Genomic DNA, 144179 nt, shown 5'->3' with positions numbered 1-144179 from the left:
CTGGCGTCGGGGGCTGTGCTTCGCCGGCTTGCTTTCTTTTGCGGTGAGTCGGGCGAACAGGTGTGTGTCGGCGCGTTCATGGCAAGGGGCAGCGGGGGCTCAGATGCCTTTGTGAGGCTCCTGTCCTGCTCCTCGGGAGTTTTCCCAGCTCTTATACCGGATTTTGGTGGTCTTTTTGCGCCTATGGCTCGGCCGTTTATGTACGCGGGGCTTTCAGGCGGGTGTATGTACAGAGGTTTAAGAGTAATTTCGGACAGTCCGGGTGTCCCTTCGGGTATGGCAGTATTTCCCTACACTGTGTCCTGCACACGTGTCTCCTTTTATCTGTGGCAAGCCGTGTGCTACCTTTGTGCGGTACTATTGCAAGGCGCTAGGTTGCATCCGGGCGGAGGGCGCGCTTGTTTTAATCGCTTCCTTGACTTGTGCAGAATGTTACAGTGAGTGGGGGGGCGCTTTCCTTCGGCGGAAATTTGTCTTTTGTGGTTGTGACTGGGGGAGAAGTGGCGTCGGTGGGGGCGCTTCTCGGGTTATCTAGTTGTGTCCTCCTAGCACTTTGGCCGGCGGAGCACTCGGGGGTTTCTCTTCTTCTCTGGCTGGCATCCCAATCGCGGGAGACCGCGTTTTGAGCCTCCCCCGGTAACGGGGAGGGGGGGGGGAGCGTCTTGAGCAGGGCGGGAGCGTGCAAGTAAGTCTCCCACCTCTCCCCCTCCCACCACGCTTACATTGCCCGGTGCCTGCCAGGTTGTGTTCAGGCTCTTACCTCTATTTGAGTGAGGAGGCTCGGGCATTTGATTTGTAGGGCCGGCCCTATCTGCTCTTACTCCCCTTACCGTCACGATTTGTGGATTGCGCTGCACGCGGGGGAGGGGGGTAGGCTGCTGCCCTGGCAAGGCCTGGGGAAAATGGCACCCACGCCTGGCGGCCATCTTCTCCGCTGGTACGTTAGGGCAAGTTGGCACTCATTTTGTTTTGGCCGCCGGCCCCCTAGATGGTTCCATTGGTTTTGGTGACCTGGGGGTACTGGCGAACACGCGCAGCGGCCATCTTCCGTCCACCCCCCGGATCCGGTGCAGCTGGTTTTAGGCAGGTCATGACCGCCAGGCACTACGATACTTCGTCCGGTGCTTTCTTGGGCGCTGTTTGCTTAGGCGGCGTCTCGCCAAGGGGTCAGCTTTCATGACAGATTTCTGTCTGCGCGGCCTCTCGTCCTTTCGAGTCTACGCGCAAATGGGGGGAAATGACTCCCATGCAGTGGCCAGCTTTTGTATGGGGTCAGCCGTGCGGAAGGTCACAGGAATTTTGCTAGGTGGTCGGTGGTTCATCTATCGGTGGTCTTTCATGCCCAAAACAGGTGGCCCCTTGGGTAAGCTACGAACGCTGGGCCGGTAACCGGGTTCGAGGCTAGTGGTTTCGTGTTCTGCCTGCGATTCTGGGCACGGCACTTTAGTCCTATGTGCCGGAAGGTTTAAGGGATTTCGGTGTCATCCCTGGCGACTTTTCTCAGCGCAGTTGCGATGTTTTGGGGTGGCGGCGCCTCCCCCGGGATACTGCTCAGCGTGCTGGACCGGCATGCCTCACACAGCTCTCGTGCTTCCTTGCGCACTCGTTCGGGGGGGGGCAATGGCGCCCGGGGCAGCAGCCATCTCCCCCCCCCCCGGGCATGCTTGGTGCCTCCGGAACCGGGCTTCCTGCGTCTCTCACCGTGTTGGGCCTATCGACACCGACCTGTCGGAGGGGCCACAGGCGCGGCCAGTTTATCTTTTGAAGAGGTTGCTTAGTCTCGTTTCCTTGGGCTGGGCTTGGGGTAAGGCTTTTATCCCATGCCCTTTGTGCGTCCAAGTACATCCCATGTTGTCCTGCCAGAACTTCGTTAGTTATCTTAGTGGATCTTGCAGAAGGGACTTCTTTAGGTCAATTCTTTTCACAAACATTTTGTAAGGTTCCACTGGCAGAATTATGTGCAACGCGCAGGTAACATGTTGGAAGTATGCTGGCCTAACAGTTGTTTTATTTCAGGAGGTGGCCCGGCACTGCTACAACGAAGGACTGGCGAAAGCCTGGCAGGGGACTTACGCCACCCGCTCTGCTACCCTGTTTGATCGGGCCTTAGATATCCTTTATCTTTTCTTGGGCAGTGCCAGTCTGTGCATGGTAGGTTACCAGGCAACTATTGTTAGCAGGTTGTGACTCGGTGTTCCCTTGGTGGAATGGTAACTCCAGGCTCTACGGGGGAGTTTAAGTGGTACAAACAATCCCCAACTCCCGCCAAGCATTTCTAAGGTTGGAACACGCCGTCACTCTTGACGCGTCTCCGGGTGTGTGAGAAGTTGGCGGCCGCTCCATGTTCCGTGCAAGTCCTCTGTTTCCGGAGCTCTACGGAACAGTACCTGCTCCCAAGGGGAGGGAGCGTAGGGCAAGAGAGTTTAGGGGGCTATGGCACCTGCACGGTCCCCTCGTTGGCCTCATCGACTTATTTACTAGTATGTCCCATGTGGGGGATTTCGCGCGTATTGCGCACCGGGGGTGACACGGGACGGGAGCTTTCTGCCGCTGTGCCGGGATTTGGACCGGGCCGGTGTAAGAGGCCACAGAGAGTCTTGTGCGGACGCGCCGCATCTCGCTGCAATTGACAAGCATGTACACCATTTTTTCTATCCTCATATAGCGCGGAACTTCCTCAAAGGCGTCTGCGCGCTTCACATTAGGAACAGACCTTAAGTGTCCGACCCCATGGTCATCGGTACCAACCCCGGTGGGTCTACCCAGCTTCAACCGTCTGAGGTAGATAGTTGGGTACCTTTGAGTTGGTTAACAAGATTCAGCGCTCAGTCAGCGCATCGAGACTTTCGGGGGACACGTGCGCTATACAACAGTACATTTTTTGTTATGCAACAATTATGTTTTCATATTTCACTTGAGAGCACTACAAGTGGCCACATTTCATGCCGTAGATAAGTTACATGTACCAAGTGATAATTGTGTGCAAACAATAAGGAGTTGCAAACGGTGCTTTACAGGAGGAGAGGTGACATGTATGCATGTTACAATAGTAGGGGAGTTATACTGCAAGAAATGGTGGGCGCTCAAACACTAGGTCAAACATTACGTAGGCAAGGGCAAAGTTACGCATCTTTAACTATGCACGAGGTAACTAACAGTGTGGTACAAGAGTAAAGAGTAGTCTGCATGTTGTTTAGAGCACCTAACACAGGGAGAAGGTTTGACACCTTAATGGCAGACTCTTAAACAATAGGAACCACTCGGAGGACACTTCCATAGTCAAAGAGAATTGAATTCTCAAGTATGAAAGGTCTTACAGATAATAGGGCATGACAAGTTGGAAGCGGCTTGGCAGGAGCGGAAGGTTGAGGTCAGTTTTGATGGCCTGGGAGATGGAGGGGGTTATGGGAGGAAGAGTAAACTAGTACAGGTCTAGCTTGACTTAGCTCTCGAGCATTGATCTTAGCCTGTGCCTCCACTATCTCCCAGAACTCATGTAGATGTAGCAGACAGTGTGTTACAAGAGTTAAGTGTCGTGCGCATGTTACATAGGGTACCTCACACTGGCAGAAGGTATGCTGCAATATTTGGAACACATTTAAACACATGTACACACTAGGATGACCCTTCCCCGGTCAAGGAGATGAGAACCGGCCATAACTACAAGTATTCCTTCAGATAAGAGAGAGGGCATCATGGAATTTGGGTAGCGCCTTTTTAGGAGGAGTACGGTGAGGACAGTTTGTATGTTAGGATGAGGAGGTGTCCTGTGTAGAAGGGGAAGGGGACGAGGCATGAGATAATCCTAACACACTCTCCCATGTGCTATGGCCGTTCTCAGCTTAGCATTTGAACTGGACCTAGTAGCAAGACACTTCCCTATACTACTGCCTCAGTCGCTGTAGATTCGCAATGGTTTGCCCCGCCCATCTCCTACGACAATGTTCTTGGAATAATCAGTTCTCGTATCTGACTGACAGGCTTGGCCTGGTAGCAAGGGGGCAGTTGCCCCAGTCTCATTGTAAAGAATTCATAATGTTACTTGAAGGGGGGCGGGGCTTCTAATGGTTGTTTTATGTCTCATATACAGGAACCGCGCTGGGGAACCGCCCTCTCTTTTGGGGGCCGCCCGAACTATCAACAGGTAGAGGGTCTCAGCACACTGTGGCCAGTGAGCTAGGGTAAGGGACACCCAGGTTCTCACCAGGAGTCATTACAGCCCGATATATATTTTGCCCGTTTTGATACAGTCCAGCTCTTTCATGCCCTCTTTGGGAAGAGTTACTGACAGTGCCCGGGCATACTCTTTCTATCTCAGAATGTGTTTCCATACAGTATTCGGGGATGGTTACGTGTTTGCAACACGTTTACGCAGCAGTCACTAATAGTAATGGATATATTGGGTGACTCTTCCAACTTGCATTTGGAGGTTCAGTTTTGATCTAAAAGAAACCTTTTAAGGATGTTATAAGGGTAGAACTCTTTGCCCTGGCGGCGCAGCGGGCAGCTTGGCATACTAGGCTCGGTTATCTATACGCTGTGGGGCGGTAGTGCGACCATTGGTGTTGGTTCCGCTCTCACAGGTTGAGAAGAATATGAAGAGCCTTGGACTTGGTCGGCGTCATGCTGATTATAGACTGGGTTGGCGTGCTCAGAATGAGGCGAAGCCGGCGCACGCCGTTTTCCCCCTTCAGCGCAAGGTATGTCTTCACGCAAGGCATAGTTTGCATTTGCCCTTCTCCTGTATTACGGTGCCAGGCAGGTCAGACTGACTGTGTAAGTTTGTGTTACCCTACTCCTTCTGAGCTACGCAGTCTCATACCATACCTGGCACTTTGACTCCCTAAGTAGCGTATATATGTTATTGTTTCACACAGGCACACTTCTAGCTCGGGATTATCTGACAAAAGCAGCCTTATTCCTTGGCCTTCAAGAGTCTCTTGTTGGTAAATGGGGTGTATTTACTGATTTGGGTCCCACTCAGCTTCTCTGTTCGATTGCTGGCAAGAAAGTGTTATTCAGGTCTTTCATGTCACTCTTAGTGCACTGAAATGATGGACATGTCACACATAGCAGTTGACATCTTGGTATCTATGGTTGGGGGCGGCTATTTTTTGGTTGGCTATGCACGAAAACTATAATTGTGGCTTAGTTATCTTATGCACTAAGCAGCATTGACTAAACCAACAGATGGGCTTGTTGTATGGGAGCGCTCCTTTTGTAAGTAAAGATAGGGAGACATTGGCATAGCGGCCAATTACCAAGCATTTCTCAGCACTTTTGCCTGAGCAAGCTGTGTAGCCCTGCAGATTAATTTTGCCTGCATTGCCACACATATAACTCATACTTCTGGCCCACGCCGAGACACTCGCATAGTTGTACCCAGCTTCGCCAGTTTTCTATACCCCGGCAAATTGGCACTATGGTGATGCATTGTCAATTTGCACAGAATTTTGGGTCTGCTTTAGCACACATTCCCCCTCCTGCCTGATCCCACCTAGACCTCTCAGCTCTGGCTCCACTGTGGTTCAGGCTGATACGTTTCAGCCTCTACTTGTTTATATCGTGGGTCACATGTGGGCACTTATGCGGCCATGTAGACGATTGCTTTAGCTGTTTTTACGTGAAGGGACGCTGGGAGGGCCCGTGGCGATGTCCACGGGTAGGATGTTACGTGACAGTAATTCATTTAGTGGTTTTTTCAGGTACCGAAGTAGAGTTTCTTTTGCAGTTTCGCAGGCCAGGAAGTAATAGTGAGGAAGTAGTAGTTTCCCCAGCTGCACTACATGTATACACAGTTGGATAGGCTGCTTGTTTTAAGCTTCATAGGGTCCAACGTCGGACAGGCAAAGGGGGACGTTTTTGTACTATTGATAAACATGAGGAGATACCTTACACAGTGTTAAAGGGATGTTGCCTATGCAAACTCAATACGGCCTTCTACGCATGATGGAGAAGCTTGCGGCCACGAAGTGAGTTGTCCTACTAATGATATTGGGTACCAGGCACCATATGAGGCACTTCGTATTTTGATGTATTTTGTATTATGACGTACTTGTAGCGCCCAGAAGGGGCAGGTTATATCAGTATTCATACAAACTACAGGGAAAAAACAATGCCACCCTTTTGTGCACTGTACTAATGGAAATGTCACAAATAGCAATTTTACCCGTGTGCCCTGTTTAAGGGTGGCCAGTTCGTGGTCGGCTATGCATGAAAGCTTTAATGTGTGGCTTCTTTATCTTGTGCAACTAAGCAGCATTGACTATGTCAACAGATGGGCTGTTGGAAGGGCAGGCATGCACCACGAGATGGTTCATCTAGATCGTCCTAGACAGTCTACAAGTCCTGCCCTGTAGACAGCTTTTGGCTCACGCGACCAACTGTCTTGCCTAGTTGGGGTGCATCATGTTGAAGGGAGCATGGGGGGAGAGCTTATCTTGGCACATCTTGCTGGAAGTATGCTTGTGGGGCATCTCTCTGCTCGCTTACCTGGCATGTTTTCGGTCTTTGACCCCCCTGCGGATTACGGCAAGTTCCCTTCCCCAGGGCTAGGTAGTCAACTAAGGGGGGGGGGGCTGGCCTCCGACAGGCCTTGACAGGTCAGAGGTAGCCAATCTTTAGCTAGAGCCTGTGGTGGTGATGGTGGTTCAAACCCAGTCTGGGGGTTCTGGGCCAGTTTTCCCTCGCCATGCGCTGCGGGGGGCAGCGGGCTCTAGGTGCCATTCGAGGATCAGGCAAGGGTATTCTGTACTGAGGTGCGTGTCACTGTACTTACACATTCACAGACGGGTTCCAGTGGATGCTCCTTGTCCACCAGATAGGGAACCTTGTCGACACACTATCTTTCTAGTCTACACCTTCTTGGTGTATACATCAGGGTCTCAAGCGGTTAGCAGGGTCCAGGCATCTGTGACCAGTCCCTGGTTCAGCAAGCAGTGTAGGCTGCCACTTTGCAAAATTTTCGCAGTGTTTCATGTCGGACCCTATACCCTTAAATCCCCAATCCTGAACGTGACACCTGGTGTGTGCACCAAGGATCTTTTTACGAATTTTGCGCTGGCCACCACGGCATGCTTTGCACCTGATAAAATGACCACATTAACTCACGGTGGGGTTTCTGCCACCAGTGGGGGTCAGGTAAATTTCAGTGGTCAGACATGTCTCTATCTCTGTAGGCAAGGCGCTCGTCTAGGGAGGCGCTGGAGCCAATGCGCAGGAAGTCCTGCGCTGTGTGTATTCAAAGGGCAGAGGAGACAGGAGGTTATTAGACCTGGGAGACCTTACGCCAAGCGCAAGGGGCTTTGGGAGGATATTTTGGCACTCCTGCCCGATTTATACTTGGACTGGTTCAGGCTGGTTAGGGGAGAGGCCCTAGAAATAACGCGCTAGAAATAGTAGGAGGAATGCCGGCCTTGGTGGGGGGCCCTGGCTGCGACGGTCGCCACACCCAGGGCTGTGGCGGAGTTACAGGGCGATCCAGAGGCGGAAAGGTACCCAGGAGTACCCTCTTCAGGAGCACAAAGGATGCTGAGGCCTAATATCCCCAGGAAGTCTGTGCGGTGGACCCTGGGGGTGCGACCGCACCCCGCTATCCTACGGGCGGTAGGAAACCTGTACAACCTGGGGTCGCTTGAACGCTCCGCCCCTCGTAGGGGGGGGCGTGAGCAAGAGGGTGGACCAACGGTTCACCGGAAATGGGAGGGGCTATCTCCTCACCACAACCGCTAAGCAACGATTGGCTAAGGCCACGTTGCAAATTGGCCCATCAGGTAGTAGGCCGCGAGGGGTGGCTTGCCTTTGGATCGTCTGTAAGATAACCCACCTTGTTGGCATGTGTATATGCTAATAAACCTGCAGCTACTTTTCTCCAACAAAAAGTTGTCTTGTCTGCTTATTTCTGCGACATGCATGTTGCTGGGAGCGGGCTGGTGAGTGGGCCGATATTGGCACTATGCAGGCCGATCGACACGTCCCCACAGGGGACACAAGTAAGAGGGCGGCCCCCATAGTGCCACAAGATGGCACACGGGGGCAGCCCAGCGCTACGAGATCCCGGAGGGTCCCGTGCGTCACTTCCGGCCTGGTGTGGGCGGGGGAGAGTATATATTCCTCCTCCGCCCACCTAGCGGCCTCTTTGTCCGCCGTCCCCTCACCCTGTCGCCGTTTCCCTCCCTACCGCATACCCGGCGTTTTCAGGGTGGGGGGGGGGGAAATGTCTTCTAATGTTTTCTCATTTGTGTTGCAGGCGGAGTTACAGGGCGATCCAGAGGCGGAAAGGTAGCCGGGAGTACCCTCTTCAGGAGCACAGAGGATGCTGAGGCCTAATATCCCCAGGATGTCTGTGCGGTGGACCCTGGGGGTGCGACGGTGCCCCGCTATCCTATGGGCGGTTGGAAACCTGTACAACCGGGGTCGCTTGAACGCTCTGCCCCTCGTAGGGGGGGGGGCGTGAGCAAGAGGGTGGACCAATGGTTCACCGGAAATGGGAGGGGCTATCTCCTCACCACAACCGCTAAGCAACAATTGGCTAAGGCCACGTTGCAAATTGGCCCATTAGGTGGTAGGCCGCGAGGGGCGGCTTGCCTGTGGATCGTCTGTAAGATAACCCACCTTGTTGGCATGTGTATATGCTAATAAACCTGCAGCTACTTTTCTCCAACAAAAAGTTGTCTTGTCTGCTTATTTCTGCGACATGCATGTTGCTGGGAGCGGGCTGGTGAGTGGGCCGATATTGGCACTATGAGCAAGGCCTGGAGGCTTATGGGCCTAATGATGATAAAGATTACTATTATAACGAGGGACTTGTGGAGGCGATTGACCATTTGGTCCAACACTCTTTTGATAATGCCCTGACCTCGGCCCTTCAACCTATTTCAAAACACCTTGATGAGCTTTCTGGATGCCCCGCTGCCTCTCTCTTACCCTGCCAGTGGGCTCCTCCCAACCCCCTTCTATCCCCGAGACAGTCTACGTGGCCACATTCAGATGCCTATAATAAGCTGTCCCAAGGGGTTTTAGGTCAACATACCTATAGTGCCAAGAAGCGTTCAAGTTCTCCTGGTCCTCAGCCATTCCCCAACACTGATGCCGACAATTCTTCTTCCCCTCACCAGTCCCAAGCCGCTAAACTTCCCAAGAAAAAAAGAACGTTCTTCACTCTCCTTTCCCCTTCCCCCCAACTCCTTCACTTTTGAGCGCTCAGACATCATTCATCCCAGGTCCTCTGATTGGGTTGCAGCAACCGCTGTTGAAGACAATATGCAGCACCACCTCTGCAAGAGCTTTGAATTTGAGGTTTGGTACAGACTCAGAGCAGAGTGCCCCAGGCCTGCCCGTCCACAAAAAAACAGCACTAACTCCTAACATTGACTCCATTATGCTTACTTTCCTTAAGAAGTTCTACAACGATCCCAAAAAGGGTATATGTAGAGAGTCCTCAGGATAAATTGCCTGATATTTTAGGTCCCTTGGCAAAAATGCTAGAGTTGACAATCCTCGCACAGGACACGGTCACCCCCATATATCCAGAGGTACTTGTGGGGTGGACCCAGTGTGCGATCTGTCTGCTAGGCAACACCAACTGTGCCCTGGCATCTGAACAATGTAAATAGTTCAAATGAGGATTGATCCCTAGGTAGACGAATTGTCTACAGGTGAGCCCGGACAGATTTGTCAAAGACATTGGCAAATTTATGAACACTTTCACTTCACTAGACAAGGCCCCCTTTTTGGCCAGGCTGGTAGTGGGAGAGGACGTTTGGGGGCTGTTTCAACTCTAAAGGTCCTCAACGATGTTTTGTCTTTAGACACAGAAGCTATAGGCAAGACCCCTTTCAGGTGGGCTTCTACCCCTCAAGGTCCATGGGCTTCCAAGAATATTACAACAGAGGCATCAACAGGGGTAATCAAGCCTCCAACAATCAATTTGCAGTAATGATTCCTTCTCCTCTTTTGAATCTACCTCTAGGGGGCAGATTGCATCATTTTACTCACAATTGGTCCATGATTTCGACAGATTGTTGGATGTTGGACACAATTTAGGGCTACCATATAGAACTTTCTCAGGTGCCTTTCAATTCTTCCCCCCCCCTCCTTTTTTCCCCATCAGGACATGAATTTGATAGACGCTGAGATTCAGGAACCGTTGTCAAAAAAGGCTATTGCGCCAACCTTGCCACACCCAAAAGGTTCCTGCAGCAATGTGTTTCTAGTTCAGAACAAATGTGAAGGTAAGAGACTGGTTCTTAACCTCAGAAACTTCAACCCCTGGGTGGTTTACCACCATTTCAAGATGGAGGGTATTGCCCTCCTGCAGGATCTGCTTCAGGAAAAGGATTGGATGTGGGTCTAGATCTCAAAGACGTCTACCTCTCTGTTCCGATTTTCCCTCCTCACAGACATTACCTTCAATTCAAGTGCTGAAATCAGTGGTATGAGTACCTCTGCTTTGCCCTAGGACTCTCATCAGCCCATAGGGTGTTCATGAAACTCACATGATCATCTACCTAGACAACATGATTCTGATGGCACAAGACATGGATCTGCTCCTGGCACACCTGTCTTGGGCAGTGTCCCTGCTACAGGACTTGGGGTTCGTAAACAATTCCAAAAAATCCATGATGACTCCTTTGCAACAGATAGAATTCTTAAGATTTCAGGTGGACTCTGTCAAAGGCAATTACTTCTTCCACCTCCAAAAGTAAAGTCCATCAATCGGGAGTTGAAGTCAACTCTGTCCAAACAAATGATATCCTTGAGATCCCTGGCTCAGATTATGGGACTGTTAGCTTCTTCTATTCCAGCAGTATTCCCGGTCCATTACACTACAGAGCCCTTAAATGCTTGAAAGTCCAATTCCTCCAAAAAGGTTTGAGCTACAACTGCTAAGGTCCCTCATCTCCCAAAGCGCAAGAAGAACTCCAGTGATGGCTTCTTCACATGAAAGCTTGGAATGGCAAAGCCATTTTCAGGGCAGTTCTGAATGTCATAATCAAATCCAATGTAAAGAAGAAGGGCCCTCTGTGGTTGATGAGAGTTCCTCTAGGCAGGGATAAGTAGAAATCGTACAAAACGTAGGACAACTCACTAAGGTGATCAAATTTACACAGACATATGAGGGCAACAACGTAATTGTGAAGGCTAATACATAAATGTATTCAGTTCATTCATAAAATCTGGACAGTACACAATGTGTTACATACTAATTCATATCTGCATTCACACTCAGTTCAACCACATTGTAACGAACAAGTTACTTACCTTCGGTAACGTCTTCTGGTGGATACAGTATCTGCCTGTGGATACCTCACCTTGTGAATATCCCCTGCGTCAGCAACATTCAAAAATTCTTTTGTAGCTCTTCACGCCGACGTGGACGACGTCACAGAAGCACGGCATCGCGCGCAGCTCCGCTGACATCATTGACTCCATAATAGGACTCCGTCGGCGTGTTGACATCAGTTCCGCCCTGTTAGACCTGTCAGCCCTTTGGGTGGTCCCTCCTATTAATTTATTTATTTTTGTCCCCTTTTTGCCCCTCAATCTCTTTATTTTTGATGTCCACTGGAATTTTTAGATGTTGACCTAGGGGTTAGGTGCTCTTTGCCCTCATAGTCTTTTTCCTGAGGCCTAGGTGCCTTTCTCACTGAATTTACAAGACCCACAAAATGGTGGCCAGTAACTGCCATAACGGTTATTACAGGAAAGGGACCCATAGGTTAACATAGGGAATCTAGAACCTTCTGGCCTGTTCTAGACACTTGAGCCTAGGGATATAAAAGGCCAACTGTAGAGCGGCCATTTTGTCATTCAGAGAGGGTCAGCTAGAGTACAGGCTGTGGCGTTAGTTGGGGGTAGGACATTCAGAGGGTGGACTGCTTGTTAAGGGTGGCCCCCTCATGGTATCACCACCTCCTCTCCCTGCAGACCTGACCTAATTAGACTGCGTTTCTGTTGATCCTGGACAGGAGGTCTACCCGGGTTAAAAAGGGTTGATCCCTAATCTGGGGTGAACTGAGAGACTTATCAAGGAGTAGAGGGGTGTGGAAGTCGGCCCCCTCCCCTGTCCAGTACTAAAGACTAAAGCGAACTATAAAGAAACACTGGAAGGTTGGTGTTAGGACGGAGAGAACTAATTATTCCCTACCTCTCCTTGTGCTTCGTGTCAACCTGCCACCTGCGCTGGGCTCACCGAGTCCTCCCCTGCCTTCCTTCGGTGGAGCAACTGGAGGATTCGTCCTCCGCTGTTGGTGACCTTGGTAGGGAGAGCCGAGGGCTCCTGAGGTGTGCTCCGCTCGGTAGCCGGACCACTCTATTTGTGAGGGTGAGGGCTGCTGTGGTGGCGTGGCGCCGCGCCAGACCGGTGAGGAGATCGCTGTCTCCAAGTGGGGGCGGAGACTCAGGCAGGAAGAACCCGCGATCGCGCAGGCTCGAAGAAGGACCGCTGAGCACACTGGGGGAAGGAGGAGCTCCCCGCCTAGCGACACTACTCCCCGGCGCCTTCTCAGAGCCGCCGTTCACCAGCAAAACGATGAGGATGGCTCGTCCGTGAGATCGGCGAGGAAGGGAGTATCGGAGCCCTAAGCCAGCGTGACCTTCCTTCAAGACCGGCGGGTTTGCCGCGGTCTGGCTCGTGAGGGAGGCGCCACTTGAGGGAAGAGTCCGGTACTGTGTCTGGAGCGATCCCAGTCCCGGTCAGCGTCAAGAAAATAAGTAAGCGAGGGAAAGGGGCTTGGCTGGAGGGAGGAGGAGCATGAGACTGGGTCTTCAGCGGGACACCAGATCTGACTGCCAAATCGAAATGAGACTTCAGGATATTCCCCAGGCAATGCATTGAGACACTTCTAAGCCTCCCTAGGTCCATCTCCTTTGGTGCAGTGTTCCCCTGACTTGATAAGGTTGAACTGCCAGGAGCAGTTTCCCGGAGGCAAGACTGTATAATAAAGTGTGGGGCGGGGGCTGATTTGAAACAGGATATTGTGGGCCCAGGAGGAAGAGAGCGAGGGATCCCATGTGTCTTCTGAGAGACTAGAGCAAGCTGAGTAATTTAATTCAGTGGAATAAAGACGTGTCTGTCTCTATTTAGATCCCTAGCTGCGTACACTGTGTCACAAGGGTCCGGTGACTGGAATTGTATTAAGAGCTTGTACCAACCGGATTATACTGTTCTTGGGACCTAAAGGGGCAATGTACAACTGTGTCCACCTGTAGAGAGAGTTAACCAGATCTGAGACCTTTCCTAGGATTGTGGAATTTATGTAATGTTACCTAAAGCTGCGGACTAAGTCAACCAGTCCTGTCATTTAAAAGTGAGAGAAGGGGAAATCTGTACCAGCAAATGTAATGTAATGTGAAGTTCTCTTTCTATTGAAGCAACTAGACTGATGGTGGAGTTTCTGATGTGATTAGTGTCTCAACTATCAGATGAAAGAGGCGAGAGTATACAAAATTCTTTTATAAAAGTGACCCGTATTTTTCTAAACTGGTGTAGTGTCCTTATTTGTGAGTGGATGGACGTTATGTTACTGAAGGATGTGACGCAAACTTAACACATGTACCTTTGGGATAAGCCTACCTACTTTGTGCCAAGCTACCCTATGTAGGCTGGTAACCCCAGGTCCAACACGCCCTTTTTTCCGTGCCCTCGAGGCACACGGATGGACCGACAACAGTAGATATATACACAATGTACACAGTACAAAATAACCAAGGTAACACACACAGTGTGCAAACAATGCTGGAAAGCAATTATAACCATACACCTCCTTTGACAGTAAAATATATACATCAAAACATTGACACTATACAGGTATACAAGGGTGGACAACGGGGAGGCGGGTGGGCCAGTGAGAAATCCACAGGCAGATACTGTATCCACCAGAATAAGCGTTACCGAAGGTAAGTAACATGTTCTTTTGATGGATACATCTGCCAGTGGATTCCTCACCTTGTGAATAGATTCCCACAGCAGTCCCACTCCCGGAGGAGGATGTCCACCCTTCTATACCAAGAAGTCTTGAAGGACGGAACAAGCTAAATGTCTGTCCCTCCTCACCTCTGCATCTAAACAATAAGGCTTTGCGAAAGTGTGAAAGGAGGCCCAAGTTGCCGCCCTGCAAATATCCTCTACAGGAACACCCCTAGACAAAGCATATGTAGATGACTTTGCCCTCGTAGAATGAGCTCTCGAACCTTCTGGAGGTTCCTTACCGGCCAGAGAGTAGCATATCTTGATACACAAGACAATCCATCTTGACAGCGTGCGCTTGTGCACCGCTTTGCCTCTTCTGGCGCCAACGAAACTCACAAAGAGTTGGTCATCAATTCTGAACTCTCTGGTTCTGCCCAGGTAGAAGCTCACCGCCCTCTTAGGGTCCAGACGGTGAAGTCTCTCCTCCTCCTTGGAAGGGTGAGGGGGAGGATAGAAGGTAGGGAGGGTAATAGACTGCCCTAGATGGAAGGGAGTTACCACCTTAGGCAGAAAAGCAGCCCTGGTCCTGAGTACCATTCTTTCAGCATAAATGGTCAAGAATGGGGGTTTTGAGCTTAGAGCTTGAAGCTCACTTACCCTCCTTGCCGAGGTAATTACAATCAGAAAGACCATTTTAAAAGATAAAAGCCTCATGGGTCACCTATGCAAAGGCTCGAAGGTGAACCAATTAAGAAAGTAAGCACACGATTCAAGTCCCATTGAGGTACAATAAAAGGGGTAGGAGGAAATTTATTTGTAAGGCCCTTTAAAAACCTTAAAACAATAGGAGACTTAAATAAGGACCGCTCATCCGGCAGACAAAGGAATGCTGACAAGGCCGAAAGATAACCTTTCAAGGTCGCTACAACAAATCCTTGCTGAGCCAAATAGAGTGCAAACTGCAGAATGTTGGACAAGCGAGCCTTCAAGGGGTCAATGGATTTCTCTCCACACCATGAGACAAACTTGGACCACCTATAAGAATAGATAGACTTGGTGGAATGACGCCTGGCAGATAAAATGACATCCACCACGTCATGTAAGAGAGAAAAAGAATTCAGGTTGCCCCGTTCAATCTCCAGGCATGAAGGTGTAAGGTTTGGAGGTGGGGGTGTAGAACCTGCCCCTGCGACTGCGAGAGGAGGTCTGCCCTGAGAGGGAGACGGAACGGAGGGCACGAGGAGAGGTGGAGAAGATCCATGTACCACACCCTTCTTGGGCAATCCGGGGCGATCAATATGACTTGGGCCCGGTCTTGGCGAATCTTTCTCAGAACCCGAGGAATCAAGGGTTTTGGGAGGAAATGCGTAAAGGAGTTGTGCGCCCCAACTCAACTGAAACGCGCCCCCCAAAGCTCCCTGCATCGGATACTGGAGACTGCAGAGTGACGGGCAGTGAGTGTTCTCGTGAGTGGCAAACAGGTCCACCTGAGGAGTTCCCCACGTCCGAAAAACGTGACAAACTACCTCTGGATGAAGCCTCCACTCGTGGTCGGCTGAGTACTGCCGACTGAGACTGTCTGCACGCACGTTCAGAACTCCGGCCAGATGATTTGCCATCAGACAAATCCAATGGTCCTGAACCCAGGACCAGAGACGCAGAGCCTCTCTGCAAAGGCAATGCGATTTCAATCCTCCCTGCTTGTTGACATACTACATCGCGGTAGTGTTGTCCGTTGGGACTTGAACCGACTGACCGCGAAGGGAATGGAAGGGAGGAAGGCCTTGAGCGCCAAACGTATCGCCCGCAACTCGAGAAGGTTGATGTGAAGCAACCTTTCTTTTGGAAGACCCTTGATCTCCAGATCCCCCAGATGAGCACCCCACCCTAGGGTGGATGCATCCGTTATTACCGTGGCCACCGATGGAGGCAGATGGAAGGGATTTCCTTGAGACAGATTGCCTTCCACGCTCCACCAAGACAGATCGCCGCAGCTTATCTGGAGATCCTAACTGACTCCCTGAGATCTCCGTTGTGTTGATACCACTGCCTGCGGAGGCACCACTGGAGTGCCCTCATGTGCCAGCGTGCATGGTCGACCAACAGAATGCAGGAAGCCATCAGACCGATCAGACGAAGGACCTTCGGTACTGGAACGACTGCTCAATTGTAAAATAAAGCAATCATTTCCTGTATGTCGAGAATCCTTCGTGGAGGAGGGAATGCCCGGCACACAGTGGTATCCAGTACAGCACCTATGAACGGGTTGCGCTGGGGGGGCACCAGGTGAGATTTGGGTACATTTATCGAAAAGCCCAATCTGTACAACAACTGAGTTGTGAGTTGCAGATGATGAAGCACTTTCTCTGGTGACTCCGCTTTGATCAGCCAATCGTCCAGATAAGGGAATACTGGAATACCTGACCTTCTGAGATGTGCTGCCACCACCTTGGTGAAGACTCGAGGTGCAGTAGTAAGACCAAACGGAAGGACCGCAAACTGGTAATGTTGGGACCCTACCGTAAAACGGAGATCCAGGATCGGTATGTGAAAATACACGTCCTGCAAGTCGATCGACACCATCCAGTCCTCTTGATGCAGTGTCTGAAGAACCTGCGCATGGGTGAGCATCTTGAACTTCTCCTGTTTCAGAAACTGGTTCAAGATCCTGAGGTCCAGGATTGGACGAAGCCTGCCATCCTTCTTGGGAATCAGCAAATACCGGGAGTAGCATCCTTGACCCCTTTCCTGCTCTGGGACCACCTCTATCGCACCTTTTCTCAATAATGCCAGAACTTCCTCAGGCAGGAGAAGGTGGTCCTCCGTGCAAAATCCTTGACAAGGAGGGTAATTTGGGGGAAATTCCCGAAAGGGAAGAGCATACCCATTCTCTACGACATTGAGAACCCAAAGGTCTGAAGTGACCGATTCCCAATCTCGTAGAAAATGAGTAAGCAGACCCCTTACAGGACCAACATGATCCGGAATGGCGGATCTAGGGCTGCTTTGCTGTGGTAGGAGGGGAATGGGAAGAGGAAGAGAGGAGGAGGAGGAGGAGGAGAAGGAAGCTTGACGACCTCTAGGGCGGCCTCTGTTTCTACCCCTGTACGATTTGTACAATGAATTTTGCTGCTGCTGCTGCTACTGCGGTTGCTAGTAAGAGCGAAAGGAAGATCTTCCAAATCCTCTGAACCTCTTACTAGAAGATCCTCTAGACTGAAGACCTAAAGACCTAGCCGTCGCCTTACTGTCCTTGAACCTTTCCAAGGCAGCATCCGCCTTCTTTCCAAACAGGCCGGAACCATCAAATGGAAGGTCTATTAAAGTAGCCTGCACATCAGGAGAAAATTCAGATGTTTTCAACCAAGCAGCCCTCCTGGTGGCAACAGATGATCCCATGACCCTTGCCACAGAGTCAGCTGTGTCCAAACTGCTCTGGATCACCTGGTGAGCAGCAGTCTGTGTATCCGCAAGAACCTAACTGAAGTTCTGCATGTCTTCCTCTGTTATCTTTGGCTCCAACTGCTTCGCAGAGTCCATCAAAGCGTGTATATAGCGCCCTAAAAGGCACGTGGCATTTGTGGACTTGAGGGCCATGCTAGCCGAAGAAAAAACTTTTTCGCTGATTGGTCCAGCTTCTTAGACACCTTGTCACCAGGCACCTGAGGAAAAGCGCCAGTAGATTTTTTGGAGCAGGCCGCCAAACCACCAAACTCTCTGGAGACAGATGTGATGAAAGGAAATCCGGATCCCCAGGAGCCACCCTATATCTCCTTGCAACAGCCCTTGATATGGCAGGTGATGAAAAGGGCTTACGCCACACTTCTAAAACAGGCTCTGTAATTGCCTCATTAAAAGGCAGCATCGGCTTCACCACTGAAGAGGGAGAATGGAGTACCTCCGTCAAAATGTTTGATTTAAACTCCGCAGTGGGCAGATTCAAATCTAAGAGTTCAGCGGCCTTTCTAATGACCATGTGATATGGTGCTACATCCTTCGAAGGGGCATCAGGAGCCGAGGAAAGCTCCCACTCCGGAGATAACTCCAAACCACTTGCTTCCTTAAGGTCATCGAAAAAATCATCAGATTCTTGCAGCTCTCCCTCTTCCATCTCCTCTTCTCCATATCTCCGCTCCTCCAGAAGCCTTTGAGCCTCCCGCTTAGACCTCATTCTCGGGGTTAACATCGGTAGAGCCACAACCGACTCCGACGGCGCCGGCATCAAGCTCAGAGCTGGAGGATCAGTCTGGAGTGTACGAGGCCGAGTCAAAACCGGAGCCGGTAAAGATGGAATCGGCATCGATGACCTCGGCGCCGTGAAATGCCATGACGGAGTCGGTGCCAGCATAAAAGGCATAAACGGCGCTGGTGCATATGTCTGAGGGACGCCCAGATTAAAGGCCATCGGATCCATGGGACCAGCCGGTGCTCCAGAGGGGTACATGGCTCTCGAGAAGACCCCATACATTGCATTTAAATAATGCGTCAGGCCTTGTCCCTGGCCTGGAAATGGAGGGTATGGACCCACAGGCTGCTCCTGTCGAGGTACAGGAACCGGGTCATCCGGATCCTCGGGATGATGCTCCGGAGTTGCAGACACTTCAGGCAATGGAGCCTCTTCCTCCTCTCGAGGTGGAGAGTGTGTCGGCGCCGGGGAAGGATTTGATGTCGGAGCCGGAGTCTGCTCCGGTGACTCCACAGGCGAGGGCTCACCTTCCGGATCCAGTACAACAGGTGAAGGAGACACATAATCCTTCCGATGTCGAGGACCTGGAGACTTCGACTTCGGATCCGACTCTCTCTCGGAATGACGCCGAGACCCGTGCTTCCTCTTCTTATGCTTCTTCTTGGATCGAGAAGCATGCCCTGAAGACGACCTTGAAGCCGACCTCGAACGCGACCTCAACCGCCTCGAGCGGGACTTCGAACTCTTCCTGTCTTTCTTGCCTTTCATCTTCGCCACAAGAAGCTTCGCCTCTCTTTCTCGCAGCGCCTTGGGGTTCATCTTCTTACAACATGGACACCCTTGGATGTCATAGTCAGAAGACAGACACCATACACAGTCTTCGTGCGGATCCGTTATGGACATCATCTTCCCGCACTCTCCACAGGGCTTGAACCCGGTTTTCTACGAAGACATCTCGACAGGAATCAAGAAAACACTGGAAACAACTAACAGTAATAGAGTAACAAACGAGCTACTGAGGATCCCTAGAAAACCGTTAGCGTTGACGACGCAGAAAAAAGGGAACTGATGTCATCACGCCGATGGAGTCCTATTATGGAGTCAGTGACGTCAGTGGAGCTGGGCGCGATGCAGTGCTTCTGTGATGTCGTCCACGTCGGCCTGAAGAGCTACAAAAGAATTTCCTGATGCAGGGGATATTCACAAGGTGAGGAATACACAGGCAGATGTATCCATCAGAAAACAAGGTACACAACCAAAGTGCACAGACAAGAACATAAACAAATATATAAAGGGAAGCACTACAGGTTGTGCTTAGAGCCTGTGATGCAAAAATGCATTACCTACAATACCGTTCTTCACCGTTGGCTACCACTTATCAATTGTGGCATTATTATTTGCACCTCTCGACTCACGCCCTATTGGTATCCTCAGGGCGCGTGTGCTACCTTATCCACGCCCACCAATATCTGGCTGACACCTACACGTTCACGGTTTGGTTGGTCGGTTAACAGACTCTGTATCTTGTCTATCTTTGGACAAAGATCCATCTAGCTATCTAGTGACTAGGGGCTGAGCCTATCTTCATATTCCAAATGATCAGATTTAGGACTCTCCTCCAAAATTCTTTGGAGGTGACATTTTGGTACAGGTACCACACAAGTGTTCCCAGTAGTTTTCCTGAAGAAGGCACTCAGTGCCGAAATGTGCATAGACGATTAAAGAAATCCTACTGTCAAGCCACCACATGTTTCTTTGAATTAATAATTTGTTATATATCATTAGTCCTTATGGAACATTATTGCATCACATGCTCCAAGCACACCTGTAGTGCTTCCCTTTATATATTTGTTTAAGTTCTATACAGTTTGGTGGTGTACCTTGTTTTTACAATGTGGTTGAACTCAGTGTGAATGCAGATATGATTGGAGTGTGAATGTGAATTAGTATGCAACACATTTTGTACTGTCCAGATTCTATGAATGAACAGAATACATGTATGTATTAGCCTTCACAATTACGTTGCTCTCATATGTCTGTGTAAATTTGATCATGTTTTAGATTAGCCTTTGTGAGTCCTAGTTTTTGTATGCTTTCTTATAATCAAATCCAACACCAGCTGTTGTGGCTGGGTAGCAAACAGCGGGGACTTTTCTACCAGTGGACGATGGTCATCAGAAAAGCTAAGATATCATATACATTGCTTGGAGCTTTTGGTGGGTTTGTTCACCAAGAAGTACCTCTCCCCATGAAGAGCAACTGCTGCACTCTTCTGTGGAGGGACAATGTGTCAGTGGTTCGCTACCTGAGTCGATTGGGGGGGGCAGCAAGCATTTTGGAGATCATCTTCAGGGAATTTTGGCACTTCTGCCTCTCTCAGAAGATGACAGTGCTTGCGGAGTATTTTCCAGGCAAAGACAAGTTTGTTGCGTATTGGAACTCCAGGATTCTAGTGGACTTCAGCAACTGGAAGCTCCACCCCCAAATTTTCCAGAAAGTCTTGCGCTACCTGGGTCCGTGTACGGTGGATCTTTTTGCATCCCAAATAAACGCTCCAATTGAGGACTTTCACAGTTGGAAACTGGGCCTGATGGCCCTGGCCACAGATGCTTTTCATCCGAATTGGGCCAGGCAGGTGAACTGCATGTTCCCTCCTTTTGCAGGATTCTGAGAGTCGTAGATCAGGCATGGCGACAGCAGGCATCCTTAGTCCTGATTACGTTTGTTTGGAAGACACAGACTTCTGGAGATGCCAGTGTTACTGGTTATTCTCCTTACTGTATTCCCACATATTCTCTTAGATCTGAAGGGCTCTCCCCATCCCCTTCTCCTCCAAGGCCAGTTAGCTCTTATGGCTTGGAAAATATTGGGAGACATGGACAGGTTGAGGGCATTTTATCAGCAGCTGACCCTTTTATACAACAAGCTTGGTCTCCTTCTAGCTACAAGCGATATTCTTCTGCATGCAAGAGATGGGTGGGTTGGTGCCTTCAATGTGATGCAGATTCCGTAGGATCTGAGCTAAAGGATGTTCTCAATTTTCTCTCTGAGTGTTGTGAGTCTAGGTTATTTTACAGGTCAGTAAATAATTTGAGGTCAGCTTTATCCGCTGGACATGAGCTCATTGACGGCAAACCAGTAGGTATGCGTCCTCAGGTGTGTACATTTTTGAAAAGTATAAAGGTGGTGAACCCACCGAAGCCTAGATATTCGCAAATGTGGGTTGTGAATAATATTCTATCCCTGGTTGATTCATGGCCAGATAATTCTGAAGTCTCCATGAAATAGATTTCTACTACATTAACCATGCTTTCATGTTTGATTTCGTGTCAAAGGGTGTCGGATGTCATCGTTCTTGATTTAGCAGGTAGGTTGTTTTCTCACAATGGTATTTCTTGTCTTATTTCTAGGAGAATGAAGACTATGTCCTGGGCTATATATTACCCGGCTTTTCCTCATAATGCAAAACTATGGGTAGTGAAATGTTTGAAAGTTTATGAAGAACACACATTGACACGTTGGGCTGATCCCATTGGCCCTATGTTGTTGGCACTTCAGAAACCTTTTAGATCAGTTTCTTCTGCGACCGTGGCCCATTGGGCCGGTTAGGCCCTTTGGATCATGGCAGAGGCTGGCATTGATGTGTCTGTTTATGAGGCTCATTCTGTTCGGTGGCTATGCCCTCCAAAGTGTTTGTATTGGGATCTAGATTGGAAGATATCCTATGTGCTGCTGATTGGCCACCTGACTCTGTATTTAAGATCTTTTATTGCAAGCCTATTGTGCATTCTTCTGTTGTTGTTGATCAGCTTTAAGCCAGCATAATCGAAGCTTCCAGTCCTGCCATAGAATAGAAAACTTTCGAGCATATGCAACAAGAATTTCATATTCTACTAAGAACACGAAGGCGAGGATTATCTCATCCATTGGGACAGGTAAGTTTTGTTATATCACTGAATTCATGTCTATGTTATATAACATTATGGTTACTGTTCTCTCTTGCCCGCCCTTGTGATTATTTCAGGGTTGTGAATATGGGTTCATATCTTTTTTTAATTTTCAGGCTCTGATCAGAAATAAGGCTGAAGTGTTGTGGCGCTGCAGTTCCATTTGGGTATCAGTGTTTCTCTGGACTTTGGTGAATCTACTTGAATGGGTTCCTGGTCCTGTGGTTCGTTCCTGTGATGGACTTTTGTTTCAGCTATACGTTGGACTGCTATTAACGCAAATAAAGAGGTAGCCAAGATGGTGCCTTACTGCTTTGTAGGTTATGGCTATGCACTATTGGTGGACTATTGAGGCATTGTTCGAAGCCTATTGGGGAATGTAGTTTACCTGTGTGTTTTTAGTGTTTTTTGATTGGCTTCTATTTTGAGAAGTAAAGATGGAGAAAGCATAATCCTCACCTCCATGTCGTTAATAGAATCTAAAATTCTTGTTGCATATGCTAGACAATGTTCAATTGGTGAACAAGGCGTGGCCTTTTGTAGGCTCCGATGCCAGAATTTCCAGCAAGATTACCAAATCTCTCGCGACCTCAGAGAAAAGCTGGAATGTTCTTCACTGTTCTGGTGAAGGACAGTAATGAGTTAGTATGTGACTTCTATGTATGTGTATGCCCCCACCCCCATACTCCCACTGCCTAGGTCCTGAGAAGTCCTAAAATAGTGGTGGATGCAACATGGGGCTTGACATATGTGTCAGTTTTCCCGATTCTGAACCTCATGCTACCTTCCTTCACACATCATCTACCTTGTAACTGTCTCTTCTACTGCCATGTTTACAAAGGATGCTTGCATCCAAGAAACATTTTCCTTCTCGGTTTTATTAGTACGAGTTAGAAAACATGGCAAACAAACACGTTTATAACTGCAAATTAAAATGACAAACAGACTGATTCTAGTCGGGCAACAGCCTTAACAACATGGCCTTAAGCATGCATGCAGTTTCCCTGCAAGCTGAACGATTGCCTTAACCACACATGTGCTGTGGTTAAGGCAATCGGCGTTCTAGCTGTCTCGGCGGATGGGAGAGGAAAGTGTGGCAGGAAGGACGGACCGGGACGAGGCTGGGTAAGGTGGGCTACGGCTGGGGGGAGGTGTGGGTAGGCTTTAGGAGGTGGGGGCTGGTTTTCGGGGTCAGAGCGGGGTGCCGGGGTCAAAGTAGTTTTTAGGGGGCTGAATTTTAGGGCTCAGGGCAGGGGCAGAAAGGGGCACTTTTCAGGCCCAGGAGGTAGTTGGGCTGGGGCAGCGAGGAGGTGACAGTAGGTTTTAGAGACAGGGGCTGGTTTTAGGGCTCAGGGAGGGGTCAGGGGTCAGAGTCATTTTAAGGGGCCTGCGTTTTAAGGCTCAGAGCAGGGGGCAGCAAAGGGGCAGTTTTCAGGTCTAGGGTGCAGTTTTTAGGGATCAGGGTAGGCGGGAAAGGTGCAGTTTTCAGGGAGAGGGAGCTGTTTTAAGGGCTAAGGGCGAGGGTGCTGTGGTCAGAATTGTTTTTCTTGAACTAGGGGGTCGAGTTGTAAGGCTCAGGATAGTGGGTCAGGGTTTAGAATTAAGGTTTTATTAAATTAGCACAGTTAATTAAAACCATTGCAATAGAGTGTCATCATAGTGCAGTTACCACGTTAAAAGCAAAAACAAAGAAAACCATCAAGTTTAAGTTCACATACATATAACTAACAGGGCAGTCGTGTAGTTACTATTATAATCACGTAACAGGTTTCCAGAGCCAAGGATAAAATACATTAGTACAGGAATACTAGGACGGGGGCGAAAAAAGTCAGTGATAAGTTTTTTTGGGGGGAGGAACTGGAAGGGAGGGGCAAGAGAGGGTAAAAAGAGATTGTCCAGGAGTCTCACATATTTTCCAGACCTTGCAAGCACTTGAATGTCTAGGGAAGTAAAGCAAAGGGCTGATGCCTCCCAACATGTTCTGATGCCCCATTTTAAATATAAGGGTTTTAAAAGAAGTCTTTTGGGAGCGTCAAGGGCAGGACAACAGCACAGAAGATGCAACCATGATTCAGACCTGTAGTTGCACAGTCTGCAGGCCCCCTACTCATTTGATGGAGCCCATCGGTTGAAGGCAGTGGGGCACAGAACTAAGAGACGCATGAACATTATATTCTTCCGGGCCACTGCGTTCAGACTTTCCAGGAGGTAAGATAGAGGTACCCCAGGGAGGTATGAGTTATTCAAGGAAAGCAGGATAGTTGTTGTTTTTAGAACCTGGATATCCATCTGGTAGGAAATTTGTCTGACCTGCTTATTGATAACCGTTTTCCAGACTGTGTATGGAAAAGTGTCAGCGGTTAGTAATGAGTTGTCGATGTCTAGTGTTCTTATGACCTTTATAATTTGACGATTTCACGGATTTCCAGAGCTGGCAAGAGTTTCTTTTAACCAGGTTTTTAGGGTGATGTCTGCGACTTTTAGTGTCCTTATAAAGTATTTCAGGGTATCAGCCTCACAGAAAATAGATTGTCTTTGAAGGCCCAGCTCCAGTCGTGGTATTGCCCTGTGGATGAAATTCGAGAGATGGGAGATTTTTTTATAAATGAAAACTTGGGCGTGGTCAAGACTGGCTGAGCATGCGCCAGGAAAGGCTTGATGCCCATTGTTTAAAGCGAGGAGAAAAGAGTGGCTTTAATCACCTTCAGAATGGGTTCAGCAGAAGGACTACTCAGGGACTGGTTGAGTCGGGTCAGGGAGTATGTTGTTGCTGCAGCTCTCTTTTTCAAGGCGGCTAGGTGGACTGATGATCTGGAAGATTCGCTGAACCAGACCCCCAGGTAATTGTGTTTTGATGTTGTTTTGATCTTTGCTGGCCCAATGTTCCACATTAAACTTTTCTTGTTCTTGCAACAGCCGAATATCAAAACCTTGGTCTTATCCTGGTTGATTTTTAGAGCGTTAGCAGTATTATATTTGTGGAGCGTGCTCAAGGCTCTTTGGAGGCCAGATTTTGCCTGGTCCTTATAGCAATATTGTCAGCATATTGCAAAATGTACAGGTTCGTTTTCGCAAGTCCCAGTTTTGGTGGAAGGAGATTACTTTTCTCCAGGAATCTTCCCATATCGGCGGTGTAAAAGTTGAACAAGAGGGGGGGCGAGAACGCATCCTTGCTTTAGGCCGTCTGAGGTTGGAATTTTTGCAGAGACTGTCGTTGGGCTAGTTCTGACTCGTACCCATGTGTCCTTATGCAAGGAAATAAGGGCTCCTAGCAGACTCTGAGGGATTCCCCGCTTGTCTAATTTCCTTCATAAGGTGTTGCGAGATACTTTATCAAAGGCAGCGCTGTAGTCTATAAAGCAGCAATAGAGAGGGAGATGATTTTTTTGCGCTGCTCGTTGAATCAGAATGGCTAGAGTGGTGATGTTGTCTATTGTGGAAGCCGGGGAACGAAACCCAGTTTGAAAGTATGGTAGAATGTTGTTTTACGCTACCCATTTTTCTAGCAACCTGAGAAGACACCGGGCATATACCTTAGCCTCAAGATCTAATAGGGCAATGAGCCGGTAATTAGCTGGGAGAGAGGGATCTCCTTTCTTAAAAATTGGGCATAAGATCGAGCATTTCCATGAGTATGGTAGCCGATAGGTAGTAAATGCGTTGTTGTATAAGGGGACTAATCCCTTAGCCCAATCTTCCAGCGCACATTTGAATACCGCAGATGGAAGGCCGTTGGGCCCGGGAGCGCCATCGTTTTTCATGGCTTTCAAATACTTGGAGACCTCGGCCGGAGTAGTCAGCTTGTGGGTTTCTTTCTGCCTAGTAATCGGCACAATCTCTAATTTCGCCCTCCACAGGGTCCAGGGTATCATATCACAGCAGTGTTGTTGAATCACATACTGGAACCAGTCTTCTTCATGCTCTTATTGGAGGACAAAGTTTGTATATATGGTTCCAAAAATGAGTCAGGTTTTTTCCCTTTAACAGGGCAAATATTTTTAGCCAGTCATTCTGTTCTTTTTGTTTCTTGGCTTCCCATGTTGATTTTTTGTAGGCGTTGCACAGTAAGTGCATATTATTAGCAGAGTACTCTGTGTCTTTCGATTTGTGCAGGCGCACAGCCCTCCTTAGGGCTCTTCTTTGGATGGCTAACACCGGGTCAAAAATCTGCTTCGGGCGAGGCCTGGGGGGTCTCGGGTGAGCTTCAGGGCCTGTTAAGAGGTATCGTAATTTGACAATGGCATTGTCCCACCAGTGATGGAAGTCTGTGGGAGCATTGTGCGTGAAATTTGGAGTTGTTCCCATGAGCCAAGTGCCCACCTCATCAGCACCCAAAGTGTTCCATTTGAATCGTCTGACTAGAGTGTGGAATTCGACCTGCATTGAATGCCCCACTTCAGTTATTTTGGAAGTGGCAGGCACTTGCAGGTCCATTGTTACAGTCAAAGGGTGATGGTAGCTCTCGGTACGAGTGGGGATTTCCATCATGATTAATTTGCTTGCTAGAGATGGTGATAAAAAAATGTAGTCAATGGTCGAAAGATTCTTAAATGTTGGGGACAGATGGGCAACAGGATCCTGTTCCAATGCGATTTGCTTCGCAGAACGTAAATTGTAATTGGTTAAAAAAATGGTCATGACTTCTTGCTTTTTAGTTTTGGTGACTGAATGGGCGTTGGAAACCAGGTCTCTGATGTTGAAATCACCTAATAACAGTATTTCTGCAGAAGCGAATTTCAATAAAAGTTCTTCTAGATGTTTGACCAATAGGACTGTTGCCATTGATTTTGATGTTTTAGCTATATTGTGGTAACAGTTAATTAAAAGCAAGGGAAAGGCCCTGCTTGAAGTTGAAAGACCGGTAATTAGTACAGTTTGCCCTGCCGTTAAGTTCCGATAGATGGGAGTAGCTGCGATCTTGCACCTGTGTTTGATGAAAATGGAGAGGCCTCCAGAAGGTCTTCCATAGGAATTGGGCTGGGAGGCTGATTGAAAGAGTTCATAATACCCATGGAGAGCCGATGGAGATAGAGACCAAGTCTCTTGAAAATAAATGATGTCACTTTTATTCAGATATTCCACTGCTGATTTGAATAAGAGGGTTGACTTTAACACAGCCACATTCCAAAACGAAATGGTCAGTTTGGAGTACTGCAGGGGGCATACGGTCGGAGGCTCTCGATGGGAGCACCCATAGCAGCTGTAAGGATTGTGGGAGACAGGGAGACTGGATTTACAGCTCACCAGACGTTGATTGTTATTACATGAAATGTTTATGAGGTTATCCACTTTTGAAGCATCTGGCAGCCAAACATGGGTTGCACACAGAGTCCCCCTCAGTACGCTGATGTACTACCTCACTGGATCATCCTGAAGAAGAAGGTGGGGATATTTTTTTTTGAAGGGGGAACCAAAGTTCTATGCCCCAGTCTTCAAAGAGGCTGGCTTCCCCAAAAATTGAATCCCTTAGGGATTCTCGTGACCATGTTGTAGCAGTTGCTTCCGAACCTCCTTTGCCTGGTATTGAGGTGAACTTGACTGATGTAAGATCAGAAGAAGTAACCCCAGAAAGCTGCGGAACATGCTTGAATAGGCGGATGAGGTTGTTTCTATTAAGGATGTTGTGCAGGCCCTTGTGTACAAAGTGAGGAAAAAAACCAAGTTCTGCATCTTTTTCCGGACTTTGGTATTTCTGTCTCCCAGCTATTTTAGGCGGAGGCGCGGGGACCTTAAGATGTTGGGGTTGAACTTCAGATAAACGATTATTCCCCACCAGTTGACTTTGCCCTCCCGAGACATGTATCAATTGAGACTGAGAAGGCCTCTGCATTTGTATATGGTAGTCTTGAAGAGTTTTGGTTGGGTGACAGAGAAGGGCCCGTCAGTACACCTTCTGTTGTAATTTCTAAATCGACGTTGGTTTGTTTTGCATTTTCCGAGCATTTGTTTGGGCTGTTCCATATGTTTGGGACTTCCCTTAGGGGCTGTGCTATGCTGTCTTGCCTGCCCAGGCTTTGTCCTTGAGAGGCTGTCCCCTTGGTTTTTGTTGACAAAGATCCATGCTTCGTGATTGTAGAGTATAGTTCAATGACTCCGGAGGCCGGGGTTCCCCTTAGGCACTTCCTGTATTAATGACCGGAGATTATCGGTGGCGTCATTATTGTCCATGAAAGTCATTCTAGTCTCAGGGGTTTTCATTTTAAGTTTTGAGGCCTGGTTAAAAATGGGGAAGTGGGAGAACCCTCTCGCTTCAGAAGCTGGCGTACTAGATGTCCCTGTCCCGTCGAGCCCCGATCTCCTTTTTGCAAGACGTTGTTTTTTGGTTTGGTTTTTAAGTTTCTTTCTCTCCCTCCTAGACAATGGTGGTTTCGCTGGAAGATTAGATGGCAGGTAGGCAACGTTTGAAGGGGCTGGGTCAGTGAGATCAGACTTCGTAATTGCTGATGGGATGGTCATTAGACCGCTGATGTTAGTGGACTCCAAGCCAGCTTTGGGGTCACTTGGGCCGGTCGCAAATGACAAGCAAGGCGAGAAAGGTGAATTTTTGAGGTCTAATTCCAAGGAGGGGGAGATAGTTCTTCTCACTGATGAGAGGGAATCCAATGTTGCTATGCACAAGGACTCTTCAGAGGGAGGACCAGTTTGAGCCGCTTGAGTGGATTTCGGTTTCCCTTTGCTGTTGGTGTTGAGCTTCACGCTGTCCAAAAGCGAGCCCAGAATTTCTGGAAGAAATGAAAGTTTGTTAATTACTGGACAACAGGAACAAGAGTTCGAACTATTGGAAGGCCCTACGGACCTTTCGAGAGAGCTTAGCCTGGAGCCCAAGTCAGACAATGCTGAAGCCAAAGTTTGAATTAAGTCAATCTGTAGTTCCATTTTCTGGGATTACCATAACAGAGCTGTTGCAATTGAGTCTTGCTTTACGTGAAGGGACGTCAACGAGACCGAGAAAGGACTTATATGCCCCAAGGGGGTAGGCATAGATGGGTCCTTGTCTTCTTGCACAGTGCTGAAAGAATTGTAGTGAGGGCTGAAGCCCGGTGTATGGGCTAAGGAATCCTTGATTCGGGCCTCTAGGGAAGCAAATAATCGATCGGATAGGTTTTTAGATGTCAAGGGACTTTCATACTTTGGGCTCTTCCTTAAAGATGAGGAGCCACTAGGCTCAATTTGATGTGCACCAGGGCTGCAGCGCGGAGCAGACTTCGATAATGAATGAGCTGCTGCCGGGTCTCTGCTGCTTTCTTGACGATTTAAAGGGGCGGACAAGGTGCCGTCATGGACTTGGGCATGAACTTGTAATTTGGCTACAGTAGTTACAATAGTTTTTGTAAAGTCTGAGCCAGGGACTGGTGCAGAAAGGTTTCCAGCGCTGATGGGGTGAACTCTTAGTGAGTCAATAAAAGTGTCCTGGATCGTGATGACATCCTCCTGGAAAAGCCTGGTGATTCTCAGGTGGAACCTGAGCCTCAGCCGAGCATAAGCAAGGACTATCAGCACGTGATCTTTTAATATGATCGGGGCTGTGGGAGGAGAGCTGGTCATGGTCCTGGGCTTCCGCATCGTACTGCGATGTCGTGGTAGGGGCAGAGAAAGTTTGAGGAGCGGGCTTACTGAAAAACTCACTAATCCGTGCTTGTGACAGTTGGCCACCTTGGTATAAAACGTTGTCTTGCAGCGACGGCGACTGTTGTAGAGCCCTCCAGGGGAGACAGCTCGAAGGGTGGTACCATTTCTCCGGGGAAGTTTCTTAAGTGGCATAGTGACTTGCCCCTCCATAAAGCTCCCGTGAGGTACTGCTTGCAAATTAGCGACTTGGAGCTTGCGCTCTTCCTGTCAGCAACACCTCTGTGCACTGTCCAGTGATTGCTTACACCAGTGGAAGTGGCAGACTAGCTGTAGGTGTAAGCAGGCAGTCTGTATAGCATGGTAGTGGAAGGCACAGGCAGGCGGATCCCCAGGTCAGGGGGTCTCACTTAACGCCACCCGAGGAGCTAGTGGCGAATATGGCGTTTTGCAAGGCCTTCCTCTCTCCTCTTTGCTGATGGGTGAGCAGAGCTAGGTAAGCTGGGTCACTTCGTACTCCTTGCTGCCCAACAGTCTTCACATGGGTACGGGCTGGAGCTATGGCTTGCGCCAATTGTAGTACGTTTGCGGGCGTAACATTCCAGTGGTGGGGTATATAAACACGTATAGACCAGTCGTGGGGGAGGTTCAAAGGCAATGGAAGACACCCTTCCCCCTCGTTGCCACCCAACTGGGCATCTCTCGTGTGCTGAGGGCGGTGTGGTAGCGCCCTCTCCCCCGGCACCGCACAGCTCTGATCCGCACCACTCACTGCTTTATTACTTGTTTAAGTCAGCTTCGCATTTTGCCGTTGGCGGATTCCAGACGCCGCCTGGAGTGTCGGTCTAGGCTGGAATCTTTGCACGTAATCACTCGTCGTGAGTCCTCATAAATCCTGCTTGCCGTGGCGATACGGGATAACACCAATAAGTATAATGGTTTTGGCTAGCTTGCTGGTTATCCCCCCTCTGATTGTGTCCAGTCCAGTCCAGTCAGGGTCTGCCTCGGGTCGTCTGTGCGAGCGGGGATCTAATCCCCTGCTCTGCACTGCTCTACACCGCTTAACCGACATGCTGCGTGAGCGTGAGGAAGAGGAGATGGTGAGCGAGCCTAAGGAACTGAGAGAGGGGGAGCAGGAAGAACTGCCGCCGCCGCACTGACCTGCGCGGCTTGACCCAGCTCAACCCCAGCACCTCGATCCGCACCTCGATATGTTCCTCAAAGAAGCCGGGTCAAAACTCCAGTTCAGACCGCGGTTCTGGCTCTGCTCTGCTCGCTCTGATCTGCACAGGCGGCTGGCTATGACTGCGGCTGGACAAACTGTGAATAGTGGGTCAGGGTAGTTTATATGGACGGGCGGGAAGAATACATTGCACAAGGGCTGAACTTTAGGGCTCAGGGTAGAGGGGCAGGGATGTGATCTTTACCACACATGTCCCTTTACCTATCATGTCTTTGCCACAAAATTGCGTGGTAAAGGCATGTGTGGTAAAGACGCAGTAGTTGTTGAAACCACGTGGTTCAGGCATGCGTTGTTGAGGTATGTGCTGTTTCATCACACAGCCCTTCTACTCATTGCACCTCACACAAACAGCATCTAAATGAAAAGACAATGTTAAACTAGTATGCCCTGCATGCAACCAGATCTTCTTTCCACGGACAACCCTACACACGACCGGGGGGTTGTCTGCTACATTGTTGAGTAAGGTGACCGACTTATCAGGGTCTGTCCTTGCGATGTTCCACAGGAGCGGGTGCTCGAGTAACGGTTATCATATGTTCATTTGAGCAAGGATGTCACTACGGTTAACTTACATGAGTTCCCATTACATTAGCAGCCGAATTTTGGGACTGCGTTGTAGTTGACTGTTAGACCTGGCACCTTGGCGTGAGTCTCCCTTCCACTTTTTGCTGATGTGCCTCAGATGTTTTTGCTGGTATCCGCTGCTCAGGGCACTGCGCCACGGCCAATCCGTGACGCAGTGCAAGTGCTCCCAATGTAAAGTGTAACTGTGATTGACGTTCATGATTGGTTCATTGGATTTACTGTCAGTCCCCAGTAAGGTGCACCAGGAGTGCCAGGGCTTGTAAATGCCAATGCTGTTAGGGGGCCTGCAGCGCTGGTTGCGCCACCCACAGAAGCAGCCTTGTAAAATGTGTCTAGGGTCTGCCACTGCAGAACCTGCGTGCAGTCTGGTACTGTCATGTTAGCTGGGCAAGTGCACACACTTACCAGCCTCTAAACCTTCCCTTTGCTTCATATTAGTCACCCCTATGGTAGGCCCAAGGGCAGGGTGCATTGTAAGTATAAGGTAGGACATGCTCTGATGTGTGTGGCATGACCTAATAGTGAATTACAGCCAAATTCGTTTTTCACTATTGTAAGGCTACCTGTTCTCTTAGGCCAAGATGGGCTGCTGGAATTATTACACTCTATAATCCCAGCAGGCTCAGGGAACATGGTAGCAAGTCAAGTTTAGTATGCCTGAACTCAGAATAATAAAATACTTCTTTTAGTAAAGTTTATTTTAATATCCTGTGTTTGCAAATGCTACTTTTAGAAAGCTAGCATTTGCTTGCCTAACCATTTCAGCCCGCCTCTGCTAGGATGTGTATCTGACTGTCTGGGTTATGTGAGTTACAGGGCTGGGGGATGACAGGTGGTGAATGCCAGGATTACACCTTAGTGGGAGGTGGAGTGCCCCTGGACTCTGAATAGGGCTGTGCTCTGCCACCACAATGCTGGCTCCGCCCCCTGGGGAGCGACTGATGACTCAGCCGACACCTGGCCCAGGAAGGGCGAAGCACTGCCAACAAGGTACTCCTGGCTGCCCCTGTCCACACAATGCTGGCTCCACCTCCTGTGGAGCGTCTGATGTGCCTGCCCCTCACACTGAAAGCAGAAACCAGAGTACACCCAACAAACTGCTCAGAGACTGAAAGAAGTTATGCAGAGCCCCACCTGGCCTGCAAGAACAAAGAAAATGCTGTATAAAAGTAGGAGCCCTGCTCCTTGTAAATCAGATCCTGTTGACGCCAAGAAGAAACTCTGCCCGAAGAGAAGGACCTGGAAAAACTGCATGGAGAAGTACTGTCTCTAATCCTGAGAGACTGGCCTGTGGTGGGTGCCTTGCTGCAGAAGGAGAGAAGAAGAAAAAGACTGAGAGACTTTTAAATTCTACTTGTGCATCTGACAATCTCCAAGGGCTTGCTGTGGAACTTGCCCCCTGAACTGCGCCCCAGGAACAGTGGGCGCTACCACCCCTGGAAGAGGAACTGCTGCTGAGGATTGTGTCCCTGCATCGCTGCTCCGGAAAGCTGAGTGCGCTTTGCCCCCATCGTGCCCTCTGACAAGCCTGCGCTGCCCCTGTCCTGCCAAGCACCATGAGCTCCTGCCGCAGCTCGCACCGCAAAGGTCAGCGCCGCCTGACCCCAGCACCATGACTGCCTCCCTGAGCCGAAGCTCCCAACGCAAAGCAGAGGACCCGTCCGGTCCAATCACCACAATCTGCTGGCCCCCGCCCGTGGAAAGTACAGAAAAGATGGACCAGAAGCGTGGGCTTGCCTTCCGTGAGAAGCCCTGCTATAAGTGCCCCAAATCCGCTGCACACCTCTCCAGGACCCCAGGACTCTGCCCTTGTGAGCCTGCGTCCCCCGGAGCACCGCCCGCCTGGAGGAAAGCGACCCCGTGGCCCCGCGTCACCCCGCCCTCTAGGACGACACCGCACCGCCGGACGACAGCCTAGAGCCGTCCGCACCGAATCCGACATTGCAAGAAAAGGTATTGTGCGCTTAAAACTAAATCTCAACGTACGCCTGGGTAGCAGAGGCTGGTACGCCTCATTGTGCGCTTTAAAACTGACTTGCCGCTTACGCCTGTGTATTGGAGGCTGGTACGCCTCATAGTGCGCTTTCAACTGAGGGGCAACGTTAGCCTGTGCACCCGAGGCTGGTACGCCTCCCTGTGTCCTCCGAGCTAGCTCGCAACATTCTGCTGTGCATCCGGGGCTGGTACGCCTCCCTGTGTCCTCCGAGCTAGCTCGCAACATTCTGCTGTGGCCCCGAGGCTGGTACGCCTCCTTGTAGACTGTGAGCAGGTTCGCAACGTCCTGCTGCATCCTAGAGCCGAGTGCGCATCGTACGACGGAGCTCCCAGTGTCCGCGCCGGACGCCGACTCACGCTAGATGCGTGAGGTTTAGTAGGGCCCCGTCTGTGAAGGGGTACGGAGTGTACGAGAGTGCTACAAAGCGCACCAACCCCTGGGAACTGCTGAGTACGCACAACCGTACCTTGTTAGACTGTAAGAAGCTGAACAAGAACTGTGGCAACCTGAACAAGTAACTGGAACCATTTTGAACTGTACAAAGACTGTATTTACAAGCCTGCTTTAAATCTATATATAGGAGATATTTTTTTACAAGAATACAGTCTGGTGTCATTGTGTGGTGGATTGGTGGTTATTGTGTGTGATACTGCAAATGTTTAACCCTATATGCTCCAGAGATTAGCCTTGACTGCTTGCGCCACACTACCTAGAGGGTATGCAAGGGTTATTTTTAGAGGGTAATCCTTCGCCCTGACTTAAAGGAGAGTGTCCCTGCTTGTCGCAAGTACATACCTGCGCCAACCAGAGACCCCCAATTCTAACATTGGACGCAGCGGTGAGGATCACAAATTTACATTTGCAGTGTCCATACAGTGATTATTGACCATTGCATAGTGATTACAAATCCAGTAACTTAGCCACAGACTTTTTAATTTTTTTTTCTTTGCTGGAAGAAGATCCCTTTTGTTTGAAGCCATGCCTGGCACCAACAGCGTGGAGAGGGCAGTATCTGTAGCCTCTGAGGTGTTGGAGATAGAACGGGATGCGTCAAAGTTGGATGACTACACAAAAAAAGAACTGACATTCTTTTGCAAAAAATTCAAGGTTCCACGTACAGGGTGCAAGAACAAGGAGGATTACTACAAGGCCCTGAAAGCCTGGATGGAATCAAGGAATGCACCTGAAGATCTTGTGGTACATGAAAGAGCAGACAGCGTCCATAGCTTTGGCAGAGGCCTGTCGCCAGAGGAGCTGGCAGACAGACAGGCAACCAGGGATCATGAAATGAAGCTGGCAGAGTTAAAATTGAAGGGCCAACTGGAGCTTGAGCGCAAAAGAATGGCCCTGGAAGAGCGAAGAATCCAAGTGGATCATGAGATAAGACTGAGGGAGATGAGTCTGAAGGAGAAAAGCTTGGAGCATCCTCCCTCTGGTGGCAGCACAACGCCGGTGCAGGTAGAGTCCAGGGTGTACATACCCAAAGATGTAGTTAAGGAGTTCTTTAAGGGGGATGACATAGGACAGTGGTTTAGGGCATATGAGGTAGCCATGTCCTCCCACCGGGTCCCTGACAAGGATTGGGGAGCGGGGTTGTGGGAGAGGTTCCTTAGCGAAGGGCAGGACACCCTACTAGATTTGCCCACTGGAGAACAAAGTTCCTATCCCCACATGAAAGAGGCCTTAATGACCAGGTATGGGCTTACCCCTGAAATGTACAGACAGAAATTCAGGGAGAGTGATAAGCGTCCTGGGAGTACGTATGTGGAGTATGTGACTGGTTTTTGCAGAGCACTGGATGGTTGGGTGACGGGTAGCAAAGTAAATGATTTTCAGGGGCTTCTTGATTTAATGGCATGGGAGCACTTGTCACAACATTGTTTTTCTGAGCCACACCAGCACCTGATTGATAGCAAGCTGTCCAACCCGAGGAAGCTTGCTGAGGAGGCGGACCGCGGCTCAGCACCAGGGTCCACAAGGGTCCAACGGGAGACACCGCCAAGGGTGGGCAGGGTCCCCAGCAGAAGAGTGGGGGGGGGGGCAGGGGTAAACAAAGAGGGTTCCAGCGAGGCCCCCAAAGTAATCTCCAGGGGAACCAGCAGAAAGGTTCTCAGCCTCCCCCACCCCTGAAGCAGACCGGGGCCGGACAGGTAGGCCTGTTCCAAAGGGGCCCTTCAATTGTTACAGGTGTGGTGACCCGGGTCACATTGCCTCTGACCCTAAGTGTCGCCGGTTTGGTAAACCAGCACCCACTGGTGCTCCACCCCGGCAAGTAGCTAGTGTTAATTTGGGGGAAGAAGTAGTAGTCCCCGGGGGTGGGGATCCTGTCAAGATGACCCTGGTCTCTTTAGGAGACCGTGAGATGGTCCCTGAGAACTACCTGCCCTCTAACACTAAGAAATATGGGCAGGTGGTGACCATCAATGGTAAGAAAGCTGAGGCTCTTAGAGATACAGGAGTCAGTGTGACTGCAGTGAGGCAGCACCTGGTGTCTCAAGAGCAGGTTGTACCCCATGCCTACTGTAGGGTTATCAATGCTGACAACTCAGAGAGCCAGTGTCCGATGGCTCAAGTTACCTTCGAGTGGGGGGGTCTCTGGTACTCTGCAGGTCTGTGTGAGAAAAACCATGCCTGTAGACTGTTTGCTAGGGAATGACCTGGAAGACTCCCCTTGGGAAAAGGTGGAGATGATGACTCACCTGAGGATGGTGGGTCTGCCTGACTGGGCGTGTGTGACCACCCGGTCAATGTCTGCCAGTAGGGGTGCTCAAGAGATCCTGGGGCCTGAAGGAGAGGCCCAGGAACCGGCCTTAGGGAGAAGGCGCAGGGGGCGCGGGAAACCAGCCCCTGAAGTTCCAACGGTCCAGGAAGAAGCAGACCTTGAGGGGGATGCCCTGGAGCCTAAAGGGGAACAGATTGCTGAACTGGGGGACCTGCCTGAGCTGACACATTGGCAGCAAGAAGGAGGCCCCTCCAGGGAGGAATTCTGCAGGGAGCAGAAAGAATACCCTTCTCTCGTGGGTATGCGGCAGCAGGCTGCAGACCAGGCCAATGGTGTTCAGGCCAAGACACATTATGTGTACTGTGAGAATGACCTCCTGTATTCAGAGCCTAAGGCTGCTGAGCCTGGGTCAGCCCGTGTGCTGGTGGTACCCCAGAAGTTCAGAGCCTTCCTACTGGGACTGGCTCATGATGTGCCGTTAGCAGGACATTTGGGGATGGACAAGACCTATAACAGGCTTGTCACCCACTTTTACTGGCCCCAAATGCACAAGAGCTCAGATGCTCACTGTAGATCTTGTCAGACTTGCCAGGCAAGTGGTAAGAGCGGAGGGAGGCACAAGGCTCCTCTGCAACCCTTCCCCGTGGTCAGTACTCCATTCCAGCGAGTGGGTATTGACAGTGTTGGGCCTCTGGACCCCAAGACAGCCATGGGCAACAGGTTCATCCTGGTCTTGGTGGACCATGCCACCCGGTACCCTGAAGCCATCCCTCTGAGGACAGTGACGGCCCCCGTGGTGAGACGGGCACTGATGGGAATTTTCTCAAGAGTAGGATTCCCTCTAGAGGTGGTGAGTGACAGGGGTACCAATTTCATATCCAAGTATATGAAATCTTTTTGGCAAGAGTGTGGTGTAACTTACAAGTTCACCACCCCTTACCATCCCCAAGGAAATGGGTTGGTTGAGAGATTCAACCGAACCCTAAAAGGCATGATCATGGGCCTGGAAGGTCCAATGAGGCGTAAGTGGGACGTCCTCTTGCCATGCCTTCTCTTTGCATACCGTGAGGTGCCACAGAAGTCCCTAGGGTTCAGCCCCTTTGAACTGCTGTATGGTCACCCAGTGAGAGGACCTCTGAGTTTGGTAAAGGAAGGCTGGGAGCAATCTCCCAGGAACCCTCCCCAGAATGTATACAGTTACATGCTGGCCTTCAGAAACCAGACCAGGCGATTCAGGCAACTTGCTGAGGCAAATCTGGAAGCCAGCCAGGACGAGATGAAGCGGTGGTACGACCAGAATGCCACTATGGTAGAGCTTCAACCTGGACAAAAGGTGTGGGTCTTGGCCCCAGTGGAGCCTTGTGCACTTCAGGATAAGTGGACAGTTCCATTTGAGGTTGTGGAGCGCAAGAGTCCGGTAACCTACTTGGTGGACATGCAGTCTCCCAGGAACCCTTTGAGGGTCCTACATGTTAACCGCCTTAAGCCCCACTTGGAGAGTTCCGAAGTGGGCATGTTGTTGGCAACTGATGATGGAATGGAAGAGGAGTCTGAGCCTCTTCCTGACCTCTTGGTAGCCTCTGAGAAAGATGGGTCAGTGGATGGAGTTAACCTCTCACCCACCCTGACGCCTGAGCAACAGAAAGACTGCCGCCAATTGCTGGGGCAGTTTCCAGATCTGTTCTCCCTGGTGTCACAGATTGGTGCGTCCATGATGTGGACACAGGAGACAGCTTAAGTGTGAAGCATAAGGCCTACAGAGTAACTGACAGGGTCAGAGCATGCATCAAGGAGGAGGTCTCCAAAATGCTTGCTCTTAGGGTGGTTGAGTCCTCCAGCAGTCCTTGGTCCAGCCCCGTGGTCTTGGTCCCAAAGGCTGCTGCGCCGGGAGCCACACCTGAACTCCAGTTCTGTGTGGACTACAGAGGACTCAATTCAGTCACGAAGACTGACGCGCACCCTATCCCCAGAGCTGATGAGCTCATTGATCGGCTAGGGGCTACCCGGTTCCTCAGCACGTTTGATCTAACGTCTGGGTACTGGCAGATCGCCTTGACTGATGGGGCAAAAGAGAGGTCAGCATGCTCTACACCAGATGGGCATTACCAGTTCCGGGTTATGCCATTTGTAATGAAGAATCCCCCTGCCACCTTCCAGAGGTTGGTCAACCAGGTGTTGGTGGGGCTGTATGAGTTCATCGCCGCCTACCTGGATGACATCGCAGTGTTCAGTGGCACCTGGCCAGAACACCTGCGACACCTCTGGGAAGTGTTGATGGCGCTGCGCAAGGCAGGCCTCACAATCAAGGCAAGCAAGTGCCAGATTGGGCAGGGATCAGTGGTGTACTTGGGACACCAAGTGGGGAGTGGCAAGGTGGCACCCTTGCAACCCAAAATTGAGACCATCCTGGCTTGGGAATCCCCCAAGACCCAGACTGCAGTGAGAGCCTTCCTGGGGCTCACTGGGTACTACAGAAGGTTTGTCAAGGGCTATGGCACTATTGTGACCCCCTTGACAGAGCTAACTTCTAAGAAGCAGCCCAGGAATGTGATCTGGACTGACACCTGTCAGAAGGTTTTTGACACCCTGAAAACTGCCATGTGCACGGCCCCCGTGCTCTTGGCCCCTGATTTCACCAAGGAATTTCTAGTGCAAACAGACGCTTCAGAGCATGGTGTAGGTGCTGTTCTCTCACAGATGACTGAGGAGGGCTGGGACCAACCTGTAGCCTTCATCAGTAGGAGGTTACTTCCCCGGGAACGTAGGTGGAGTGCGATAGAGCAAGAAGCATTTGCTGTGGTCTGGGCGCTGAAGAAGCTAAGACCCTACTTGTTTGGGTCTCACTTCCGGGTTCAGACAGACCACAGGCCCCTCAGATGGTTGATGCAAATGAGGGGTGAGAACCCAAAACTGTTGAGGTGGTCCATCTCCCTACAGGGTATGGACTTCACGTTGGAACACCCCCCTGGCACAGATCACGCCAATGCGGACGGTCTGTCCAGGTTTTTCCGCCTTAGTGATGAGGAACTCCCTGGGGAAGGGTAGTTCTCCCCACATTTCAGCTGGAGGGGACACGTGTTAAACCTGGCACCTTGGCGTGAGTTTCCCTCCCACTTTTTGCTGATATGCCTCAGATGTTTTTGCTGGTGTACGCTGCTCAGGGCACTGCGCCACGGCCAATCTGTGCCGCAGTGCAAGTGCTCCCTATGTAAAGTGTAACTGTGATTGATATTCCTGATTGGTTCATTGGATTTACTGTCAGTCCCCAGTAAAGTGCACCAGGAGTGCCAGGGCTTGTAAATGCCAATGCAGCTAGTGGGCCTGCAGCGCTGGTTGCGCCACCCACAGAAGCAACCTGTTAAATGTGTCTAAGGTCTGCCATTGCAGAGCCTGCGTGCAGTCTGGTACTGTCATGCTAGCTGGGCAAGTGCACACACTTACCAGCCTCTAAAACTTCCCTTTGCTTCATATTAGTCACCCCTATGGTAGGCCCAAGGGCAGGGTGCATTATAAGTATAAGGTAGGACATGCCATGTGTGTGGCATGACCTAATAGTGAATTACAGCCAAATTCGTTTTTCACTATTGTAAGGCTACCTGTTCTCTTAGGCCAAGATGGGCTGCTGGAATTATTACACTCTATAATCCCAGCAGGCTCAGGGAACATGGTAGAAAGTCAAGTTTAGTATGTCTGAACTCAGAATAATAAAATACCTCTTTTAGTGAAGTTTATTTTAATATCCTGTGTTTGCAAATGCTACTTTTAGAAATCTAGCATTTGCTTGCCTAACCATTTCAGCCCGCCTCTGCTAGGATGTGTATCTGACTGTCTGGGCTATGTGAGTGACAGGGCTGGGGGATGACAGGTGGTGAATGCCAGGATTACACCTTAGTGGGAGGTGGGAGTGCCCCTGGACTCTGAATAGGGCTGTGCTCTGCCACCACAATGCTGGCTCCGCCCCCTGGGGAGCGACTGATGACTCAGCCGACACCTGGCCCAGGAAGGGCGAAGCACTGCCAACAAGGTACTCCTGGCTGCCCCTGTCCACACAATGCTGGCTCCACCTCCTGTGGAGCGTCTGATGTGCCTGCCCCTCACACTGAAAGCAGAAACCAGAGTACACCCAACAAAGTGCTCAGAGACTGAAAGAAGGTATGCAGAGGCCCCCCTGGCCTGCAAGAACAAAGAAAATGCTGTATAAAAGTAGGAGCCCTGCTCCTTGTAAATCAGATCCTGTTGACGCCAAGAAGAAACTCTGCCCGAAGAGAAGGACCTGGAAAAACTGCATGGAGAAGTACTGTCTCTAATCCTGAGAGACTGGCCTGTGGTGGGTGCCTTGCTGCAGAAGGAGAGGAGAAGAAGAAAAAGACTGAGAGACTTTTAAATTCTACTTGTGCATCTGACTATCTTCAAGGGCTTGCTGTGGAACTTGCCCCCTGAACTGCGCCCCAGGAACAGTGGGCGCTACCCCCCTGGAAGAGGCACTGCTGCTGAGGATTGTGTCCCTGCATCGCTGCCCCGGAAAGCTGAGTGCGCTTTGCCCCCATCGTGCGCTCTGACAAGCCTGCGCTGCCCCTGTCCTGCCAAGCACCGTGAGCTCCTGCCGCTGAGCCGCAGCTCGCACCGCAAAGGTCAGCGCTACCTGACCCCAGCACCGTGACTGCCTACCTGAGCCAAAGCTCCCAACGCAAAGCAGAGGACCCGTCCGGTCCAATCACCACAATCTGCTGGCCCCCGCCCGTGGATAGTACAGAAAAGACGGACCAGAAGCGTGGGCTCGCCTTCCGTGAGAAGCCCTGCTATAAGTGCCCCAAATCCGCTGCACAGCGCTCCAGGACCCCAGGACTCTGCCCTTGTGAGCCTGTGTCCCCCGGAGCACCGCCCGCCTGGAGGAAAACGACCCCGTGGCCCTGCGTCACCCCGCCCTCTAGGACACCGCACCGCCGGACGACAGCCTAGAGCCGTCCGCACCGAATCCAACATCGCAAGAAAAGGTATTGTGCGCTTAAAACTAAATCTCAACATACGCCTGGGTAGCAGAGGCTAGTACGCCTCATTGTGCACTTTAAAACGGACTTGCCGCTTACGCCTGTGTATTGGAGGCTGGTACGCCTCATAGTGCGCTTTCAACTGAGTGGCAACGTTCGCCTGTGCACCCGAGGCTGGTACGCCTCCCTGTGTCCTCTGAGCTAGCTCGCAACATTCTGCTGTGCACCCGAGGCTGGTACGCCTCCCTGTGTCCTCCGAGCTAGCTCGCAACATTCTGCTGTGGCCCCGAGGCTGGTACGCCTCCTTGTAGACTGAGCAGGTTCGCAACGTCCTGCTGCATCCTAAAGCCGGGTGCGCATCGTACGACGGAGCTCCCAGTGTCCGCGCCGAACGCCGACTCACGCTAGATGCGCGAGGTTTAGTAGGGCCCCATCTGTGAAGGGGTACGGAGCGTACGAGAGTGCTACAAAGCGCACCAACTCCTGGGAACTGCTGAGAAACGCACAATCGTGCCTTGTTAGACTGTAAGAAGCTGAACAAGAACTGTGGCAACCTGAACAAGTAACTGGAACCATTTTGAACTGTACAAAGACTGTATTTACAAGCCTGCTTTAAATCTATATAAAGGAGATATATTTTTACAAGAATACAGTCTGGTGTTATTGTGTGGTGGGTTGGTGGTTATTGTGTGTGATACTGCAAATGTTTAACCCTATATGCTCTAGAGATTAGCCTGGACTGCTTGCGCCACACTACCTAGAGGGTATGCAGGGGTCATTTTTAGAGGGTAATCCTTCGCCCTGACTTAGAGGATAGGGTCCCTGTTAGGTTCCGTGAATCCTGAACCCGTTTCATAAAGGTCATTGTTTCGTTACGAATTTGGTATTAGCGAACCGTAACCAGTTAGTACGGTAAGCATGAGTGTTTTCGTCACGTTACACCGATGGATTCACTACGTATTTAGGGATTCGTTCTGAACCCTTGGGTTCCATTTTGTATACGGCAGCCATTTTGTGGTTGCCCTCACAAAGGCCGATGATTTCGGCCAAACGAGTCTTTAGCACACGTACACTTTAGCTGACTTCTAAATGACCCGAGCGAGCGACCCTCTTGCCTGAAACCAAACTTGTTAGACCAGTTCCTTTCCCAGTAGCTGATCGAGATTGAGGATCAAGGCACAGGAGATCATAAACCTTTTATTGCACACAACTATGTCTTATCTTACTCACACCTGTCTCTGCTCCTCTCTTTATGACCTGTTTACGATGGGGATGTGCCCGTTTTCATGATGGGTTCGATCGACCTGTCTGATGAAGAATGTTGGGCTCGACCAATGATCGATCGTGGGCTGGGCAACTGAAAAGTAGGTTTTACCGTCATGCGATACCTCTGATCTGGAGGCATTTGATTGGACAGTTTGTAAATGTAAGGTATTTGTTTGGAATGTGATTTTTGGCATAAAAAGGATGGCTTGCTTTGTAAAAATTGAGCAGTCTCCTACGAATATACAACCATTGTACTTCGTGGACCTCTGTTTCTGGTTGCAGCTTATAAATTCGTTCTTTGACGTCACCAAGAAGATTCCGTGTCTCTGTATGTCAAGACAGGTGAACTCGGAGACTTTGGGCGTGTCCCCTGACGCCGCTGGGTCTTAAATAACCCGGTTCTTCATTTGGCGCCCAACGTGGAGAGACTTCAGCGGTACCGGTCCAAGCCTGAAGATCGTGAGGAGCTTCGTGTGAAAATTCTGGAGGAAGGCCTGCCACTTCATTGACCCCTGTATGTCATCGTGGTCCGAAAGTCTTTGCTGCGAGGTTTCCCACCTTCCGACGGCTACAAAGGACTGCTGCCCTGACTGTCGCCCTGTCTTGGAGCCTTAGATGATTTGTAGAGCGAGACGATAGACGGATCTTCTGGCGACGTCATCGATACTTCAGTTAAGTATGAGTGGAGCGTCTCCCAGTCCTTAGTTTTTGGGTATCCCTTGGGATATTTGATTTGGAACTTGCAAGCTCCAAAGCCGAGGGACTTGTGTATTCACGAGACTATCGTATTCGATACTCCCTTGAAGTTTGAAGCTAGACTAGAGAGCGAAGATGCCTGGTCTTAGCAGACTTGGAAGAATATTTTGTTGTGGTCGTAATAGGGATTCCCGATTGGAGGAGTCGTGTCCGGTTCCTCCGATTGGAACTCCAACCTATGAGCTCTATGTAAAACATGGCGTGGGCCCCATCACGTATAATGAAGTATGGATTAGGTACACTAGGAAGGACGGTGTCCTCAAATGTCCCCAATATGGTAGCTTCGACACAGAAGTTTTAGATAATCTAGAAGTTAGACTTTTTAAGAAGAAAGCCCGGCCGGCGATGTTTGACTCTTTCCGCCTATGGCGAAAGGAAGCCAAACTGAAAGAAATTAAATTAGCAAAGAGGAATAAAAGAGAAACGGGTATCTCGATAATGCAAGCTGCTATGCAGTTTAAAGATAATGAAGAAGAACAAGCTAGTGAGCAGTTGCACAGGCAACGTAAAATGGCAATAGATAAATGCTATCCAGTTTTGCCGCCTCTTCAGCAAGATGCGATGAAGGATCTTGTAAAAGATCCTTTGATGTCACATTTGTTAAATTCGCCACCCCCTTATGCGCAGAATGCTACAGCACCTCCGCCACCTTTAGTTGCGCAACCCCCGGTTGCTTTGCCTCTCGCCATTGCACAGCCGCCAGCTCCTCTTCAGTTGGCTCCTACTCCGCTGGTGCAGCCTCCTCAAGGGCCGCCGACTTTGCTACCTGCTCCGCCTTTAATTCCTATGACTTTTTCGCCTGTTCTCGCTACCTCCTCTGCTACTGTTCCTACATTGACTTTTTCTCAGTCCGCTTTATCTCCTGTCCTGTCAACTTCTCCTTCTGTTCGACAGAGGATGACTGATACTGTTACTAGTCTTTTGTCCCCTTTCTTTGGGTCATTTAGTACGACCCCCATTTCAGAGCGTAAGCAGTTGCGTAGCCAACTGCCTGATTCCCGAGAGAGGGAAGTATTGGCTCATTTAGCGCGTAAATGGGTCACTCGTCCTTTAAGATATGACGTAGAGTCTGTTATGGATGTCTTCCGTCAATGGGAAGCGCCGAAGCAGAGATATGTCTTCGATAAGATGTGCACTTTCCTTCGTGAAGAATGGGAAGATGGTGATCTGGAATTAACACCGCCTGAGTTGTCCAATGTGCAATCCGAGTTTGCGAAAGGCACGATTGTGGGTCTCGATGTTGAAAGAGCGGTAGCAACGCTGCTTTCATTCAGGAGCGAGTCTCCTTCTCGGTCATTGTTTGAACCTGACCCTTCTGTTAGGAGAAAGGTGAGACAGTACCCAATGAGAGAGGTTCCTCCGGTATGGAAGGAAGCAGTTCAGGCTGATGTAGGTCTTGGTATTCTAGCTGCACCGGCTCATTTTCAACGTGTTTGGGTGCATGTTCCGTGGAAACGGGCTGAAGTCTTGGCTCTTAAGCAGACTTTGCCTGACCCCCGTAAAAATCCTGCAGGGTATTATAAGGAATTATCACAGACCGCAGACTCATGCGTTATGAATCTGGCGGATATAGACATGTTGTTTGGAAATGTGGTCCCCCAACCTTTATGGGGATTGATTTGCCATACTGATCATGCGCCGGAGTTAGGTGATACATGGGTTAATATTAGTGCTGCGGATGGCCGACAAGTTGGTGGTGCTAAACCGGAGCCTGTAGTTGCAGAACTTCCTGGGAGGATCATCACCTACATGAAAACTTTAATGCCTGCTATGCGAGTAAATTGGGACAAATTGTCTGCGTGTAAGCAGAAGAAAGATGAAACCGTATCTGATTTCTTCACTAGGTTTGAAGAAACGTTTATTGACCATAGTGGTCAAGACATGAGTACCAAGGGTGGTCAACGGTTGTTTGTTGATAAGTTTGTGCATAATTTACTTCCCGAGTTATGTACCAAGTTAAAGGATTCAGAGAGTTCTTGGGCTGTTTCCTCGTCGGCACAGATATTAGCTACTGCACAATACTACGAAAATAGGGATAAGGATGAGAAGGATAGAGCAGACAAGAAGACTAAAGATTTGAAGACGAAGGTTCTTTTACAGCAAGCGTACCCGCCTCGTAATAACCAACGTGACTATCAGCAACCTCAGCAGTTTCAGCGAAACTCGCAAAGGTTTGAGCCTTCTCAACCGCGTTTCCCTGTAGGCCCTAATCAATGTGCATATTGCAAGGAAGAGGGTCATTTTAAACATAGTTGCCCTGTTTTGTTACAACGTATGAATGGTGTTTCTGGCGCAAGAGGTCGGGGTGTTCCGCAAGCTTCTTGAGGTAGGGGACGTGGAAGTTTCCCCCAGAACGCGCGTTCCTTTCCTCAGCAGAATTCAATTAATTGTTTTGATCAGCAGAATAATGCGTCTGGTAGGACGACTCAGTACTATGCTGACGACTACTATGTCGAGGGTGAGAATATGGATGGTAATGATTGCTAGGACAGCCATGGACAAAGAGAGGGAGTTGTTTCAGTTCCAGTAGATCAGAGTGGACCTTATGTTGAAGTGATTACATCAGGTGTGTCAGAGCCTTTTCTGTTGGATACTGGTGCTACAAAGAATTCTATTATGCACTCTAGACTCCCTGGCGCACCTTTGTCTGGCTTAACGAATGTTTCAGTAGGTTTTTCTGGCTCCCCAGTTAGAAACCCGATTTCTAATCCTTTGTCTCTTTCTGTTGGACCTCGTGAATTGGAAGCACCCCTTATTCTGACGACAGGTTGTGGTGAGAACTTGTTGGGATTGGATCTGTTGAAAAGATTGTATGCGACGTTGTATTGTTCTCCTTCGGGAGTACAACTTACATTGGGTAAGAAGGTGGTCTCTCCGATGTATTTGTCGAGGGATCAACTTCCGACAGAATTGTCTTCTCTTCCTGATACTATTTGGGCTAATGATGTGGGTCTTTTGGAGATACCGCCGTATGTTGTGACGCTGAAAGCGTACGTTAAAATGCCACGTATTCTTCAATATAGGATTTCTAGTGATGGTGAAAGGGCGTTGCTAGCGATTATCCATGATCTAATTAAGAAAGGCGTGATTGAAGAAACGAGAGGTAATGTGTGTAATAGTCCTGTTTTGCCTGTCTTGAAACGCACTGACTCTTCTCAGCCACCTGTTTACAGGTTTGTGATCGATCTTAGAGAGGTTAACAAGATAGTCGTGCCACAATTTCCTGTTGTTCCAGATATCACTGCTTTATTGACCATGATTCCAGCTTCGGCCACTTGGTTTTCAGTGATTGATTTGAAGAATGCTTTCTTCAGCATTCCGATTGCCGAGGAGAGTAGGGATATCTTTGGCTTCTCTTTAGGAGGCCGAAGCTTCCGGTTTAAGAGAGCTCCTCAAGGCTATTGCGAGAGTCCTTCTATCTATAGTCAGGCTTTAAAAACACAGCTTGATACGATTGTTTTACCTGATGGTGCTGCTCTTCTCCAGTACGTTGATGATCTGTTAGTCGCTGCCGATACTGAGGAGATTTGTAAGGAAGCTACCTTGTCGTTGTTGCGTCATTTGTCTGACTTCCATCACAAGGTGTCTCTTTCAAAGTTACAGTATTGTCGACAAGAAGTGACCTACTTAGGTCATCTCTTATCGAAGGAGGGAAGAAGATTGACCCCAGAACGAATTCAAGCGATTGCGAACATGAGTGTGCCAATTACACAGAGAGAAGTGCGTGCTTTCTTGGGTATTACGTCATATTGCAGACAATGGATACCGAATTTTTCTTTGCTGGCCAAACCTCTGGCATTGACTTGTAAAGATACACCAAATCCGCTCCCGTGGTCTGACGACTGTCAGAAAAGTTTTTCTGAATTGCGCGATGCATTATGTTCGGCTCCTGTGTTGGGTACTCCCGACTACAGTAAGCCTTTTACGCTTTATGTCCACGAGAGAGAGGGATGCGCGTTGTCAGTGTTGACGCAATCTTTTGGGGACAAGCAACGTCCATGTGCGTATTTCACGTCGACCTTGGATCCGGTAGCTAGAGCGTTGCCAAGTTGTTTGAGAGCCACAGCGGCAGCAGCTGTTTCCATTCGACAGTCTGCTGGTTTGGTCATGAATAATACGTTGATTGTAATGGTTCCACATGCAGTGGATACTTTGTTAAACAGGACTAAGACGCAGCACTTAACTAGTGCTCGATTGTCAGGTTATGAGTTTACACTTTTAGCGAGTCATGTGCACATAAAGAGATGCAATACGCTGAATCCAGCGACGTTGTTGCCGATTTCAGTAGAGACAGATGTTTCTGAACAGCATGATTGCTTTCTCAGGACAGAAGAGGAAACGAAAGGGAGAGTGGATCTTAGGGACACTCCTCTTGTGAAGTGTGATGGTACCTTATGGGTGGATGGTTCATGCTTCAAGCTTCCGAATGGTGATACGACTGCGGCATATGCTGTTACGACCTTGCATACGATTGTTGAAGCTGCACGTACCCCACATAATTCAGCTCAAGCAGCCGAGTTGATTGCACTTACGAGAGCGTGTGTGTTATCGACAGGAAATAAAGTGACCATATACACCGACAGCCAGGATGCGTTTGGTGTGGCTCATAGTTTTGGACATTTGTGGAAGGAACGTGGATTCCTCACGTCTCATGGAACGAAGATTCAGAATGGTCAGTTGGTGAATGAGCTTCTTGATTCACTTACCTTGCCGTTGCAAGTTGCGATTGTGAAATGCAGTGCACACAAGAAGGTTACCGATGACGTTGGTTGCGGTAATGCGTTTGCCGATGGGGTAGCGAAAGATGTGGCGAGGGATGTGATGAGTCGAATGTATGTTGCAGGCCCTGCAAGATGGATTGGTGATGTTGGAATGTGTGAGGATACGATAGAGAGTGTGAAGTCTATTCAAGTTGAAGCAACAGAAAAAGAGTTGAGCGTATGGAGAGGGAGTACGGGTAAATTGGATGCGAATGGTTGTTGGGTCGAGTTGTCAGAGCATCAGCGATGGTTGTTACCCAATGCGTATGTGCTTGCAGTGGTTCCGATGGCGCATGGAATGGCTCATATCAGTGTGAAAGGGATTTGTACGTTGTTGGCTCCAGTATGGCAGAATGCTGGAATTCCTAAGTGTGCAGAGAATGTGGTCAAGAATTGTATGGTTTGCCTGATGTACAATCCTAGTAAGGGAACCCCAACTGGTCATTTTGCGCCTCCGACGTATCCGTTTGAGGTTTTACAATTAGATTTCATTCACATGGAGAGATGCAACAACCTGAAATACGTGCTCGTGGTTGTTTGTGCCTTTTCGGGATGGGTAGAAGCATATCCCCTAAAAGATAACACTGCCTTCTCCACAGCTAAAGCCCTTATTAAGGAGTTTTTCCCTAGGTATGGTTTGCCGAGAATGGTCTGGAGTGACAATGGGAGTGAATTTGTGGGTCAAGTGATGAAGAGAGTGTGTGAGGGGTTAGGAATCCGACAGAAGTTCCACGCTGCAAATCACCCACAATCAGCTGGACTAGTAGAGTGCTATAATGGCACTCTTAAGTTAAAACTTGCCAAGATACAGGCGAGCTCTGGTCTTAAATGGCCCGACGCGTTGCCATTAGCACTTTTATCAACTAGGATGACTGTACATTCTCGAGTGGGACTTAGTCCCTATGAAATAATTTTTGGTCGCCCGGCAAACATATGGGGAGTGCCAAGGCCGACGAAATTCAGCGAGATTGAACATCCTGTATTGCTTGACTATCTGTATGATCTGACGGCTAAATTGTGTGTCTTACACCAACAGGTTCATGATACATTGCCTCAGGCTTCTGACGATCCAGGACATGTCATCGATCCTGGCTCCTGGGTGCTGATCAAGAACTTTCAGCGGACAAAGAACGATCAGCCTCGCTGGATTGGTCCCTACTTGGTGCCGTTATCAACGCGATCTGCAGTGCGAGTGCAAGGAAAAAAGAACTGGATCCACAGCGTACATTGTAAGAGGGTTCCTTTGCCTCTGCCGTACGACCGGTGGGTCCAGGAGGGCATTCCTGATTCAGAGACTGACACTGTGCCACGTTTTCTGCCTTTTAGCGATGCACGTTTAATTGGGACAAGTTCTGAGCGGGAAAGCGACGATCTTCTGCAAGAAGCTGTGCCCCCATCAGTTCGATTGGACACTACTGAGCCTGAACTATTATTCCGCGACCAGACATTGCCTGATAAAGGCCGTTATAATTTGCGACCAAGGGTCATGGGACAAATAAACTAACATTTTTCCTTTTGCTATTTTTGACATTCAGCTCTCTCATCTGAGAAACTGTTTTGACCGATTTTTGTTTTTCGAACCGCCATCAGGGTTCAGCTGTAGGGTCGCGGTGTAAAGACTTGGGAGTGCAAGCCGAAGACACGAGGTCGACGGTTCTGGTTGGTCCTAGGGCGTTCCCTGGACTGACAGGCGCATTCCTTAGCACGGAACACCCAACCGCCGCGAACGGCACGGTTAGAGGATGGAGTTTTTCAAGATGGAGGGACCTGTTAAGGAAACGAATTTTAAGAGCAAAATGTGTCAAATTATGAGCAGAAAATGTTTTTTAATATGTCTTTTTATGTTACTTAGCTTAATGATGTTTTTAATGGGATATATTGTATTCTCCTTTCAAGTGACGTTTGCACCCACTACACAACCCATACCTTCTTCTACTGTTTCTTCGCATTCCTTTCATCCTCTGCCTGAACATGAATCTGTTAGAAGATTGGAATTCGTTAATAACTCCTTTGTTCAGCTTCTACACCAACACCAATTAGTAGTGAACACGACTAACTATTGGGTGTGTGGCCTTATGCCTCATACTACTGATAAAGGTATTCCTTACCTGGTCCTGCCATTCAGCTACAATGGTTCTGTGTGGGCATACAGAACGATGTTCATCTATGCTCGTGAAGTCCACCCCCTACGTTCTGTGAAGGACAATCTAAAGAATAGTGCTCTAGTTAAGGGTATAGTCGACATGATTAGAAGAGTTCCTATGAGACAATCCCGAGAGACGAGACACTAGCATATATTGGATGGAACGTGACTGGATATGGAGTTAGTCTGAGTGAGAACCAGAGAGCGAAAAGATCCTCTCCGATTTGGATCGTACCCCATCAGGGTCATCTTTGTCTGCAAGGTAATGGCAAGAATCCGAGAGCTCAGTTAGGGAAGAGTGTATGCACGGAGACTTATGTCTTTGCGTCCCAGACTTCCCCATCGTTTCTAGCAGCTAAGGGTACCTATTTTGTCTGTTACGATAGAGCGTACACATGGTTGCCCCCTGATTTCTCGGGCATATGTTTTGTCTTGTTCCTGTTGCCTCCTACCTATACAGCTGCGGCAGATTACCACAAGACGAGAATTGTTAGAGGTGTCTTCAGTAAGGAAGATACTACAGGACAAGAATTAGGAGCTTTCTTGAAGGGTTTTCTGCCATTTTGGGGACCGATGGTTGACAGCAGGAACATACGACAATTGACGAGAGTGGTTGAGTCCACCGTAGTTGAAACTGCCGGTGCCCTTAGTAACTTGACTGCTGAGCTCCAGTCGGATCGTCTTATGACACTCCAGAATAGAGTTGCGTTAGATGTCATACTTGCAGATAGAGGTGGGGTATGTAAAGTGATCCAATCGAGCTGCTGTGTTTTCATTCCAGACAATGCTCCGACAGTACACCAGGCCATTTCCAAATTACATAAAATCTCCGACTCTATACACGTGCATAAAGGAGATTGGTAGTTGATGGGATGGTTCTGGGAACTGTTATCCACCTGGGGATGGAAGATTCTGATGGTCATTGGGATGGCTTTAGCGATTCTGTTTCTGTTCTGTCTTTGTGTGCAGTGCGCTCCAGCTATATGTGGCCTCTGTGCTACTACGTGTGCAAGGAGCCCTGTCCCAAGAGAGGTACTAAGTAATAGGATTATGCTTCAGCAACATCTTGATGATCTGATGAATATAGACCTGGACTCAGATTGACGTGAGTGTAGGTTAATTGCCTATGTAAGGGCAAAAGGAGGGTCTGAGGTTCCGTGAATCCTGAACCCGTTTCATAAAGGTCATTGTTTCGTTACGAATTTGGTATTAGCGAACCGTAACCAGTTAGTACGGTAAGCATGAGTGTTTTCGTCACGTTACACCGATGGATTCACTACGTATTTAGGGATTCGTTCTGAACCCTTGGGTTCCATTTTGTATACGGCAGCCATTTTGTGGTTGCCCTCACAAAGGCCGATGACTTCGGCCAAACGAGTCTTTAGCACACGTACACTTTAGCTGACTTCTAAATGACCCGAGCGAGCGACCCTCTTGCCTGAAACCAAACTTGTTAGACCAGTTCCTTTCCCAGTAGCTGATCCAGATTGAGGATCAAGGCACAGGAGATCATAAACCTTTTATTGCACACAGCTATGTCTTATCTTACTCACACCTGTCTCTGCTCCTCTCTTTATGACCTGTTTACGATGGGGATGTGCCTGTTTTTATGATGGGTTCGATCGACCTGTCTGATGAAGAATGTTGGGCTCGACCAATTATAGATCGTGGGCTGGGCAATTGAAAAGTAGGTTTTACCGTCATGCGATACCTCTGATCTGGAGGCATTTGATTGGACAGTTTGTAAATGTAAGGTATTTGTTTGGAATGTGATTTTTGGCATAAAAAGGATGGCTTGCTTTGTAAAAATTGAGCAGTCTCCTACGAATATACAGCCATTGTACTTCGTGGACCTCTGTTTCTAGTTGCAGCCAATAAATTCGTTCTTTGACGTCACCAAGAAGATTCCGTGTCTCTGTATGTCAAGATAGGTGAACTCGGAGACTTTGGCCGTATCCCCTGACGCCGCTGGGTCTTAAATAACCTGGTTCTTCACCTGCTTGTCGCAAGTACATACCTGCGCCAACCAGAGACCCCCAATTCTAACATTGGACGCAGCAGTGGGATCACGAATTTACATTTGCAGTGTTCATACAGTGATTATTGACCATTGCATAGTGATTACAAATCCAGTAACTTAGCCACAGACTTTTTAATTTTTTTTCTTTGCTGGAAGAAGATCCCTTTTGTTTGAAGCCATGCCTGGCAACAACAGCGTGGAGAGGGCAGTATCTGTAGCCTCTGAGGTGTTGGAGATAGAATGGGATGCGTCACAGTTGGATGACTACACACAAAAAGAACTGACGTTCTTTTGCAAAAAAATCAAGGTTCCTTGTACAGGGTGCAAGAACAAGGAGGATTACTACAAGGCCCTGAAAGCCTGGATGGAATCAAGGAATGCACCTGAAGATCTTGTGGTACATGAAAGAGCAGACAACGTCCATAGCTTTGTCAGAGGCCTGTCGCCAGAGGAGCTGGCAGACAGATAGGCAACCAGGGATCATGAAATGAAGCTGGCAGAGTTAAAATTGAAGGGCCAACTGGAGCTTGGGAGCAAAAGAATGGCTCTGGAAGAGCAAAGAATCACAGTGGATCATGAGATAAGACTGAGGGAGATGAGTCTGAAGGAGAAAAGTTTGGAGCATCCTCCCTCTGGTGGCAGCACAACGCCGGTGCAGGTAGAGTCCAGGGTGTACATACCCAAAGATGTAGTTAAGGAGTTCTTTAAGGGGGAATGACATAGGACAGTAGCTTAGGGCATATGAGGTAGCCATGTCCTCCCACCGGGTCCCTGACAAGGATTGGGGAGCGGGGTTGTGGGGGAGGTTCCTTAGCGAAGGGCGGGACACCCTACTAGATTTGCCCACTGGAGAACAAAGTTCCTATCCCCACATGAAAGAGGCCTTAATGACCAGGTATGGGCTTACCCCTGAAATGTACAGACAGAAGTTCAGGGAGAGTGAAAAGCGTCCTGGGAGTACGTATGTGGAGTATGTGACTGGTTTTTGCAGAGCACTGGATGGTTGGGGGACGGGTAGCAAAGTAAATGATTTTCAGGGGCTTCTTGATTTAATGGCATGGGAGCACTTGTCACAACATTGTTTTTCTGAGCTACGCCAGCACCTGATTGATAGCAAGCTGTCCAACCCGAGGAAGCTTGCTGAGTAGGCGGACCGCTGGCTCAGCACCAGGGTCCACAAGGGTCCAACGGGAGACGCCGCCAAGGGTGGGCAGGGTCCCCAGCAGAAGAGTGGAGGGGACAGGGGTAAACAAAGAAGGTTCCAGCGAGGCCCCCAAAGTAATCCCCAGGGGAACCAGCAGAAAGGTTCTCAGCCTCCCCCACCCCTGAAGCAGACCGGGCCCCCGACAGGTAGGCCTGTTCCAAAGGGGCCCTTCAATTGTTACAGGTGTGGTGACCCGGGTCACATTGCCTCTGACCCTAAGTGTCGCCGGTTTGGTAAACCAGCACCCACTGGTGCTCCACCCCGGCAAGTAGCTAGTGTTAATTTGGGGGAAGAAGTAGTAGGCCCCGGGGGGTGGGGATCCTGTCAAGATGACCCTGGTCTCTTTAGAAAACAGTGAGATGGTCCCTGAGAACTACCTGCCCTCTAACACTAAGAAATATGGGCAGGTGGTGACCATCAATGGTAAGAAAGCTGAGGCTCTTAGAGATACAGGAGCCAGTGTGACTGCAGTGAGGCAGCACCTGGTGTCTCAAGAGCAGGTTGTACCCCATGCCTACTGTAGGGTTATCAATGCTGACAAGTCAGAGAGCCAGTGTCTGATGGCTCAAGTTCCCTTCGAGTGGGGGGGGGGGGGGGGGGGGTCTCTGGTACCCTGCAGGTCTGTGTGAGAAAAAACATGCCTGTAGACTGTTTGCTAGGGAATGACCTGGAAGACTCCCCTTGGGAAAAGGTGGAGAAGACGACTCACCTGGGGATGGTGGGTCTGCCTGACTGGGCGTGCGTGACCACCCGGTCAATGTCTGCCAGTAGGGGTGCTCAAGAGATCCTGGGGCCTGAAGGAGAGGCCCAGGAACCGGCCTTAGGGAGAAGGCGCAGGGGGCGCGGGAAACCGGCCCCTGAAGTTCCCACGGTCCAGGAAGAAGCAGACCTTGAGGGGGATGCCCTGGAGCCTACAGGGGAACAGATTGCTGAACTAGGGGACCTGCCTGAGCTGACCCATTGGCAGCAAGAAGGAGGCCCCTCCAGGAAGGAATTCTGCAGGGAGCAGAAAGAATGCCCTTCTCTCGTGGGTATGCGGCAGCAGGCCAAGACCAGGCCAATGGTGTTCAGGCCAAGACACATTATGCGTCTGTATTCAGAGCCTAAGGCTGCAGAACCTGGGTCAGCCTGTGTGCTGGTGGTACCCCAGAAGTTCAGAGCCTTCCTACTGGGACTGGCTCATGATGTGCCGTTAGCAGGACATTTGGGGATGGACAAGACCTATGACAGGCTTGTCACCCACTTTTACTGGCCCCAAATGCACAAGAGCTCAGATGCTCACTGTAGATCTTGTCAGACTTGCCAGGCAAGTGGTAAGAGCGGAGGGAGGCACAAGGCTCCTCTGCAACCCTTCCCCGTGGTCAGTACTCCATTCCAGCGAGTGGGTATTGACATTGTTGGGCCTTTGGACCCCAAGACAGCCATGGGCAACAGGTTCATCCTGGTCTTGGTGGACCATGCCACCCGGTACCCTGAAGCCATCCCTCTGAGGACAGTGACGGCCCCCGTGGTGGGACGGGCACTGATGGGAATTTTCTCAAGAGTAGGATTCCCTCTAGAGGTGGTGAGTGACAGGGGGACCAATTTCATATCCAAGTATATGAAATCTCTTTGGCAAGAGTGTGGTGTAACTTACAAGTTCACCACCCCTTACCATCCCCAAGGAAATGGGTTGGTTGAGAGATTCAACCGAACCCTAAAAGGCATGATCATGGGCCTGGAAGGTCCAATGAGGCGTAAGTGGGACGTCCTCTTGCCATGCCTTCTCTTTGCATACCGTGAGGTGCCACAGAAGTCCCTAGGTTTCCGCCCCTTTGAACTGCTGTATGGTCACCCAGTGAGAGGACCTCTGAGTTTGGTAAAGGAAGGCTGGGAGCAATCTCCTAGGAAACCTCCCCAGAATGTATACAGTTACATGCTGGCCTTCAGAAACCAGACCAGGCGATTCAGGCAACTTGCTGAGGCAAATCTGGAAGCCAGCCAGGAAGAGATGAAGCGGTGGTACGACCAGAATGCCACTCTGGTAGAGCTTCGACCTGGACAAAAGGTGTGGGTCTTGGCCCCAGTGGAGCCTTGTGCACTTCAGGATAAGTGGACAGTTCCATTTGAGGTTGTGGAGCGCAAGAGTCCGGTAACCTACTTGGTGGACATGCAGTCTCCCAGGAACCCTTTGAGGGTCCTACATGTTAACCGCCTTAAGCCCCACTTGGAGAGGTCCGAAGTGGGCATGTTGTTGGCAACTGATGATGGAATGGAAGAGGAGTCTGAGCCTCTTCCTGACCTCTTGGTAGCCTCTGAGAAAGATGGGTCAGTGGATGGAGTTAACCTCTCACCCACCCTGACACCTGAGCAACAGGAAGACTGCCGCCAATTGCTGGGGCAGTTTCCAGATCTGTTCTCCCTGGTGTCACAGATTGGTGCGTCCATGATGTGGACACAGGAGACAGCTTACCTGTGAAGCATAATGCCTACAGAGTCACTGACGGGGTCAGAGCATGCATCAAGGAGGAGGTCTCCAAAATGTTTGCTCTTAGGGTGGTTGAGTCCTCCAGCAGTCCTTGGTCCAGGCCCGTGGTCTTGGTCCCAAAGGCTGCTGCGCCGGGAGCCACACCTGAACTCCGGTTCTGTGTGGACTACAGGGGACTCAATTCAGTCACGAAGACGGACGCACACCCTATCCCCAGAGCTGATGAGCTCATTGATCGGCTAGGGGCTACCCGGTTCCTCAGCACGTTTGATCCAACGTCTGGGTACTGGCAGATCGCCTTGACCGATGGGGCAAAAGAGAGGTCAGCATTCTCTACACCAGATGGGCATTACCAGTTCCGGGTTATGCCATTTGTAATGAAGAATCCCCCTGCCACCTTCCAGAGGTTGGTCAACCAGGTGTTGGTGGGGCTGGATGAGTTCAGCGCCGCCTACCTGGATGACATCGCAGTGTTCAGTGGCACCTGGCCAGAACACCTGCGACACCTCTGGGAAGTGTTGATGGCGCTGCGCAAGGCAGGCCTCACAATCAAGGCAAGCAAGTGCCAGATTGGGCAGGGATCAGTGGTGTACTTGGGACACCAATTGGGGAGTGGCAAGGTGGCACCCTTGGCAACCCAAAATTGAGACCATCCTGGCTTGGGAACCCCCTCAAGACCCAGACTGCAGTGAGAGCCTTCCTTGGGCTCACTGGGTACTACAGGAGGTTTGTCAAGGGCTATGGCACTATTGTGACCCCCTTGACAGAGCTGACTTCTAAGAAGCAGCCCAGGAATGTGATCTGGACTGACACCTGTCAGAAGGTTTTTGACACCCTGAAAACTGCCATGTGCACGGCGCCCGTGCTCTTGGCCCCTGATTTCTCCAAGGAATTTCTAGTGCAAACAGAGGCTTCAGAGCATGGTGTAGGGCCTGTTCGCTCACAGATGACTGAGGAGGGCTGGGACCAACCTGTAGCCTTCATCAGTAGGTTACTTCCCCGGGAACGTAGGTGGAGTGCGAAAGAGCGAGAAGCATTTGCTGTGGTCTGGGCGCTGAAGAAGCTAAGACCTTCAAGTTCAAGTTCAAGTTAAGAGATTTATATAGCGCGCTACATACCCATAGGGTCTCAAGGCGCTTGAGGAAGGGTGGGGAATTACTTGTCGAATATCCAAGTTTTAAGTTGCTTTCTGAATTCTAGGTGGTTCTGAGAAAGGCGAAGGTGAGTGGGAAGTGAGTTCCAGGTTTTAGCTGCTAGGTAGGAGAAGGATCTACCTCCCATGGTGGTTTTGTTGATGCGAGGTACAGTGGCAAGGGCTTGGTTGGAGGATCGTAGCTGACGTGAGGGGTGTAGAAGGACAGTCGTGTGTTGAGGCATTCGGGTCCAAGTTCGTAAAGTGCTTTGTGTGCGTGGGTTAGGAGGCGGAAAGTAATCCTCTTATTTATGGGGAGCCAGTGGAGGTTTCTCAGGTGACCAGAGATGTGTTCTTTACGCGGGATGTCTAGTATGAGCCTGGCTGAAGCGTTCTGGATGCGTTGGAGTTTTTTCCTGGAGTTTTGCGGTGGTACCGGCGTATAGGGTGTTTCCGTAGTCCAGGCGGCTCGTGACCAGTGCGTGGGTGACCGTTTTTCTAGTTTCGGTGGGGATCCAGCTAAATGTTTTTTTGAGCATGCGAAGAATGTTGAAGCAAGATGATGAGACAGCGTTGACTTGTCTGGTCATCGAGAGTGAGGAGTCCAGGATGACGCCCAGGTTCCGTGCGTGGTCCGTCGGGATGGGTGCTTTTCCAAGGGCCTCTGGCCACCAAGAGTCATCCCAGGCGGAGGGGGAGGTGCCTAAGATGAGGACTTCTGTTTTGTCTGAGTTCAGTTTCAGACGGCTGTGCTTCATCCACTCGGCTACTTCTTTCATTCCTTCGTGTAAGTTGGTTTTGGCGGTGTTAGGGTCTTTGGTGAGTGAGAGGATCAGTTGAGTGTCGTCAGCGTAGGAGATGATGTTGAGATTGTGTTGGCGAGCGATGGCCGCCAGGGGGCTCATGTAGACGTTGAAGAGGGTGGGGCTGAGTGACGATCCTTGTGGCACGCCGCAGATGACTTCGGAGGCCTCTGACTTAAATGGTGGGAGGTGGACTCTCTGGGTTCTTCCGGTGAGGAACGAGGTGATCCATTCCAGTGCTTTTCCTTGGATTCCGACGTTTCTGAGGCGCTGTAGAAGGGTGCTATGACAGACTGTGTCGAAGGCAGCGGAGAGGTCGAGGAGGATGAGGGCGACTGTGTCTCCATTGTCCAGTAGAGTTCGAATGTCGTCTGTTGCTGCGATAAGTGCTGTCTCAGTGCTGTGTTTGGCTCGGAAGCCGGACTGTGAGGAGTCGAGGGATTTGTTGGTTTCAAGGAAGGTGGCGAGCTGGTTGTTGACAGCTTTCTCGATGACTTTGGCCGGGAATGGAAGAAGCGAGATGGGGCGGTAGTTTTTGAGTTCGGTGGGGTCAGCTGTGGGTTTTTTCAGAAGGGCGCTGAGTTCTGCGTGTTTCCAGCTTTCCGGGAAGGTGGCGGAGTTGAGGGAGCAGTTGATGACATCTCGGAGGTGTGGTGCTATGATGGAGTCTGCTTTGTTGAAGATGTGGTGCGGGCATGGGTCAGTTGGGGAACCTGAGTGGATGGAGTTCATCAGGTGGATGGTGTCCTCAGTGGAGATTGGGTTCCAGTCGTTAAGGATGTTCAAGGGGGGTGAGGGTCCTGCAGAAGGTTGGGTGGGTTGGTCTCCGGGTCGGTTGTCGAAGCTGTTGTGGATGTCTGCGATTTTGTTGTGGAAGAAGGAAGCTAGGGAGTCGCAGAGGGCTTGGGAGGGGGTGATGTCGTTGGAGTTGGCTGATGGGTTGGTAAATTCTTTGACGATGTTGAATAATTCCTTGCTGTTGTGGGCGTTGTTATCTAGTCGGTCTTTGAATGCGGCTTTCTTGGCAGACCGGATTAGTTGGTGGTGTATGCGGGTGGCGTTTTTGAAGGCGTCCCTGGTGCTGGTGTTAGGGTCTTTTTTCCAGGCCTTCTCGAGGGAGCGACAGAGTTTCTTCGATTTCTTAAGATTATCGTTGAACCAAGGGGCGTTTTTGCTGCCTAGTTTGATTTGACGTTTTTTCAGCGGTGCTAGGATGTTGGCGCTGTTGGATAGCCATTGGGTGAGGTTAATGGCTGCTTGGTCGGGGTTTGAGGAGTGGGCGGGGGGGTTTGGACGAAGCGATGAGGAGATCTGGTCGATGGTGATTTTGTTCCAGTTTCTTCGCAGGGTGGGTTGAGGATGGTTGTGGATTGTGGTCTTATTGTAGATAAAGTGAACGCAGCTGTGGTCCGTCCAGTGAAGAGCTGTGGTGTGACTGAATGAGACATGTTTGCTGGAGGTGAAGATGGGGTCGAGTGTATGACCTGCGATGTGGGTGGGGGTAGTGACAAGTTGTTTGAGTCCGAGGTTGGCGAGATTGTCCAGAAGGGTGGTGGTGCTGCTGTCATTGCTCTTTTCCAGGTGGAAATTGAGGTCTCCCAATAGAATGTAGTCCTCGGAGGGGAGGGCGTGTGGGGTGATAAAGTCTGTGATGTCGTCACTGAATTGTGCACGGGGTCCTGGAGGCCGGTAGAGGAGGGTGCCTCTGAGTGTGGTCTTGGGGTCGGTGTGGATCTGGAAGTGGAGGTGTTCGGCGCTGGCAAGGTTGACGTCTGAGCTGGTTGAGATGTGGATGGAGTTCTTATGGACGATAGCAATGCCTCCTCCTGTTTGCTTGACGCGGTCCTTACGGATGATCTTGTATCCTTCCGGGATAGCAATGGTGATGTCTGGGGCTGAAGAGGCGTTCATCCATGTTTCTGTTAGGAAGGCGACGTCCGGTGAGATGGTGTCTAGTAGATTCCAGAGGTCGATGGCGTGTCTGTGGACCGAGCGGGTGTTGAGCAGGACGCATTTAAGGTGGTTGGTGTCAAATCTCTGTTTGGTGTTAGTGGATGGGGAGTTGGTTTTGGTGCCGTCGAACTTGCAGGAGTTGCAAGAGAAGGGTCCATGGGTGTGTCCAGGAGCGGCTTGGACGCAGTTGGGGGAACGGCCGGGGTTAAGGGCTTGGAGGGTGGTGGCATCGTAAGTGATGCGAGTGGGCTGGGCATTGCGGGGACCAGGGGGTCTGGCGATGGGCGCGGGCCAGGCACAGACGGGCGTAGACGGGCTTACCTTTGGCGCACCTTCGGCGCGGCCGTAGCGCGTGGACGCTGCGCGTTGGTGCATCTGTCATAAGTGGAGAGGTGGAGGGGGGCGGAGCGTGGGAGGGGCAGCTGGGAGGCGGGAGCGAGGTCGAGGGAGGGCTCGGGTCAACCAGGAAAATGGCCGCAACAACAACAACGAGCCATGGGGCGCTATGAGGTCCAAAATATGTTACAGACACTGTTGTGGTGGGAGCGGGTTCGAGCGCGGAGACAGGGCAAATAGTGACGCAGTCTCGAATAAAACACAGTCAATATTATCACAGGTAATGCACAGCAAATGTAAAACAATGCACAGTCAGCCAAAGCGCTATGATAATATTTAAACAAACGTGCGCGCTAGCTCAGATGCAGAGGTCAGCGCTACAGTCAGCCAAAGCGCTATGATGATATTTAAACAAACGTGCGCGCTAGCTGAAAGGCAGATGCAGAGGTCAGTGCTACAGTCAGCCAAAGCGCTATGATGATATTTAAACAAACGTGCGCGCTAGCTGAAAGGCAGATGCAGAGGTCAGCGCTACAGTCAGCCAAAGCGCTATGATGATATTTAAACAAACGTGCGCGCTAGTTGAAAGGCAGATGCAGAGGTCAGCGCTACGATACCACAGGTGAAGGGTGAGGGAGGAAGAGAGGGGAGCGACCACTCGCGTTGTAGGCAAGATGGACACAGCTCTCTGTGTGGGTGAGGACGGCCTGTAGCTCTCGTGGGTGGGAGGGGCAGCTGGGAGGCGGGAGCGAGGTCGAGGGAGGGCTCGGGTCAACCAGGAAAATGGCCGCAACAACAACAACAAGGAGCAATGGGGCGCTATGAGGTCCAAAATATGTTACAGATACTGTTGTGGTGGGAGCGGGTTCGAGCGCGGAGACAGGGCAAATAGTGACGCAGTCTCGAATAAAACACAGTCAATATTATCACAGGTAATGCACAGCAAATGTAAAACAATGCACAGTCAGCCAAAGCGCTATGATAATATTTAAACAAACGTGCGCGCTAGCTGAAAGGCAGATGCAGAGGTCAGCGCTACAGTCAGCCAAAGCGCTATGATGATATTTAAACAAACGTGCGCGCTAGCTGAAAGGCAGATGCAGAGGTCAGCGCTACAGTCAGCCAAAGCGCTATGATGATATTTAAACAAACGTGCGCGCTAGTTGAAAGGCAGATGCAGAGGTCAGCGCTACGATACCACAGGTGAAGGGTGAGGGAGGAAGAGAGGGGAGCGACCACTCGCGTTGTAGTTGTTTGGGTCTCACTTCCGGGTTCAGACAGACCACAGGCCCCTCAGATGGTTGATGCAAATGAGGGGTGAGAACCCAAAACTGTTGAGGTGGTCCAACTCCCTACAGGGTATGGACTTCACGGTGGAACACCGCCCTGGCACAGATCACGCCAATGCTGGCGGTCTGTCCAGGTTTTTCCGCCTTAGTGATGAGGAACTCCCTGGGGAAGGGTAGTTCTTCTCACATTTCAGCTGGAGGGGACACGTGTTAAACCTGGCACCTTGGCGTGAGTTTCCCTCCCACTTTTTGCTGATGTGCCTCAGATGTTTCTGCTGGTGTCCGCTGCTCAGGGCACTGCGCCACGGCCAATCCGTGCCGCAGTGCAAGTGCTCCCTATGTAAAGTGTAACTGTGATTGATATTCCTGATTGGTTAATTGGATTTACTGTCAGTCCCCAGTAAAGTGCACCAGGAGTGCCAGGGCTTGTAAATGCCAATGCAGCTAGTGTGCCTGCAGCGCTGGTTGCGCCACCCACAGAAGCAGCCTGTTAAATGTTTCTAAGGTCTGCCATTGCAGAGCCTGCATGCAGTCTGGTACTGTCATACTAGCTGGGCAAGTGCACACACTTAAAAGGCTCTACACCTTCCCTTTGCTTCATATTAGTCACCCCTATGGTAGGCCCAAGGGCAGGGTGCATTGTAAGTATAAGGTAGGACATGCTCTGATGTGTGTGGCATGACCTAATAGTGAATTACAGCCAAATTCGTTTTTCACTATTGTAAGGCTACCTGTTCTCTTAGGCCAAGATGGGCTGCTGGAATTATTACACTCTATAATCCCAGCAGGCTCAGGGAACAAGGTAGAAAGTCAAGTTTAGTATGTCTGAACTCAGAATAATAAGGTCAGCGCCGCCTGACCCCAGCACCGTGACTGCCTCCCTGAGCCGAAGCTCCCAACGCAAAGCAGAGGACCCGTCCGGTCCAATCACCACAATCTGCTGGCCCCCGCCCGTGGATAGTACAGAAAAGACGGACCAGAAGCGTGGGCTCGCCTTCCGTGAGAAGCCCTGCTATAAGTGCCCCAAATCCGCTGCACAGCTCTCCAGGACCCCAGGACTCTGCCCTTGTGAGCCTGTGTCCCCCAGAGCACCGCCCGCCTGGAGGAAAGCGACCCCGTGGTCCTGCGTCACCCCGCCCTCTAGGACGACACCGCACCACCGGACGACAGCCTAGAGCCGTCCGCACCGAATCCGACATCGCAAGAAAAGGTATTGTGCGCTTAAAACTAAATCTCAACGTACGCCTGGGCAGCAGAGGCTGGTACGCCTCATTGTGCGCTTTAAAACTGACTTGCCGCTTACGCCTGTGTATTGGAGGCTGGTACGCCTCATAGTGCGCTTTCAACTGAGTGGCAACGTTCGCCTGTGCACCCGAGGCTGGTACGCCTCCCTGTGTCCTCCGAGCTAGCTCGCAACATTCTGCTGTGCACCCGAGGCTGGTATGCCTCCCTGTGTCCTCCGAGCTAGCTCGCAACATTCTGCTGTGGCCCCGAGGCTGGTACACCTCCTTGTAGACTGTGAGCAGGTTCGCAACGTCCTGCTGCATCCTAGAGCCGGGTGCGCATCGTACGACGGAGCTCCCAGTGTCCGCGCCGAACGCCGACTCGCGCTAGATGCGTGAGGTTTAGTAGGGCCCCGTCTGTGAAGCGGTACGGAGCGTACGAGAGTGCTACAAAGCACACCAACCCCTGGGAACTGCTGAGAAACGCACAACCGTACCTTGTTAGACTGTAAGAAGCTGAACAAGAACTGTGACAACCTGAACAAGTAACTGGAACCATTTTGAACTGTACAAAGAATGTATTTACAAGCCTGCTTTAAATCTATATAACGGAGATATATTTTTACAAGAATACAGTCTGGTGTCATTGTGTGGTGGGTTGGTGGTTATTGTGTGTGATACTGCAAATGTTTAACCCTATATGCTCTAGAGATTAGCCTTGACTGCTTGCGCCACACTACCTAGAGGGTAAGCAGGGGTTATTTTTAGAGGGTAATCCTTCGCCTTGACTTAGAGGAGAGGGTCCCTGCTTGTCGCAAGTACATACCTGCGCCAACCAGAGACCCCCAATTCTAACACTCCTCAAGAGTAAATGCGCAACTTGCTGCTCAGCCACTTTGTACCACTGTAATAAGATTGCAGGTGACTAGCTCTGAGCAGGGAGACTCACTACATTTTGCACCATTATGGTTTACTTCTTAACAGCAATTTCCCCCTGGAAAGAAGGCTGCAAGACTCAGCATTCAGAGAAGAATATGGTGGGGCAGCCTTCGTACCACTAACGGTAGTCATCTTTTGGTACAGCTCTGAAAGGTTTCAAAGCTGTTACCATGCACTTTAATTGCTTTGGAACAAACACATTTATTTAACGAATTTAGCAGCATCCCCTTTGAGCACTTCTACATGCCAGTACAAGTGACTGCTTGCCTGTTGCCCTCGACTACTTTTAAAGACATTGTCAGACTTTCACTAATCTCTCCAAGTTCTTTGTAACCAGCTGTTTTGTCGAGTAGATGCTTAATTAAAGCTTTCAATAAAGGGGCGAGTGGAACCCAGCTGACAGAAGAAATTTCTCCAGAGTAGTTAAAACATGGCTAGTGTCTGTTGTCATTCCAAGATTCTCTTTTCAGACAGCCATTAAGAGGCTGGTTTGTCTTTAACAAGGAAGCAATTTTTTGCACCAAGAGCTTCCCCTTGTGACTTTAGGAACTTAAATGAGTAATGATCTATTCACAAAATCAATTTTATTTTATTTTTTATTTTACGCTCATCGAACGAGTAGGTGGATGTCAGCGTTCCTCCCTAGATACCTTTTGTGCTAGACCACCGACATCCTTACCATCTATTAACCCAGAGGGTGAATTATCTATAATCTCATGTGGACTAGGCCTTTAACTTCATAATACCCCAAATATCCACCTCAGACTTACATGCAAGCCTCTGGGTAACCTCACAGAGCATGTTGTTGTTCTTTGTGGGTTTGCATAGGCTATTTGAAAGCTAAGGCAAGTCCTGACCTGATCCCATGCTCAGATTATTTGTGGATGGTAGTGCCGATGAAGGATCAGGCCTTTCTAGAAAGATAAATTCATGTCCAGAGTTCCTTATGCCAAGCAACAAAGCCCAACCTAGACAGCAGACAGTAAATTATCCTTCACAGTCTGATCAACAGACAAGAGATAACTGGTGGACAATTTTTTTCCTGTGGACAGAGCCTGTAGGCTTCTCAATCTCTCTCAGTGCCTTTCACCGACAGGGTTTCTATCCATTTCAATGCGGTTTGTGAATTACGTGCATGTCACAAGGGAAATGGATTTGCAAAGAAAATTTACATAGAGAAACAACTTGTGTATGCAATTCAGGGTTTCTTCATAGGGGACCTCATTTTTCTTACTAGCACTGACCCATATGACTTTATGGTAGGAAAATCTAAGGGAACTGATATAAAGGCCTTACCATGGAGAATGATTAAGAAGGAAGAAAATAAGTTACTTACCTGTAACTACGGTTATCCAGTAATGCTATCTTTCGAAGATTCACATGCTTAAATCATTCGCATTCTTTGAGATGAGAGTCCCACGGTAACATAATCAAGCAGCATTTTAATAATGCCATAGGCTAGAATGGCCCAGAGCCATGTTTTAAAAAGCCTATTCTTTTTTTTTTAAAAGATCAAATGTTGAATGCAGCCAATCAGCTGCCAGTACCCTATAGAACTCTCCCAGCAGAGGCAGTTTCCCTCAGATTTTCACCGCACGTCATGTATGAAGGGAGTCTACCCGAGTTCTACGCAGTTCTATCTTCAAACATCTGGAATTTATTCCTGGACATCTTTTCTTCATTATGTCTGATAAAAAAGGTATTTTCCACCCATGTAAGACCTGTGGCAAGAGAAGGGTTCATGTAGATGATCCTCACAAGGACTGTATTTATTGCCTTTAGCCAGCCCATTAGGTAAGACAGTGCAAAATCTGTTGCACTTTCTCTTCTAAGACTCTTCGGGATAGAGCGGGGAGGCTGCTTTTGTGACTTAAGTCCAATAAGCAACACAGATCATCTGAAGAGGACAATGATGGATCATCTAGGCCGCGAGGCAGGTCCCATGAGGACACCTCTGGAGGACAGGAAATATCTCAAACCCTCCCAGGAGAGCAAGAGCTCTAAAAAGGAGAAACGTCTTTAAGACTCCTCAGAGCCTACGTCATCAGTTTCCTCCACTCCTGTGAGAAAGGAAAAGGACCATCATAGAGCCTCTTCCTCAGATTCTGTGAAGCACAGAAATAAGAAATCGTCAACGTCATTGTCGACAACAACCCCATGATCGTCGACAAGTACCACTGTGACATCATTGACACCATAATTGTTGACGTCTATCTCGTCGTCAAAGGCTCAGTTGGTGAAGTCGATGAAGGCACCAGCGACAACCGTACCGTCAACGAGCATCCTGTTGACACCAACACAGTTGACTGCAACACTGGTGGCGACTGCACCGTCAATTACTGACATTCCAGCATCAGTGGTTATGATACCGTCGACAATGGTAAACATTACTAGGGTGCTGAAGACATTTCTGTCTCCGGATGTATCTGCGTTTAGCAAGATTTTTCCGTTGCCTCCTTCGCACCTTTTGGACCTGCAAGAGTCAGATGATGAGGATGGAGTATATGGAGTTGCTCATAGTCCATCTGAATTGCATGAAAAGTGCCAGGAAGAGGACTATGAAGACGAGCAGCAATACTATCTGCCATATCTGGCTTCACCGCACCATTACCAACTTTATGGCTATCCTCCCAAGCCTCATCCTAGAGAGATGGCACATCTACCACCATCTCTAATTCAAGACCTTCAAGCTATGCTGGCTGATTATAGACAGAAATTTCCACCCCAAAATTTCCAAATAGAGCCACCTCAGCCACAACCCACAGTAACACCAGCAGTACCGCACCCTCCAGTTCAGGAGCCTGATCCGGACAACCCTTCCTCCTCGGATGAGGAGAGAGAAAAGAGGGTGAAATCCCGGATCCTCGCCCACCTGCAGATCCCTGGGAAGATTACATCATTCCTAGTCTCTCTCCTCTGTCAAACCATCCCGTGGACTTGTCTCTACAGGATATCAGGGGGTTCCAAAATTTAATAGAGAGGGCTTCCACCGGATTCCATCTTACCCTTGGCTGTGAAACATGCAGATTGTTTCCCGTACGATTTCAAGGAGGAGGCAAGAAAATCCATTCCTACAATCCGGAGAATTGATTATATTTGGCAAGAGGGAGTGAAAATTATGAAAACCCCGCCCACGATATCGCTGTGCTTCCTCGCATAGACAAAAAATGCAGGACCGCAGAAGATTCTCCTCCTTGCCCGACTGGTCACCCGAGGTCTGGATTCAGAGGCAGCACCAAGAAAATCGAAGAACTCAGCCATACCGATGTCAACTCCGGTGATAAGGAAGGGTGTATACTAGATATTACGGGAAAGCGTTTCTCCATCATGGCTGTAGTTACTATCAAGGCGGCCAACGTTTGGCTATCATCTGCGTTATGATCGGCAGATGTGATCTTACATGGCCTCCATGATAGACCTCATCCCTGACGACAGGAAGCAGGAGGCTAGGAAAATCCTGTTAGAGGGTGAGCGAGCAGCCTCTGAGACCACAGACTGAGCTATGGATATCGCCAAGACAGTTTTTCACTAGCTTGCAAATGTGGCAGTGTTGAGTCACTAGGGATAGTTGAAAGCCACTACCTTTAGACATGAAGTCCAGGCAAAGATCCTGGACATGGCGTTTGATGGGGACGCTTTGTTTGGCAAACATATCAATGAGGCGTTGTTATCCATATAGACTGACACTGATACAGCAAAATCTTTAGGCACCCTTCAGTACAGAAAGACACTTTTTAGAGGAGCAAAAGGGCACAGTTTCACAGTATACAGAGGCAGGTATCAGGGGGCACAACAATATTAACATTATCAGCCACAATACAGGCAAACCTGCCACTTACCGTTAGTCTTCTACGGCTGGTTTCTCTCATCAGGGAGCCGCAAAAGAACATCGGCCCAGGGTAGAGATAACAGAAGAAAACAATGATCTAAGCAGGCTACTAGCTTCCCCCATGTTTCCGCTCCCGTGGGTGCGAAGATTTCCAGTTTGTTTCAGCAATGGGAGAACATAACAACGGACCAATGGGTACTGGATCCGATTGCCTTTGGCCCTAATCTGGAGTTTGTGAAGAGACCTCCAACTACTCCACCAAAGGGAGACCCTCCCCATCTTCTTCACTTATTGCACAAGGAGGCAAAAATCATGCTCTCAAAAGGAGCGATTGAGAAGTTCCAAACCTGTACAGGGGTCAAGATTTCTATTCCTGTTTTTTCTTAATAATGAAGACGACAGGGGAATGGAGACCAATACTGGATCTCAGAAAGCTAAACAAGTTCCTGAGAAAACAAACATTCAGGATGATAACCCTAGCTGAGATCCTGTGTTGCCTCAACAAAGGAGACTTCATGACCTCCTTTGATTTGGAAGACGCATACTTCCACATCCCCATCCATCAGAAGCATCGAAAATTCAACAGCTTAACGGTAGCCAGTACCCACTACCAATTCAAAATCGTACCCTTCGGCCGCAAATCGGCACCCTGAATATTTACAAAGTGCCTCGCACCAGTGGTCGCAGTCCTACGTTCTCAAGGTCACCAAAAGCAAGGCAAGAGACTAGAGCCAGGAAGGCTTGTCTTCAACTGTTTAACAAGCTGGGGTTGCAAGTGAACCTCAAGAGGTCTTCATTTATTCCCAGTCAAATTACACCATTTCTGGGAGCAAGGTTGGATAGTCCAATGCAAAGCCTTTCTATTGAAAGAGCGCCAAATCCGTCTAAAACAGTTGGCTATCGACATTTCAAGAAGAAAGTCTGTTTCAGTGAGGAGGTACAAACTGCTCCTAGGAATGTGCTCATCAGCATCAGACCTAGTGCCCTTAGCCAGGGTAAAGATGAGACCTCTACAGGAAGAACTTCAGGAACAGTGGCAGCAAACCTTCGAGGACATCCTTCGGGTCACCCTGGCCATGAAAACAGCTATGCAATGGTGGTACCACAGCCCAAACCTTTCAAAAGGACTCACTTTCCTGCAAGAGATCCCAGACTACATCTTGACAACAGATGCCTCTATGGAAGGCTGGTGAGGTCACTTGCAGGACCTCCAAATTCAAGGCAAATGGTCCAATTCTCAAAACCTAAGGCATATCAACAGCCTGGAGTTGAATGCTATATTCCTCTCTTTACAGGCCTTTCTACCAAGGATAGCAGGTAACTCTGAACTGGTCCGTAGGGACAATACGACCAGTATGATCTACATAAACAAACAATGGGGAACCAAGTCTTTCGCGCTTTTTCAGGAAACGCAAGAGCTATGGAATTGGACAACCGAGCATGGAATTTCTCTCAAGGCTGAGCATGTTCCAGGCTTGCACAACACGCTAGAGGCTGCTCTCAGCTGAGTTACAAGCAATTTCCATAAATGGGAACTCAGCCAATACCAACTGGACGGAGTATTTGCACTATGGGGACAATCAGCGTTTGATACAGACATCAAAGCCAAATGCCAGCCCTATGCCAGCAGGTCCCCCCTCCTGGGGTCTCAGGGAAATGCTCTTTAGATGTGGTGTCAGGGTCATAAAGCAAGCCCAAGACTACTTCCATAACATTCAAAGATAAATTAAATAGCAAAAGAGGAAAAAGCCTATGTCTGAAGAGGGCAAAGATTTGTAAATACTAGTCAATATCTATAAACCACACAAAATGTCTACCACTGATGTTGTCAAAAGGCTAAAGATTTGCTTTTTAAATTTATTAGAAAACGTGTCTTCCACATAAGACCTGAGATATTCAAAGAATTAAAATCTATAGAGACGATCAGATGATGGAGGAATTTCAAGTCACACTGTTTGGTAGACACTATGCTCTGATGTTTGAAATCGTTAGTGACAGAAAGGCTCATAGCAATTTGAGATGTGTATGCCATTAATACAGGCAGAGGTGTCCAGTATTTGTTCCAGGGGTGAAAGGATGCCACATTTTCAGGATAGCTATGTAAATTGATCTAATTTAGATGAATTGCTTGCAAATGTATCTCACAGAGATTTCATACAAATCTGGTAAGAAGCTGACTGTTATGTACCACAATGACAATATATAACCTAAGGTGTGAAGACGGTTACTAAATAAATTCCATGTCATAGGTATCTTCCTTTACCAGTCCAGGACTTCCCATTTCCAAATCCCTAACTTTACCTGTGTTAGTCCAATTTGTTTACTTGAACTGAACCAATGGCACAACGCACTGATTTGCTACCTAAAGGCAGAACATTGGAAACAATGGACCTAGCAATATGGTGGCATCTGGTAAGTCTAAGTTTGAACTGCCCAAAACAGACTAATACAGGTAAAGTGCCATTGTCTGTAACATTCATAAACTTTGCAATGCATGTGCATAGCTGTACAAATTAACAGAGAGTATGTGGCAGTTCTTTCAACGTTTTGAGGATGATGAAAGAATGAGCGCCCACCAGGAATGCTCTCACACAGTGCATAATTATATAATATAGGATTATCTATGTCTGTTCTTGAGACCTCGTAAAGAAATGCAAGTTTTGTGCCCCGGCCTGGAGTGAATTCCCCACTCTCATGTTTGCTCTCCCGGCTTGCAAATTCCCTACGTTCACCTCCACACATCACACCTCTTCACATTTGAAACCCAGATGTCCTTCATTCTGCAAAAAGCAAGGCAATGGTCTTTTAAAAAATATCTTTATATTTTTTCTCCTTTAGCCCTCCCCAACTAAATACATTGTCTTTGGACCTCAGAAATGAATGATGTGTAGAGATCATTCCCCGTGTTATCCTTTTTTGCAGGAAGCAGCATAAGTGTCTTGTTCATGGAGCCGGCCAGCGGGACACAAGCTCTTCATTCAGTATTGAACAGCTCTCCCTCCATGAAAGGAACAGGAGTAGGAAATGCGGGTAAAGCTGCAGAGGGGAGAGCTAGAATCGCTTCATTTGTCGTCGTTCCTGTCGCCGCTGTTTCTTTTCATTGGGCTCCTGGTTAGCTGCAGGGGGGCCAGAGGTGAACCACGGCCCTAGCACGTTCACCCAGAGGAGGTAAAGAGCACGTCCTGGAGCCTGCAGAGCAGGAAGAGGAAAAGACCATTGTTGCTGTTTATGTTCCTTTGTCCATAATGAAATCCAATTAACATGCATCTCCCCATATGAGGAATATACCAAGGCAACAGACTTACCAAAAGCCAGAAATACCAGACATACACAGTGAAACAGCTCAGGACCTGCACAATAGCAGTCAGCAGAACTACATCTTTCAGGTGCCTAGAAAAGAAAAATGTTATAATGAGACATGAAAAATCAGGGGAAAGTGTAAAGGAAAGAGGATGAAGAAATGACTCTGCCCAAGAAGGGATACTTTCATAGTCCCTGCATTTTCGACTGCCATACACAACAATATACAATTACCTTACACAACCAGTTTAGTCAATAAAGAGGTGGTCTTCTAAATCGACTATCAGAAACAGACTCCTCTACCCAAGGGTAAACGATACATACACAAAATCCATGATTTAGGAGGGGCAGCAACTTTCACTTGCACTATTCCTAAGGTAGACATTCCCCCACATTAGCATCTACATCTGTGGAACAAATCACATAAACCAAATCCCTCAAACATGGGCTTTGGCATCTATACAGATGATATCTAACAGAGAACTGCGAAGCCAACAATATCCATACACTGAGAGCAATCATGCATCTACACTCATTCTATCAATCAGAGAACTGAGGACCGACATCTTCCTCCAGGTGATAAGGGGACCTTACATTTCACCCCCAGAGACAGGTTGCAGAGGCGCCTACAATGACCACCAGGATATCATCTAGAGGACAGAGAGCCATATACCAATAACTTATCCAGGAAACATAGGCACTTGGATCAAAAGGCAAATGCAACTAAAAGTCTTGCTGCAAGGGACAGAGGCATGAACAGAAATTGACCCATAATCGACGAGGCAGAGACACCTCATCAAACTCACACTGCCCCCTCTAAGGACAGAGGCCCTTACATTTACCACTCCCTCAAACAATATGCTGGGAACCCACGCAGGAAATGTTTCCCCAGTGCACCCCAGAATCTACACCGTCTCCATACCCACGACATTCTATGAAACAGAGAACCACGATCTACTGTCACTCCCCACCACAATCTAGGGGTCAGAAGTAACTACACTGGCATGGTCATCCCCTACACACACCCCCACACCCCAAATCTGGCAACATGGACACCTAACACAGACCCCCACCTCGACTTAATAACCTGTGATTGTGGGCAAATAATTTAATTTCACCACCACTAAACATTTTTTTAAAGTATAACATTCTGGTGCTCATGATAAGTGCTATAGTGCCTCCGGCCAGGTTTGTACAATGTGTAACAGCAAAGAAAAAGAAAAACCTACAAAGCCCTCCTTCATCTAGTGCGGTCTAGGTGACCAGGGAGGTCCCTCATTGGGTGTTGGGTGGTCATTATAACAACAAGAGGTATGACAGGAGTTAGGGTACATAGTAAACACCAGAGACAACCATACAGAGGAGAAAGGCAGTTGGCTTTTTTGAAACAGTTAGACACTAAAAGAAGACGGGGATGCCACGGAATTGTGATCAATAATTAACAGGGAAAAGATGAGCGTATGTATATTGTAAAAATCAAAAAAAGAGAAAGACGTGGCAGTGTAACTAACAATTAGACAATGAAGACGAATAACAGGTGGGGAGGAGGAGATACTGCTAGGGAGTATTACATAAATCAAAGGAGGGAATGGAACCAATCACATGAGGAGAAGGAGCATTTAAACAATTGGTAGATGGTAGTGGAGTAGAGGGTGTATAGTACACCAAAAGTAGAAATACAAGGCAGAACGATGAGGGTGGTTGTATCAAAGATCCAGAATGTATGCTGGTATAGGTGCAAGGTAATTTTTTGCAAAAGAGGTAAGGCATAATAAGAGTAATCAGATGAGATTTTATTGCAGGAAAGAGGGAAAGGTGTTTCACAACAACAAGATGAAAGGTTGATACAGCATTACGGGCGTCTTGTATGACAATACGCCAGAGAAAGAGGAGAAAAGAGTGAAGGTTTTTCTAATGAGCAGGTGGGAGAAAAAAGGATTTGTCAGAATGTAAACAAGTAGAGAAATGTGAAGGTAAATTTAACAAGCATTTGCAATGCAATAGGTCTCGTATTAGGAAAGTTTGAGCTATTGGTATTGTAAATGACAAATTTTTTATTTAGGTTTTGTTTTTGAAAATAGCTAAATTAATAGCTTTGTCATTTACCATGCCAATAGTTATAACTTTCGCGACAAGCTCTCAATTGAGCACGTATTATAAGTGCTTTTTTTTAACCCTTGATGCAGTTGAACATCTTATCAGAAAGAACAAAATAATAACCCACCTGATGATTACATCAGGGTCAAATTGCATTATAAAAGCTTTGCTTCTAAGGGCCTGCATTCTTTTTATAATAATATCCTGCATTACAGGCAAAGCAAACGTCACAACATGAGCAGCAAACACTGCAATTTCTAGAATAGTGCTTCAGTTGCCAACGTTTCTAAGAAGCACATTTTTAAAAAACAACTAATCTCTAGTTAACGCATGATGATTCCAAGATAAAACAAGATACATGTTGTGTGTGGAGACCTACCAAACACTACATAATTCTGCTTGATAGACGCGGCTGGTGATAAACGGCCGATTCAAAGGGCATTGTAGCCGTTATTTCCTAACCACAGCCCACATAATTAGCAATAGCGGAGCTTACAGTGTGTGATTTAGCCAGTCCTATTTCTTCAGATGTCCTTTTGGGGTCTTTCAAGCCTCATTCTCAAGCTAAGCGAAATGAGCTGCCGAATGAAGGAAGCGAGCTAAGTAGCGCCACAGAGAAGTATTCACAATGTTGTTAACTTACCTACACCTCAGACAAGTGTGCCAACATTAACAAACACGAGTCCTGGGGTCATTCATTAACAATAGTTTCCCCTAAGGTGCTGCCACCAGGACCAGTGAAATTCACTATTTCATTTCTCCCCATGTAGCATATATGCAAATCGGAGAAGGGACAATAGACAGAGATTTATAATCTCGCCCATTTTATGATCTTGCCCATTATGAGCTCCTGAATTCGGCGGAGATGTGCAGGCTTTAACTTTTTTAATAGCCGGCTGAGAAACAATCATTTCTCCATCAGAAATACAGAGCTTGGCTGCCTACAGGTGCAAATGGTTTCTTCCCTATTACAAGGCTGAAGGTGAAAATGCGGGCAGTGCCAGTTGTCACTTAGCAACAGGAGTCTTTCAAGGGTGAATGCGGGCAGAGGTAAGGATGGTGACCGTTAAGGAACATATCAAACAAGTAACAAGAGTGAGGCTCACCCCAAACACAGACACACAGTCTCTCACACACGCAAACCAATAAGCATCAGACACAAACACGCACAACCAAAGACACTATACAGAAATGCAACTGAACTGATTAAAAAAGTGTGATTAATTAACAATATGTGAACTTACAAAGTGAAGGCGGATTTGTGCCATGGCGGAGCGGGGAGAACTATGGGGGTGGAGGGAGGAGGTCGGGCAGAGCAGCAAATGCTGCGGAGGAGGAGTGAGTATTGAAGAGGCATTGCCGCCTCATTAAGGGAAAGGTTGTGTTTACGACGAGTGGGGAGGGGGGAAGGCTCTTAATGCAAAGCAAGAGAGGAAAAGCAAACAACTTTAACAAGGGATTCAAAGTGACAACGCTGCTGTGCGCGTCCATGCTGTGTTGGAGGTGGGAGGGTTGTTCTTAATGATGAAAGTGGGCGCCGTGGCACCCATGCATATTAAATATATGCGCATAGCAGCCAATGAAGTGGGCAACGTGGCATTTAGAAAAAAAAGGGAGAGAACAACACGAGTGGTGGGGGAACGCACGCACGTATAAATAAAAACAAGCAAAAGCAAATGGTGGGGGCCTGAAGGAGGAGGGGGTGCGAGGGATGAGTGAGGATGGGGTAGCAGGGGAGGGAACACGGCCTGGGGGAAGCTGGCTGGGGAGGGGGAGGAGAAATCCAAGGAAGGCTGTGTGCAGGGAGAGAGGGGAGGTGCTGGAGCTGAAAGTACGGCCGGCCGGCCGGCCATCCAAGAATAATTAGGGGAGGAGAAGCCGAGAAGCCGCAGAGCGCACGCTGGGCGAAGCCCTTTGATGTGCTGCGAAGATGAGCGGCCGGGAAACTGAAAGTACGGCCGATAGGAGGGAGTGAGGCTGATGCGCGTGCTTGTTTGGTCACGTGGTTCACGTGAACTTCAAGAAAACTTCAGCAGAAAGCCCTTGGTTTGACGAGGATTTTGGCTACTTGAATTCTCGCTCCCTCAATGCGCTTGCGCGCATTGTAGGTCACGAGACCTAAAAACCTGACAGAATGGTATACGGACATATTGTAAACTGGGCGAAGACAAAGGAATGACTGTATATCTGAAATAGTGGTCAAGGAGAGGAAGTTATAAGGGATTGTTATAAGTTATAGTCAGGTATGTGGATCGACGGTTACTCTGCTATTATAAGAATCAAAAAGGTGAGGGTAATCGTGCATTATGATTAGTGCTCCCGGTTTTATGGCGTTTATTTATTTCACATTTCCATCTGTATTGATCCTTATTTATTTGTTTTTAATTTTATCTGTATTTATCCGCATTTATTTTTGTGGGGGAAGCAAAAGAGGACGCTGCAGCTAGTATTTTTTCACATTTATTTAAATAGAAAATGCACAATTTGTGACATTTTTTTATAGTGCGAGTTTACAAAAGGTATTGAAGTGCTTTACATGAGCAATAGTTTGATTACAGAAGGTCATTTTCATTTTTTCAGACACTGGGAAAATCATGGGATGGTGAACCAAACCTGAGACTTGGGCCTGGTTTTTTTATGTTCACGTCCATGGATGTTAAATTACCCCCTTGCTATGGGCAGTGGAAGTAACATCACAATCCTTTTGCATTGACAGGGTTACACCCACTCCTAGCCCCACAGAAGTCACTTAATTCCTTCTGTACGGCTAAGAAAATAAAGCTGAGTGAAAATCAAGGAACGCAAACAGGGCTCTTAGATTCCCGATTTCTTCCTATTTCTCCCACAACAGTGATGACAAGGCAAGTCGGGTGGTTGGAAAGAGCCTGTCATGGAGTTGACACAGTGTATGGTAGTTGGTCTCGGTGGGCACCGTGGGGAACAAAGTTTCAGGAGTAATGGAACTCCTTATGCGTCTATAATCTTGCAGAATGTGTGTCTCGGTGTTTCCGCCACGGGCCACTGTGTTCCTGGTAGCCCTCAGTGGCCCGTGGCGGAAACGAGACACACATTCTGCGAGATTATAGACGCACGAGGAGTTATCCGTTCCTCTTGAACCTTTGACTCCCACGGCACACACTTGAGACCAACTACCATACACTGTGTCAACTCCACGACAGGCTCTTTCCAGTTCACCCCATCTATACCTTTGGGTTCCCAAATATCGAAGCACTTATGAGCGTGTGACGCTCTTTTGATATGGATTCTCCGATTGCCTTGCTTATTATAGATGCTGACCAGTTTGTCTCGGGCCCGGCCGGGTCGGAATTATCACCGGCTGAGTGACAATCCATCAACTTAATATCCTGGAGTACAGCCCTGAGGAAGTCGCAGAAAGATTGGTCCAAATGTGACTAAATACGTGTCGCTGTTTTTTCTCGAAAATTAAAGACTGAACGAATTCGAAACCCATCAAGAGATCTTCTCTGTATTTGATGGTCGGCATAGTGTACTATATATGTCTATACTAACAGACTGCTACATTCAATTTATGTGTGCCTATGTTTATGCTAAAATGTTTGTTGTGAGGGTTGTTTCCCGCACTCAATTGGGGGGTTACAGGGCTTATCTCCCCACCTAGTTGCACCATATAGTGACATCCTCTCCTATCGAACTATTGCGTCCACTTAAGCAGAGCACCTAGTAAATCCCTGGTCACTCAAAAAACCCTTTTTCTTGACTAGTATCCACATCGGGTGGTTCACTATCTGTACTCCTCACTAAAGTTAATTGACCACAACTTTCAAGTCCCTCCAAATCTACTACTCCCATTTCCTGCACCCACCACTTTCCTGTTGAATGCATCTACCCATTGTCATATTATTAATAAAAGAAATATAAAGACAGATCAAACAGGTTGACATTTTAGGTCACCAAGATTCATGCACTTGTAATGGGCTCTAGTTTTCTCAATACAATTAGAGATCGGGCTACAGAAATGTGGAATGTGTGAGAAGTTGGCTTGGCATATGCTGTCCACTAGTTATAGTGGGCACCTTGCACCAGTCCAAACAACCCTTATTGATGATAGGTTTAAAGACAACCTTTATTGAAAGCTATCCTAGTGGTAGCTATGGAGAGCAGCCTTCAGGCTAAGTCTTGAAGGAGTGTAAAGCAGCTTGGTTTACCAGATTATAACCTCTTGAATCCCTAAATGAAAGGAGAACCACACCAGGTATATATAAAATATATGTATTCATTTCTAAACACTCACTACTAATCTATTTACGAGATTAGAGTCCAAGATACACAATAATACAGTTCTAAAACGACAGTAAAAAGCACAATATACAATGGGCCCCAGGGGAGTACCAAACCATATATTAAGAAAGTGGCGCTGGGACCCCAAGGAACCACCCAAGGTAGTGACACAGGAGACCCACGGGGGACAAGTGCAGTGTGAGAACACAGGCGTGAGCCCCGTACTATTCTATGGGAAGGTCGCGGTTGGAATTTTAGAAGTTAAGGATACTTAGGCGAGTACTTTGAGGAAACCCACCCCTTTAGACTTAGGGGGTTCTAGGGCCAGCACCCACGGGAGCACCGGAGTACTCGAGCTACCTCACCCAGGGAAGCCAGGTGTATAGGTGTCAAATGGTGTCAGGAATCGTCGTTGATTTCAATGGCGATCTACTGCAAAGTGCTGCTGCCTGGAAAAAGAGAAGTGTCCGGTTTGATCCAAGCCTGGATCTAAGATCAGAAGAACCTGAAAGCAGAGGGGACAGAGTCTGGGTAACATGCCAATGACCAGGGGCACGATAGATGAATGCCGACCGGTGTCGGGAGTTTCAGGTACGAAGAGGTGAAGCTTGACTCTGCAGCCACGAGGACCAGGAGGCGTCGACGATGACCAGGAGCTGGATTCGAGCTGTTCCACGTAGGATGTAGAGTGCTGCGGTGCCGGTGCTCGGATTAAACCCAATAAGCCTTGGCAACAGCAACCCATGCAGGAAGAGAAAATAAGCTTTGGTGCAGACTAGCAAGGTCCTGGGGACTCCCCATGCGATGGAGAGTCAGAGCACGTCTGGAGCAACCAGGTAAGCCCAATTAAAGTTAGAGTTGCCTTGACAGGCACCCACCAGTCGACGGACCAGGGACCGCGAAGGGACCTTAAGAGGAATCACACAATCCCAGCCCACGGGACACTCGGTGAGTGTAGGCCAGTAATCTTCAGTGAAGACACTGCTTGGGGTGTGGACTACAAGAAGCCCAAAGCAGAGCCTCAAGGATCGACGAGAAGCATATGCACTTGCAAATGTGTACGGTGTCCAGGGGTTTCGGTTCCATGGTCCCCACGAGGGCTACGGGTCTCAGCTTTGCTGGGAGCTCGGGTCCGCCTCTGGGAAGTCTTGGAACTCACCTCCTGTGTTGCAAATTCTTCGGAGTCCGATGGGAGCTTCGGAGATGCAAACCGGTCAGATGCATCTTAGGTGCCTGCCTTGCAGGTTGTAACTCCTTTACTCCAAGGGAGATTCTTCAGTCACCTAGCGCCTTGTAGATCGTCGAAGTTCCAGGATTATGTATCAGAGTTTCGTCCAGGTAAATCTAAAGTCCTGTAGCCAGGGGTTCCTAGCTTATACCCAAGGAAGGGGTGGGACAAACTCTAAGGACCCACCTATGGGAGGGTCAGGAAAGAGGGGTGGCTACACCCATTTCCTTTGTCCAGTTTCGCACCAGAGCAGGGGCTGGTAGCCCCTGCAACCGGTTTGAGTTGGACTATGCACAGGGATACCAAATGTGCCCCCAGTGCAGACTTCAAAGCACTCTTGGAGTGCACCCACCCAGCCCCAATATACTAAAGCCTGTCTGGGAGGTGGATGCACCTCCCTGTGACAGGAAACCTATTGTCCAGGCCTCCCCTGCCTGAGTTTCGTTCAGCAGCAGGAGGGCAGACTCATGTATGTGGCTGGCAGCATCCATTTTGTGATGCCAGGGCTGTTAAGCTGGTACCGGGTATACCGGTACTGTCATGCCTCTCCCTCTAGAATGGTGGGATCATACTCTTACACAAGTTACTGGTGTGGGGGTATGATTCCAAGGTGTTTGACCCCAAACACAACATGTTTCCATGCAGCCATCCCAACGTTAGCATTTACAGCGAGGTTATAATGCACTTAAGAGTATATGGTTTGGCTGCATCACAAACAACCCCGGAATAAAGGTCCCGAAAGCTGCAGAGGGGCTCTGCTCAGGCATGGGCACCCTCTCACATGAAACCCAGCACCCTGTCTTCAGGATTGTTGAGGCCTGCCATAGGGGTGACTGATAGGTTTACATGTGTAGTGATATGGAGAGATATAGTGAACCTATATCTCCGTAAGGGGTGCATACACCACCTTACCCAGGATGCAGTAGCAGACCTGTGGTGTCATTTTGGAAGGCTTCCCGGGGGTGGCACTATACATGCTTCAGCCCCTGGTTGACCTCCTTGGTACCTATGTCCTGGGTACATAGTATAGCATATACTAGAGACTTCTAAGGGTACCCCAGAATCCAATCAGGAGTGTACCTAAAGTACTGGTAATCAATGTAGAGAGGAAGCAGCTAGGCTGGATACTGGTTAGCAGGGCCCCAGCCAGACTAAAGTAAAAAAACATGAAAAAATCAGTAAAAAGTGGGGGTAACCATAAGAAGCAGATCCTACTCACCTACAGAAAGCCAATATTAGACATGAATACAGCTTTTACATGCTGAGAGCTACACCGCTGCCTCAAAAGCCAGCTGAGCTGTCCCGCTGCTTGCCCATTTCTTTGCACTTTAAACTGTGCCTCCGGACAGGCAGTTCCTGATGGGGAGACAACAGATGAGGAACGCCATGGTGTTCTCAAAGAGAAGGGGGAGAAAGAGGGGAAATTGGCTAGGCTTACCCTCCAATAGTTAATGTAGACCTGAAAATCCCTAAATCTAGGGATCAAGAACCTAGCCTTTGAAAGGCGGATTTTCACAAAACTCACTGAAGTTGGAAAACTTAATGTTAGCAAGAAAAAGTTTTCTTTCTCGAGTCCCCTCACTCACCAGGGTTTCCCCGACGGTGACCTGCTTCATCATAGGGGCAATCTCAGTCCTCTATGGGCTGAGGCGTGCTACGACTTGCGGAATTACGTAGGAGCACTAAAGTGATGGACTAAGTGTAGTGCATACAGTGTAGTGGGGTGGAGTGGGCTGGAAGTGAATTAAAAATACCTATCTAGTGGGCGACATAGATTATTTTTGCTCCTAATAGGTATGTTCTAAAAACGGGGTAGAACACCAGGGGTCCTAAATATAACGGGTTAGGTGTACCTAGTATTTTATATCAAGATGTTTCGAACATTCCCCAAGCTCTTCGTCAGGACTACACAGGGACCAGGCCTGTGTTCGCCACTCCTAGTTGTTCTCAAATGAGGTAAAGCAAATACTTAAATATTTAAATACGCTGCAACAGTAAAGCATGCGTTAGTACATACGTATTTGGATATGTCACGTAGTATCTGTAGGGTAAAAAAACACGATTATGTTAAGGGGTTCTAAGGGCTCCTTCATCGTGATCTTTGTAATCTTAATAGGTTGATCTCTGCACACAAAAACACAGCAGGTAAGGTTTTGTAATCATTCTCTATGAGCCTTAGTCCAGGATAAATAAAAGAAGCCGATTGGCGTGTCTTAGGAGAAAGTGTTATAGTTTAAAAAAATGTGAAACTAACACTCCGTGACAAACACACACAAAATGTAATAAACTAACAATGACATACATTAATGGGGACCTAACTTTGCCCCGTGGTCTCGGAGAGTAGTTGGTATCTCGTGAATCTAGTAGCAGGGAAGAAAATGCGGAGGAAAACCATGCCGTGTTAGTGGCTTAAAAGTAATCTCAAGGATTAAATTTGTACCGGTTAACAGGATGTCTTGGGGGGAAATAGCTGGCACATTAACCCCGTGGCATGGTCAATGCATGTGTGAGGTATTGATAAAGGACGATAAGTGCTCTCAGCCTGCTGCTGTATCTTTCCGTTTCAATTTATTAATACAGACAAAAGAAATAAAAGTTTTCTGTTTGCATTTATGTGTAAAAATCAGTTTAAATGGAAAACCGGGCGCCTGAATTATGATTATGGCTCCAATTTTCAGTTTTTTGCTCATAGTATAAGAATTAAAATGCTGAGGGGGTAAGTACACATTATGATCAAGGATCGCAGTTTTCTGTTTGTACTGATTTAGTTTTTTTTACAGCAAACCCTTTATTCTATTTCTCCTTGTATTTATCTTTAAATATGAAAATAACCAGAACATAGGTCTTTTTATGCTGTCAATCAGGACTGTCGGGCAGGGAAGTTTAAAAAATGGACAATGTTTCCTAATGAATGTTTCCTAATGAAGCTTTGATGTGTGTGTTCTTACTACAATGCCAATGTTTTCAAAAGAGTATACTCCCTGCACGTGAAGAATTTTATATGGCTTCTTAAAGCACTGAAGCATATTTTGGTTATACTAATTCATAAATATACTACTGAGGCTTCATAAAAAAAAAATACCACACAAAAAATAAATATTGATTAATAATGTTAAAATTAGCAAAAAATAAGTCTGGATAAATGTAGATGGCAATGTCTGAAAATGAACAGCACAGAGCTGGGTTCCCAAATTATGAATATAAGAGAAATGTGTGTGGTGTAATAATCAGACCAAACAAAGATAGACTATATAAAAAGCTCCCCTTCACCCCCACTTATTTGGGGATCTACAGTGACACCCCACACCCAAGAGCCAGTCATGCCACGACCACTATCATGGCAATCAAATGCTAACTCCTTACATTGTCCATTTTGAGCAAGAGTCCTACACTAGACCAACCAGGAAAAAAAATGCATCCATACAAATTACCCTCTTGTGGTGCTTATCTAGTTTCCCTGCCACCAAAGGAGCCCACTAGGCTACACAAAAAGTCTTTGTTACATACTAACTCAGGCGTGGTAGACCCTCAACATCACTGTGCTTCAAGGGAGCAGCAGCTGCTCACCTGGAGCGCTGCTGACACTCACTCTGCCATCCCCTGCTCCATGTTAAGATCAATGCCGCCATCTGTAAGGCTGCCATCCTCGCCGAATGATGCCTTTGCCATTGCACTCATTGACCGGTAACTGGCTCCATAAACAAGCAAGCTGAAGACCAGCAGAGCCTGGAGGTGGGGGAAAATGACATATGAAATCAGCACAGAGTTCCCCACAGATCAAGAGATCCCACCCAGACTTCAAAGTCACTCACCCATGTCCAGAATGTAGCTGCATTGTAGAAAACCAGGAGGTTCACCACACCATAAATGGCCTGAAACGAGAAACATAATGGAGCCCTGTTTATTAACTCCCCAGGTTGCTGGAAAATAAGGGAAAAGGAGAAGGAAGAAAAAGTGTGATTCATGAAGTGAAGGGATCAAAAGTGAGATTTACTAGTACCATCACTAAAGAGGAGCTTCCACTGGCATAAACAGGATACAATATGCTTGCAAGGGGGAGAAATAACTAGTGATAGGCATTTAATTAGCAATCAAAAGTTAAAGTGAAATAGAGAGAAGATGGCAAAGGCAGTATCTTTTCTTGTGCCAGCTCAACTGAGTAGAGCAGAACAAATTGAAAGGATAATTAAGGAAACACATGCTTATACGCCCAAACTCCTCGCGTACCTCAGTCAGAAGGCTTCATTACTAAACATTCTGTTATCCTTGGTTTACTCTAATTTAGCTATATTTTTAGGTCCAGCTTGGGCAGCGCATGACCTGCTCTCTGAGCCTTGCTGTATTGGAGTACGTACTTGAAGCCCCGCAAACTCTCCACCTATATTGATCATTGGCTTGTGTCATTGTTCTTCATTTTATGCTGGCTTTTGATTCATTTATAGGCTTGTTAGTCACTCTTTAGTACGGTCTTGTCTTTATTTGTAACCTACCATGAGGACTTGCCCTTTTACGTTGGTTGTTAAGAGGTACGCCTTATTCTAGTCTGTAAGCACTACATGCTTTCCTGCGACATTCAGCGCGTCATGTGCGCTTTCGCAGGGCACTTAACAAAAAAAAAACATTTGTTTGTCAACTTGACAAACAACAAATGCTTTGACTTTAGTAGCGGCCGCGGACCTCTCTTTAGACGCGGCTTGTCTAAAGAAAGGGGAGTGGCCTCTATTAACGTGAAATTGGAACTGGCACAATAGTTTTTATCTCCAGATCGGCATTTTTACCATTTGTTTACGAGTGAAATTGATTTCCTGTTTCTCTTGCTACTAGCCAGGGTCAATTCAGTCAGAAGACAAAGATACGCAGGGTAAACATTTATTTATAAAAGCTTGCGAGATATTAGCACCAAGGTTTGACCATCCAGTGCCAAGACACCCAAAAAAACGCCTGGCTAACACTGCAAGAGAACATCCACTTCCAGTTTCACTAGTCCCACAAGAGATGTCTGTTCCAACCAAGTCTAACGTGAGAAAAAGCAAGGAACAAGGAATTTCGCAAGATATTTTTAGCTCGATCATCGTTGTCTACACGAGATTACCCTCCCATAATAAAAATCACACAGTCCAGAAATATAATAGTTTTTATGAATTAAAGTTTGAGACAGAAAAGAGCTCAAATTTTGGGGTAATTAATCCAGAATGTTAAAAGGCCTTAAAGGACTATTTTTTCTGCATTGCACACACATTTATTTAATTTTGATGATGCAAACGGGAAAAGGTTTATTAGTTTAAAGTTTTTTTATTTTTAACAGAAATCCTGTTACTGTTAAACGTGTTTCCTGAGGAAAAATGCAAACACGTAAAACCAAAGGTACATTTTGAGGTATAAAGTCATGTGCGACAAACACAGCCCCTACCCTCAGTGAAAAGAAAACAAGCATTTGCAATGCAACAGGTCTCGCAACTGCACGATTTTTAGCTATTGGCATTGTAAAAGGCAATGCCTTTTATTTAGGTGTTTAAAAAACCTGCAATATTTAAAAAAGGCATTGTCATTCACTATACCAATAGGTCAAAGTTTCTAAAACGCAAGACCTATTGCATTGCAAATGCTTGTTGAACCTTGGTTTGGCTAAACTGTTCAGTTATGTCAGTGTTCAGGTCTGGGTTTTGAAAGGGCAGCTGTCAAGAAACGAATTGCTAACAATTGTGCAGGAGAAAGTCAACGCAAAACAGAAAAGATAGTGGAATTGTAGGCTCAGATGCAGGTTTTGGAGAACAAGGTCGGGAGAGGGGGGGGGCGATAGCCCAGCGTCAACTACTTCTATCCCAGCAACAATTGAAACAGTTGCTCTTAGATGACGCTAGATAGGTGGCGCAGAGTAGGATTTATCAATGGGGCAACAAATTCAGTAAGATGTTACACAGTCTATGTCAGGTTGCACAGACATCTGCACCGGTGCCATTCATCCATGACGTCAAGGGTATGCTATGGTCTAATTCTCTGAAGGTGGCCAAGACCTTTGCAACGTATTACAGAACTCTCTACGCCAGATAAGAGGTCTTGGCTCCGGACCAAATTATTGACTTTGTATGCACCATGTCTCCTCAACCTGTGTCAGATGTGGCACGTCAACAGCTTGACAAACCAATTACTGTAGAGGAGGTAGCGGGGGCTCAAGCTGACCTACGCCTTGTCAAGGCCCCAGGGTCCAATGGATTCCATGTGAGTTCTTGCAGGCATTTATGCCCCAGCCGGGGAAACATTTGTTGGGGGCAATCCAGGAGGCTTACGAGATGGAGATCCTTCCACCTGATTGGCAACATGCGGAAATTGTAGTTTTCCACAAGCAAGGCAACGCCCCGGAGGTGCCGTCCTCTTATCAACCGATTTCGCTTTTGAATATAGAAGTAAAACTGCTTGCTAAGGAATTGGCCGAATGACTTCTTCTACATATCTCCGAACTGGTTCACCCAGATCAGGCCGGTTTTATGATGCAGCAGTCCACCCGCCATAACATTAGATGGGTACACAATGCACTGGTGAAGGTGTCCTGCTTGTGGAAGCCGGCGCCCATTCCCCTGGTGGACATTGATAAGGCTTTGATACGATAAGCTAGGATTATCTATTCATCCTTCTACAGGCTCTTAACCTAGGCCCACGATTCCGCTCATATGTCGGCCTCTTAGATACCGACCTATCAGCATCCGTTTGAGTGGCAGGTGTAGTCTCCAGCCCCTTCCCTATACATAGAGGTACCAGACAAGGGTATCCGCTGTCACCCTGTTGTTCACGCTAGCTGTGGAGTCGCTAGCCGCCTGGGTGCGGCAAGACCCACTAGTATGAGGCTCTGACTGGTCCACAGAAAGATCTGATAGGATAGTGCTATATGGGGACTATGTTAAGTTTTTTCCTACAGACCCTATGTTTTTTGGGCTGCGGATATTACAGATTATGCGGGTCTTTGGCGAATCATTGTGACTTTACATGAATATAGCAAAGTCAATCTTCCCAGTGTGTGGCGCCCAGGGCAGGATGGCGCAGGCAACAGATCTGCTACGTGGTACTAATGGTTTTCATTACTTTGGGGGTCTATATTTCCCCTGATCCAGCTGCCTCTAGGTTCCATAATATCAGCCCTTTGCCGTCCCGGGTTCGGGAGGAGGTGAGGGTATGGGCCCGCTGCCCTTGTCATTGCTGGGAAGGTCAGCCATCTTTAAGATGGTGTCTCTGCCGCGACTGCTGAATCAGCTCCAAAATTACCCCTACGATGTCTCGGGATTGTGGTTCTGACAAATAAATGCTGTCCATAACCACTGCTTGTGGGGGAGGTGGGGTGAGCAATCGTGTGGCGCTTCAAACTTATGTTCAGTCCACTTTTTTGGGGGGGGGGGGGGATGATCCTGCCAAAGCTGTAGCGAGATGGGCGACCAGTCGCTTCTCAACTTCCAATTTAGTCAGGGGGGATGGAGCATCTTCCGCCAGTGACCAGAGTAGTTATATGGATATGGAGGCAGACTGTTCGACGTTTGGACTAGTAGAGGAGACTGACCGGGGAAACCCCGTTGTGGCACAGGATTTTTTTGTGGCAGGTGTTTGTGCTGACGTGGTTTCGGGACTGGCACATCATCAGTCTTTCTCCGTTGGGGGATGTCATGAGGGGAACTGCCCTGAAATCCTTCCAACAAGGCAAATACTAACTCGACTACAGGCAATTTTACAAATACCTAGAGTTCCGCCATACTCTACTCTCACATATACGGAACTGCCTGAGTTCAGCCCACTGGAGGGCAGGCTGTTGATGAGCGACCTGAGGGCCCACAACATCAGACAGATCTTTCAGACTATGGTTAAACATAGCCCCAATACTCTGACAGCCATGCGGACGACTTGGGAGGGGGGGACGAGACATAAAGGACTTGGACAACGATGATTGGACAGAGGCTTTGCCCCCCCGCGTTGAGGCGGTATTCTCTCGCTACTGTCTAATTCAATTCAAGTACTTACATAGGGTCGCTTATACCAGGCACTGCCTATGGCAGATGGTTGTTAGGAGGAGACCTTGCTCCACACAATTTGGAGTTGTGAACCATTGCAGCATTTCTGGAGAGGGGTAACCTCTTGCCTTGCCCAGGTTCTGTCATGGAAAATTCCTCTAGATCCCAAACTGATTATCCTTCATAGTACAAAGCCTACTGGGGGAAATTGCTACAAGCAGCATTTGTTGTTTTTGGGACTTTAGTCAAGCGGGACATATTCCAGTACTGGAGGGCAGATTTGCTGCCTTCGGTGGGAGTGTGGAAGAGGGCTATGGATAATGCATGGGGATGGAGACTGTAGTCTTTCAGATGAGGGGCTGCCCCCAGAAACATGGTAGGGCCTGGCAGCATTGGGCAGAATATCGAGGCACACTATTATCACCTGTACCGCCTGCTCAAGCTCTAATTGAGATGGAGGTACAATCATACGAGCCTACAATATAGGGGATGGTTCCCCTTCCATACACAATACATGTGTACATGTGCATCACTGCTGCACAGGGTTCTGAAGGGAAGTGCCATGTCTGTGTTTGTTTTGTTTGATTATGCATTGCTAGTATCAACGAAACTGGTTGCATTTATGGCTATGCATTTATGCGATGGCTAGTCTGGCCTTGAGGTACTGAAAAAGTCAATAAATTTACTTAAAAAAAAAAAAAGAATTGCTAACAATTGACAGAGAGGGCTTTAGGTATAACCCTTTCAATCATTAGCTTTGATGACCCTCTTTCAGCCACTGTGAAGTAGTAATCTCTCACCTAATGCAATTTTCTGTTTGAATGTATCCTTCTGCATTCTCTGAGTGCTGCACTCAAGTATATCAGAGAGTGCTTTACAACTACAGCCATCTATGCACCACCCCTGCATGCATCTTCCCATGTCTCTCGATCTGTGTGCATACTGCATTCATTAGTACATTAAATCCAGACCTATTGTGTCAAGAATCCAGACTCCAAGTAAATTGCATTAACTCTCTTTATTGCATCCACCACAGGTAACACAGCAACCTTTGAATCAGCCGCAATCCAACTGCTTCAGAACTCTACAGATTACCTCAGAGTTAAAGAGACCGAGGCAGATTACATCATACGCATCTTGCTATTTCAGGTCAGCGTCTGCCCAGGATCTTTTAAAGGTCATGTTTTATGTAACCCTTTTAAGAAGCAGTGGTATGAAATTCCTATAGCCGACAACCAGGACATATTGTTTGGGGTCAAGGACAACAAGTTTTCATGTTTGTTTTGTCCTTGGGACAAGTAGGCAAAAACCCCTGGAGCACAAACCAATTGGCTGCCAGTTTACAGTATCACATTACGGATAACGGCAAGGCATCGTACGCAGTTACGGTAATATTTGTGTCCATATGTTAATGCTGTTTGATCTTGTATTTATGGTTCATTAATACAGTCTTCCAGTGCGTACACGTTTGCAGACTAACAATATGAGTGTACATACATTGCTCCCAGAATGCTCTCTAATTAGATGCAAATATGTGCAAAAGCTTGAAAGCAAGACTGATGATCCTTTGCTTTCAAAATAAAATGTTCACAAAAAAATGCAACTAGGTAAAACAAGAGTTTTGCTAAAAAGTTAAATTGTAGGTAACATTTATTTGAAGCATCATTTAGTAAAATGTGTTGCTGCATGCAAGTATTTTAAAATATTATTCATAATGGAAAATCAGTGCAATAATGGGAAACTTTGGCGAAGTCAAAAGGTCTGCTATTGTTGGTCAGCCTTTTGGTTTTGTCAATGCGTGTCTAGCTTTGATATGGTTTTTGTAAATCTTTGTGGGAGCTGCCAGGCCCTCACCATTATAACCAACATTGGCAAAAAGCAATAATATTTTTGGATCTCAAAAAACACACAATGCTGCAGTAGTCCCTGGCACTGAACAAAACTACTTTGTGCGACGATAAGCATAAGGGGGGGGGGGGAGAGAAAGAGAAAGAGAGAGAAAGAGAGAGAAAGAGAGAGAAAGAGAGAGAGAGAGAGAGAGAGAGAGAGAGAGAGAGAGAGAGAGAGAGAGAGAGAGAGAGAGAGAGAGAGAGAGAGAGAGAGAGAGAGAGAGAGAGAGAGAGAGAAAAAAAAAAGTCTTGGTTAGCTCCAGACCAAGTTGGGGGCCCATTTGTTAAAGAAAGTCGCAATATTGCACCCATGGTATATGTCCTGCATTAGTGCAGATTTACAACATTCATGAATTCACAAGAATTCACTAAAGTATGCCAGGAAAATCGTACTCCTAGAAAATATTTGTGAACTGCTTTTTAGCACGAGCAAACATGCAAATTTAAATTTGGTCATGCGAAAATCTGTTGGTCGTTTCCAAGTTTATTTTCCCTCCAACCACTTTTTTTTAAATTATTCTTTTTATTAATACAAGGCATTCAAACACGTGCATAGAACAGAGGCAAGACATTTCCATACATCATTACAATAAATCAACAATATCTGGGAGGATGTAAAAAGAAAGGAGGGGGGGGGACCGAGACACTTTTATACACTTGGGTCACGGGGATGCGAGTATATCCAAGAGAGGGTCAACCGGTGGCCACCAAATCTCTCCCCTGTATCGGTTCCACAACCCCCAAATAGTCATCCATTTACGGGGCCGGCCTCTGGCCAGGTAGACGGTCTTTTCCCGAAACATACACCAGTCCATGCTCTTTTTCCATTCCTCAAGCGTGGGCGGTCTCCCAGACCCCCACTGCTGTGCTATATTCCGTTTCGCTATCATTGCCCCTAGAGTGGCCCATTTGGTCTGTGCTGTGTTTAGATCTGTTGGTTCCCAGATATTGAGGAGACATGTTCTCGCCTCTGGAAGTACTGTTACCCCCAACACCTCTCGCATAACATCATGTATCGAACTCCAGTAATCCACCATATAGCGACACTCCCAGAGGATATGGAGGAATGTGCCCACCTGCCCACACCCTCTCCTGCACAAACTGTCCTCAGAAAGCCCCATCCTAACCAGGCGTGGACCTGTGACATACACTCTATGTCATGGGTACTCACAAACTTTCGCTCGGGGGCCAAATTTACAGTGTGGTTTGTGGCTGAGGGCCGCACCGGTGGGGGCGGGGTCAGAGGGGGAGGGGGGCGGGGCTAAAGCAAACAAAAATTGTGACCATGAGGTTAAACACAGGTTCCTGCAGCGGAAACCTTCGTCCACTGAGCTACCAGACCCAGCATACACACATCTTTCTCTCTCTCCCTCCTTCTCTCTCTCGCTCTGTGTCTCCCTCCCTCTCTCTCCCTCCCTCTGTGTCTCCCTCCCTCCCGGTGTGTCTCCCTCCCCGACTCCCACTCTCCCTCTGTGTCTCCCTCCCTGTCTCCCACTCTCCCTCTGTGTCTCCCTCCCTGTCTCCCACTCTCCCCCTGTATCTCCCTCCCGGTCTCCCACTCTCCCTCTGTGTCTCCCTCCCAGTCTCCCTCTCCCTCTGTATCTCCCTCCCTGTCTCCCACTCTCCCTCTCCCTCTGTGTCTCCCTCCCAGTCTCCCTCTGTATCTCCCTCCCTGTCTCCCACTCTCCCTCTGTGTCTCCCTCCCTGTCTCTCTCTCCCTCTGTATCTCCCTCCGTCTCCCACTCTCCCTCTGTATCTCCCTCTGTCTCCCACTCTCCCTCTGTGTCTCCCTCCCTGTCTCCCACTCTCCCTCTGTGTCTCCCTCCCAGTCTCCCACTCCTCTCTGTGTCTCCCTCCCTGTCTCCCACTCTCCCTCTGTGTCTCCCTCCCTGCCTCCCGCTCTCCCTCTGTGTATCCCTCCCTGTCTCCCACTGTATCTCCCTCCCTGTCTCCCACTCTCCCTCTGTGTCTCCCTCCCTGTCTCTCTCTCCCTCTGTATCTCCCTCCGTCTCCCACTCTCCCTCTGTATCTCCCTCTGTCTCCCACTCTCCCTCTGTGTCTCCCTCCCTGTCTCCCACTCTCCCTCTGTGTCTCCCTCCCTGTCTCCCACTCTCCCTCTGTGTCTCCCTCCCACTCTCCCTCTGTATCCCCCTCCCCGTCTCCCACTCTCCCTCTGTGTCTCCCTCCCTGTCTCCCTCTGTGTCTCCCACTCTCCCTCCGAGTCGCCCTCCCTCCCTCCGTGTCGGCCTCCCTCCCTCCGTGTCGCCCTCCCTCCCTCCGTGGCTCCCTCCCTCCCTCCCTCCGTGGCTCCCTCCCTCCCTCCGTGGCTCCCTCCCTCCGTGGCTCCCTCCCTCCGTGGCTCCCTCCCTCCCTCCGTGGCTCCCTCCCTCCCTCCGTGGCTCCCTCCCTCCGTGGCTCCCTCCCTCCGTGGCTCCCTCCCTCCGTCTGTGTCTCCCTCCCTGTCTCCCAGTCTGTTTCCCTTCCTCCCTCTGTGTCTCCCACTCTCCCTCTGTGTCTCCCTCCCAGTCTCCCTCTCCCTCCCAGTCTCCCACTCCCCCTCTGCGTCTCCCTTCCAGTCTCCCACTCTCCCTCTGTGTCTCCCTCCCAGTCTCCCACTCTCCCTCTGTCTCTCCCTCCCAGTCTCCCACTCTCCATCTGTGTCTCCCTCCCTGTCTCCCTCTGTGTCTCCCACTCTCCCTCTGTGTCTCCCTCCCTGTCTCCCACTGTTTCCCTCCCCCTCTCCCTCTGTGTCTCCCTCCCAGTCTCCCTCTATATCCCCCTCCCTGTCTCCCACTCTCCCTCTGTATCCCCCTCCCTGTCTCCCACTCTCCCTGTGTCTCCCTCCCTGTCTCCCTCTGTGTCTCCCACTCTCCCTCTGTGTCTCCCTCCCTGTTTCCCTCCCTCCCTCTGTGTCTCCCTCCCTCTGTGTCTCCCTCCCTCTGTGTCTCCCTCCCTCTGTGTCTCCCTCCTTCTGTGCCTTCTGTGTCTCCCTCCCTCCGAGTCTCCCTCCCTCCGAGTCTCCCTCCCTCCGAGTCTCCCTCCCTCCGAGTCTCCCTCCCTCCGAGTCTCCCTCCCTCCGTGCCTCCCTCCCTCCGTGCCTCCCTCCCTCCGTGCCTCCCTCCCTCCGTGTCTCCCTCCCTCCGTGTCTCCCTCCCTCCGTGTCTCCCTCCCTCCGTGTCTCCCTCCCTCCGTGTCTCCCTCCCTCCGTGTCTCCTTCCCTCCGTGTCTCCCTCCCTCCTTCTGTGTCTCCCTCCCTCCCTCTGTGTCTCCCTCCCTGTCTCCCACTCGGTTTCCCTCCCTCCCTCTGTGTCCCTCCCTCCCTCTGTGTCTCCCTCCCTCCCTCTGTGTCTCCCTCCCAGTCTCCCACTCTCCCTCTGCGTCTCCCTCCCAGTCTCCCACTCCTCTCTGTGTCTCCCTCCCAGTCTCCCACTCCTCTCTGTGTCTCCCTCCCAGTCTCCCACTCCTCTCTGTGTCTCCCTCCCAGTCTCCCACTCTCCCTCTGGGTCTCCCTCCCTGTCTCCCACTCTCCCTCCGTGTCACCCTCCCTCCCTCCGTGTCGCCCTCCCTCCCTCCGTGGCTCCCTCCATCCCTCCGTGGCTCCCTCCCTCCGTGGCTCCCTCCCTCCGTGGCTCCCTCCCTCCGTGGCTCCCTCCCTCCGTCTGTGTCTCCCTCCCTGTCTCCCAGTCTGTTTCCCTTCCTCCCTCTGTGTCTCCCACTCTCCCTCTGTGTCTCCCTCCCAGTCTCCCTCTCCCTCCCACTCTCCCTCTGTGTCTCCCTCCCTGTCTCCCACTCTCTGTTTCCCTCCCTCCGTGTCTCCCTCCCTGTCTCCCACTCTCCCTCTGGGCCTCCCTCCCAGTATCCCACTCTCCCTCTGTGTCTCCCTCTCCCTCTGGGTCTCCCTTTCAGTCGTCCACTCCCCCTCTGTGTCTCCCTCCCAGTCTCCCACTCTCCCTCTGTGTCAACCTCCCGGTCTCCCTCTGTGTCTCCCTTCCAGTCTCCCCCTCCCCCTCTGTGTCTCCCTCTGTGTCTCCCTCTGTGTCTCCCTCCCTGTCTCCCACTCTCCCTCTGTGTCGCCCTCCATCCCTCTGTGTCTCCCTCCCTGTCTCCCACTCGCTGTCTCCCTCCCTCCCTCCCTCTCTGTCCTCTCACCTGTGTGTGTGTGTGTGTGTGTGTCAGCCCTCAGCCCGGGCTGAGACTGCTTCCCCGGCCGCGCGCACACAGCCGCACCAAGTACTTCATGGGTCTTTAAAAGACCATTTACATGTTAATTAGGCTTTGTTGAATTTCACCTCTTAGGCCCCTGCAGCTCCCCTCGGACAATTACTGGAATCCCCCGGGCCCCCACAGAGCAATGTCTGAGTCCGCGCTGCTGCAGCTGTATTTGCGAACACTATTTAATTTATTTAATTTTAAACACAGGTGTCTGCAATGTCCACGGGCTGCCCAGGAAGGCTTGTCGGGCCGCCACCGGCCCGCGGGCCGTACTAGGAGTACCCCTGCTCTATGTAGTATTTTCAACTGGACTAGCCTCAGTCGCGCTGGATTCGCAACCTCTTTTGGGGAGGACACGGCCGATTGCCAGTCTTCATCATCCAGTTCAAGGCTGTCTCTCATCCACTTACCTCTCAGCTCCACAAGGAGATCTACTCTGTGGTTAATTAATTTCTTATAAACGAGGGAAATAGTCCTATCCGGCAAATGCCCATCCAATATTCTATCTTCCAATGGCAAGGCCTCATGCATCTCCTCCTCTGCCGGTATTGCTGACTGTAGCACATGTCGAACCTGCACATTGCGGAAAAACTCCGCTCCACTCAACTCAAATTCAGTCTGTAATTCGGCAAACGTTTTAATCCTACCTTTGCTCCAAATATCGCCGATTTTAGCAATCCCTATCAAGTCCCACTTATCGAAACCCTTAATGTTCCAAAGATTGCCCAGCCTGTCCGAGTCAAATAGTGGAGTGGCCAGCGTAAGGCGGTCCCTCCACCCCAAAGAGCTAGTGGCATCATGCCATATCTGAACCGCTATTTTCGTAGGTCCCGTCAAACTTTTCCCTGCCGACTTGGTATACAGAGCTCTACTATAATTTCCACCCGGGAGTAGCCATCTATCTATTGCATATCCAGGGTACGAGCGGGGCCCATAAGTACCCTGATTTATGGCTGCCAATTGAGAAGCCCAATAATACCTTGTAATGTAATGTAATACCACCATCATACCATGGTAACATCAATTTAGCCAAAGCAATACGAGGTCTACCCTCCCATAACAAACTACGCTGCACCCCCTCCACCTCTCGGAAATAACTAGCAGGGATTGTGTCTAATGTATTCTGGAGGGCATAAAGAAAACGAGGTAGGGACATCATCTTAAAAAGGGCCGCTCTCCCCAACAGGGAGAGGGGCAGCTTCTTCCAACTATTTACGTCGCTTTTCAACCTAATCAAAGGGGGCAGGAGGTTTCTCTCATATCGAACTATGGGATCCTTTGAAATAAAGATCCCCAAATACTTAAACCCATCAATAGCGATTTGAATCAGGCAATTTTGTGGGGGAGTCGGGGTGTCACCACTTAGTACATACAAATAGGATTTCCCCCAATTTATAGTGAGCCCCGAATTCCTTCCATAAGAGGCCAACACATCACAGACGACATTTAAAGACTTCCTTGGTGAAGTCAAATAGAGCAGAATATCATCCGCGTATAGAGAGATCCTGTCCTCCACCTGAGGAGACCATCGAATACCTCGATTGGAAGACTCCCAAAGGATCCAGGCCGCCAAAGGCTCAAGTGCCAATCAAAATAACAGGGGAGAGAGCAGACACCCCTGTCGGGTGCCACGCCCCAAACAAAATGTTGCTGAAACTCGGTTATTCACTACTACCTGAGCAAGAGGTACAGTATACAACAGACGCACCCATCTAATAAACTCCGGTCCGAATCCGAACTTAGCCAAAAGTGCCCACAGACACGAACATTCCAACGTGTCGAAGGCCATCGTTGCGTCAAGGGATGCTATTATAGCCTGTTCCTTCAGGGTATGGGCCCTAGCCAAAACCCCGTGTAATCTACGAAGATTTAACGCCGTGTTCCTGTGGGGAATAAAACCCGATTGATCAGCATGTATCAGGCCGCTAATAACCTTAACCAGCCTATTGGACAATAGTTTAGCAAGAATCTTAGGTTCAGCGTTCAGTAAAGAGATAGGCCTAAAGGAGGCACATTTGGTTTTAGTTTTCCCCTCCTTATGGATAACTACGGTCGATGCCACTCTCCGATCATACGGTAATACTCCCCGTTCTTGCGCTTCCAAAAACATACCTCTGAGATAGCGGGCAATCACATCCGGTCTCAGCTTATCCAACTCAATCGGGAGCCCATTAGGTCCCAGTGCCTTACCGGAATTCAAGGAGCGCACTGCCAGAGCCACTTCATCTACGGTAAGGGCATTACCCATGAATTCTCGGTCCTCCTTAGTTAGGCCAGGGAGCTGGATATCTCGCAATAACAAATGAGAGTCCTCCTCCGGCAGCCCCGCAACCGAGGTATACACTGTACGAAAATATTCTCCAAAACTATCTACTATGCCCTGGGGGTCTGTTATACGCGTTCCCTCAGCTCCTCCAACCACTTTTTATCCATCCCTGGAAGACGTTTTACTCCTACCGAGAAGAGCAGGCGAAAACCTCTAAATATGCAATTTGGTAGGTTTGCACAGACTCAAAAGGGTATTCCAGCCTGGAACTATTGCTTAATGCTACCTCCAGCCCCAGTATGAAGATATGCAGAAAGGTGGCTAAATAAAGAAATTGCTGGAATTCAAACCCCACTATAATATGAACCCTGGCATAATCAAAAGATTAAACATTCTTTCAGATGGAATAGTCCAGGGAGAATTTTAAAGTCTGGTGGTCCAAAGGTTCAATAGAACTAAATGGGGAGGAAGACGTTTTGTGAACACCCGCCAAGTTATGGAATTTAGTACCCCCCCACCCCACGCTTATTTCAATCTTGTTTTGCTTTAGGAAAGAACTGCAAACGTGGCTTTATCACCCACTAAGTTTCTCTTATGGCTCAGGTTTTTCTGACACAGTGCTAGCTCCTTGACACTAGCTCCATAACATTAACATTAATATCAGAGCTTTTATATAATGATAGTGCTGCCATAAATTGTCGCTGCACTGCGTGGCACCAAAGGGACAAGTGGATTGTTTTACAGGACAAGTGGATTTCTGAAGCAACCTGTCCCATGGACAGGTAGATATTTTATTAAATTCCACAACCCTAAAGATGTAAAATCAGCTTTTTTTTTTTAAACTACCAGGGTCACAAAAGCATGTAGGCCGAGAAATAAAATACAGGAGGAAGAAATGTAGAAAGAAAATGGGAAAAAGAACAACAACAAAAAAGAAGGAAGCAGAAAGGGAGACACGGGGGAGGGGGGAGAGAGACAGATAGAGTGAGAGACTAAGAGAGAGAGATACACTGTGAGACAGAGACCAATAGAGAGATTGTGGGCAGAGAATTACATCCACAAAATAGTAACTAGCACTGATATTTAATGAGGTTAAAGGTGAAAAAAAGTTACAATCCAATAAATGAAGATTTTTGACAGAAGTAACAAGGATTAGGAATCAATATGACCCCTCATGCATCTACTATACATTTTAAAATTAAACGAAGCATTAAAATCAAAACAAGTCATCAAACAAGGATCTCTAGAATGAAAAGTAACCACATCCAAATAATGAAGGAAGAGAAGCAATAAAGTCAATGGGTCTACGGCTGACAAGCCTAAACAAGTACAAAACTACTTACCACAGCTCCCAAGACAATGCGAAGATAAAATGTCAGTGTCTCCTTGTTCTCCTCGAAAATCTGCTTTTTACCTTTCGTTCCGACCTTCCCTTTGGGCTGCAAGGATGAAAAATTATTTATTAGGAAACACAATATGGACCACTATTTAACCATGAATGGTGGTAAAATATGGTTACATGATGGGACTACTAGAACAGCCCGAGAAGGATAGTGTATATTTTGATCACTGTACACGGTCACATCTGGAAATTGGCAGACCTGGCATGTCAGATTACTGACCTCATTGGTGAGGGAGTGCCAGAGGTGTAGGGAGAGAAGTGTTTGGAACTTTATTATATCACAGCACAACTCCAGTATGCAAGGATGTGGTGTAGCAAAGCAGAAAAATAAATCCTCAGAAAGGTGGTGGAGGGGGTCATTATTACCGGTGCGCTTGATGAGGGGAATTAATCAGTCTAACAAGATCCTACAGATGATATGACAAATGTCGAAGGCTTAGGAGACTGTAGTTAGGAGGGTGCTGGCGAGAGCTGCCTTCTCCAGAGCCCTTTCAAGGCGGTGAACATAGCTCTACCAGAAAATAAATTAAAGCATGTCTATGGCACGATGGGAAAATGGATGTATCACACTGGGGGACTTACAGTGCCGAAAGGTTAATCACTTTTGGAGAAGCATGTGACAATTTTAACATGGGCAGAGACAGTTTCTGGAATTTGCAAAGCTAGCTAATACAGCCAGGGAAATATGGGTGTACTTCCGGGGCACCCCACAGCCAAGTCACACCTTACAGGACCTGTTGGGGACTGAATATACTTGACACTTGATCTCTCAATTGTATAAGACACTTAAGGCCGATATACCAAAAACCCATTCGAAAGTCAGGCAGAGATGGGATTAGGACTTACCTGAACCACTGTTTGATCAGGAGTGGGAGGCTGCATGCATATAGGTTCAGAAAATAGCAAGTAGTGCAAGGTTTAAGTTGACGTATTTATATGTATTGTATAGCAGGTACCTCGCCCCAGAGAGACTTCACAAAATATATCCAGATAAATCCACTGCTTGTATAAGATGCACTAAAAACAATGCAATATCTAAACACGTTCCCTGAATATGTTGGCTATTGTGTAATACTGGGAAGAGGTAGTGAGAAATCTGAGACAGGCTTCCTCCTTTAAACTTGAGACTACGAAGAGGCATTGCTTGTTGGGTCTTATACTGAAACACAAAAAGGACAAAACCCAGTATAAATTTGCTTCTCTGGGTTACCTATGTGGTAACTGCAGCATAACAATACAGTGTATGTCACCTTGATCCCCCACTTACTCTGCTTGGCTGCGGGACATGAAGGAATGGGCCTTGGCAGAAGAAAGGTGTTGTAAGTAGATTAGGTAGGCAGCAGGACACGTCTCCAGGTTATTAAGATAGTACAGCAGAGCAGTAAACCTCACAGCTGACTAGAACATCAACTGCCAAGGCTGGAACCTTCACATACAACATAGAACACTCTTAGGTACTATGGGAGGTTGGGAAGATAGAAACCCTAAGAAAGGACTACTGACACCAAGTAGCCATATTGAATGAAGTACAAATATACAACATATCTTCTCCCTTTACAGATAAAGAAAGATGAAAGACTCAAAAAACGTAGTAAGAGTTAAAGCTCGAGAAACACGAAGAAGAAAACACATAACACGTAGGAGGTCAGCGACCTCATGGACTTCCAGATCACGAAAGGAAGAAAATCAGGATCAAGATGAGAATGATGATGAAGATCATGATGACCACTTTCTCCCCTTTGATTGACAAAACATGAAGAGCCAGTCTACTCTCTACAATCCGTCATTGTGGCCAGCAAAAACGGGAATAGACAGTTTTCTTTCTCCAATCAGGGTTTGTCCGTTGCGGCTTCCCGCTCATTGTTGAAGATAGAACAGTTCAACAAGTGCCTCAATGGGTCAAAAGTTCTGGAAGGATGTTCCCATAGAAAAATTTAGAGCCAGATCTCTTGTCCAAGATGAAGTTCGGGACCAGGTGTCTAGGTTCTGGTTCTTATTCTCGGGTTATGGGCCTCTAGTTGTCATTCAGGCCTCTGAGTTACCTTTAAAATTGTATTTCTTTTGTGGACAAACTGGCTTAGCACTGTCGGCTATAAGCCTGGTTTAAATTGCGGAACATTTATCCCGGTTCAGAGAACCACCTTGTCACAACTTTCTGTTGTGGTACTGGAACTCTTGTCCGTCATGAATCTCGGTTGTGAACTCTACCGGTCCTGGGACTTCCTTTGTCCACTCCCGGTATGGATTGTGGGACCTTTGTCCTCTTGCGGTCCTGGGATGTCCTTTGTCCTCTTCCGGTTCTAATTCTGGGACCTTTGTCCCGTTCCGGTCCTGGGACATCCTTCGTCCTCTCCCGGTACTGATTCTGGGACATACTTTGTCCCCCTCTGGTTCTGCCGGTCTTTGGACTTGTATTGTCCACTCCTCGTTCTGATTATGTCGGTCCAGGTTCAAGACTCTCTCTCTCAGTCCTTAGTTTTCCCTGAGTTGGGGTTTGAGTCACAATAGTTTTCTCCAGGTCAATACATCTCTTCTTATGACTTTGAGACTGATATATATCTGCCTCACTCGCTTTTGAGCTGCTCCCTGTCAAACGCTGGAATTAAGAATTACTCTCTCCAGAAGTTGATGGTGGCTGCCTAATAGGTTTTTTTCCGGTGTATTATCCGTTACGCTCCTTTTCTTTTAAATGCTCACATCTGTGCTGTGTTCTCACCTTTGGGTTTCATTTGAAGACTTTACTTTGATGTGCTTTTTAACATCACCATAAAAACCATCACACTGCATGTGTGTATCCCAAAGATCAAATGTCTCAAGGCACAACTCCCTGTAGTTGCATAGATACCACCATGACTATATAGTGAGGCTTCTCTTTGCTTTGAGTTATAAATCACTTGTACTGCCTTAGATCATTCTGGCTTTCAAAAGCAGATAAATAATGTGAAATTTCTATTTTTAACTTCAAGAAACAAAACCACAAATAAAATACTTTAAAAATCCACCAGATGGCACTGTTGTCCAACATTTAAAACTACAACTGCCTTTAAACTCGCGTGCTCGTGAGGTGAAAACCATCAAATCAAATGTGATCCTTCTATCACCAAACCATTTGATTGATTGAAGATCCGGTAAATAAGTGTAGCGTTAGCGTTCTAGTTGGCGCGGGCAGCGTGATGACGCTGCACGCCCGCGGCCATGTTGGCGATGCACGCGCATCGCGGGGAAAAAGAGCGCGAGTGCCAGAGCCGGAGAGTTAGCGGCTCGGCGCTCTCTGATGGGAGTTTAACGATAAATAAATCCTCGAACCACATAGCGTCTCCTGTCTTCATTTGGGAGGAACCATGAACATTACAATGGCGACGAGCTCGGGATATGACTGGAAGGAAGGAAAAAAAAAAAAAGAAAACATACGAAGGACAAATAACCTACCCAGCCAGAAGTGGCAGCCACTGAGCCCTGAGAAGGAGCGCAGCACATCAGCACCACGTGGTTGACAAAATAACCACCAACCCAGGAACGGAACCATCAGAGAGCGTGGCAGAGCCCACCGACATACAGAGGGGCCAGATTGCACACCAGGAAACAAAAAGGGGTAAGAGTCCAAGGGATACCCCCCACATAGACACACCCTTTGGGGCTGGAGCGCTGGCGACCCCGGAAAAGAGCGAAGGGGAAGACAATAAAAGCCCCCAGAGGCGGCAAGGCAAGCAGGAGGAGGACGATTCGCCTGGCAGCCCCAAGAACCAGAGTGGGTCCGGCCCCCCGGTGAAGCGCGAAAGCATGTGCGCCCAGGCATCGTCGGCGACAGCACCTGTACCATTCCTTCCCAAGCAAGGGGAACCTCTCATGAGGTGGGAAGATTGGAGAGACTACATAGACAATTTTATTGAAGTGCTGGAGGATGAAAATGAAGAGAAATTTACAAGCAAGAGGAAGAGAAGAATATTGTTACACAACCTAGGCCCGGAGGGGCTAAGAGTTTTCAAGAACCTAGTACCCAAGCAGCGGGCAAGCACTGATGATGATGTGTACGCCCATGCAATCGAAGAGTTGAACGAACACTTTCGACCGGCCGTCTGTGTTTCTATCTACAGATACAACTTTCAACAGAGGAAACAAGAGACAGGGGAGTCAGTTGAGGAATACGTAGCGGCATTGAGGAAGTTGGCCTCTACGTGCAAGTATGATGCATTCCAGGATGAGTTCATCAAAGATCAGATTGTTATGCACACCACGAACAAAGTGGTGCAGGAAAAGCTTTGGGCGAGCGGAGACGCCTCGCTGAAGGAAGTCATGGTGATAGTCAAGAAAGCGGAATTGGCAAAGCGCTGTGCCGATGCGGCAAAGAAAGAGACGGCGGCCAGGCCGATGGTGAACAGGATAGAAGATGAAGTGCCCCGGAGAGAGGGCAAGTACAAAAGCACCGCACAGAAGAGTCCGAACAAATGGCAGGGCAATTCAGGACCCCCAGGAAAACAGGCGGGCGCCAATAAGAGGAGCTGCTACAGATGCGGCAGCATGGCACACGAGGCTCACGACAGGAAATGCCCGGCGTTTCGCACCAAATGCCTGTTCTGCGGCATCGTAGGGCACTATGAGATGGTGTGCCGCAGGAAGTCTACCAGGACCATGGTGAAGTTCGTAGACCAGGGGCAGGAAGACCTGGAGAGAGACGAAGATGAAGAGGACGACACCGTATTATGCATCTACGACCAAGTACTATGCGTCGACACCAAGAGGTCAACCAAACCTGTGTTGGATATGACGATCGGAGGAGTGCCAATAAGTATAGTGGCAGACACAGGCTCGCCCTACACAATAGTCCAGAGGGCGGTATGGAACGAAACATTTAAGCCGACACTGGGCCCGGAACTGGAGCGTCTGGACATACGACCGGTCACGTACAATGGAGACCGCATACCCATGGCAGGGTTTAGACCGTTGAAGTTCGAATTCAGGGGGCGCAGTGCCATCTGCAAACTGTACGTCTCGGAGAAGGGACCCTCAGTCTTGGGTTGGCTGGACCAAGGTGACTTGGGCATCAAACTGGACCTGGGAGGAAAGGTTCAGATACTGCTCACTGAACCAGAAAGCTGGCCAGATCTAGACCGATGGAGGAAGGAGTACCCTAAGGTATTTGGAGGCACAGTGGGAAAACTGGAGAAGTTTGCACACAAGATCGTACTGAAAGAAGGAGCAGTACCGGTGTCACATAAGTGAGAAACGTACCGTTGGCTGTTAGAGAGGCAGTGCAAGATGAGCTACAAGAGCTGGAGAAAAAAGGCATAATCGAACCCATTACATGCGCAGATTGGCTGGCGCCACTTGTGGTGGTAATGAAACCCAGTGGAAAGGTCAGGCTATGTGTTGATCTCCGCGAGCTCAACAAGAATATTGTTGTAGAAAAGTTCCCCTTACCTCGCATCGAGGAGATGCTAGCGAAGACCAGAGGAATAAAGTGGTATTCGACCATCGACTTAACCTCCGCATACCACCAGATCGCGTTACATCATGAGAGCAAGAGGTTGACGTCCTTCATTACTCCCTTCGGATGTTACCAGTTCTGTTGCATGCCGTTTGGACTGGCATCAGCAGCAGCGGTGTTCCAGAAACTGATGCACCAACTGTTCAGGAACATGGAGGGCATCCAGTACTTTCAGGATGACATCCTAGTGATGGGAAGAGACAGGATAGACCACGACGCCAAGTTAACCAAGGTACTGAGTGTTCTGGAGGAAAAGGGCCTGACGGCAGAGTGGGAGAAATGCCGGTTAGGTATGGAGTCAGTGACCTACCTGGGGCATGAAATAGGGGTGCAAGGAATCACACCAAAAACTGAGAACGTAAGAGCAATTTGTGACGCACCGCCCCCCACTAGCAGAGAAGACGTCAGATCCTTTTTGGGCATGGCGGAATACTATAGTAAATTTGTCCAACATTTTGCAACAAAAACCCACCACATGCGACAGTTGACAAGGGAGAAGACGCCATTCAACTGGACGGAAGAAACGCAGCAGGAATTCGAGAGTGTAAAGAAGGACGTGGTAGGTGCGGTACCCCTACAAGGGTATGATCCCCAGGGCCGCACAGTGCTCACAACGGATGCCAGTGACAAAGGACTTGGCGCTGTATTAATGCAGGACAGAGGTCCAGGACTGATGGAAACGTTGAGTTTTGCATCACGCACACTGAGCGACACTGAAAAGAAATTCAGTGTCATAGAAAAGGAAATGCTGCCCGTGGTGTGGGCTATGGCAAGGTTTCGTCAATTTCTATGGGGTACACGATTCCAGTTGAGAACGGACCATAAACCATTGGTGAAAGTACTAACCTCAAGTGGGCATGCCAGTGCCACGCCCAGGATAGCTAAGATGACGCTGAAGCTGTTGGAATACAGATACGACGTGGAGTATCTCCCGGGCAGTAAGAATAAAGTAGCTGACTATCTGAGCAGAGCGGCAGCCATGGAACTGGCAGCGGATGACGAAGAAGTTGGAAGGGAAATGGTGGCATTAACGGAGGACCAAGAAAGGGTCATCAGCAACCAAGAGTGGCAGGAAGTCTATGAGGAAGACGGTGACATACAGCAGGTGAAGGAGTACATAGTGAAGGGTTGGCCGGAAAAGAAACATCTCGATGAGAACATGAGGAAGTATTACGAAATCAGGGAGGAACTGTCTGTTGACGACAAGGGAGTGTTTGCATACAGAGGAGACAAGGTCATCCCCCCCGCAAGAATAGTGCCGAGGCTACTAGCAATACTCCATTAAGGACATCTGGGGATTGGAAAGATGAAATTACGGACCAAACAAGGATACTGGTGGCCAGGAATGGATGAGCAAGGGGAACGGCACGTCAGAGAATGTGCACAATGCCAAGAGGCCGACAAAACACTCAAACCCTTAAGGCCCGCGTTGGGAAAGTTCGAATCCCCGAGGAATCCGTGGGAAGAACTATCCATCGACATCTTGGGTCCAATTCTAGACAGACAGGGAACTCAAAAATACGTGTGTGTACTCATAGACAGGTACTCCAAGTGGCCAGAAGTGATGGTGGCAGAGGTGATGGACACAGAGACAATTGTTAAGTTCCTCAATGACACGTTTGTAAGGGAAGGGATCCCCAAATCCATATTAAGTGACAATGGACCTCCGTTCACCTCAGAGAAATGGAGTAAATTCATGGAGAGAAATGCAATGCTGTCTAAACACACGTCCATTTACCACCCGGCCGGGAATGGTCTGGTACAGCGTTTTAACAGAGTGGTGATGGGGTCAGTACAGGCGGCCATAATGAGTGACAAGGATTGGGAGAAAGAGATATGGAAGATGATATGGGCTTACCGCATCACACCCACCGGAACAGGATATAGTCCGTTCCAAATATTGAGGGGCCGAGAACCGTTCACGAGGGACAACAGAGTGTGGAAGGAAAAAACAGTGACCAGCCAATGGTCCCCAGCGGTAGTTCATGCCAACCTGGAGAAAGCGCAAGCAGTGTATGCCAAACACTACAACTTACGCAGGAACGTGAGAGAAACAGGACTGGAGAAAGGAGAGTGGGTGAGAGTCAAGCTGGCGACACTGCAAAGGAAGGGAGACAGCAAGTATAGCAAACCGCTTCAAGTCAAAGAAGTGTATGACAGAGCGGCTCTGCTGAGCGATGGCAATGTGTGGTCGCAAGACAGAATGGCAAGGTGCAATAAAATAGTACGATGGGACTCCGGTGAACAGGAGCAGGGAAGTACAGCAGAATTTGAACAGGGGGCATAGCTCCTCGACCTGGACATGGACACAGGAGGGGGAGAATTGAATGAGGAGCAAAGCAGCAACATGGACCACAGCAGAGAATTGGAGAGGAGCGATAGGAGATCGACAGGAAGACTAGCAGAACCGAGATTGGGAGAAGGAAGCGGGGAGACTCGAGAGAGAGAGAGAGAGAGAGAGAGAGAGCATGACCACCCCGGTAAGACGCACCCGAGGGGGGAGAGCGGTGGTGAGACCATCCAGGTTCCAGGACTATGACATGGGCGATGGACTATAGTTTTCTGTTTGTTTCATTGGTTTCATTGGTTTAAAAAGGGGAGATATGTAGCGTTAGCGCTCTAGTTGGCGCGGGCAGCGTGATGACGCTGCACGCCCGCGGCCATGTTGGCGATGCGCGCGCATCGCGGGGAAAAAGAGCGCGAGTGCCGGAGCCGGAGAGTTAGCGGCTCGGCGCTCTCTGATGGGAGTTTAACGATACATAAATCCTCGAACCACATAGCGTCTCCTGTCTTCATTTGGGAGGAACCATGAACATTACAATAAGCAGCTTATTTCCGAAGTTCACAGCTAGTTCACAGCTTATATTCCTTTGATGGGAAAACCATAAGCGCAGGGTAATGATCTTGAAATTAAACTGCTATAAGACTGTAGAGATGCATACGCTCTCTTACCTTGACATCAATATATGTGTCTACTTCATGGCTTCAGTTTCAGAGACAGGCCGTCATTTAAAGCATTAGCGGATGTATGTGCAGGCAGCCCCTTCCACTTTGAGGGTTTCCTTTAATTACTCGGCGGTACTTCAGAAGAAAAAGAACACATACAAAATATGGCAGCTTTACGTCGTGCGCCAAGACGTACTGAAAGTCCTTCTCCGGCCTCACGCTGGTAACTAGGCAACAGGGGAAGCACAGGAAGGCGTGTGATGTAGTGCACGCTGCCTCTCCACTAGTACCCCTGAAGGTTCTACAACGTCATCAGAAGAATAGTTCACTCAGAGAAGAACAGATTAGCATGGACACTCGGAACTCCCACGCAGCAGGCAGGCAGTCAATCAAACAGGCAGTAAGCAACGGATAGGAACTCACCAGGAAAATAGAAACTTACTCGGGAACAGTGGTTAGTAGAAGCTTTCTAATTTTCCTTAATCGCGTTTTGTCAACAGCTGAGATGAGTGACTTGAAAGGTATTTTACACAGTTCTCCGGTTACATGTTTCTTCTGTTTAAGTTGCTGGCAGCATATGGGGAACACTTATGACAGATTTCCTCTTATCTTTGTTAGGAGGCTCAGGTTACTAATTGCCTTTGCTCACATTCCTGGCGGCAGATGAATAATACTTGTGGCTGATTCTATATATTTTTTTATTGTTTAGATTCTTCCATGGTTGGTTTCTTCTGATTGTCTGGCGTTTGACAGGTTTCTGGATTATTGTCTTTTCGTTTTATCCAAGTTTTCTCGTGTTACTCAGGTTACTAAATGCTAGTATTCTTGTTTCTTACTGCAGTAGGATGGCACGCAGCCTAAGGTTCTTGTTTCACTTATTGATATATTTATTTATTTATTTTTCCTTGAGGCTAATTTCTTCAGGCTTTCTTGCGTTACGAATGATTTTAATTGCTTTTCTCTTGTTACTAGCCGCAGTTAGGTGGGTTCTTGGTTGTGAGGTCTTGCTCATGCTGCGCTGTTCTTCTTGGTCTTCTTCTCTGGTCTGCTCCTCTGGTCTGGTCAGCACAGAATGTCGCCAAAATGTTGTAAGTAGATTAGGTAAGCAGAAGGACACGTCTCCAGGTTATTACGATAGAGTTATTAAGATAGTACAGCAGAGCAGTAAACCTCACAGCTGACCAGACCATCAACTGCCAATGCTGGAACCTTCACATACAACATAGAACACTCTTAGGTACTATGGGAGGTTGGGAAGATAGAAACACTAAGAAAGGACTACTGACACCAAGTAGCCATATTGAATGAAGTACAAATATATAACAAAAGGCACATCGAAAGAAGTGTGTACGGATGACAAAGATGCAGAGGACTTCGCGCTATGGGAAGAAACGTGCTCTCCGACCCCGTCAACTCGATTGGTGGTGCGGTAATTTATAGATGATAGGTTTAGATGGGGCAGTGTTGGTTGGGGTGGAGGGGGAGAATATTGTAAACAGAAAACGAGTGAGGGTCTCGAACAACAAAGATTGTGTGACTGACTGAAAAATGCCTCATTGAAGATGGTACACAAGTGAGGACGAACAGTGGTCTGTCAAGAATTATACCGAGATGTATCATTTTTGGAGGCCGAAGATTCCTTCTTTATGAAAATGTTGTTGATTGTGTGATGACCGGCGATGTGGGGGCAAGTTCTTTCTCTAAATCTTGCCAACACTGGGCTTCAAGCATCAATGATTCAGTTATATGAAAACAACCCTAATAAAGAGATATTACAAAAAAACTGTGTTCATGCGCTGATGAATAGAGCCTCCCACCATCATCAGGGGTGTCCTGAAGCAGCCCAGCCCCACAAGTTGAAAGTAAAGGTGTGTACCCTGTTGATAGTAATTGGACACAAAGCAGGCAAGAGCACAATGGGCTGCAGAACGTAAAATAAATAAATAAATAAAATAAAATAAAATAAAATAAATCAAATCGAGGGATGGTAAAAGAAGGGACCCACTCATTTCAACTATAATGCTACAAACAACAGGGCCAGGGTATCGAATGAACCAAGAACAGGGCAAACAGCTGATGCAATAAAGTAGCTCTGTGACTCATAAAAACATGGACATTGATATAGGGTATGTCAATTCACATTTAAAATATGGAAACCAGCATAGTTATGCAATTGCAGCACATTCTTCAGCTGGGCACCCTTTACTGTGGATTTAGAGTAGCAATCCATCGAACTAAATAAAATATAAATGTTATTTTGTTGCCATTTTATTGTTTATTAGAGACTTAATTCAGTCTTAAGATTAGACTAGTTTGTTCAAGTTAGTGTTATAGTAAATATAGTGTATATTAGCTGAATGTTCCGTTTGCTCATCATGGCAACACCATCACACCACTGACGTATGAAATTCCTTATTCTTAATAAACTTATAATACATGAGATTCTGCAATTCTTGTAGAAAAACTAGACTTTAATTTCTTTATAATATAAAATGTGTGATGCACCCAGTCATTTATTATAAAGATAATACTTCAAAATCAACTGTAGTAGTTATTACAGTTGAGCTTTGGTGTCACAATGCCTGCTGCTAGACTCAGCAACCGTGGGGCAAGGGAGGTCAAGGAGCGTAAATAAAGTAGCTGTATAAAAAGAGTGAAAACAAAACATTATTTTTCCTCCTTCTGCTCTGTTTTTCCAGCTGTACAATGACAAGCAGAAAGTAGATATTTTTGGTAACATGTTTATTTTTGGCACTCCTTGGCAGTAGAGCAGCAAGGGGGCCTCCTCCCGCTCCTACCTGCTGTCTCTGGTGGTAATTCGACCCACTGCTCTACAAAGCAGCAGTCGCTGGCGGTAATCGGCGGAATCTCGCCAGCACCCACCCAGCTCTTCAATGCAGCCGTCGCAACAGGTGTAGCTACGCCACTGCTCCTTGGGCAACTATAGAAAAGTTAAAATGTTTCTGGAAGTTTCTACTTTAAAAAATCATTGTATTAAACTGGTTCTATTATTTTTTTGCAACAAAACTCCAACAGCTTTTTGTGAAGCATTTAATTTTGCACTAGAAATTCTTTTTTTATTCTTCACGTTAGCAAACATGAACTCTTTCATATGAAAGTGCTACCTGGTAAAGATTTAAGTGGTTTGTGGGAAAGGTGATGTGTAACAATGTATAAGGGATAATGTGCCCACTGCCATACACTATAAGGATATTTGTAGGAAGGTGCCCCATTTTGATATGGTCTCACCCACTTTTTGCCTGGTATCTGAAGTAATTTTGTCATAAGTGTACTGGTTCCTGCTATCCGGAGCCTCAGTGCCAGATCTCTTTCCCTAAAACTGTACAATAGTACCCAGATTTGGCAATACCTTTCGCAACCCCTGTAAGTCCCTAGTAAATAGTACCCCTGGTACCTAGGACAAGGAGGCTAAAAAGGATATCTAAGGGCTGCAGCATGTATTCTGCCACCCTAAGGGATCCTCCAGAACCAACAAGCAAGCTGCCATTGCAGTCTGTATGTCATGGTGCAGAGAAAAGTGAAAACACGACATGGCACACCTTCCGAGTGCCATGCCTGCAGACAGTAGAGGTAAGTCACTACAGCAGGCTTTAAAGCCCTATGGCAGGGTGCATTATACTACACGTGTGGACATATCTGCATGAGCAGATATGCCCCTCTGATGTCTAAGCTGATTCTTCAATATTACAAGTGAACAGGGGTTTTGAGTACATGTGCTGGGCACTAGTATTCAGGAGTTCCCCAGCTGTATAATGGCTTCAGTTAAAATCTAAAGATGTTTGGTATCAAACATCTCATATTAATAAATCCACGCTGATTCCAGTGATGGATTTATTAGCACATGCACCAACAGGGAACCTTAGAAGTGCCCCCTGAAAACCTACCGACCACTAGTGTGCTGGCTGACTGGTGTAGACCAATCTGCCACCAAAGGCAGGTTTCTGACCTCCAGCAGGTGAGAGTATGCACTCTCTGAGGGCAGAGACAATACCTGCTCCGGCCTGAGGATTTTGTCACCTTCTCCAAGCAGGTTGACTAAGTGATCAACTTATCAGGGCAGGAGGCTTCAAAGGCCTCTGCCGCCTTTGACATGGGACCCAAGGCTTCCCCAGACAGCAGAAATGCCACCCTTGCCCCATTTGGCCCCAGGACCGGTGGGAAAATTAGCTAGTCAAGAGCCAGAATACTCCAGTAGTAATTGAGCGTGCTATAAACTCATAAGGTTGGCTACCTGAGGTGAACACAATTTTTAGAATTCCACCATCTTAATTTTGGTAGAATAAGGCTCTCTGGGTCAGGGTTATGCCCACTTCCCACAGGAAGTAATCATATAGAGGATGTAGGCACTCTAAAGGCGAGTAGCCCATTGACTACTACCTGTTACTCCCTTTAACACCTCTAAATTGAGTATTTAGGTGGCACTCCTGACACCAGAAACCTAGATTTGACGGATCAAGAAGAGAGGACAAAGAAGAGCCGCAAGAAAGGAAGAGGGGCTGTGGACCTTTGGCGCCAAACCCTGCCTGCCTGCACGAAGTCTCGACAATCATGACCAGCGACTCGTCCTGCAGCTGACCAGCTTCCAAGAGCCCTGGGAGACCCTTCGCAAATTGCCAGCAATCTCCATTGTAATAGAGTTGCCGCGCCACAGCACCCCAGAAGAGGTACTTGTGCTCCTGTAGGTCAAATCTGTTCCCCCATAATGTGAGAGGACACCACAACCAACTAGAGCTGCACAGTAACTGGACCCCTTGCTTCAAACAAAGACCGCGAGAGTCCAGTCCGGACTCCAACGACACCAAGCAGCCGTCAAGGGCGGTCAGCATGGCAGAGACCCACTTCCAGAGTGTCCCAGCTGTCCTCATTTTGCACCCTCAACCGGCGAGACAGACAACCACAAGGCCGTAGGATGCACAGAGCCCAACTAACTTTTTCACTCTGCAACCCAGCCCGGGTACCGACAAACTGACCGGGCTCCCTTGTCCCAGGAACCCTGTGACCCGAGCCCCCGGTTGAGAGCTCACAAACTTGTCCCCAAGTCCCCCCTGCAGCCTTTTTCCAGGTGGTCCCTGCCTTCTTTTTACTGGCATGGCACACACAGCTACCAACCAGACCTGCTTCTCTGCACCCAGATGCCCCAGGGCAGGTAACGAGTAACTGCTGGCGGTACTTTGGACCTTGGCCCCCTACGACCCTAAGTCCTGAAGAAGACCCCCTGAAACAAGCCACAAATAACTATATGCAAACATATGCCTTTTCTCCCTTAAGGAAGTATCACTGCGTAAAGGAGCAGCGTGTGTGAACTTCTCCGCACACTCCACTGGCTTCCAGTGGCAGATTGGGTCAAATCTTAATCCCTGGTCATTGCTCATTGAGCCCTCTACGGCCGTGGACTCGCCTATTTACAGAAGCGGTTCTCCTTTTATGTCCAGCTGAGACAACTGCGTTCTTCAGCCCTCCTTCTAGCTAGGGTGCCCGTTTCATCCGCCACAAGCTGGGCGACAGCCCTCTGGCTGTTAAGGCTGCACAGGCTTGGAATGCCCTTCCATTTCTACTGCGGAATACTCAAGACCTGTTAGCCTTCAAGAAACTTTTTTAAAAACTCACCTGTTCCTGTAAATGATGGTGGTGTAGCTCAGGGACTCGTCTTGGATCCGCGCTGGGACACTATTCGGAGTAGCAATTGCGTGCTATAAGAGCACTTAACAATAACATTAAAGACACCTTGAATCAAACTATTTACATGTCTGTAAAAATTCATAACTGCAACAGTATTTACTTGATACATTTCTTGGTCTCAAAATGTATATAGAAATAGGACTTATTCTTAATTGGTCTTGAGTTTATTCTTGAGTGTGTCTCATTTATTGCCTCTGCGAGTACAACAAATGATTAGCACTACTCTCTGATTGCCTAAACTGCTCGCCCACACTACCAGAAGAGAGAGCATTTAGTGTTATCATTTTTGCCTTTGTAAATCAATAAGGGTTACCTGAACACGCGGGTACCTCGTTTAGGTCCACTATATAAAGAGCCAGCTTTCTACAATATCGTGAGTCACCTTGCAGTTCAATAACCTTATAAAAGAACTCTGCCTTCAGACAGGCGGTAAGAAAGAGGAAAGGGTGCAACAAAAAGTGGATAGTCACGCTCTTGAAATAATTATTTAGAAATAGGTCAGTCCCCATCAAGTTCCACCCGTGACAGAGATGATTACTTTTTGCCAGCAACACCTCATTCAGCAGCAAAGATAAGGTATGTAGCAAGAAAGGTCGGTGCACAGTATATCGAGCTGGGATGCTGCAGGAGGCTCCAACTCTAGAGTCCAGACAAGATGCTCCAATCGATCAGGGAGAGGAAGCATGGGGTGCCCAGGATGCCTTTAAAACAACATTCCGAGCTCTCCTTTTCCAGTTCCACTTCATTTGCCCTTTCTTTGACAATGTGGGTCTTGACCTGAGAAAATCTACTATTTATATATCTTTGTATATAGAGATAACTCTAATCACTAGTATATGCAGTAGACCTGTGTACTCTCTGCCATTCCTATGTGACTCTTAGGAGTATATCCATTTGTATCCCTTCCCTATGTATGTAGAGATAACTCTAATCACTATTATATGTAGTAGACCTTTGTACTATCTACCATTCCTATGTGACTCTTAGAGTATATCCATTCGTATCCCTTCCTTGAGTGCTCCTCCTTGTGTGTACATTTGCAAATTTTTTCTGTTTGTATCTTTCATGAAACGCACGTAAACCTGAGTCCTTATGTATCGCAACTGGTTCTTGTGTAAAGCGCTCGACACCTTCGGGTAATGTTCGCGCTATATAAAATCGCATTAAATAAATACAAATATAAATAAATAACCAAAAATAGAAATGACTCGCATACTATGAGCCACGTTTGCTAGGTCTATCCACCAGTAGGTATTGCTAGGGCATAACTAGTCATGGCATAAGAATTAGAGCTCGATAGGGACCCGTTTCAGCGCCCCATTTTTAAACCTACCAGTGCTGAGCACCGGTAAGACACGACCCACTTAAAGCCGGGTAAATTGAGAATGACAAGGCGCATCGAGCTCGAAGTCTGAATGGATAAGGGCAAGAACGCAGTGTGTCACTCTCTTAATTCTTTCCTTCGGTACTCACCGCCATAGCTCCCGATAAATCAGTCTGAGGGACGACTGACAGCACCAACGAAAGAAACCACCACCTCAGCACAACATGATTTCCCGGCGCACTATGATGATGTCATATCGCCACTCATAGTCGCTTCTCTGACGTTTCTGCAACGCTCTCGCCATTTTCAGATTGAGCCAGTGTCCGAATAGAATGTATTAGAAGAGTATCCCTTAGCAACCGCGACACCAAGTGACACGTTCGTAAAAATCGGATGCTATTGGCTAACTTGTTCAGACTAAGTCGTTGAAAAGGAATTAGATAAAGTAGGCATTCGTGTGTGACCTGCCAGTTGGTTAAACGCAGAATGCCTAGTAGATCCTAATGGTTAGATATCAGGTTTATTTGGCCAGGAGCTGAGGACAGGTGGCACTTATATCTTTGGATAGCCAGGAAAGAGACTATTTGGGGTGGGATTTGTATTGGCTTGGTTGCCACGTTTCTCTGAAACAATCCTGCCATTTGTATTGTGGAACTGCCAAGAGCTGTTAAGTGATTTTTATTCGTAAGATCCTTAGTATTGTTCCGTAATATGGCAATTAGTCCTATGTTTGCATCAAAGAACATTTTGGTATTCATTAAAGAGCCCTCAAATACTTCCTTGATTTCTCCATTAGTTTATTGGTTTTATGTTTATTTTATAAAAGGAGAATACCATAAGATTTCAATTGTTTTCTATTCTTTGCACTGCCATGAACATAAAAATACAGAGCAGTGGCCCCGTTACACATAGGACACACTTTCCCTGTTTACGCCACGGCTCACCTAAAAACAGGGAAAGTGCGCGCTACTACATTGACTGTGCTGCCCCCAGGGCAGCTGCGAAGTTGTGCTGCCCTGGGGGCAGGTCATTGAAGTGAAAGATGGAGCAGGTTTGAATCTGCTCCTCCATGTTTCACTGTGCGGGCAGCACCCTGTCTGCACTTTTAAGGGAGGATTAATACTTAGCATAGTATAGGGAATATTTTTTTTATTTTCACAGCAAAACATTTTTTTGTAAAGTATTAAAACATTTGTGTAGTATACAATTTTTGCGCAATAGTAATTGTTAAAAAAACTGCAGTGTGCAAAATATGCAAAGATACTTATTTAAAAAATGTTGTGCAATATTTGTAAACAGTGTTAGAGGTAGGCAAGTTGTATTGTAACAAAGAGCATTGCAGTTATATAACAATGTAATTAGGTAAGGCAATAAAACATAGCGCTGAGCCACAGTGCCGAGAGCAAAGAGACAGTTCAAAATTTGCAAACATTCGTGACAAGAATTTTCAATTCTATTAAGGACAAGGAGGCGAGGATTATGCTAGTCTCATTTCTTTATTAGAAATGCCCAGCAGCCATGTAAAAAACTACATTACCCAGAAACACTTGGGTCATAACCATAGAGTCCGTACTATAAATAGCCATGTAGACAATCCCACTTCCTCTTTCTTTGGTGAGAAGTTATTCCAGGAGATCAGAAAACAGTACATGAAAGTCAATGTAAAACAGCAAACCCCAGTCCAGGGCAACGGAGGAAAGGCCAGCACTGCAACAGCCGAAGGTAAAACAGGAAACAAACTTCAAATAAGAAGGCAGGAACATCCACGTCGCACCGCAGGGGCGTCACTTGGGATCAGATCCTGAAAAAAGATACAAAGCCGTAATACACGTCCAGTACACACAGGAACATGTCAAAGAAGGGTGGGGAGAAAAACAAGTCAATTGCAACAGTTGAATATGAAACAAGTCTTGAACATTCATCAGCAAGAATAGTGTACAAACAATGGGTGGGATAATCCTCGCCTCCTTGTCCTTAATAGAATTGAAAATTCTTGTCACGAATGTTTGCAAATTTTGAATTCTATTTCAGGACAGGAGGCTCCGATTATGCTTGTTTAAAGCTCCTCCGCCACAACAGAAGCAACAGTAGCAATAGGTTTAAAGTAAAAGGTTTTGAAAACAAAATCTGATGACCAGTCAGCCGCCTTCATAATGTCAAACAAGGTGACTCCCAAAGAGAAGGCTTCAGATGCCATGGCCCCTCGTGCAGAATGAGCCCCAAACACAGACACATCAATGCCAGCTTCCCCGATGAGCCACCGTACCCAACGAGCCAACGTAGCCGGGGTAACGGGGCGAAAGGGCTTCTGCAACGCAATCAATAATTGACCTTGCATATCCGAGCGAAGAAGAGAAGTACTCACCTCATAATCTTTCAGGCATTGGACAATACAAAGGTTAGGGCGAGCAGGAAAAGACTGGTAAGAAATGACCTCAGTACTTGTCTTGGTGCGTCTGGAGAGACGAACCGTAACGCCTTCAGGAGTGAAACTACGTCCAGCCAAGTCTAAAGCTCGGACATCTGACACCCGTTTGCAAGAAAGCAAACACAGTAACATAGTAAGTTTGGCTGACAGTTGTTTACGAGATAATAAAGAATTGATCGGCCAGGCTTCCAAGAAACGTAAGACAATCGAAACGTCCCATAAAGAAACATATTTGGGACGTGGAGGAGTAGCAAGACGAATACCTTTGAGAACTTTAGCCACAAGGGGATGTTCTCCAACAGGTTTACCATCCACATGAAGATGACCCACAGAAATAGCGGAACGAAAGTTGTTCACAGTGCGGTACGCCAACCCAGAAGAAGACAGAGAAGCCAAAAAATTGACCATCAGAGAGACATCAGCAGATGTCGGATCAACTTGCCGTTGAGCACACCAATCACTCCAACGTTTCCATGAACCTCTGTAACGTTTGTGAGTTCCTGGGGCCCAGGCGTTGCTGAGGAATCTGGTAGCGTCCGCAGAAAGGCCCGAGACCGCCCAACGCTCCCCGAAATCCGCCACGCCAGGAGAAGGAGAGAGCCGGACTGAACCAGGGGATGCGGATTTTGAAGCGGATCTAACAGGAGATTCCACTTCTGAGGAAGAAGGAATGGTTTGTTTTACCTTTGACTCTGCTGCCTGACACGAAGCCTCTCCTCGCAGCACAGCGGCCGGGCTTGGCTCCGCCAGCTTCCTGCTTCATCCGACCGGCCGGGCTTTGCTCCGCCGGCCGGACTACATCCCCCAGCATCCCTAGGGGGCAACGAGCACACCTGGAAACAGCGCGCCAGGAGGCGTTCAAATCACGGGCAGGGGCCGAGTTCCCCGTTTGTTTTACCTTTGACTCTGCTGCCTGACACGAAGCCTCTCCTCGCAGCACAGCGGCCGGGCTTGGCTCCGCCAGCTTCCTGCTTCATCCGACCGGCCAGGCTTTGCTCCGCCGGCCGGACTACATCCCCCAGCATCCCTAGGGGGCAACGAGCACGCCTGGAAACAGCGCGCCAGGAGGCGTTTAAATCACGGGCAGGGGCTGAGTTCCCCGTTTGTTTTACCTTTGACTCTGCTGCCTGACACGAAGCCTCTCCTCGCAGCACAGCGGCCGGGCTTGGCTCCGCCAGCTTCCTGCTTCATCCGACCGGCCGGGCTTTGCTCCGCCGGCCGAACTACATCCCCCAGCATCCCTAGGGGGCAACGAGCACGCCTGGAAACAGCGCGCCAGGAGGCGTTTAAATCACGGGCAGGGGCCGAGTTCCCCGTTTGTTTTACTTTTGACTCTGCTGCCTGACACAAAGCCTCTCCTCGCAGCAAAGCGGCCGGGCTTGGCTCCGCCAGCTTCCTGCTTCATCCGACCGGCCGGGCTTTGCTCTGCCGGCCGGACTACTTCCCCCAGCATCCCTAGGGGGCAACGAGCACGCCTGGAAACAGCGCGCCAGGAGGCGTTTAAATCACGGGCAGGGGCCGAGTTCCCCGTTTGTTTTACCTTTGACTCTGCTGCCTGACACGAAGCCTCTCCTCGCAGCACAGCGGCCGGGCTTGGCTCCGCCAGCTTCCTGCTTCATCCGACCGGCCGGGCTTTGCTCCGCCGGCCGGACTACTTCCCCCAGCATCTCTAGGGGGCAACGAGCACGCCTGGAAACAGCGCGCCAGGAGGCGTTTAAATCACGGGCAGGGGCCGAGTTCCCCGTTTGTTTTACCTTTGACTCTGCTGCCTGACACGAAGCCTCTCCTCGCAGCACAGCGGCCGGGCTTGGCTCCGCCAGCTTCCTGCTTCATCCGACCGGCCGGGCTTTGCTCCGCCAGCCGGACTACTTCCCCCAGCATCCCTAGGGGGCAACGAGCACGCCTGGAAACAGCGCGCCAGGAGGCGTTTAAATCACGGGCAGGTCCCTCGTCCCGCGAGGACGCGCGCGGGACGCGCCGGACTAAGCCCGGACAAAGGGCGGGCCCTCTGTGGCCCTCAGTGGCTGAAGTAGGCTGGGCAGGGCCCACTTATTAACATTTTATTTATTTTACTTATTTTGCCCGTAATTATTTTTTGTATAGCACTACATGGTAAATCATGTCAGCTTAGCCCTTTCTCCTTCTACCTAGGCAACCTTTGAGACTCACCTCCATTTTTTCTTATTTTTAGTGTAAGTGGTTATTAATTCTACTCATCGGGACTACCTTTCCCTTTCTATTACAAGCACAAGGATGACTGCTAAAAAGTTACGCTCAGGGAGATTACTGGGGGGAAGATCCTGTATGAAGACACGTTCCAACCCCCTTAGAAACAGGGCTGCCACAAATCTGCAGTTAAAAGGACAATGTCAGCTGTTAAATCTTTGGGAAAAAACCCGGGATAAAGCCTTGTTAAACTCTACGAATAATGCATCTGTTATAGCTTCTCCATCTGGCATACCTCCTGTGGTGGTTAAGAAGGTTCCTCTTCCGTTGAATGAAGTTTGTCCTGGCTCCTTGACTTTTGAGGAGCCTTTTCCAGTGTCTGTTGCATTAACTAGTGTTTTCAAATCCCCTGTCTCCAGTTCTGAAGGCGGCCAACAAAAGAAAAATGTAGCTTCAACCCCTGAAGTATTATATTCTAATGTTCCAAGAGGAGATTCACCGCTAATGGTGGAAGTGAGGGGGGACTCTCATTTATCGAGTATTGACCTGGAGCTATGCGGCCGATACCTAGCTGATGTTTCTTTGAAACCTGAAGAAGCGATTAAGTCCCCTATTGGCGCTACTCCATCTGGACTTTTGCTTTATAGTAGTACCCCCTCCATAAAATCACAAGATATTTCCTCACAGTATAATATATCGAAGAGCCCACTGCTTAACATCTCTGGTATTGGTCCTTTAGGTCTTCCTGGCTCTGATAAATTGGAAAAACCTATTTCTGAATCTATGATTGCATTGGAACATTTGTTGGCATCCATTTTATTGTTACTGGGTAAATTTGTGGGTAGCTCTGATTGTATTTTGGAGTCAGTTACCCAGATATTAAATGTCTTACTATTAAAGCTTCCGGAAAAGGATTGTGATTTAGATCCTAAGGTGGGATTGCAAGGGTCTGAGCCGAGTAATGATCAATTAGTCGGAAATGTTAATCCAGTCCAAAATAAACATGTGGTTATCTCTAATTATGAGCCTCCTCTAGTCCCCACATCTTCTGCATTTAATTGTGTAAGAAATTCTGTTCTCGTAATTGAAGAAGAAAATATGTTGGTTACTGCCCCAGGACTTGAAAAAGAGCTATTCCCAATTTTCGTTCCTGATAGTAAGGTCATAGGGGGTGTTGAAAAAGTAAAATCTGAAAATCATAGAAAGAATAAAGTGACAAAGAGAAAACCAATTCGCAGATATAGAAAAAAAAAGCAGAGACAAATAATTTTTGAAGACCCAGTTGTTCCTGATATAATTGAACTTAATTCTCAGGAGCACGTGCATGGGCCCTTGAGTCAGGAAGTTGCCATTCTTTCCTCTGATAATTTGAATCTCTCTGCAATAAATATTATAAATTCTCCTAAACGTACAATTCCGCCTGCGGGAGTCCCTTCCTTAATTGTAGCAGGTTCAACGATACCTACCCCCGTAGTAGAGCTGAAAGAGTCTGGTCTTATTGTACCTGCGGTTCTTAATCCACTAGCACCTGTTTTTCATACTACTGGTGTTGATGTTACATGGTCTCACCATTTGCCCACAAAAGTATCAGAAACATCTGTTGATACACTGACTTTGGATTTTCTATCATTATTTGATTCTGATCAGCCTTTAAATAGAGCATGGCTACTCAAATGTTTCAAAGGCATAGAGAGTCTAAAGTTAATCCAAACAAATGATATTGACTTAGTTCTTCTATCCGGAACAGCCACCTCGCCTTCTGCTAGGGTAAAGTTCTATTCTAAATTTATAGTAAATCTTATATTACAACAGGCTGATAATTTCCAGCGTAGGGGAATTGATGTTTTACCTGTTTTTTCTTCTCGTAGAGACAGTTTCCCCTATAATAGACTTCCCCAGCAGGGCAATGGCAAAAATGGGCATACTACTTCTTATGACGATTTAAAAATATGGGTATCGAAAAATACTCGTCTGGTGACACATGTAATGCCCCCTCCCTTAATTCAGAATAGTCTTCCAATAGAAGACAATCAGCGGTGGAATTGGCTGCCCGGTGCTTTATCTAGTAAAACCACGGATAACCCTAAACTTTTCCAACATCTTTACCAGCAACTTGAAAGTTATCTCTTGGAATGCCGCCGGGATAAACAGTAGCCCCGAGAAATTACAGTATTTATTCTCTTTGAATGCTAATGTGATTTGCATCCAAGAGACCTGGTGCGCCAGTAGAATGTGTGTAGGGAGAGATTATTTTGTATTAGAGGCGTTGGCTGCTCCATCTAAGAAAGGGCGTGCAAAAGGGGGAATTGCGTGCCTTTTATCTAATAGTTTGAAGTGGAACTTCACCCATTATGTTGATCCCAGCAACTTATTTCAAGCTGTGTCCCTCTGTGGCTTAAGTAGCAGTGGAAACTCTAATTCTTTGGTAATAATAAATGTCTATGTTCCACCCGATGAATGTTTTAATATACTATTGAAGCAAATGTTTTCATATATTAAGAAGATTAAAGATGTGGAATTTCCTCCATATGTTTTGCTGGTGGGCGATTTTAACTGTAAAGTTTCCAATTCAAGCCTAGAGCTATATAGAAATAAATTTAAAGAAGAAGCCCTCTTCATTCCCCAATCCCTCTTCCCTAGTAAAATTAAAACTAATAAGAGAGGGAAGCTATTGTTAGAAGAACTTGCAGCGGCAGAGGGATTAATAGTGAATGGTAGGCTCCCTTCCGATGTCCCTGCCAGTTATACCCATAGATCTTCCCAAAGTGAGTCAATTTTGGACTATGTAATCTCTGATTAGTGTACGTTCTCCTTAGTGAAGGATTTGGTGGGCTCGTTGACACAATTTAGCGACCACAACCTGATTACTATAAGCCTTTCCTTTCTTCCGCCTGATTCTGATCCATGGTCCTTTGGCAGTGACTTAGTTAACTTTCATAGGGACTCTGGTAGATGTTTTTGGAATTTTAAAACCAAGAATGGCCTGGTGGGCATACTTGGTAAAGCATTATCAGAACTGAATGTTTGGCAGGGTTCAGAATTGATCTATTTTGAGAATTTTATGAAAGAGGTCATTTCTGTTGCCAAAAGGACCAGATTTTCTGAGAAAAGGATTTATGTTCCCAGACCAAGTTTCCTTCTAAACAAAGAAATAAATAAATTGGTGCGGGAACAATTTCTGTGCAGATCTATCGAAGTGAATAAGAAAATATGTTTGCTAAAAAGAAGGAGAAACAGAATCAGGAAGAAACTTAGAAAAGAAAAAGAAGACTCACTTTGGATAAAACTTCGGGAGGCCGCTGTGTATGGCAAAATAAGACAATTCTGGTCTCTCATTGGCGAGGGTTGTGGAGCAAGAGTTAGCTCTCTCCCTATTCCCATTGCTGAATTTTCATGGGTTACCTATATTTCCAACTTGTATGCTGGGAATATTGCCATGGTAGTTTGTAAGGAGTCTATTAACGAAGATGTGGTTTTTATTGATTCTCCATCGGAAAAAACTATTGAAATGGCCATTAGGGAAATGCGTTCCTCCGGAGCAATGGGGCCTGATGAACTGCCCATCTCAGTTTTGAAGCAGGATCCTATCTCATGGAGTAAGATTCTTTTCCCTCTATTTAGATCTTGCTTTATTAGCAAAATCATACCCCCTTCATGGAAGGGGAGTATATTGGTCCCCTTATTCAGAAAGGGTGATAGGGATAATCCGATGAACTATTGCCAGATAGCTCTCCTGGATGCTATTGGCAAAGTTTTTGCCAAATGCCTCCTCTTTTTAATAACGGATTGGGTTGAGGTGAATCAGATACTACCCCTTGAACAAACTGGCTTCCGCAAGGGGCATGGTACATTGGATAACCTTACAGCCCTTCAGGTTATTATGGACAAATATATACGAGTTCGGGGGGGGGTGTGTATGCTGCTTTTATTGATTTCTCCACAGCGTTCGACAAAGTTGACCGTCCCTTGCTGTGGAGAAAACTTTTGATTTGGGCATGCCTCCCCTCCTACTTGACTTGGTGCGATCCCTTCATACGGACACTTGGTGCCGAATGTTACAAGGAGGAGAAAGGGGTTTATCACGGGTTATCCCCTCCATTAATGGATTAAAACAGGGCTGCCTCCTTGCACCTCTACTCTTCTCTCTGTATATTGCTGATCTACCTGCTTCCCTTTCTTCTTGTGCTGGCATAGCACCGGTAGTGGGTGGATCTTCTATTTCCTGCCTGCTTTACGCAGACGATATTCTTATCCTGGACTTAACTCCCAAGGGATTGGCTAATCGTCTGCAGGCTCTACATCTGTTTGCAGAGTCCCATTATATGAGGATAAATGCGTCAAAAAGTAAAATTATGTGCATTTCAGGGAAGAAAAAATCCAAATCTGAGAATTTTGGGTGGGCAGTAGGCGGCCAGAAACTGGAGGTGGTTAAGACATATACCTTTTTAGGAAAAATAATTTCCGCTAACTTGAGTGAGAAGCCTCACATTGATAATAATTCTCGTAAAGCCTGTTCCCAAGGCAAAAGCTTGAGTGCCCTTTACTCCGCCACAGGGAGAAGACATTTTGCCTGCTTATTGGAGGTTTTTAGGGCAAAAATTCCTCCAACATTACTGTATGGAATGGAACTGGTGGACATAAAGCATTGGGGCTTTTTGGAAACGATAGAAGGAAAATTACTAAGGTCTATTACATCTCTTAACTCGGCCTGTTCCGTGGCTGCGTGTAGAATGGAATTCGGTCTCCGTAGCAGCTGGGTGCAGGGCCTATCTGCTTTAGTTCGATGGGTCGTTAGCCTCGCTAGAGGAGAAATGGGGACTTTGAGATTCCTTCTTAAAGGGGAATTGCTGGGTAATTTAAAGGAATACTCTCAAATTGTTAAGAACTTTAGAAAGGCTGTGGCACTTCTTGAATTAGAAGAGAGTACTCTCTTTACTATTTCTCCTTCCCAGTTAAAATCCCTTCTAAAACAGGCGTCATGGGATTTATGTTTTATGTTGGATAAAAAGTATATGCAGGCAAAGAGGGGAGGTGATCTTCTGGTTACCTCATATTCTATGAAGCTTGCCCAACCCTATGTCGCCTGGAATTTACCCCATGGCATTCGGAGATTCTGGTTCCTGTTAAGGCAGGACCTGTTACCCTTGAATAATCTTTTAGCAAAATGGTATGGATCCTCCTCTAGATGTAATTTTTGTAATATATCTGTTCAGGATCGTTCTCATATATTGTTTATTTGCCATGTATTGCTTCCACTTCGTTTGAAATGGATAAAACCAATATGTTTGCAATTGGGTATCCTCAATAAGAATTCTTTTTTACAGGCATTATATTCGCCTCCAAATGAAATGTTCTGCTTCAATATTTTTAACTTTTTTAAATGTTTTTTAGCTATTTATTGATGAAATATGGAGGTTTGTGTCATTGTTTTTCTTGTTATTGGAAAATGTTGTAGTTGTTATTTCATTTAAGAAAAATGTGTGTTTGTATTTGTTGTATTTCGTCTTATGTGGCCCTCTTTTGAGAGCCAAAACATAATAAAATAAATTGAATTGAATTGAAAAGAAGGAATGGTATCGCACATGCCATTTCCAGGAGAACAGGGAACCACGGCTGAGCTCTCCACAGAGGAGCAATCAGAATCAACTCCGCTCGAAAGCGGGACACATAAGCCAGAACCCTGGGGATCATCATGAATGGGGGAAACGCATAACAAAGGGACGGCGGCCATGGTTAAAGGAAGGCATCCGTGGCAAGAGCTTCCGGATCCGGTCTCCAACTGAAGAACTGGGGAAGTTGGGTGTTGAGACGGGACGCAAAGAGATCGATCAGACAAGGGCCCCAAGCCCGAAGGAGTTGACGGAATACACGAGGGTGGAGCCTCCAGTCGCTGAAGTCCTTCAGATACCTGGAGTTCCAATCCGCTACAAGGTTGCGACAACCAGGAAGATACTCCGCAATAACTGTGATCTTGTGCTGAAGACAATAATGCCAAAACTCTTTGGCAATCTCCGCCAACAACCTCGACCGAGTCCCTCCCAGTTTGTTGATGTACCGGACTGCTGAAACATTGTCCATCCGGAGAAGTATGCAGCAGTGGGACTGAAGAGGCGACAGGCACTTGATCGCGAACGACCCCGCCAGCAACTCCAAACAGTTTATGTGGAGTGAAAGTTCCTGGGGAGACCATCGACCCCCCGTCGAGATCGGGCCGCAGCGGGCCCCCCAGCCCCAACGACTGGCATCCGACTCGATCACAATTTCCGGAGAGGATCCGAAAAGAGCCCGACCGTTCCAGGCTTCCATATGATCCAGCCACCATTGCATTTCCGACTTCGCCTCCACCGAAAGAGGAATCTGATCGGAATATCGCAGGCCCCGTTGAAGATGCTGAATCTTCAGACGTTGCAAAGCACGGTAATGCAGCGGAGCTGGGAAGATCGCTTGCAGAGAAGACGCTAAGAGACCGACAACTCGTGCTAACGATCTCAATGACACAGTCTGACTCGAGATAACGGAAGTCAATTCCCGTTTGATGTAGCGAATCTTCTGATGGGGCAACAGAAGCTGACAAGTGAGGGAGTTCACCCTGAACCCCAAGAAATCTATCACTTGAGTAGGATGTAGAACAGACTTGGGAACATTCACCAGAAAACCGAGGGACTGAAGAAGGTTGATAGTCCACTCCAGATGGGACATTAGCTTGACAGGACAATCCGCCAGAAGGAGGATGTCGTCCAAATAGATAATCAAGCGGACCCCGCGACTGCGGAGCGACTCCACAACCGGACGTAACAGTTTTGTGAAGCACCAAGGTGCTGACGATAGGCCGAAGGGAAGAACCTGATATTGATACCAAGTCCCCAGCCACTGAAACTGCAGAAAGCGGCGATGGGGACGAAAGATTGGAACAGAGAGGTAAGCATCCTTGAGGTCCAGACAAACCATCCAATCCTGTTCCCGCAGAAGATCCCTCAACAGATGGATGCCCTCCATCTTGAAGTGACGGTAAACTACTCCCGCATTGAACTCCTTCAGATTGAGAACTAACCTCGATCCCCCTCCCTTCTTCTCCACCGGAAAGACTGAAATGGCAAAACCCAGTGGGTGACGCACGGTCTGTACAATTGCCCCCTTCAACTCTAGAGACTTGAGTTCCTCTGTGATGAACTCTTGACTTTGCTTTGAGAAGTGAAGGGGAAAGGGAGGATGGGACGGACGCAAAGGATGATAGAACTCGATCTTGAACCTCTGAACCATCTCCAGCACCCAGGCATCGCTGGAGAGCGAGCGCCAATTGTCTAGAAAATGGCGGATCCTGCCCCCCAATACAACACAATTACAAAAAGGGGGTGGTGATGGACAGAGTATCTGAGTTAATCAGAGCACTCCTACCCAGTCAACAGATCAGGGCTTGATCCATCACCGTTTTTAGCTCACTGCACCATCCCAGTTCAGAACCTGGCTATATGCAAATTAGTCTGTCCCTGGCCCAGTGCATCATGGGAACAGGGCAGACCAAACTACCAAGCCAATTCTTCACTGGAAAGGAAACAAGCTTCCGGGGACCGGTTTCTGGCATTACAGCCGTCTTCGGCCCGGCTTGCTTGAATCCTGATGGTGCAATGAGCAAGGGACTAATGTCTGAGCATACCCTTCCACACTCATAGTGGCCAAAATAATTACAAAAAGGGGGGGTGATGGACAGAGAATCTGAGTTAATCAGAACACTCCTACCCAGTCAACAGATCAGGGCTTGATCCATCACCGTTTCTTAGCTCACTGCACCATCCCAGTCCAGAACCTGGCTATATGCAAATTAGTCTGTCCCTGGCCCAGTGCATCATGGGAACAGGGCAGACCAAACTACCAAGCCAATTCTTCACTGGAAAGGAAACAAGCTTCCGGGGACCGGTTTCTGGCATTACAGCCGTCTTCGGCCCGGCTTGCTTGAATCCTGATGGTGCAATGAGCAGGGGACTCATGTCTGAGCATACCCTTCCACACTCATGGTGACCAAAATAATTACAAAAAGGGGGTGGTGATGGACAGAGTATCTGAGTTAATCAGAAAACTCCTACCCAGTCAACAGATCAGGGCTTGATCCATCACCGTTATTTAGCTCACTGCACCATCCCAGTTCAGAACCTGGCTATATGCAAATTAGTCTGTCCCTGGCCCAGTGCATCATGGGAACAGGGCAGACCAAACTACCAAGCCAATTCTTCACTGGAAAGGAAACAAGCTTCCGGGGACCGGTTTCTGGCATTACAGCCGTCTTCGGCCCGGCTTGCTTGAATCCTGATGGTGCAATGAGCAAGGGACTCATGTCTGAGCATACCCTTCCACACTCATGGTGGCCAAAATAATTACAAAAAGGGGGTGGTGATGGACAGAGTATCTGAGTTAATCAGAACACTCCTACCCAGTCAACAGATCAGGGCTTGATCCATCACCGTTTTTTAGCTCACTGCACCATCCCAGTTCAGAACCTGGCTATATGCAAATTAGTCTGTCCCTGGCCCAGTGCATCATGGGAACAGGGCAGACCAAACTACCAAGCCAATTCTTCACTGGAAAGGAAACAAGCTTCCGGGGACCGGTTTCTGGCATTACAGCCGTCTTCGGCCCGGCTTGCTTGAATCCTGATGGTGCACTGAGCAAGGGACTCATGTCTGAGCATTCCCTTCCACACTCATGGTGGCCAAAATAATTACAAAAAGAGGGTGGTGATGGACAGAGTATCTGAGTTAATCAGAAAACTCCTACCCAGTCAACAGATCAGGGCTTGATCCATCACCGTTTTTTAGCTCACTGCACCATCCCAGTTCAGAACCTGGCTATATGCAAATTAGTCTGTCCCTGGCCCAGTGCATCATGGGAACAGGGCAGACCAAACTACCAAGCCAATTCTTCACTGGAAAGGAAACAAGCTTCCGGGGACCGATTTCTGGCATTACAGCCGTCTTCGGCCTGGCTTGCTTGAATCCTGATGGTGCAATGAGCAAGGGACTCATGTCTGAGCATACCCTTCCACACTCATGGTGGCCAAAATAATTACAAAAAGGGGGTGGTGATGGACAGAGTATCTGAGTTAATCAGAACACTCCTACCCAGTCAACAGATCAGGGCTTGATCCATCACCGTTTTTTAGCTCACTGCACCATCCCAGTTCAGAACCTGGCTATATGCAAATTAGTCTGTCCCTGGCCCAGTGCATCATGGGAACAGGGCAGACCAAACTACCAAGCCAATTCTTCACTGGAAAGGAAACAAGCTTCCGGGGACCGGTTTCTGGCATTACAGCCGTCTTCGGCCCGGCTTGCTTGAATCCTGATGGTGCAATGAGCAAGGGACTCATGTCTGAGCATACCCTTCCACACTCAGGTGGCCAAAATAATTACAAAAAAGGGGTGGTGATGGACAGAGTATCTGAGTTAATCAGAACACTCCTACCCAGTCAACAGATCAGGGCTTGATCCATCACCGTTTTTTAGCTCACTGCACCATCCCAGTTCAGAACCTGGCTATATGCAAATTAGTCTGTCCCTGGCCCAGTGCATCATGGGAACAGGGCAGACCAAACTACCAAGCCAATTCTTCACTGGAAAGGAAACAAGCTTCCGGGGACCGGTTTCTGGCATTACAGCCAGAACAACACTGCATGCAGGAAGAAGTCTCACCTGAAGTGGCGGAATCTTGATATCCGCCTGATGCGCCACCGGAACGTCCTTTCTTATAGTGGCCACGTCCTTTTCTGGAAGGGTAGAAATTTGAACGTTGGGTGTAGCCCGAATCTTGCTGGCCTCCTCTATGGGACTGATACCCTCTGTGGGAGGGCTGCTGTTGACTGCGGCCGGACGAATGTCCCCTATTTCGTCCGGCCTAGGTGAAAACCAGACGGAATGTCCGGCGAAGAGAGGCCTGGGCCTTATCCAGACCACTAAAAGTGTTGACAAAATTGGTCAATTCTTTTAAGAAGGGCTGACCAAAAAGTAATCCCTGGGCTGCAGGGCCTGACTCGGATGATGAAAGCTCAGCCAGTTTAGGGTCTAGCTTGAGAAGAATAGAGCGGCGCCTCTCGCTGGAGAGCGCGCAATTGGCATTGCCCAACTGACAAATGGCGCGCTGAGACCACTCTATCAGTTCATCCGGATCAACCATCCTGGAAGTACTTTTGGCAAGGAATCCGAGATCCAAAATCTTGGTGAGGGGCCCTAGGAGATCCAGAACTTTGTCCTGGCACGAACGCCAGGACCTATCGAGACCCTTTTTAGGATCCTTTGCAAATTTTCGCAAATAAGTGATCATGGTGGGATCCACCTCAGGTGTGTCCGCCAGGTGATCCGCCAGATTGGGCCTTGGACATTCGGAGCGGAGACGGGCACGCACCTCCTTTTCAAAGGGCCGCCGGATGTGCTGTTGAACATATTCCGTGACCGCAGGAGACGGTAACCATGCAGTGGACTGTGGATGAAAAACAAGAAATTTGAGAAGGGTCGAAGGAGATATATTTAAAGACCTATCATCCCATCTCCAACATCAATCACTTATATACCAAGGAGGATGAGAGGTCTAGAATGGGTGGTGGCACAAGGAAACTATGAGACAAGTAGATAGTAGAGTAGCAGTTGGCCGAGATATTCCCATCAAACCACCCTAACTTGGCGGAGTTTCATCATATGGGATATTTGTAGGAACACCCGACTCTACCGCCCAAACCATCAACTGATGGTGCGGGAGTGGATGAAGATCTTACACTCATGCGAAACTGTTACTCTTAGAATGGTGATGAAAATGTGCGTGCAGTGCTGTGGTGAAAAAATGTTAAAATTAGCGACTCAGACAGAAACAGGTTTATTAAAGAAAGTCTGAGTGTTAATGTTAAAAACACGCCAGGTAGTTGGAACTAATGACTACACTGTGGCGCTGTGCAGGTGGTCAACATGTTTCAGCCTAGAGGACGTGTCGTCAGGCTTTCGTCAGGACCAAGAAGTAGAGCTACTGCCACTGAAAGTGATTTACGACACAGTGAAGTGAAAACATAAATAGAAATGCAATTAGCTACCATGAACTTGGAGCCCCAATGTCCATATGTAGAGAGTAATTTTCTTTCACAACCCTGAAATATAAACAAGATTATGTGCATTACAAATATATACCACAAGCTCATAGGAAGAAAGTGTGCACCACACCCTAAACGAGATCAAAAGGTGTCCCGTTCAACATTCAAGTCTACTTACTCATTCACAGAACATTTTTCTCAGATTACATTGGATGTTTACTTCCTAGTTCTCTGCTGACATACGGCAGCACTTTACTGACCTTTGTTAATCTCTATTTGTCTTAGTTCTCCTGGCAAAAGTCTTTTGACTAGAGCTCATCATTATTTATGTCCAGCTCTTGTATAGTTGTGTTATGGTCTCTGTAAATCAAGTCCACAGTCAATGGGTGTTGGATAACAGTTGTTGTTACTAGTGGTAGAAAGCTTATAATTCTTATGGACACTTTGCTGGAAACGCTTTTAGACTCCACCCACCCTCCTGTCAGGTGCTATAACACACCTCACCACCAGAAGCATATCCTGTTTTGTTTCCTGTTGGATGGAATTCTGATGGGTGGCGCTTGGGTGAGTGCCGGGCACTTACCTGCTACGCCTGTCCTGTGGTTTCCTCCTTTGCTGGGCCTTGGGGGTGCTCGTGGACCTCCGTGGGATTTTGGACGCCGGGCTGCTGGGCTTTCTGTGCTTTCCTGGATCGCAGGGGACCTGGGTTGCGGGGCCTCTCGGGTCCCCGGGGATTTCGTCTTCTCTTTGGACTCCCTGGCTTCCTGAGCTGGTCGGGCGCATGTGTGCATCCCGGGGCCGTCTCTGCTTTCTGCCATGTTGCCTGAGGATTCCGGTTCCTTCTTCTGCCCTGTGCTTTTAAGGTTTGTTTTCGCTGCCTGGCACGCCGCGGCTTCTCGCATACCGGCCGTTCCTGATTCTGGCTTGTCTGCCTCTGCTGGGCGCGCTCGCCTCCTGGGACTTGGAGCTCGTCTTTGTGACTGTCCGGTTTTGCCTCTGGCGTGCGGCGGCCGTTTCTGCTTGGCTGCGAGGGCTGGAGACTCCGGGTTGTGTCGGACTACGGCTGGGAGGCCGGTTCCGGCTTCTGCTCCTCATTTGCCTGTACAAGCACCTGGGTGGGCTCCGGGATGCTTGTCTTCCGTCTTGGATTGGATGGAGGGGGTGACGTCATCGTTTCCTTTGGAGTCGGTGCCTTCTGGGGATTTCATTCGACGGCCGCTGCTTCGGCCCCTCCTTCCCCCTCTTTCCTCGTCAGTTCTTCGCTGTGGCTCAGCTGATGGGTGAGTGATTCTTCATTTATTTGGCGGGAATCTGCTATTCTTTCCTTTCTTCTTGCTCCTTGTGGTGCCGCTGTGTGTCCCAAGTCTGCTCTGTCTGCTGGTTTGCTGTGGCTCGTGGGTGCTGCTTTGCTATGGGGAAACACCACGGGAAGAGAAAGCATGTCTCTCCTGTTCGGTCTTCCTCTTCCTCCACGGATAGTGGGGATTCTGCTCCTGCTGCTAGGCGTGCCGGTTTGGATGACACTAAGCGTCTGAAGCGCCTGATTTTGGAGACGCTGTCTGATCTCAAGGCTTCCAGGAAGGGTACTGGGAGTCGCTCTGATATTTCTTCCTCTGCTTCCTCGGATGAGTCTACTTTGGGCGCTGTGGATCTGAAGGGAAAGTACATTTCCAAGGACCTGATGCCTGATCTTCTTTGTCATGTTAGGGAGAATATGGGCTTCCCTGAGGACTCTGTGCCCAGCACCTCCCAGGACGCTGTTCTGCCGCAGTTTCGGAAGCCTGTGTCTTCTTCCATGCCCATCCACCCCTTTGTCATGGATGTCCTCCTTAAGGAATGGAAGGACCCGGACCATATTTCTATGACCAGATTTATGTCAAAGCTCTATCCTTTGCAGGATATGGAGGTTGCCCTGCCTGATTCGGTGCAGGTGGACTCTATTGTTGCTTCTCTGGTGGGTCGGCCTTCCATGGCGGATGATAATATCCTGAAGGATGGCGTTGATAAAAAGATGGACTCTGCTCTGAAGAAGTCCTATGCTGGCTCTCACCTGGCCCTTCGGTCGGGGGTGTATGGTGCATATGTTGCGCAGTCTTTGCTGGCTGACTTCAAGACTTTGTTTTCTGCTATGCAGGAGGGGAGCGCTTGTCCGGAGTTGCTGGAATCTATGGAACGTCAAACGGAGTTCCTTTCGGACATTGCCTTTGACTCGGTCAGGGCTTCGGCTCTGTCTTGTGGTTCCTCTGTTGCTGCCCGTCGGAACTTGCTGCTCCGGGGTTGGAAGACAGATGCTGCGCAGCGATCTATGGCCTTAAGATTGCCGTTTTCTGGTACTCATCTTTTTGGGGACGTCCTGGAGGACAAGCTCCATAAGGTCTTCAAGGAGAGGAAGCATTCGTTATCATTCCGTCATACTCCTTCTCATAAGGGGTCCTCCTTCTCGATTGCACGGTCCTTTCGTCAGCCTTCCAGATTTCAGCAGTCCTCGTTTAAAGGCCAGCGTGGTGCACGTAGATCTTTTCCTAGGAGGTTCCAGAAGAAGCCTCCGCTGGATGGTGGGCCTGGCGCTCCTCATTCCTGACTACGCCGTTCCGGTGCCCGGTCTCGCTGGTGGTCGGCCCGCGGTTGGTGGGAGGCTGCGGCTGTTCCTCCATGCTTGGCTGCTGACGACCTCCGACCAGTGGGTGCTGGATGTTCTTTCCAGGGGTTACCGGATAGAGTTCCTGTCTCCTCCGCCTCCCTCGGGTGTTGTGGTGACCCCTTTGCCTTCGGACCCATCTCGCCGTCTGGCGTTGCTGGAGGGTGTTCAGGTGCTGTTCAATAAGCGGGCGATTGTCCCGGTCCCCCCCTAGAACGTGGGCTGGGGACTTATTCCATCGTCTTTGTGGTTCCGAAGGTCACGGGGGGTTTCCGTGTTGTCATCAATCTTCGGGCCCTGAACTTATTTGTGAAGAAGATCCCATTCAAGATGGAGACTTTGCAGAAGGTGATTCCCCTGATACAGGAGGGTTGGGTGTTCACCTCGCTCCATCTCCAGGATGCCTACCTTCATGTTCCGATGGCGCTGGTGGATCAGCAGTTCCTGCGCTTCTGCCTGGAGGGTCATCACTGGCAGTTCTGCGTCCTTCCCTTTGGTCTCCGGTCCGCCTCCAGGGTGTTCACCAAGGTGGCTGCTCCCTTGGTGGCTCATCTCCATCTCCTGGGGGTGTCCGTGTTTCCATACCTGGACGATTGGCTGCTGCAGGCTCCGTCTCCGGAGGTCATGTCTCGCCACCTTTCCTTGACCATGCGTACGCTCGGAGATCATGGTTTCCTTATCAATCTGCCGAAGAGTCACCTGGACCCTGCGACTCAGAGGACCTTCATTGGGGCGGTGTTCGACTCTGTTCAGGGCAAGGTCTTTCTCCCGGAGTCCCGGATTCTACGTCTTCAGTGTTTGCTGAGGAGGTTGCTCTCCTGCAGTGGCTGGTGGTTCAGGGCCACATGTCTGCCACTGTGTTCACGGTGCCCTGGGCCAGGGTTCATCTTCGGCCTCTGTTGTGGCATGTTCAGAGTTGGGTGCCCTTTCCTGTCCTGGACTTCTCGATTCCTGTGCCTGTGTCTCCGGAGTTGGTGTCTTCTCTCCAGTGGTGGCTGGATTCTTCGAATCTGTCGAAGGGCATGTGGTTCCATCCTCCGCCCCCCTTGGTATTGACGACGGATGCCAGCGCTTCCGGATGGGGTGCGACTCTGGGCCCTTGGGCGGTGCAGGCGCGTTGGATTCCTTCGGAGTTGCGCCGTTCTTCGAATTGGAGGGAGCTGTCTGCGGTGGAGAGGGCTCTTCGTCTTTTCAAGGATCGTCTTCTGGGGTGCAACGTGTTGGTGAGGTCAGACACCACTGTGACCGTGGCCTACATCAACCACCAGGGCAGTACCCGCTGCCTTTCCCTGCACTTGGTGGCGTGTGCAATTGTGAGTTGGGCCGAGTGTCATCTTGTGGCCCTCTCTGCTCTGCACATTCGGGGTGTGGACAACGTGGTTGCAGATTCCTTGAGTCGGAGGTTCCCGTCCTCTCTCTCCCTGTGTCTGGCCCCTCGGATATTCCGGTTGCTCTGCCGGAGGTTCGGGACTCCAGTGCTGGACCTGTTTGCCTCCCAGACTGATGCCCTGCTTCCCCTGTTCTGCTCCAGGACTCCGGAGTCGGGGCTTGGGGAGTGGATGCCTTGTCTGTCCTTTGGCCTCCTTGGTTCCTCTATGCGTTTCCCCCTTTCCTCTGATCCCTGCCTTCTTGCTGAAGGTTCAGCGGGTGGGGGCTCAGGTGGTGGATGTTCTCCCTTATTGGCCTCGCCGCTCCTGGTTTCCTCTGCTGCTGAGTCTGGCGGTGGGCCCTCCGTGGATCCTGCCCCGCTACCCGTCTCCTCTGGGTTCCCCGTCTTCCTCCCTGTTGGTTCCTCTCAACTTGGCGGTCTGGAGGTTGAACGGCTGTCTCTTGGAGTCCGGGGTTTGCCCGACCACCTCATCACTGTGATGCAGGCTTCTCGTCAGAAGTCCACTCTTTCCTCCTATTCCAAGCACTGGGTTTCCTTTTCTTCTTGGTGTGCTGCCCTGGGCCTGTCCCCTGCCTCCTGTGGTGTTTCTTCTGTTCTTCAGTTTTTTTTGGATGGCTTTCAAAAGCACTATGCTTTGTCCACTTTGAAGGGTCAGTGGTCTGCTATCCGGGCCTTTCGGGATCCGGCTTCTCTTCTGCCTTCGGACGGGTTGTTGGTTTCCCGTCTGTTTCGGAGTTTCTCGCTTTCTGCTCCTTCTGTCCGCTCCCCGGTTCCTCCTTGGGATCTTTCTTTGGTTTTGGGTGTTTTACAGTCCCCTCCTTTTGAACCTTTGGAGTCCGTGGACTTGAAATTCCTGTCTTTCAAGGTGGCCTTTTTGGTGGCTGTTACGTCTGCTCGGAGGTTGGGCGAGCTGACGGCGTTGCATTGCTCTCCCCCCTTTTTGAGGTTTTTGGACGACGCGGTGGTCCTTTCTTTGGACCCCGGATTTTTGCCAAAAATTAGTTCTCGTTTCCATTCCTCCCAGGAGTTGATTCTTCCTTCTCTCTGTCCTTCTCCTTCCTCGCCTTCTGACGTCTTGCTCCATTCTTTGGATGTGCGGCGTGCCTTGTCTGTCTATGTGGCACGTTCTGCTGGGTTTCGGTCTTCTGACTCCCTCTTTGTGACCTTTGGTTTGGCTGGTAGGGGTAAGGCTGCCTCCCGTCTTACTTTGGTTCGTTGGATCAAGGCTGTGATCTCTTTGGCATACCAGGGCTCTGGTTTGCCTTGTCCGTCTGGGGTTCAGGCTAGATCTACCAGGGGTGTGTCTGCTTCTTGGGCCGCTTTCCATGGAGTTCCCCTTGAGGAGATTTGTAGGGCGGGGACCTGGGCGTCCGAGTCCACTTTTGTGCTACATTATCGCTTGAATTGTGCTCTGTCTGGCCGCCCTAATTTTGGTTCTGGTGTGTTGCAAGCTGTGGGCCCCCCGTGTCTGATTTGTTTGTTTCTGTTTGTTAATAAATCTCTGTCTTGCTGCACTCCTTGGTGTCTGCTCTGTTTTCGTTTGTGGTGTGCCAAAGGCCTTTGTGCTTTGGTATGCCTCATGTTTGATGACTGGGTCGAGGACGAGGGACGTAGAGGTAATGCTTTGATTACTGGGGGTAATCCCCACTACTCTTAGTCCTACTCGTCCTCGACCCAGTCATACATCCCGCCCGCCCTCCCTTTCCAGGCCTTTGGTGCTTGGTACATCAGGATATGCTTCTGGTGGTGAGGTGTGTTATAGCACCTGACAGGAGGGTGGGTGGAGTCTAAAAGCGTTTCCTGTTTTGTTTCCTGTCGTGTGGAATACCTCATGTGTGATGACTGGGTCGAGGACGAGTAGGACTAAGAGTAATGGGGATTACCCCCAGTAATCAAAGCAGCACTGCCTTTGGGTTGAAAGGGTCATCTGTTTCTGAAATTCACTTTGACCCAGTGAAAAACCAAGAACGTGAAATCCTTCCTTGCTCATAATCAATAAGATCACGCTGAAATGTATGCATTTTCCTATCGTAAGAATCTTTTCATAGTTTTTCATCCTTATTTTCAATTATTTTTCAAATTTTGCCATTTTTTCTTTGTCTTCCAATGCATGTCACTGGTCTCTGAGTTCTTTAATGTTTTTCATGATGTTATCTCTGTTGATTTCTGCATATTTTACAAGCAGGGTCATCATCCTATGAGAGCTCTTTACATTCAAATCCACCCATTGTTTTATGAGGTAGGGATAGGGGTTTTCATAAGTTGGGGTGATCATGATTCTAAGTCCCCTTTGCACCCTGCCAACTTCTAGCTATTTTTTAAGTGATTGTACTTCCCACCATTTATATATTTCAGTTTTGGTGAGTCTGTCCAATTTAGTGGTGATTGATTGAAACGATGTGGCGTCGGTGCAAGTCTTCGATGTTGACGTTGATGCCTCTCCTCTACTAGTACAGGCCTCACTGAAAAGCCCTTCGGCTAGTTTTTAACTTGTTTCTATTTATTCATCTGCCATGATGGAAGTCTGTTTATGTAACTACAATATCCAGAATGCAATATGTTGGCAACACTTAAATGAGCTGAAACTTTTTGGAGGAAAAAGCATCCGGCTCCCACCTCTAATATTAACACAGTTAGTAATATGTGCGTTGAAACCCCTCTGGAACTCTCACAGCGCACTTACCTTCGTGTCTCAGTATCTTTGTAGGATGGGGGCACGTTGTGTTGTGGCTACACCATTTCCAAACTTCGTGTGTGGCGTTGTGCATCCAAATTGTCGGATTTGCTGAGAAACGCACGGGTGTGTAATTATAGCAGGAGACTTCTCACCCACAAGGATCCACCGGGGAAGAACGACACTCAACAGGGCTTGCAATGTTCAAGATGTAGTGTATCATTCCATCAAGAAAAATATATCTGTAAAAAGAGGCTAAGCGTTCCAGTCGTGTGGTGCACCCTATTTTATCTATATAGAAGGTGCAGGTTATCACTGCACTAAAAAATACATGTACGTTTTTGAGATCTTGAGAAAAACTGGTGCAAAATTTTACGAAACGCGGTCAGATGCTTTAATAGCAAAATGTATGCTACCTGGACAAGAGCATGGTACTTATTGCTTTAATATTTGTATATAAGTGTCTTGACTCTCGCGAGTAATCTATTAAGACCCCCTCTGGCATGATAACACTGATGGATCGGAAACACAGCTGAACGTGACACTTATACAAGGTGTGAAGCACTGACATCAAAGCAACAACTGACGTGATGCACGAAGAATGCCTTGCAAGCCACCACCAGATTATGCAATGCTGACATAACTTCAGAGTGGTGAAGTCCTTTGAGCAGCGTGGGAGCAGAGATCTGAAGGAGCCAGCCAGCGCTGTCCCTGCTTCTTGTCCCAGGATCTTAAAACGAGCCAGGCGCCATGCTCACCAGTGTTTTAAAAGTGAAAGCGCTAACATTAAGCTTGGTACCGGGGGAGGGCGGAATTAAACGAGCAAATAAACAAACCAGGAGCGAGGGGCAGCTGGTGGTAGGGGTGACAACAGAGGAATAATAAGGAAAGCGGCATATTACGGGCGCCATGGCAAACAAGCACTAATGAGTGGCGGCTACGGCGGAAAGTAACCTTCCCTCATCCCCGTGTGTGCAGGCTAAGGCTCCGGCCTGCCCTCGTAAAGCGCACCGCAGAACGTGCATTAGTATTACACCCACCATGCTGCTAATGCTGATATTGACCCTGGTGCAGCTGTGCTTCTGCTTCCGGGTAACGTTTGCATTGCGCATGTCTGCTGGACAGGTCAGGCAAAACAGAGTTCCGATTTGAGTCAGCCAATCCCAGGGGGAAAAAGCATTTATAAATGCAATAGGACTCGTATATACACCAGCCCCATTGCATTTTAAACAAAAGTGCGGTAGTCGAAAAAGGCACGAACGGGAGGGGCGGGGGGAGGGGTGCAGGGGGGTAAAAAGTGAGGGACTGAAGGAGAGGGGAGGGGAAACACAAGGAAAAAATAGCATTACTGTTGTAATGAGGTAGGCAGGCACCAATGATGACTCTGAGACCTTGCTGTAGTTAACTCTTCTTTATTGGTTATAACTCCTAACAACCCCAAAGAGCGCCGAGCCTCCGCTCCAGCGCCCGCTCTTCCCGCTGTGGTTTCGCGCTCTCCGCGCTCAGCCACGCCCCCAACACCCGCAGCCAATCCTGGCCGCCTGCACGTCACGTCCGCCGACGTGCCGTACAACATCTAGAGCGTCTCTACATATCTCCCTTTTTTCACACAAACATTTCAACTTACAGTCCGTCGCTCAAATCATAGTCTCTGAATCTCGTTGGCCTCACCACAGCTCTACCACTCCGTGTCCGTCTCGCAGGGGTGGTGTTGTTCTCTTCTTCGCCTTGTCTGTCTCTGTTATCGCCATTCTCCTCGACTCTTATCTCCTGCTCGCTGTTCCTTGCTTCTCCTTGTCTTTGCTCTCCTTCTTTCAATGTGATCTCGTTCTCCTGATGTTCTCGCTTCTCACTCTCGCATTCTTCTGATTCTCCACCTGCCCTTTCACAGTCCCAAACAAGGATCTTATTACATCTGGCCATGCGGTCTTGTGACCATATGTTGCCGTCACTCAGCCTGGCCGCTCTTCCCTTAATTTCCTTCACCTGCAGGGGCTTGCTGTATTTGCTCTCTCCTTTTCTTTGCAGAGTGGGCAGCTTCACTCTCACCCATTCTCCTTCTTTGAGTTCTGTGTCTCGCACGTTCTTCCGGGCATTATAATGTCTTGTGTATACTGCCTTGGCTTTCTCAATGTTAGCCCGCACCACCGCAGGGGACCATTCACTTACTACTGTCTTTTCCTTCCACACCCGGTTGTCCTGAGTGAACGGTTCTCGGCCGCGCAGCAGCTGGAAGGGGCTGTATCCTGTACTTGTGGGAGTGATCCTGTACGCCCACAACATGTGCCATATGTCCTTCTCCCAGTCTTTGTTGTCCGAGATGGCTGCTTGGATCGACCCCATTACCACCCTATTGAAGCGTTCGACTTGACCGTTCCCTGCTGGGTGGTATATCGATGTGTGCTTCGCTTGGATGCCGTTCCTTCCTAGGAAGTTGTCCCACTTTTCCGATCGGAACTGGGGCCCATTATCACTGAGGATAGACTTGGGTATGCCTTCCCTCACAAAAGTGTCTGCCAGGAATTTCACTATGGTATCCGTGTCCATGGCTTCCTCTATCTTGATCTCTGGCCATTTCGAGAACCTGTCAACAAGGACACACACGTACTTCTGGACCCCTTGGGTGTCTAGGACGGGCCTAAGATGTCGACAGACAACTCTTCCCAGGGGTTCTTTGGTATTTCGAATGCACCCAATGCTGGGCGCAGAGGTTTGAGTGTCTTGTCTGCGCCTTGGCACCTCACGCACTCTCTTACATGTCGTTCCGCTCTTATGTCCATTCCCGGCCACCAATAGTTCTGCTTGGACCTCAGTTTGAGTTTCCCTATGCCCAGGTGCCCTTCGTGCAACATGTCCAGCAGTCGGGGTATGATGTTCGTTGGAGGGACAACTTTCTCTCCTCTATATACAAATGTTCCTTGATTGTCCAGGGAGAGTTCCTCCCTCACTTCAAAGTAGGGGTTGAGTTCCTTCCGGACCCGTCTCTTATCCGGCCATCCTTGAGTGATGTAAGTTTTCACCTCTTCTAACGTCTGGTCCTCTGCATACGCCTGTGTCCATTCCTGAAGGCTGATAACCTTTTCATGATCCTCCATTAGTGCCACCCATTCTTCTGTGCATGACTTGTCCTCTTCACTAGGTTCCATAGCCGCCGCTCGGCTCAGGTAGTCTGCTACCTTGTTTTTGCTGCCTGGTATGTGTTCCACATCATACCTAAACTCTAGGAGCTTTAGCGACATCTTCGATATCCGGGGTGTCGCCTCTGCATGGCCACTCGATGTCAGCACTCTCAGTAGTGGTTTGTGGTCGGTCCGTAGTTGAAATCTGGTGCCCCACAGGAATTGTCGAAAGCGCGTGGTGGCCCACACCACCGCCAGCATCTCCTTTTCTATCACACTGTACTTCCTTTCTGTCTCACTCAGTGTGCGCGAGGCGAAGCAGATCGTCTCCAGCTGACCTTGCCCTCGGTCTTGCATGAGGACTGCACCCAGTCCCTTGTCGCTGGCGTCTGTTGTGAGGACGGTTTTGCCTTGAGGGTCGAACCCTTGAAGGGGTATGGCCCCTGCCACTTCCTTTTTGATGATCTCGAATTCCCTTTGTGTGTCCTCTGACCACTTGAATTCCGTGTTCTCTTTCGTTAGCTGTCTCATATGATGAGTCTTAGAGGCAAAGTGCTGCACAAATTTTCCGTAATACTCTGCCATCCCCAGGAATGACCTGACCTCTTCCTTGGTGGAGGGGGGTGGTGCCTCGCAAATCGCTCTGACGTTGTCTGCTTTGGGGGTTACGCCTTGCGCCCCTATCTCATGCCCCAGGTAGGTTACCGAGTCCATCCCTATTTTGCATTTGGACCATTCAGCCGTGAGTCCTTTTCCTTCTAGGATCTTCAAGACTTCTGCCAACTTCCTGTCGTGGTCTGGTATGTCTCTGCCCATCACCAGGATGTCATCTTGGAAGTATTGGACTTCCTTGATGTCCTTGAATAATTGGTGCATCATCTTCTGGAACACCGCCGCTGCAGAAGCTAAACCGAATGGCATCCTGCGGAATTGATAGCACCCAAACGGGGTGATGAAAGATGTTAGTTTGCGGCTGTCCGGATGCAGAGCAATTTGATGATATGCAGAGGTCAAGTCTATTGTTGAGTACCACTTAATCCCCCTGGTGCTGGCCAGCATCTCCTCTATCCTGGGCAAGGGGAATCTTTCCACCACAATGTTTTTATTCAGTTCTCTCAGGTCAACGCACAACCGGACCCTTCCGTTGGGTTTCTTGACCACTACCAGGGGCGCCAGCCACTCGGCGCACGTGATGGGTTCTATGATCCCCTTGTTTTCCAGGTCTTGTAGTTCTGCTCTCACAGCGTCTCTCACTGCCAACGGGACATTTCTAGCCTTGTGGGCCACCGGGACAGCGTTCTCCTTCAGGATGATCTTGTGGGCGAATTTTTCCAGCTTCCCCACTGTGCCCCCAAATACCTTTGGATATTCGCTTTTCCATGTGTCCAGACTTGGCCCTGCCACCTGGTCCGTCAGAAGAATTTGCTCCTTGCCGCCCGGATCCAGCTTGATTCCTAGGTCGCCCTGATCCAACCAACCCAAGACTGACGGCCCTCTCTCCGATACATAGAGTTTACAGTGTGCTGAAATTCGAAGGTCAAGGGTCTGAATCCTGCCATGGGGATACGATCTCCGTTGTACGTGACCGGGCGGATGTCTAGCTTTTCTAGCTCTGGCCCGAGTCGTGGCGCAAATTTCTCCTCCCACACTGCTCTCTGGATGATGGTGAAGGGAGACCCTGTATCTGCCACCACGTTGATCTTGACACCGCCTATAGCCATCTCCAAAACCGGTTTCATCGTGCGTCTACCTTCTCTGTCTAGAACTTTGCCCTCCGTGCTTAGTACCTGATCCTCAATGTAGATCACTGTGACTTCTTCTGGCTCCGAATCGCCGTCCGGATCGTCGTTGCCTTGACCCACACATCTCACCATGCTCTTGGAGGCCTTCTTCCTGCAAACCTTCTCGTAGTGGCCGATTATTCCACAGAACGCACACTTGGCGCGGAACGCGGGGCACTTCCGATCGTGCGCCTCGTGCGACCAGCTCCCACACCTGTAGCATGACTTCCTGTTGCTTCCCGCTTGTTTACTCGACGTGTTCGTGCTGCTTTGCCACTTGCTGGGCCCTCTTTCTGTTGGTTTCCTGTTTCGGTACTCTCTGCTAGTCCCCTCGTCATCCACTTTGTTCACCATCGTGCTGGACGCCATATCTTTTTTCGTCACTTCAGCGCATCGCCGTGCTAATTCCGCTCTCTTCACGATGACCAACACCTCCTTCAGTGTGGTGTCTCCACTAGCCCATAGCTTGTCCTGCACATTCGTGCACGTGGTATGCATCACCACCTGGTCCTTGATGAATTCCTCTTCCCAGTTGGTGTACCTGCACGTGGCTGCCAGTCGTTTCAGTGCCGCCACATACTCCTCCACTGTTTCTCCTTGCTTCTGCTTCCTCTGTTGGAAATTAAACCTATCCACCGACACGCACACCGCCGGTCTGAAGTGTTCATTGAGGTCTTCGAGCGCATGTGCGTATACGTCGTCGTCTGTGGATGTCCTCTGTTTCGGGACCAAGCTCTTGTAAATCCGGAGTCCTTCTGGGCCTAAGTTCAGTAGCAAAATGCGTTTCTTCCTCTGGGGTTTGAATACCTCCTCATTCTCATCTTCCAGTACACCTATGAAATTGTCGATGTATTCTCTCCAGTCCTCCCACTTCATGAGGGGTTCTCCTGGGCGAGGTAAGAACTGTACCGGAGCCATCGCGTAGCCTGCTTGCGCGCTCATCTTCTCGCTCTTCGCTGCAGGTAGTGATCTTACTTGGCCACGGGGACTCCCTGGTGCGTCGTCTTGTTCTTCTCCACTTGCTGGGGTTCGGGGACTGTCCTTGTCGGCCCCCTCGGCTCCTTGTGAACCCTCCAGCGCGTGCTCACTGGTCTGCTGCTCGCTGGGTGGGTCGGCGCTCTTCTCCTGCCTTACTTCTAGGTTTCCAGGGCTTTTCCTCCCTTTTTTCCTTCCTCTGCGCCACACCCTCCGGTGTGCCGGGCTCTGCCGCGCTCTTTGGGGTACCTGTTCTCCTGCACCAGGTAGTCTTGCTCCCCTGTACCTCGTGGGGTGGTCCTGAAGCTTCTGGTGCTTGCTTGTCGCATAGGGCTGAGTCAGTGGTTCTGCCTTGCTGGGGGGTCTTCAATCCCACCCTCGTCGCCACTGTAATGAGGTAGGCAGGCACCAATGATGACTCTGAGACCTTGCTGTAGTTAACTCTTCTTTATTGGTTATAACTCCTAACAACCCCAAAGAGCGCCGAGCCTCCGCTCCAGCGCCCGCTCTTCCCGCTGTGGTTTCGCGCTCTCCGCGCTCAGCCACGCCCCCAACACCCGCAGCCAATCCTGGCCGCCTGCACGTCACGTCCGCCGACGTGCCGTGCAACATCTAGAGCGTCTCTACAACTGTAAAGGGGCTAATAGCCTCGGAAGACTACAAATGACAACATGGCGGTGAAGAGGAGGGACTAAGAATAGGGAAACCAATGAAGACACTGCATTTCTGATTAAAGCCAATGAAAATCATGGATGTAAAGTGGGTGGAGCTTCCCCCCACTATACTGAATACTGCATGTTTCGCAAAGCGAACAGTGCGTTTCACTGCAACGCTATGTGAAACCTTAAAAATGGAGTGGGGGGTCTCACCAAGTTAGGCAGAATGGGTGTGATTGCACCTGGTGTGACATCACAAAAAGTAACATCATGCCATGTGACATCGCATGTGGCATCACAGGAAGTGGCATCACAATCCATGAACTCACAGGAAGTGACATCAGATCTTAATACCTCAAATATGTTTAGCAGGGCTATCATGTGTACATTTGAGTGCATTACAATATTTAACAAATTTGATTTTGGATTGGGGTTGTGCCAAAATATTGACACAAACCCGAAGCAAAATATGGGCCTCAATTTATGATTTTTTTTAAAACACAGCCCCAAAGAATTTGGCAACAAGGAGAAACGTGGCAGTTAATCTGTTTTGCTTAGTTGGTAGCAAAGTCTGTATTGTAAAATATCTTAAGGGGTTAAGGCACCTGCTGCAGAGTTCTTTGTGTGCCAGCTAAATCTCAGGAAATAATAATAATGGTAAGATAACTCTGGAGTATAACGTATTTGCTGGCGAGATCTGTGTTTTGCCTAGTCCAATTTTTGAATCAAAGTAGCAAAGAGGGTTAATATGTGGCCAAAAAAGCACATTATGCAACATGCAGATGACAGATTTTTATTTTATGTAAATGTGAAAGAGAGTTACTGCTTTTATCACAGAGATTCTTTTGTTATTTGCAGTTCATAAATTGTAATCCTAATATAGTACAGTGAAGTGTGAATAACATGGGGTTTGTACACCTTGTAACCCTCGCTGTCTTATGTAACACCTCCTTTATACTGATGTACACACATGATTTATTGTCAATGTATAATTTGTAGGTGTGATGTAAAATGCTCTGCACCCTGCATTGGTATGAGTTGTGGCACTATTCCTTCCAATACAGGGTGTCAGAGCGCTTTACATAAAACGTACACAAATAACAATTTAAATACCACTAGTTTGTTTTATTTCTTTTATAACACTTTAGCACTACTGTAGAGCTAAAGCGTTATAGAAGAAATAAAACAAAATAGTGGTATTTAAATTGTTCTTTGCGTAAATGCTGGGGCGACCGACACATCCAACATTCTTACAGTGTACACATAGCTCTTATATACAGGGACAGAACAAAGTAAAAAAAAGGTTGTAGTAGAAAATACTTTATTCAGTAGCCAAGTACCATCAAAGTATACATAAGCAGAACAATACAATAAATAAATCAAAATACATTTTTAAAACATTGCACAACTCAGTTCATATTAAAAAGAACAAATGCTATTGGAAAATCTGCCACGTTTTTACCAGACTGCCTGTAAAATTGTACTAGTGGCAATGACTGTTGCAGGAGTAGTATCACTTTTTAGAATTCTAAAGACCAATAGGTATCTAGTCAACTCCAGGTTGAGACATAAAGGTATAATCCATTTCCGGTGCGGGCCAAAATAGCCAGGATAAAAAAATAATATATTTATCTCATCCTCATTCTCCAAGCCACACGCCGGGCAAATACCAGAAACTGGGTCCTTGTGCCATTTATTACTAACGGACCTCAGAGGTAAAGTGCGAAATCAAAAACAAATATAAAGGCTTTTGGCTAGGGGGGAGGAGACACAATCTAAAAATACCTTGAATCAGGAGAATGGTTTAATGTCTAGAAATGTATCTGTCAGTGTGCCAGGGTAGGAAAGTAGGATCTGCTTCTATGGTTACCCCCACTTTTTGCTTGATGTGATGCTGTTTTTGACTAGTCTGACGGCGATCCTGCTAATTAGGACCCCAGGCTCTCTGATTTCCCCTTAAACTGTTGTGTTCAGTACTAAGGTACATCCCAAATTGGATACTGGGATACCCTTTTCAGTCCCTAGTATATGGTACCCATGTACCCAGGGCATAAGTACCCCAGAAGTCTCCCATGGGCTGAAGCATGTATTATGCCACCCATGAGAAACCATTCAAAATGGAACTACAGGCATGCCATTGCAGCCTGTGTAAGATGGTGCTAGCACCACTTACTAAAGATATAGGTTTCCTATCTCTAGGGTCACTGCACTTAAAACCTATAAGTCACCCCTATAGCAGGCCTTATCAATCCTGAAGGCAAGGTGCTTAGTTCTAGGTGTGAGGGTGCCCCTGCATGAGCAGGACACCCCTGCATCATACGGAGTCCATTCTCCGAGGTTGACAGTGAAGCAACCATATACTATATAGAGGGGCACCGCATAATTACGCGATGACCATCTCGAAACTGGCTGAAACTAATCCTATTATATTTGGTATAAAAAATGTTGGAATCATACCTCCACACCGTAAATGGTGTGAAGGTATGATTCCATAAACTGGAAGAGCCCTCCGTTAGGCACCCAGTGTTCCCGGTACCAGCCTTCTAGACCCGTACAGCACAACATGGTTGCTGCCAACCAGAGGCACATTTATGCCCTCCTGCTACTGAGCCAAGCTCTAGGAGAGGAAGATAGGACAATAGGCATCGTGTCACAGGGAGGTGTGACCACCTCCCAGACAGGATTTAGTGTATTAGCGCTGGGTGGGTGCGCTTGCCAGCGTCGGATAGTCGGCATGAGGGGCACATTTTAGTTCCCTGTGCATAGTTCAGTTCAAACCAGTCCTGGGAGCCGTAGGTTCCCGCTCTGGTGCGAAACTGAACAAAGGACATGGGAGTAACCTCCCCCTGTGGAGGGTCCCCTGAATCTTCCCAACCCTTTCTCTAGGGTACTTAAGGGCTTACCTGGGTGTAGGACCCGAGATTCGTCGTGGTATAAGATTCAGATCAGACGCCACTGCATTTCTACCGCCTGGGCTCTCTGGACTTCGCTGGACTTCGTTTGGGTCTGAATTCATCTCCCTTCCAGTCTGCTGCATTGTCTGTGTCTGTGCATCAAACAGAAACCTTCCAAGGCCTGTGAAGCATCACAGACACTTGAAGTAATCTCCCTTGGAGTGAATGAGTAACTCCTCTGCTTTTGTAGGCACTGCAACTAAATCGACCGGTCTGCAGATACTGAGCTTCTCCAGACTCCGTGGGCTCTGCAACACAGGTGGTGGTTTTCCACAGCTCCTGAGGCCTGCCCTGCCCTCTCACCAAGTTTGAGGCCAGTATCCCTCGTGGGGGTTGTAATAACCAAACCCCTGTGCACCATGTTCATCTTGCAGTTGCAAAGGCATGTTGACTTCCTTCCAAGAAGATCTTCAGGCTCCATGTAGCCCCAACCTCGAACATCTCTTGTGACCAGAACCTTCAGCCACACTGCACCATGTGCATCGTGGCCTGCATCTTTTTATTTCAAGTCTGTTTTTATTTTGAAGCAAATCCCCTGACAGGGGCACATAGACACAGCGATAAGCCTACAACCTCTAACCGAGGCCGGCCGCGTAAAAATAGCAGTGAGGTCGTAGATCCTGCATATAAAAACAAGTTAACACACCGCCGTGCCTACAACTCCAGAGGGGCCGGCCGCGTGGCTTAGAATCAGCTGTTAGAACTACTCAGTGCGCAGGGAGCCCAAGCACCGGGTCAATGGGAATAAGTGAACGGCAACTAGTCCAACACTTATGGACAACCCAACGGGGGCCTACAAACATTTATGAGATCTAGAGAGAAAGGGAGGAAAGAGAAAAGTATAGAAAAGGGAGTAGGAAGCAAGAGGCAGGGAGGGTGTCGTGCAAGTAGGGCGTGTGTGCTGCTCAATGGGAGAGGGGGGGCATCAGCTAGCTAGGGTTAGCCTCGAAAGCTCTCACGTCCTGTAG

At 48.5% G+C, this 144179-nt stretch overlaps 1 protein-coding gene across 4 annotated transcripts; it reads right to left on the bottom strand.

Moving 5' to 3' along the window:
• Nucleotides 1–70065: 70065 nt before the first annotated feature.
• TMEM208 (transmembrane protein 208) lies at nucleotides 70066–133880 on the bottom strand. Of its 4 annotated transcripts, XM_078669213.1 has the most exons (7): nucleotides 133736–133880; nucleotides 113041–113166; nucleotides 95852–95947; nucleotides 81963–82022; nucleotides 81740–81876; nucleotides 70571–70655; nucleotides 70066–70454 (listed from the first exon to the last, which is right to left on the bottom strand). In XM_078669213.1, exons 5-7 carry the CDS (start codon nucleotides 81826–81828, stop codon nucleotides 70317–70319), a joined length of 312 nt encoding a protein of 103 aa, XP_078525339.1. In that variant the 5' UTR covers nucleotides 81829–81876; nucleotides 81963–82022; nucleotides 95852–95947; nucleotides 113041–113166; nucleotides 133736–133880; the 3' UTR covers nucleotides 70066–70316. The 4 variants fall into 4 exon arrangements, with proteins under 4 accessions (XP_078525339.1, XP_078525338.1, XP_078525341.1 ...); XM_078669212.1 differs by lacking the exons at nucleotides 113041–113166; nucleotides 133736–133880 and adding an exon at nucleotides 111515–111671; XM_078669215.1 differs by lacking the exons at nucleotides 113041–113166; nucleotides 133736–133880 and adding an exon at nucleotides 104784–105301.
• Between the last annotated feature and the right edge of the window lie 10299 nt (nucleotides 133881–144179).

Source organism: Lissotriton helveticus, chromosome 12 (genome assembly GCF_964261635.1).
Source record: "Lissotriton helveticus chromosome 12, aLisHel1.1, whole genome shotgun sequence".
Lineage (NCBI taxonomy): Eukaryota > Metazoa > Chordata > Amphibia > Caudata > Salamandridae > Lissotriton > Lissotriton helveticus.
This window is presented reverse-complemented; position numbering and strand designations above follow the sequence as displayed.

Bases quoted from the DNA above. Each gene is read 5' to 3' on its own strand.
- TMEM208 (XM_078669212.1), bottom strand. The intron at 81,877-81,962 runs GTGAGTGACTTT...CCCCACCTCCAG, and splicing joins CAGCTACATTCTGGACATGG to GCTCTGCTGGTCTTCAGCTT. The intron at 70,455-70,570 runs GTAAGTCTGTTG...CCTGCTCTGCAG, and splicing joins TCTGGTATTTCTGGCTTTTG to GCTCCAGGACGTGCTCTTTA.